We start from the raw sequence: 105,192 nt of genomic DNA, 5'->3' as shown, positions 1-105,192 counted from the left end.
TTACAGATTATTTCATTGCCTAGAAAGTGGAAGAAGAAACAATATCAACTTTAGATCGGATCCTAACCAACACTGATGAGCTGATCAATGGGGTAGAACTGGCAGTTTCCTTAGGTGGGAGTAACCATGTTCTTCTAGAGTAGTGGTTCTCAACCTGTGGGTCCCCAGAAGTTGTGGCCTAAACTCCCAGAAATCCCAGCCAGTTTACCAACTGTTAGGATTTCTGGGAGTTGAAGGCCAAAACATCTGAGGACCCATAGGTTGAGAACCACTGTTCTAGAGCTTCTCATACAGCAGAAAGGGGAAGTCGAGCCTAATCAAAGTATCAGACAGGCATTCTAGATTTTAAGAAAGCTGATTTCCTAAAGGAATGCCAAATATGATCTTGTGGTCAGAAATACAAAAAGAGGAATTCATGATAAACTGGAATTGATATGTGAGATATTAAAGGCACAATTTTAAATTGTTCCAGAGCAGGGGGGAAATTAAAGTAAAAAAAACAACAAGGACCCATCTACCCTGACCACTTAGGTTGGTGTAGAAAGCAGTCAACCCCACAGTAGCTAAACACCACACAGGGCAGATCTAACTTAACCCAGGGCAAAGCCACTTAATGCAATTTTACCCAGTTTAAATCAATTTGTAGGAAAATCTGATTCCAGAAGCAGGAATGGCTGACCCCTCCTGCCTACTACTCATGTGTCGCTACTGGCTACATCAGCGAGACACCTACTTACCTGATTCTAGGGGCTTCTTTTTCTTTATTTTATGCCATGTGACTTGTGAAGGAGCCTGGCAGCCCACAATAGACAGAAACATCAGTCACCCATGCTCCAGTTCCTGCCAGAATGTACTTCCTTCTCCTCATATCTAATGCCTGGCAAAGTTGGTTAGGAAGGAGTTACAGTCATGGCAATAGTGCCACAACCAGAATCAATCCTAAATGCAAAACAGTACCTAGATTTACAATTGTTCTGTATTGGCAATCACAACTTAGTCATGATTGGAAAACTAGTGCCACAATCATAACTTGCAATCTATGTACCTTTGCAACGTATTTTATGAGGCATCAGGTGTGTTGCAGTGTGGGTGAATTAAACTGTGTACTATGACTTTGATATCTTGAGTCTCCTGTTGGGGAAAAAGCATGATATAAATAAAATAGCAGTAATAGTACAGTACTTTCCCATATCCATGTGAGATACATTCCAGGACTCCATGTAGATTCCTGAAACCATGGATAAAAACAAACCCTATAGTTTGAGTATGCATAGCCTAGATGCCCACCATAGAAGCCCACTTGACGATATACAGGTCCACAACCACTTCCAAGAGGAAATATTTTGGAAACTTAATATCAAGTCCATGGATAAAGGAGCATACTGTAATTTGTGAGGGAGGTTGCCATCTCTTGTTCTGCCTCAGGCAAAAAAATGCCTTGGGCCCTCCAAGGAAAACACTTTATGCCATATGTCAACATAGTACTTCTTTACTGTAGGTCCTTTTCATGCTTTAGAACACCAGATCTGCCTGCCTTGGGAGCAATAAAGAGTCATTTTTTTTCATGGAAGAAAGCTAACAGGCACATGGAAGTCAATGTGCCTAAGGAAGTAGAAACAGCTGCCACTACAAAACAGCATCTACCTGGAGATAGGAATACAGGCACTACAGCTAATGCCAAAAGATAGGCAGCCAGGGACTGGGGAAAACATTAATGGGTTTTAAACCAGAGAGAAGCAGGAATAGAAATCTTGAGCAACTGTTAAAAATGGCTATCAAAGAACAAGCGCATAAAAATAGAATATCAGTGCTCTGGATTTAGTTCAGACTTTGAAAGCATTATCCAACTTGGTGAACCTATTCTGAGAATGGCACCATGGATAGGTCCTTGAAGTTGAGACTAAAGTCAAAGCACAGCAAAGCCCATCTGACATGGGAGCTGCCTGGTGTGACTTATCTTACCATTTTAGTTATGAATTAGGTTGAGATATTCTACCCATATACTGCAAGAGAAAATGCTCTATCGTGCCCTGCATTTCAAGTAATAATCCCAATCTGGGCCTGTAGTTAAAAGGAGACAAGGGAAATGAAGGGAAAACAAGATACCGAGTCACATCCTGTATATCATAAGGATGTCTAGATGCAGCTTTCATTTTATTTGGAATACCTTCTTGGCATCTTAAGACTTCACCATCTCTTCACAACACAGCATGTTAATACTAAGGATGTGAAAATCTGTGGTTGGACTCCTATTAGTCACCTACCCAATGGTTAACTCTTGTTATGCATGCATTAGTTCAAGCAAGGACATTGTGCAAGACAGTCTCCAGTACTTTCTTTGTGCAACTGCCAGTCCATGCCCCTTTGATTATTCAATGGTCAGAGTGCACAAAGACTCTACCCTCATGGACTTGAGCATTCATAACCCTACCCTGGCCACTAAAAGACTGTGTTTGTGTCAGACCGTAAGGTAGGCTGTTTGACAAATGTAAAGGTAGACTGCATTCACAGGAAGAAAGGAGGTAAGCAGGTGCTTGGTGAAGCTTCAAGCTTGATCTATTAGACTATGTAACACAATTTTTGTTCCTGGGCGATAAATGTCATTTCCTAATTGAGTCTATCATAAAAACACAGGAAAGGTTTAATATATTACAAAAACTTTATTTTTATGGGACATCCTACAGCACATTTTACTGTAGTTTTTCTATGAATATCTCATCGAATCTCAACCAATTCAACATAGTTTGTGGCAGTCACAAAAATGAAGTTTCTGGAGCATAACAACTACTTTTGAAGTAGGTACCATACAATTAAAGAGGAAATAACATTTCCAAACTAGGAACATATTTTTTTTTCAAATTTTGTTACATAGTGTTATTCTTTGCATTTCTCCAACTTTTACCTCTTATCATTTCATGCTTTGTTTACATCCGGATGTGAGACTGTTTCCTTTCTGCATGAAAATCCATACACATTTTCTTCAACGCATGTGTTTATTTACACACTTTTTGCCCGTTTACTGAAGCATGTTTGAATGTATTTTTCAATGGTCCATATTTTGTTTAGCCATTTGCATTTTTAAAATATCTGCATGATTTCAGGCAATATAAAACATACCGCAAGCCTCTGAAACATGCTGTGCTCTGTCTCTCAATGAGTCTCAAAAGCCATTAAAATTATTTTCCATTCTGCCTAGAATGCCCCCTACCTTCCTCTATCCAGGTTGAGCAAAAATCAGCAGATACTGGTTACTTACTACAGATCTCCTCATAACATGAAAATGCTTTATGCTACTCATCCCAGAATTCCACAACCAGCCTGTCTATGAAAACCATATAGGCTGTGGTTGTGATTTCGAAGTTGTGGTCCATGAATATTCACTTTCCCAATTTCTGGACCTTGTCCTGAAAAACACGCCAAATACCTGAGCTCCTCCAATACATTTGTCAAACAACAAACATAGAAAGGAACAAGAAATACATTGACAACTCCACTTCTAAAATATAGGTTTGTGATAAAGACTTTGGCTGATACATCTACAGCACAAACCCTGGGAAGATCTGTCCTCAGGTTTTCATCAATGGGACTCAATTTTATAGAAAATTACAACACAAAGGCATTACATTGGAACATAAAATCGCTATAGATTTTCCAGAAGAAAAGAAAACACAAATAACACACACAGTGTGCTCAAACACGTCCCAATCCCAATACACAGCCTGCTACATACAAAAAACCAAAAACAAATACCTGTGCACACAAACCCCAAAGTCTGTGCCAAAAACCCACATGCTGCAAATTTAATTGTTTGGTTGTAAAGTTTCATATTGCATAAAGTATTTTATTTCTAAGATTCTTTGTTGGTCCTTTTTGATGTGAAATTAGAGAGCAAAGAGTGGGGATTGTGGAAAGGTTAAATATGAAATGTTAGAATTGTGGAAAGACTGTTACACCCTCCACCCACTCTTTAGAACAGCCAAGTGCAGCTTTCTTTGTTCAAGAAGACCAAGAAAGAAAGAAAAACTCCAATCTTTCCTTAATCACAAGTACTGTACTAGAAACTTGTTTTTACTTTTAAGGAAATGAGGGTGCAGCACAAATCAGGAATGAGAATTACATGATGCCCCATATACACTTTGACTTCAGGATGTACCAAATGTGTCTCCATTGGCTAGGACAGACTGGATTTGCCGTTCAAGAACATCTGGAGGACCACATGATTCCCACTCCTAATCTGAATCTAGTTTTTAGTCCACAATAGTGTTGATTCCACTGAATCAATGGTTACTTGGTTAATCCAGAATTCTCTAGGGCCCCTTCCACACAGCTATATAAAATCCACATTGAACTGGATTATATGGCAGTGTGGACTCTGATAATCCAGTTCAAAGCAGATATTGTGGATTAATCTGCCTTGATATTCTGGGTTATATGACTGTGTGGTGGGCCCTAGGTCCCACTGATTCAACAGGTTTACTGTAGTTGGTATTTACAACTAGATTTAGACCTACGTATTTCTAGATGCTGGACTCTGTGCCCAGTTCAATGTATTTCCCTGCACTCTTGTACATAAATTCATATAGAACAAAGCAAGAAGAAAAAGTTAAAAATAAGTGTCCACTTTTATGATTGTTTAGCCGTTTCATAGGTGTGCAAGACATCAGCATTGTGTTTCATAGGTGTGCAAGACATCTTCTGTCAACAGAATTTTTCTATTTTCTATAGTTATGATCCTGTGGGATAATATGACACAGTTACAGTTGAATTTCAAGCTTTCTTGTCAATTCCTTTTCACTATCTATTATGTCAAATATTTTACATATTAAACAAATAACAGTAGAAGAAATTGATCCCGAGTAGGTAGTTGGACTTGACATATTTTGAGCATTTCAAAGCTTTGCTTAAATCTAGCGCAAGCAAAACAGGCAGAACACAGAAGCCTCATGCACCTCCTTATTTACCTATTTGGTGTGGAGCTTGGAAAAAGAGGTAAGAGTGGTTGTTTTACGATATCTTCAGGACGTCTCAAACCAGTATGTCATGGATGCTTTAGGGCACCTGGCAGTTATAGACCCCTCAAGACAAATGTTTCAAAGCCCTGATCAGGAATTTGGTGCCATTTAAAAGAGGTGAGATTTTCAACATGTCAAGTATATGATTTACGAATGAGCCCAATATAAGTCTGTCTATGTCTTCAGACCTTTTGGAAAGGTTCTTTGCTCTCATCCACCAATCTCACAAGTACATCTAATGGAAACACAGGGGAGAGTCTTCTCAGTGATTGATCCATTACTTTGGAATTCCCTTCCAAAAGAGATTGGACTGACACCATCCTTACTATCCTGTCCTAGGCAGATTTCAGCTCCAGCCAGCCTTTGAGAGTTGGCTTCTCAGAGGGGAAGGATCTTAAGTATGCTGTGCTGCTTTTAGTTATTGTTTTCAATTGCTTTTTAAATTACCTTAAATATTATCGATTGTTAATCATATTTTAACTTTTGTATGATATATAGCACAATCCCCATATCTATGGGATCAGTACCATCTGACTAATTATGCCCATTCTAGGCATTTCCTAGGTCCTCCAGCATGACTCTGTTGTAATTGGCCTGATTAACTCCCATTTTGACAATAGCTGACATCTCACCCATGGCCTGTATTGTTCTGTTGAAATGTGGCACTGATACTTACAATGTTGTAAATGCTTTAGCTGTATCTGTTTTAGCACTTATAAGCAATGCTGAGTCCCGAATGGAAAAGGGCAGGATATAAATAAATATAATAATGATAATAACAAAGATCACGAGTGTGATAATAACATTAATTTAGCACATCATTTAGATAGGCCTTCTCTGACCTGGCACCCACCAGATACATGGTACTATACCCTCCATTACTCATGCTGGTGGAGGCTTTTAATTTTGCAGTCACACTGCCTTAAATCCAGAACTCTGGAGATAAATATCTTGGGAAATATTTTGAGGGGAACACTAATCCCAGAATGTGGGATTAAAGATACAGTAAAACAAAAAGAAATTTATTCAACCTCTAGGTCCAGAGAACATTGGCCCCAATACTACTCATCCTGACTAGAATATGGGTCATAAATCAATATATGAATGATAAGAGTCAATACATAGGCAGATCCATTTGATTCAATGGGTCTGTTCCAGGTGGAACTAACAATAACCATTGTCAATGCTTTCCCATATTTTGTAACTCTCTCATACTTTTCCCAGCACTTCTTTTGTCTCCTATCTTATCAGAAAAAATATACATTATAGAGAAAAAGTCAGAATAACTGCACAGCCTTTCCCAAACGAATGCACTGGGAACCTTCTGCTTGGAAGAAACCTTGGTCTGGCCTAAATTGCACATTCAAAACCATGCGAAAGGTATTCATTCAGGTATTTGGAATCTGAAATAAGATTACTGTCCGATGATGCACATGCCTCTGCATTGTATTCTGTTAGGACTTTGCATTCCACTGCAGTGTCTGTCCGTTCCTCTCAAGCAAAAAGGTTTCATCAGCATATATACCTTGATGAAGAAGGCTCCTCTTTGCTCTTTATCTGAGGAAACTAGCCAGGCTAGTGTGAATTTTTCCCTTTTGGTCATCCATCCATTCTATTTACAACATATTTTTGGCACAGCATAGAGAACTATGACCTAACCCAAGAGACAGGTACCCAAAAGGATTCTGTAGTTAGTTTCTCCAATATAGATTTCAACTGGGTGCAAGCACTATGGAGATCCTCCTTCACCAAGATAGTGTCAATCAGGTGCCCGTACTCTTCTTCAATGAAGGCAGCGGAATTCACCATTTCTTGCTGCTCTTCATCCTACAAATTAAGACAAAAAAGAGCCAGTGTGTATATGTCAAAATTGTAAACTATAGTCCCAGGAAACCGACCGGTGATCTTAAGTCAGTCCCTCTTACCTTGTAAAGCCATTGTAAGGAAAAATAGGAAAGAAGAACATGTATGCTATATTGAACTCACTGGACAAAAACAAGATACATTAGCTCAACTAATACATTTGGAGTTGCTCAAAAGCCCAGTAGAATTACCCAAGAGAGAGAAAAATCCTAAGACTGAAGATTTAAAATTATTTTTGATAAATCTGCAGATTATACAAAACATTGGTCACATAGCTTTTCAGTTTTCCAGCCATTGCAGAGATCCCCTGTGTTTATCTTAGCCCCAGCAAAGACTGAGGGTGATGGGAGCTACAGTCCTGACAACATCTGGTTCATCACATCCTGGCTTTCCAAATACTTACCAGTGGCACAAATATGTCATCCGGTGATAGAGATGTCGGCACATTTTTCTTCTTCTCTGAGACAAGAGGCTTCACAAACACAACATAGGGCTTGAACTCCGGCGTCCTCAAGTGCTTCACGGCCTGCACAAAATGAGATAAGTGTTCAGCAAGACAAGATGGAGCACAGTGAGGGGAAAACAATCAAAATGAAGTCTGGTGTCCTTTCTCCTGTTTTTGAGATTCCCCTGATTTGGAAAGTTGAGGAGGGGATGGCTCTGTGAGTAAAATAGGGTGAAAGGCATTGTGCAAATCCCTTTGTTTTTGAGGGGAAAGGCAATGCAAATCAGTGGGAATTTCCTTTCCTTTCCACTTTTCTTTTAGAGATGTCAAACAATGATAAGCTCTACCTGTTTTAGCAGAACTATAGCTATTACTGCCATAGAATGCCTGCTAGGCAGAGTTCATGGCTCTATGGATTTCAACAAACATTTTTTGAACAAACATATGTAAGAACTATGAAGACTTAGAAGGCAAAAATGATTAGTTTAGCACAATAGGTAAAGGTAAGGTTTTCCCCTGACGTTAAGTCCAGTCATGACCGACTCTGGGGGTTGGTGCTCATCTCCATTTCTAAGCGGAAGAGCCGGCGTTGTCCGTAGATACCTCCAAGGTTGGCAGGAGCTGGGGCTAATAGCGGGTGCTCATTCCGCTCCCAGAATTTGAACCTGGGACCTTTTGGTCCGCAAGTTCAGCAGCTCAGCGCTTTAACACACTGTGCCACCAGGGCACAATAGCCCATCGGAAGTGCAGGGTGAGCTGGCTAAAGGAAAATAACACATGTATGTGTTCGCCTTGTTTGGAAGAGAAGTAAATCAAGGTGGGAAGTGAATATGTTTTTTTGCTGACTAGGTGGTGGCCTCCATGTCAGCGGGGAAGAAAATCTGCTTTGGTTTTCAATCCCAACTTCAAAGGTGCTCTTCAAAGTGTAGACTATATGTGTGATTTTAAGTAGTCTGCTGACCTATAGCACCCCCATGCATTTCATAGTGTTTTATTAGGCAAGGAGTATTCAGACGTGGTTTTGCTCATTAATATCTCCAAAAAAATAACCTAAAACACCTGGCATTTGTTAGTGGTCTCTCATCTAAGTACTGATCAGGGATGACCCTGCTTTGCTTCCAAAATCAGAAAGCAGAAAAAGTAACAAGGATAATCTTTCTGTACATAAGCATGGGGTTTGAGCCATCCTTCATCATGTTTACAACAGACCAATTGAGATCAATAGCATGTTAGTCAGAAATAATGTGAACCCTTCTGGTTTCAACTAGATCCTTTATGCTATCACCAAGGGTGGATCTAAGGATGAGACCGCTACTAAAGAATCAGTGTTTAGAAAAGCCACTTTTTGGGTTACAATGCCCAGAATCTGTCAGGGTCTTTCTGGCTTTGAAGTGCAAAAGATACCTTGTGGTTCTCCAGATGTTTGGGGATTGTAATTGCCATCACCCCTACAGACATTTTAGTCAGTGGCAAGGGATAGTGACAGTCCTTCAACAGCTGGATTTCTACAGCAGAACATAACTAAACAAATAAAAAATCTTCTGAATGACGTGATGTGGAAACATGTATGTTTGAGGCTAAAATAGCATTCACCTTCTTTGCATCGCACTGCTAGCTCATGTTCAATTTCTGATTGACAATAACTCCAAGGTCCTTTTTGCATTTAGTACTGTTGAGCCCCATATTGGTTTTGGTTTCCTAAATGTAGAATTTTGCATTTGCCTCTTGGATTTAGATGGATTGCACTCTACAGTCAATCAGTTCAGTAGACTTACGAGGGTTGAATGAAAAGTAATGCCTCCACCTTCGTTACTTGGGTTTGGATGGGAATATTTTAATAAATCAAACACAGAAATAATCTTTAGAATGTGCTCTTTAACTACCACTATTCACTTTTCCACATTATCACCAGACAATTGGATACATTTCTGCCAACGATGAACAAGTTTTCTGAAGCCGTCACAGAAGAAGTCGACACTCTATTTCTGCAACCAATGTCTCATAGTACTCATCGTGCACAGATCTTCTGATAGCCAAGCAAAGCAATAATGTGACCCACATGTTCTTGTGAAATGCTGATTATGCTTGAAATTTCTCTCTAAGTGATACGACGATCATCTGAATCAATCTGTCAACGTTTTGCTTGTGAAACTTGGTAGTGGCTGTCACAGGATGTCCAACTCTTTGTTTGTCACGCAAGTCAGATGTTCCCACCTCAACATCTTTAAACTTACTCGTCCAACGACGCACAGTACTCACATCAACACAATCACCATAAACAGCTTGCATTCTCTGATGAATCTCCTTTGGGGTGACACCTTCTGTTGTCAAGAATTCAGTAACTGCACGTTGCTTAAGTCGCATTGACCAACCGTCTGCGCAGGGTTCCATACTTCACACTTTAACAACACAAGCATTCAGTGCTAAGGCTTTCCACCAAATGGAACTGTAGAGGAGAGTCTACTGAACAAGCCAGTACCTGCCGCATACCAGTACTGCCATCTGTTGAGGAGTTACGAAGGTGGAGGCATTTCTTTTCATTCAACCCTAGTACATATTCTGGTTTGGGATTCTAATATGAATGAAAGGCAGATTTAACCTTTTGTCCCAGCTGCTTTTCTGCTCCGGATTAACAGAGTGTGAGAAAGCTAAGCCACAATGGGACTAGAATTTCCATTGTAGCAAAAGCACCCATGCATTTCAAAGGGACTTTTCCCTGTTCAAATTGAATGTACGTAGATTAATTAAATGGTGAGTTAATTTTCAAATACAAAAACCTGTTCATACTGAAACTGAAGGACTCCTGAAAAGGAAATCTGAAAGAGAAAACAACTGACTTTAAAAACATACCTCAGGCACAACATCCACAAGGCAAATTTTGTTTTTGAACATGACGGTCTGTATTGCCTCAAGGCTTGTCCCGTAGAGATTTTCCTTATATTCCCCATGTTCTACAAACCTGAAAAGATGGAAGGATTTAAGCACAAGGAAAGAGAAAATACTCATTTCAAAATAAACAATGGTGAAAGAGTGCCAAATACTTAAATGTGCTAAATATGCCTATTTTAATAAAAGTTTCATAAAGAAAACAGGATTTAAAGAAATCAGTTGCTAAATCTATAACCTCCATTCTCCCAGAAAATAATACAGTAGAGTCTCACTTATCCAACACTCGCTTATCCAACGTTCTGGATTATCCAACGCATTTTTGGAGTCAATGTTTTCAATATATCGTGATATTTTGGTGCTAAATTCATAAATACAGTAATTACTACATAGCATTACTGCGTATTGAACTACTTTTCTGCCAAATTTGTCTAACATGATGTTTTGGTGCTTCATTTGTAAAATCATAACCTAATTTGATGTTTAATAGGCTTTTCCTTAATGCCTCCTTATTATCCAACGTATTCGCTTATCCAACATTCTGCCGGCCCATTTATGTTGGATAAGTGAGACTCTACTGTATATAGACAGTGATAATGTCAAGAAATTCAATTATTGTAAGTTGAACAAGTTAGAAACATAGGCCAGAATCCTACTGAGAACTTAATGTTCTCATAATTAGACATACATCTGCAGGAATTGGATACGGGCAGTTCTGTAACATCTCTATCTCGGAAGAGGCTGCTGTTACGTTACCAGCAAAGTAACATATGCAAATTAGGACAGATGAAGATTCGGATTAACGCACGTAACGACCATTGTGCATTAGGATCTCAGCTAAAGAGTGCCAATGTGCATTAGAAAGCCTGATGTGAATTGGGACATTCCTGCCAGGATTTTGTTATGCGTCTTCACAATTCACCTAAGATGTTCTTGGTGTTATTTAACTCAGAATTTTTTCACTTTCATGGGAATCCTGTGCTACAATCCCAGTGAAAGTGGAAGGCTGACTACATATGTAAAGGTACATAATGTAGACCATGATAGAGCATTCCAACCATAGTAAAGGTAAAGGTTTTCCCCTGACATTAATTCTAGTTGTGTCCAACTCTGGGGGTTGGTGCTCATCTCCATTTCTAAGCCAAAGAGCCAACATTGTCCATAGATACCTCCAAAGTCATGTGGCCAGCATGACTGCATGGAGCGCCGTTACCTTCCCACCGGAGCGGTACCAATTGATCTACTCACACTTGCATGTTTTTGAACTAATAGCTTGGCAGAAGCTGGAGCTAACAGCAGGAGCTCAATCAACTCCCCAGATTTCAACTGCCGACCTTTCAGTCAGCAAGTTTAGCAGCTCAGCAGTTTAATCCGCTGCGTCACTGGGGGCTCCACCAACCATAGTTAAAGCAGATTCATACACCTTCTCCTATTTCAATTTCATTATGAGAATAAATGTTACAGAATAAGTTATCACAAAGGCACATTGGAAAGTATCTTATATTGATTTGGAACAGGAGTCTATATGGAACAACTGATTGACAGCAGTTGTTCAGGATTTTAGCTTAATTTTTTCCAGTGGCATTCCTTGTGGTCTCCCATCAAAGTCGCAATCCAATCTGACTCTGCTGAGCTTCTAAAATCAAATGAGATTGGTTGGGTCCAAGATGATATGGCACACAAGGTTGTTTCTTATGACTACAATGGAAACTGTTGTGTGGCTCACATAATTTCCTTGATTATTCTGCTACATTATATTCAAGATTACAGTGCAATTTAAGCTATTTGGTAATTTTCTTTAAATTGCCAGAATGATACTAATCAAGAAATGGAGGGAAAGCAAGTGCCTTCCACTCTTCTAGCCAACTTGCTAAAGAAGCATCCATTAAACAGCAGTATTGGTGTTGCCAATTCATAGTGAGACTAAGGCTGGATCTACACTGCCCTATATCCCCAGATCCGATCCCAGATTACCTGCTTTGAACCAGATTATATGAATCTCCACTGCCCTATAAATCTGGGATAAGAAGATAATCTAGAATCAAATCCTGAAATATAGGGCAGTGAAGAGGCATAAGATCCTAGGGTGACCCTATTATGTGTTTTTTCCCAGGATTTTCTGGGGATGAGAGTGTACAGTTCAGCTGAGGTCACCCAGTGGGTTGTCATGATTAAGTGGGGAATCGAACCGAAGTCTCCAGATTCATAGTCTTACACTTAAATCACTACACCAGATATTACTGGCAGCAAACAATGCCCAAACTATAGAACAGGTCCCAGAGTATTTACCAGCAGAACTAAACTTTCAGTTTCTCCCCAGTACTATTGTTTTATCACCAATGCCTACTTGTTATGCTGCACATCAGTTTCAAACGATTGTTTTGACACAAAGTTGTACTCCACACCCTCCTTTTCATGACTCTTCTTGGTTCTCGTGGTATCTGTAAAAGAGAAGAAATCACAATTAGATAACATCAGTGTTATCAAATGGGGTGAAATCACCTGTTTTGCAAAGGAACGTTTGCTCTAAATTGTACTGAAAGAAGTAGTTAGTGCTGGCAATAGTATGGCTAAGAGAAAGGAGTAAGCCAGAACTTTGGCTTCACTGGCTTTACCTCTAGTTGTAAGAAGCAGGGAAGATTACTGCAATTTCACAGAAGTTGAGCAAAGCAGTGCTCCACAAAGTTCCCCATGCTTTTAATGTGTTATTTCCTGTGATCAGTATTCTAGAGAAGAATATATTTATAGAACTAACCCTACCATTGAACAAAAGAAGGTGAATACTCCAGAGAGCAGATGTTGAATGGCGTGGCAGATCCATGGCTGTTTTGTTCTACTCTAGCACAGAAATGTATTACTCATAACCTGCTGTGTACCTCTTAAATCACCCTACGGCCCCAGGTAATGTTGCAGATGTTGACCCACCATAAGAAGATACAACTCCTATTCAAATCAGTTTCAAAGGGTATAAGACAGTGGTTCTCAACCCTCCTAATGCCGCAACCCCTTAATACAGTTTACTACTTCATAACTGTAATTTTGCTACTGTTATGAATTGTAATGTAAATATCTGATATGCAAGATGTATTTTCATTCACTGGACCAAATTTGGCACAAATACCTGATACACCCAAATTTGAATACCGGTGGGGTTGGGGAGGGTGATTTTGTAGTTGCTACAATCGAGGAGCATTCTGAACTCCCACCAATGATGGAATTGAACCAAACTTGGCACATGGAACTCCCATGACCAATAAAAAATACTGGAAGGGTTTGGTAGGCATTGGCTTGAGTTTTGGAGTTGTAGTTCACCTACATCCAGAGACCACTGTGGACTCAATGATGGATCTGGACAAAACTTGGCACACAGACACAACATGGCCAACTACGAATGCTGGTGGGATTTGGGGAGAATTGACCCACGATTCTGAGAGTTGTAATTCACCCACATCCTTATGGATTTTCTAATGGGAGCATTAATAAAAAACAAAAGGAACAACTGCCTTTTTTCCTAATAAATAGCGTTGCAAATTATCTAAGCTGCTTCTGCTGCTGCTGCTGCTCCTCTTAATGTTATTGGGCCACTCTCAGCAGGAAGAGGGCTTTTGGCGGGAGGATTCACCGTCTGCTTCCAAAAAGGAAGAGAAAGACAGGCGGAGAGATCTTCAGCTTTCTCTGCCAAAGGGGTTCCTAAGACCACCAGAAATATGTGTTTTCTGATGGTCTTTGGCTACCCTTCTGACACTCCCCTCACAACCCCGACCCCCAGGTTGAGAAACACTGGTATAAGAGATAGGAGTTGCTGCTGCTTCAAACCTCAGACAGAAAATTTCTTGGGCCACCCAAGTAACAACAATGCAGGAAATGTATTTCTCATAGCATACCACCATCTGAGTGTGCATGTGGAAGCCTTTCAATCAAAGTAAAAACAATCGACTGAAAATCACCAGTAACAATGATAGCAAAATTCAGGGAAAATCAATTTTGTCTCTGCACCTAAGTGTTGGTTTTTTAAAAACCTTCTTGAGGTTTTTTTTTTAACTTGTCAAGAGAAAGGAGGGAAGAACGAATTAGGTTGCTTCAAAAGCCGATTATAGTTATATTTAGTTTCAAAAGGGTGAACGTCACAAGAATAAGAAAAGTTAAAGGAAAGTTGAAAGGAATATTCAAAGGGTCATAACCCAGGAGCTGGGAGATTACTGAGAGGCTGTATAATAGAGAATTCGATCACAATGACTGGATTGATATAAACGTCTTAGTCAAAGTATAAAACAAACATTCATGATTTGGACAGGATGGATTAACTTTTTTTCCCTCCAAGGCACAAAAAGAACAATTAATTAAACAAAAGAAGTAGTTAGAAAATGACATTTGAAATAAGTGGATCTTGCAGTAAGATGAAAGCATATGCTGGACTTATGATAATTGTATTGTAGCAATGTAATCATAATAATATAAAGTAAGAAGGCTAATAATAATAATGTAATAATTAATAGCCTGAAATATTTGAAAAGAGTTTAAAGCTGATTACAATCATTACATGGTTGATGAAAACCATAAAAGGCAATAAGGGTGAGAGAAACCTATTTTCCTTTGGTAAAACAAAGGAATGTGAGTCAGAATCCTGTATGCTTATGCTTAATCGCCATATTTCTGGTACTATGCATGGAATCCAAGTTTGATTCTCGCCCAGTCCACACTTGCTGGGCAGCAGTCATTGCACTTAACAAGAATATGTTCCCATCTTAACTCAGGGAGCAGTTAATTGCCTTTTCAATATACTTCTATGAATTACCTCCAGTGCAACAGGCTGAAAGAAAGTTCTTGTTGCAATTAATCCTCAGTCAGCTGCTTCCTGATAAATGATAGCTGGGGAACTTTCACTATTCCTACATAGGTCCTGAATATGCATAAATCAGAAGTACATGACCCTAGGTTATGCATTCATAGCTCCCATAGAGGATGCTGATCAGAATATAAATGTGAAAGAAGAAATAGTGTGTTAAACCGCTGAGCTCCTAAACTTGCTGACTGAAAGGTCGGCGGTTCAAATTCAGGGAGTGAGGTGAGCTCCCACTATTAACCCCAGCTTCTGCCAACCTAGCAGTACAAAAACATGCAAATGTGAGTAGATCAATAGGTACCATTCCAGCTTGATGGTAATGGTGCTCCATTCAGTCATGCCGGCCACATGACCTCAGAGACATCTACGGACAACGCCGGCTCTTTGGCTTAGAACTGGAGATGAGCACCAACCCTCAGAGTCGGACACGACTAGACTTAATGACCTTTACCTTTACCGAAGCTCCAGAGATGCTTAATAGAAATGTCTAATAGTCCAAGTACGGAGAAGAATTTAAAAAGTCATTCTCCAGTTATTGTACTCCAATTTGGGGTAACTCACTGAAGCTTGGAAAAAATATCATAATAAATAAATCCTACGTTGTTTCACATCTCATAAAGCTGAAACCATTTCCACCAATTCACTTGTTCCCCTCCTCCTGTAGTTTCCTGTGCTGTCTCCCATCTTGTTTGCAATACTCTCCCAGTCTCCATCACAGTTTTCCACAGGACTATGGAAGGATGGATGAGGCAGAAACAAAAGTGAAAAGCCAGGGTTTGAGTTTAGGGGCTGTATCCAAATAAAATTTCTCTGTTGCAGGTTTTTTTTTCTTTTAGAAAAAAGGCTTATATTAGTTTTCCCCCACTTTCATGGAATTCCCATGAACCCCTTGTGAATGCAGAGAATTGACTGTGTTTGTGTGTTAATTTAGCAGGAGTGGGTATGGGGGGTAAACTCCCCAAGTTTGACTGAGCGGGCAGTGCAGCTCTGTACTGCTCCACAGGTTTAAATATGGTGGGTGAGTGGAAATCACATTTAAGATTCTACCCGCTGTCTGACTTGAAAGTTCTGTTGTTTTTACTCAACCTTTGTTATCTTAATTAACTTGCAAATGAGGTAGGAAGAGGAGTTCAGCTGAGTATCAACTGCATTGCCTCCATCTAGCAAGCTCAGCTGAACCTCTGGGGCTGCTCCTTTAATTGACAAGAACATTGCTTAGAAAACCGCAATGAAGGTGAAAAGTACCAGAAGGAGACAGGCAAAGTGAAGAAATAAATGTCCAAAGCAGAAGGGAGGGGAAGAGATCAGCCTGAAAAATTGGCTTTCTCTTGCCCAAAGGGAGGGAGTTGGCAGGTTAGTGACACTTCCATTGGAATTCAGCCCAGAGGACACAGAGTTATGGAGAGACATACCTTCTCCTCTGCCATAGTCCCAAAGTCATTGAAAACCCTCAATCGATTTGTCTGTGAGAGCTGTCCTGGGCTTTTTAATACCTTTTCTCAGCCGTTCACCAAATTAACATTTTATTTACAGAAACTATTCTTTGGGTGGCTGGGAGTGTTTCCATGAATCACACTCTCTACACACTAGAATGAGGGTTTCTACTTAGCACCTCTTCACTCAGTAATGTGAATATCACTTGTTGTCCTTCCCCTATGGCCCCATCTATACTGGCATATAATACAGTTCAGTGCAATTAAACTGCATTATATGAGTCTACACCAGGACTTCAACTTCTACAATTCCTAACAGCCTACTGAAATCCAAAACACCTGAAGGGCCAAAGTTTTCCCATGCCCAGTCTATACTGACCATATAGTGTAGTTTCATATTGCATTTTATGGCAGTGCAAATAGGACCTATGACATCAAATATGGGTATTCTTTAGATATTCTTGTGGGTTGTTGCAGGACTTTATTCATCTCATGTCTCCACCAGACACCACCACATTGTATTAACTGGTGCCACCATAGATGGCATGTCTGAATGCAAGCTTTCCAATATGTAATGTTGTTGGAGGAAAACACACTGAATACCAAAAAAGATTTATTAAACAGAATAGGAACATAACATCACAGATTACTTTTTTAACACATATCATTCCAGACTGACACATATCTCTATTCACTCATACTCAAACTAACGCCAACCCTGTTTCTAACTCTTCTCTATCTTTGAACCGATTTAACTCTCCTAACCACTCAGGTACATCTACACTATAGAAGTAATGCAGTTTGACACCACTTTGAACTGTCAATGCTTCAGAATCACAGGATTTGTTGTTTAGTAACACAACAGCGCTCGTTGGCAGACAACTACAACTCCCATGATTCCAAAGCATTGACACATGGCAATTAAAGTGGTGCCAAACTTCATTAATTCTATGCACCCTGAGACTCATGAACCCCATTAACTAACTCATAATTTTAACAGTCTAATTCCCCACCAATTGTCACACAGCAGCCTCAGACATTCTACCAGTCATTACTCGTTCCCAATAGTTAGCTTTTCTAGGATGGAGAATTTCATTCCATGATGCAGATTTTTGATGCAAATCATGCAATCTATATACACATGCATGCACACATACACAGAGGGAGCATTTTGTCCTTCCTCCACATACATACTCATTTGTAAAGCCTAAATTCTACCCTGTGAAAATCTTGCCTCTTCTCACTAAGTGCGATTTCCCCTGTGGCCTTTACAACTGCCAGAAAACATATTCAACATCTGGCTCAATGCTGTTAATATTTATATAATCTCTTCATCAGTTCCCCAAAATGATTTCCTACCTCTACAGAGAGACTCTCCATATTTTACAGGCATTTCAGTAATTCAACATTCACTGTTTCTTCCAGCTTTTTTGCTCTTGTTTAATTTAAAACTGCATAATTGAGTATAATTGCATTGCTACTTCTCTCATCCCATACCATCCCATCGCAAGCTTGGGAGCTTTATTTTTCAGATTATACAATCTAAAAAATCCTCAGCAGAGAACATGGAAATAGTTTTGAGGTGTGATAAAGCTCAGCAGGGGCAAGAAAATGGTTATTAATTTTGCCTTACTTGCCAGCTAAAGGGCAAATTACTTATCCTACCCATTATCACTGTTACAGGTACAGTATGTCCTTAGAAGTGCCCTTTGTGTGTTCAGAATACCTTGGTGTGTTTCAACATAGTATATACACAAAAATTGTGTGTCCCATGTTAACACTTATGGCATGATTTCAAAGACTCAATACCTAGTATTCTTAGACTATTGCTGAATCCCAGATTTTATTCCATACTATGTCAGCAATGATCTGCACTTAGGAGCAAAGCTAGAAGTTCTAACCGTGGCACATTATAGGATTACAAGCAATCCTTGAGTATCAAACATCTGACTTACAAATGACTCATAGTTAAGAACGGGGGTGAAACAACAGGAAGTGAACAATTGGGGGGGGGGTGTTGAACCCCTAACCCCCCCCCCCTTGGCTACAGCCCTGAGTGTGACCCACTCAAGGGTCACAAAATCAAAAATCACCACTCACCCCTTAGTACAATAGTCCAGAAACCTGTCATCTATATCATAATTGGCCATTACATTTCAGGTAATGTGGATAAATCCTACAATATCCTTATTGATATAGGATTACACTATGTAACAAAAATTTGAGGGAGAAATCTGTTCCTGGTTTGAAAGTGTTATTTCCTGTTTAACTCTTCAGTACTTGCTTTGAAAATAGTTGTTATACTCCAGAAATTTCATTTTTGTGGCTGCCACAAACTATGTTAAATTGATTGAGACTCTATTAGATATTTATTGAAAAACTATAGCAAAATCTGCTGCAGGATGTCTCATAAAAACAATTTAATAAATTTTTCCCATGTTTTTATGACAGAACCAATTAGGAAATGACATTTACAATCTGGGAACAAAAATTGTGTTAGATAGTGTTATCACACTTTGAGTCCAATGACTGTTTCTCAGCCTGATTTACACTTATCACAACCCTATGAAGTAAGAAGGAAGAGGAGAGCTATGGAATTTCAGTAGAAAGAAGCAGCCTAAAAGAAATTCACTAATCAATAGGTCATAAAAATTCCTCACTTTCAACTATTATGAATCTAGTGAGATGAGGAAAACCCACAGTGACAGCTGTTGAGTTGCTGAAATGTAATTTCCATATCAGCTCTGTTTTTGAAAAAAGCCTTGGGGATTGGATAAACATTGATGAGTATGCCAAAAGCTGCAGCAAACAGGGCATGCACAATCCCATGGGCCAGGCAGCTCCTTCCCCTTTCATGCGGAGACACACACACTCGGCATGAACAGTTCCCTCGGCTCAGGTGTGTTCGAAACCTTTCAAAGCAGAAGAGGCAGTGTTGGCATTTGTGATCCCAAAGGAGACAGAGCCCATCTGCACTGTTCCTGAATTGTCAGGAATGGGCAGCTTGGAGTGGGCAGGGAAAGACACTTGTGCACCTACAGCAATTATTTTAGATGATGATTTTCTCATAAACCCACAGGTGAAGAGTTTGTTAGCTTGTCCATCATCTCAACACAATGACGTTTTGCAGAAGTTTTATGGTCCCAACTCACAAGCTGTTCTCAAACCCAGCCTTGATGAAAATTCAAGACATTTTTCTACGAAAACGACAAGGTCAAGATTGTGCTTTCTGAACTATTCCACATACAGAAGCTAATAAAACTGCCACTAGAACCCCAATTTGACACTACTGAGAGAATAGTGTCCTCCTTTATACCTGAGGGCAGCAGGCAAGGTCAGAGGATGCAGGACAAGACTGTGGCCCCATCTAAACTGACAATTTGATGCAATTTGAAACTAGCTTTAAATTGTGATAGTCAGACAACAACCTCACGCATCAGTGCTCTGTTGTTTGTGTAATCACCATCTGAGCCTCAAACTGGTTCTTGGATTTCCTAGGTAATCATCTGCACAGTTAAACTACTTTCTTTAATACTGGGTTGAAACTGCATTAAATGGACAGTGTAGATGGCCCCTTTATCTCACAAACACCGCTGTCCTACAAGGACAAATGTATAATCAGAAGACTCAGAAGGGGACAATTGCAGGACTGGGACTATCACAGTTGCTCCCTAGCATAGCCCTAATGATAGAACTGGCCCTGAAGAGCATGCTGGAGAGATGTAAAGAGCAATTAAACACAAAAGTTTGTATATTTGTTGGGTAAGGTAAAGGTAAAGGTTTTCCCCTGACATTAAGCCTAGTCGTGTCTGACTCTGAGGGTTGGTGCTCATTTCAATTTCTAAGCCAAAGAGCTGGTGCTGTCCGTACACACCTCCAAGGTCGTGTGGCTGGCATGACTGCATGGAGTGCCATTACCTTCCCTCCAGAGCGGTACCTATTGAGCTATTCACATTTGCATGTTTTCAAACTGCTAGGTTGGCAGAAGCTGGAGCTAACAGTGGGAGCTCACCACACTCCCCGAATTTGAACCTCTGACCTTTCGGTCAGCAAGTTCAGCAGCTCAGGGGTTTAACCTGCTGTGCCACTCTAATTAGAAATTATTATACATGTTGAGTGTCTGAAATTCTTGGGACAGAAGTATTTTGAATTTCAGGCCCCCCCCTCCCCCGCAAAAAAAATTGGCATATATGTACATTTGAGATGTCTTAGAGATGAGACCAAAGTCTAAACATGTAATTCATTCATGTTTCATAATCATATACATTTACACGCAAAGCCTGAATTTAATTTTGCGCCTGAGATGAAGTTTGTGTATCAAAAAGCAAAGTGTACATATCAAAAAGCAAAGGTGTCACTATTTTAGTCACCTATGAATGACAATTACTGATTTGAAAGTATTTTGTTTTTTTCAGAATTCCAGATAAGAGGTGTTCAACTTCTACTGAAAATTGCTGTGCTATTGGAATTCTTTTTAATTATACTTCCTTTTTAAAAATCTGTTTTATAATTGTATGCTGTAAGTCAGCCAAAGAACAATGTCACTGTGACTTTATATAAATATAGTTGAATGAACAAATCAATGACGTGCCAAAGGGAAGTGAGGACTGAGTGGGAAGGAACGTGCCTTACTAAAAAGGGACTTACGTGGCACAGCGACCCCGTACTCCTGCGGGTTCTCAGCTACCACCTTCTGCTTGAGTTCATTTAACCGGGACCCCAAAGAACCTGAGAGGTCAGAGGAAGAAGGTGTGTCAGTGGACAGAGAACATAAGGCATACGGGCGCCCTGCAGAGGAAGAAACCTAAAAAAAAATGGGAAGAAAAAAATACAAGACAGAAATAGGTCTGCACCCACAGAGCAAACTAGGAAAGATGCTGTGCTTGCAATTTGCAATTGCCTCCATGGTTTTAAATATCAAAATTGCAGGAGATCCTTGGCTAGCAAACATGTTTTCAAGGGAGGATCAACTTAGGAAGGCAAAATGTTATTAATCTGGCCTATTTGCAAGGAGGAAGTAAATTGCTTTTCCCATCCATTATCACTGAACCATTTTTAAATATGAAGATTTTTCCTTTCACAAATTGTAATTAAAAGTGCCCTCCGTGCATTCAAAGTCACTTACCCCCAAATAAGTACACCTAGGATAGATTGCAGACAGCCTTTATTTATTCCTGGGAGGGTTCAACAACAACCATTCTTTTATATTCTTGAGACTTAATCATTTAGTATACATCTGGTTGATAATACTTTAGGTTAAAACTACATAGGAGTCTTGGTGGTCCAAGTTTCCCTGCTCATTTTAAGGAGACTGAGCCATCCAGAATATTCTTAAGCAAGCTTGTGCAAATTTCAGACCTCCAGGTGTTTTGGACTTCAACTCCCACAATTCCTAACAGTCTACTGGCTGGAGGGCTCAAGCTTGCCCATGCCTGCTCTTAAGGTAAAAGTCTTCCACCCCATTCTAGGTCCATATCTTCAGCTCTTTCTCACTCTCAATCTGGGTCAGTGATTCTCAATTTGTGCGTCCCCCAGATGTTTTGGCCTCCAACTCCCAGAAATCCTAACAGCTGATAAACTGGCTGGGATTTCTGAGAGTTGTAGACCAAAACACCAGGGGACCCACAGGTTAAGAACCACTGATCTAGATTGAGAGTAGGAATGAGGACCTGCTTGCAGAACGGGAAACTCCTAATTGATTGGAATAAAAGCTAGGTTTTAGTACAATCACGAAAGTAGCTCTCCAAGCTGCTGAAAGTGCCATTCTTCAAATTGCTACCATATCTTGGACAACATCTTTCATCTTTATACTAAAGCCTAGAGCAGATTCAATTATTAGCTGAGATGGTATCCACCAGCCATAGATGCCTCTCGGCAAGGTCCAATGCCTCCAAGACCAAGGAAGCCTGATTTTGGTCAGACCACAACTGGAATACTGAGTCCAGTTCTGGGCACTGTGATTTAAGGGAGATGCTGACAAGCTGGAATGTGTCCAAAGGAGGGCGACTAAAATGCTCAAAAGTCTGGAGAACAAGCCCTATGAGGAGTGGCTTAAAGAGCTGGGCATTTTTAGCCTACAGAAGAGAAGGTTGAGGGGAAGCCACAGGGAGGAGGAAACGAGCTTGTTTTCTGCTGCCCTGGAGACTAGGATGTGGAACAATGGCTTCAACCTACAAGAAAGGAGGTTCCACCTGAACATTAGGAAGAACTTTCTAATTTTGAGAGCTGTTCAACAGTGGAACTCTCTGCCCTGGAGTGTGGTGGAGACTCCTTCTTTCAAGGCTTTTAAGCAGAGGCTGGATGGCTATCTGTCAGGGGTGCTTTGAATGCGATTTTCCTGCTTCTTGGCAGGGGGTTGGACTGGATGGCCCACAAGATCCCTTCCAACTCTAGGATTCTATGATTCTATAACTCTAAGACAGTCTGACATATGGGTCAGAATATCCCACAGACGTTTTTATACTTTCCTGGCAGTGGAATATTATTACAACAAATTAATTAGTGCACCGTTGTATGACCTCTTTCACTATGGCTGCATCTACACTGTAGAATTAATGCAATTAGACTCCATTTTCACTTCCATGGCTCAGTGCAATGGAATAATGGAATTGTAGTTTAGAAGCATGGGAACTGTAGTCTGAATGAATCTTTCTCATCTACCAGTGCACTGGACCAGACAACCCAATCTCCCTAATACTTTCATACCTTAAGGGTTTGTTTCTTTTCCTTCAGGGGGAAATACTTCTTTGCCTTCTGCCAGCCAACAGTACCCTTTTCACATGGAGCAACTCACCAATTAAAACCACCAGCCTCTTTCTGTCTCCTGGCAGTTGCTGGTATTTGATGACTTCTTCATATGTGAGGAACTCTGGGGCCTGGGTTTGCTCAGCTTGCTTGGCATCATTCTGACCATTCTGCTTCTCCTTTCGGCTCAGCCGAAAACTCCGCCTCAAGCCGGCTGCAATGCCAAATACAGTATTAGCGTTGGCAAGCTTGACTTAAGCTAGTTTCACTGGTTTGTATAAAATGCTGGAAAAGGCATGGCTGAACAATCAAATTCTCTCTGCTGCTCTGACTCTAGTCCAGAGGGCTTGGCAAGGTCCTAAGGAGCAGAGCTGAGATGTCTAGGAGGCTGGAAAGAAAAATAAAGTCCTGTTGCCCAAGCAATACTCCATCATCATTTGTTAACATGTTCCTGCATGGCAGGGGGTTATGATTCTATGATTTTATTATTAATTCTGTTTATATCCTCCCTTTGTTTCATGAATGAAATGAAGGTTAAAAGGTAAAGATTTCCCTTAACGTTACGTCTAGTTGTGTCTGACTCTGGGGAGTGATGCTCATCTCCATTTCTAAACCAAAGAGTCGACATTGTCCGTAGACGCCTCCAAGGTCATGTGGCTGGCATGACTGCATGGAGCGCTGTTACCTTCCCACCTGAGCAGTACCTCTTGATCTACTCACATTTGCATGTTTTCGAACTGCTAGGTTGGCAGAAGCTGGTGCTAACAGTGGGAACTCACCCCGCTCCCCGGATTCAAACCACCAACCTTTTGGTCAGCAAGTTCAGCAGCTCTGTGGTTTAACCCACTGCACCACCGGGGGCTCCTTAAAACTAAGGTATCTTACAATACAACAAAACAGATAAAGTCAGCCCTCCAAAAATGTGTTCACAGTAGTATACAATTAGGTTATGTATTTATTCAAACAGACAGATTATGGGATTCATGACCATCAGATCCTCACCTATATATTGTCCATTGAAGTATCCCTCACAATCACAGTCTTCTGTTCAGGAGGAAAAGAGAAAGGAAGAGAAAAATGTTTTTAAAATATCTCTTATGAACTACAATCCATGAAAAGTGCAAAGCATTCCACTTGAACCTGCAGGTATTAGGACCAGGGAGGCAATAAACAGCAAGATCAGAAGCAAATAATTTTCAAAAAGCACAGGCTGAACAATTCCCTTACTAACACTGATCATCAACCAACTATTGTTGGTGATAATGTAGCTAAATAACTCATAGCTCTAATATTTTTTAAAAAAATAAGCCTCCAGATGAATAACAGCTCAGAAATTTTTCAATTTTATCTTCATCCGGAAGTGCCTTTGTGCATGAGCAGCCATGTTTAGTCTTTGCAACAGACACAGGTTGAGCATTACGTATCCAGAATTCCAAAATGTGAAGTATTCCAAAATTGTCTACATAGATAGATGAGACGGTGATAGCTTTGCTTTCTCATGGCTCAATTTTGTTTCATGCACAAAATTATTAGAAATCATGTGTAAAAAAACTGCCTTCACATAATACATGGATTTTGTGATGAAACGTGGTTCCAATCTCCAAGAGATCTCATTATGTTACATACAAATTTTCCAAAATTTGAAAAAACGAAATCCAAATACTTCTGATCCCAAGCATTTCCATTTTTTTTCCGTGTCAGGAGCAACCAGAGTTGCTTCTGGAGTGAGAGAATTGGCCATCTGCAAGGACATTGCCCAGGGGACGCCCAGATGTTTTGATGTTTTACTATCCTTGTGGGAGGCTTCTCTCATGTCCCCGCATGGAGCTGGAGCTGATAGAGGGAGCTCATCCGCGCTCTCCCCGGGTGGGATTCGAACCTGGCAGCCTTCAGGTCAGCAACCCAACCTTCAAGTCACAAGGCTTTTATCCCCTAGACCACCGGAGGCTCCAGCATTTCCAATAAAGCAGTGGTTCTCAACCTGGGGTCCCCAGATGTTTTTAGCCTACAACTCTCAGAAATCACAGCCAGTTTACCAGCTGTTAGGATTTCTGGGAGTTGAAGGCCAAAAACATCTGGGGACCTCATGTTGAGAACCACTGCAATAAGAGATAATCAGATTATGCCTAAATCCAGCTATTGTTCCCAACTAGCACACCCACTGACACAAGCATTGACTTCCCATTCAGTAATTGATTCCGTGGACCTATTCTAGCTAACAATTGGATTTGGACCTAACAGTGTACTGGGAGGTAGAACTGTTTCCCCACTTTGTTGTTGTAGTTTGCCTTCAACCCAAATCCGATTGGTAGCAACCCGATGAGAAAATTTTCTTGGCGAAGTTTACTTAGAGGAGGTTGGTCACTTTTCCCCATTACCTTATTTAAATATTTCACACACCTGACTGTCATTAAGGAACACAACTAGAAATTTAGTTAAGAGGATGGGAAGAAACTGCAGCATTAAACATTGGCAGACTTATTTTGGTGTGTTTTAGATTCATTCTTGAATGCTCTGCTATTTGGGGAGGCAAAGTGCTGAAAGTGGTTGGGGCAGCTTTCCCTCGCTTTACTGATGAAAAACATTTGTTCCTCTAGTTGTTGTTGTGTGCATTCAAATCATTTCTGATTTATAGTATTTGTCGGGCAAACCTATTACGGGATTATATTGCCCAGATTTCTCAAGAGGGAGTTTACCATTGTTTGCTTCTGGGGCTGAAAAGAGTCTACATTGGAAACCCATTTAGTGGGTTTCCATAGTCAAGCAGGGATTTGTACCCTAGTTTCTAGAGTTCTTGTCCAACACTACACCACACTTTTCCTAAGCTGTGTCCCATAGTCCCATACTGTTATCCATGTTGGCTGGAGACTTTTGGGAATGGAAGTTCTACACATCTGAAGAGTCAAAGCTCTACATCAGTAATGTCCAACCTTTGATCCTCCAAGTGTTTTGGACTTTAACTCCCAACAAAGTTTCTCATTGGTGAAGCTAGGGAAAGCTGTTCCGATCACTAAACCACTTTGCCTCGCAAATTAGCAAAACATCTAAGAACGAGTCTCAAACCCACCAAAATAAATCTGGCAATGTTTACTGCTGCAGTTAAAAGCTTTTTCTTCCCACCCTCCCAAGTAGATTTCTAGTTATGTTCCCTAATGGTAGTCATGCATGAGGCCACATGGTGGTAGAAAGCGAGTTATGCCATGAGTTAAAACTTTGGAATTGAAATGTAACCCCAATGGTGATGAGAATGATGAGAATGGCAACAATATCAACAATTGCTTTTATTTATACATCACTTTAAACAGTAAATTCTCCACAGTCATTATGTTTTCTTTTAAAAGTACTCTCTCCCTGTCCTGAAGGTTGAAAGTCTAAAAGATCAGCTCTTTTCTGAAAGGAGTAGGTCCAAATCAAAGTGGGTGGTGGGTGGGAGATAAGCAAATCAAAGCAGCCCTTCTGTGGTTCAACAGGAAATTACCTACTGGGTTAACAAAAGCTCCGAGGAGCAGCACAATTGCTTTTAAGAATCAGCAGGGGCTTAATCCATGTGATTAGCACACAAAAAATTACATGGTAAAAAACGCAGAGTAAATTAATAGCTAAGGAAAATTAAACAAGATTGGCACCAGAGTTCCCCAAGGTTAAAAGAGAAAATGCAACCCTCAACCCTTTAAGCCTACTGAACATGTCCTACAAGGAACAGAAAAAAACAAGTCCAGTTCAAGTTCATGATTGCTATTGACTTGGCCAGAGAGAAATAAATGAACTCAGACCCAGGCTGAAATGGGAACAGAAAGGAAATTAGATTTAAGTCCAAATCAACTGACCCATTTAGCATGCTGGTGGCATTATTTCCCGAATCCATGCTCAATCAAGCGCCTATTGATAGGGCTGTGTGTTGTTAAGACAAGCATTCATGAAACCAGCTTCACTTTGACACCGTCCTTGTGGAAAACAGAGGATTTTCCTAGGAATTGAAAAGTTTCCTTCTTATATAAATATATCTACTTTCTTTCTTGCCATGATTTATCCAAGTTATTTGATCTCAGAAGCAAAATTCATTATGGAAAGCAGGATAAACAAAACACCCATGTTGCACCGCTTAGTCTAGCTGCATGAACAGTACTTTCTTTTTGAGAATCCAAATCAGCTTCACTTTGGTTTAGGTCCAAAAAAGGACATTTTTATTTGGGAAGCTTTTTATGTGTAAACAAGTCACTACTTAATTACTCCAGGTTAAGCAGAGAACCTACCTTTCTCAGAAGATTGATCATCTATGGTTAGCATAAAAAGACAAAGGTAAGAAAGTTGAAAAGAAGGCATAGAAAAGTCTTCCAAAGAATCAAAGATGAATGTGTTGTCAAAGCTTTCATGGTCAGAATCACTGGGTTGCTGGGAGTTTTCCAGGTTGTATGGCCGTGTTCCAGAGGCATTCTCTCCTGATGTTTCACCCACATCTATGGCAAGCATCCTCAGAGGTTGTGAGGTCTAAGACCCTACAACCTTTGAGAGCCAGAATCTCACCTCAAAGATGAGACTCTGGCTCTCAAAGTGTAACAAAGGCTTTTTAAAAACTTTTTTGGTTGGTGGTGGTTACAAAGGAAGTCACAAGATATTTCCTACTCTTCAACCCCCCTCTTTAGCACTAGATCTTGGGGGGAAAATAACTTTTTGGACCACAGATCCCAGAATTCCCCAGCCAGCACTGACAATGCTGTTGTACAAAAAAGTTACTTTCACAAATTCTGCTCCATGCTTAAGCACCTAGAAATGGGTACATTTGAAGCATACTGAAATGATCACAAAACTATGCTTGTCGATATGCTGAAATTTAATACTCAAATTTATTTCCCACCATTCTAGCAAAATGTTTGATATCTTATGATATAAACGATATCACATCTAATTGTTATAAGAGTGAACAACTTGAGGACTTCCAAATGTTCTTAGTATGCAGACTTTATCTTTTGTTATGCCAGCTAAACCACATAGGAATTGAAGTTCAACAGCATCTGGAGGGTGACTTGATCCCCATATTTAATTTATTGCTATGTGCACAGACTGCCATACATATAAAGCTAGGAATTTATTATTTACATGCCAATTTCAGTACCTTCCTTCCCAATTCATTCCTCTGTTAAAACGACAGCAAAACTCCCTTCTGTAGGGTTCATGACAATTTTTACTGCTTTCTATTTGTACTCAGCCTGGGACACAACATTTTTTTCACAAGAGGCTCACCTTCTTTCTTTTTCCTTCCAATAGAGTTTGAAGAAATAACTGCATTAGACTACAAATCCCAGAAAAATCTCCTGTCTGGATGGCCACTGGCCTATTCTTATATTCAAATGGAACTGTGTAGCATTACTGTATTTGTCCTTTGATATCTCAGGATTACATTCTTCAAGAAATCACGTTAATGATCTTATCATTATATGTACTAACAGAGACCCCAACAGTCTAGATGCAATGAAAATATATGATCAACAGAACAAGCAAGAGAGAAGGTTTACAGTGACTCACAGAGAGGTTTTGTGACACTTCTGGTGTTATGCAGCATGCCAATGGTCCTTCTATACATCAGGCGCCTAGATACAGAAACAAAGCATTAGCTGTCAAAAAAGTGGAAATCAGGAGTCTTCAGACAAAAATCACAGAAAGACACAAATTAGGATAGTTGAAGTCAGTTGTTCCCACTGAAATCAAGGAGACTCTTATGACTTGTCTGCTTAATTTGTATTCCATCTTTCTCCCAACAAGCAGTCTTTTTATTGACATCCAAAACACGTCTTTTGAGAGCCAACATGGTGCAATGATTTGATCACTAGATTAGAATCTTGGGAGACGAGGATTCGAATTCCTCCCCAGCCATGAAAACCACTGGGTGACTTTGTGCAGGTCACACACTCTCAGCCTTAGGGGAAGTCAAAGGCAAGCACACCTGAACAAACTTTGTCTCGAAAAACTCACAAGAGTCATCCTAAGGTTGCCATAAATCAGGAATGAGTTCTTTTTGTGTGTCAGGAGCGACTTGAGAAACTGCAGGTCGCATCTGGTGTGAGATAATTGACTGTCTGCAAGGATGTTGCCCAGGGGATGCCCAGATGTTTGATGTCTTACCATCCTTGTGGGAGGCTTCTCTCATGTCCCCACATGGGGAGCTGGAGCTGACAGAGAGAGCTCATTCGCTCTCCCCGGATTTGAACTGCTGACCTGTTGATCAGAAGTCCCGCCAGTAGAAGGGTTTAACCCACTGCGCCACCACAACTCATGAATGAGTTGAAGAGACACAACAAACACATTTTAAGCTGGCCACTTCTATTAGTTGTTTTGTTTGTAAAAGCCGATACAATTTGATCTTGCTCTTCTGGTTTCCCCTGCTCCTCACATTTCCTGTGTCCCTTTACAAGAGATGGTCACATAGGAAAAGCAACAATCCAGTCAGGCAATCAATATATTTGACTCTTGTGCCAGTAAAATTATATTGGAAGGCCCTGAGATGATATTATCTTAATGCTGCTCTGAAACTATCCAGCAAAAGGGGAAAGCACTCAATTAGCATTCAAATATATCACTTCCCCTCAGGGAAGTATAAAACAAGCTTTTCTATCTCTTCCAAATATTTTCCTTTTTGTTGTTTTCCTCTCCCAAAACCTTGCTTTCTACCAACCCGTGCCTGCAATCAAATACAGAGGGATTTAATAATTCTAAGCCCAAGATTTTTGTTTTTGCATCAGAATGGTACAGATGCTCCTTCCACACAAGAATCCACTACATCAGCCTTCCACATTCACTGGATTTAGGGGTACAAGACCGCCATAAAAATGAAAAAAAATATGAATAAAGAATTTTTTTTCACCTGAGAAAACATCTAAGGATTTCTAGGTCTTCTGGCATTATTCTATGGTTAATTTCTTCTAGAAGCTGACTACAGAATCACATCAAAGGAACTAGAGATTTCTAAAGAGAACTTTTTAATCAAATCCATAAACGGGCAAATCTGCAAAAATCAAAACCACAAATATGGGGGGGGGGGGAGAAAACTAATCAACTAGGTACCTGAAATCTTCATTTCTGGGAAGCTGATATTGTTTAAAAACTGGGAATCACTCCTGCAGCAAGTTTGATACTACACTTTAAATTAGACATTGCAGCATAGTAAAATACCTACAATCCTTCCCCAAGGAAGGGTTTCCCAGAAATCCCAGTTCTGAACATCTGGAGGTCCAAAAGGTTCTCCACCCTTACTTTAAGACTTTGGTAGTTTCCCCAGAGAATCAAAACTACAAACATTGACCTACCTGCAGCTTATTCAACCCTGTAGTGGAAGTTGGCAGTCTATATAGATGGTGATTTTTCTCTAGTTCTCAACCTCCCGTGGTTCTCAGCCTGTGGGTCCCCAGATGTTTTGGCCTCCAACTCCCAGAAATCCCAAGAGCTAGTAAACTGGCTGGGATTTCTGGGACTTGTTGGCCAAAACACCTGGGGATCCACAGGTTGAAAACCACTGCTCTAGTTTTTTAGTCCAGATTTCAAGGGAACTAGCTAAGGTGCTGAACCATCTCCCCAAAAAGGTTCTAAACCTTAGAGAGCTTCTGTAAATGCAGGCTAAATTCCAGAATGGATTCATTGACATGGAATCCAGTAGTTAGCTCCAGACACTTGGTGAAGATATGTGGTTGAATCTACCTAGCGTGAAAAGTTTACTTTGCTGCAGGTGGACCTGTCTATGGTACTGATGTACAAATACGTGAAGGGAAGTCATAGGGAGGAGGGAGCAAGCTTGTTTTCTGCTGCCCTGCAGACTAGGACACGGAACAATGGCTTCAAACTACAGGAAAGGAGATTCCACCTGAACATTAGGAAGAACTTCCTCACTGTGAGGGCTGTTCGACAGTAGAACTCTCCCCCCCGGGCTGTGGTGGAGGCTCCTTCCTTGGAGGCTTTTAAGCAGAGGCTGGATGGCCATCTGTCGGGGGTGCTTTGAATGCGATTTCCTGCTTCTTGGCAGGGGGTTGGACTGGATGGCCCATGAGGTCTCTTCCAACTCTACTATTCTATGATTCTATGATTCTATGATTCCCTGCCTGATCTCTCACTCTACCTTCTAAGTCTGGATCTACACTGCCATATAATCCAGTTTCGGAATGCAGATTAACTGCATTGAACAGGATTATATAAATCTACACTGCCATATAATCCAGTTCAATGCAATCAGTCTGCATTTTGAAACTGGATTATATGACAGTTATGTCCAGCCTAACTAACAAATTCCAATAACAACAACAACAACAACATTTTATTTATATTCAGCTCTATCTCCCCGCAGGGATTCAGATAGGCAATGCCTTTAATACAGTGGAATAACAATGACATACAAATACACAGAACAAAGTAAAGGCTTCCCCTTTCATCTTTGGCTTTCTGGAGGCGGTGCTCAACTCTGGCCATTGGGAGCTACTCTTGTTCCATTTCCAAGCCGAGGAGCCTGTTGTCTGCGGACACCTCCTGGTCGTGTTGCTGGCATGGCTGCATGGGCGCCTTTATTACCTTCCCACCAAAGTGGCACCTATTGATCTACTCACACTTGCATGTTTTTGAACTGTTAGGTTGGCAGGAACTAGGGCTAACAGTGGGAGCTCACCCTGACCCATAGCTTTGAACTGCCAACCTTTAGATCAGCAGATTCAACAATTCAATTGTTTAACTGCAGCCCCTCCTCCCGGTGTTTTGGATTTCAGTGCCCAGAAATCTCAGCTGTCTTTGGCCAATGATCAGGAATTCTGGGAGTTGAAGTCCAAAACACCTTGAAGGCCAGAGTCTGGGGAACCCTATTCCAGGTTTTCTTCTGGGACTGCCATTTAGAAAAAGACTTGGGAAATTCCACTGATGGAGACACCAGATCTATGCCAAGTCTCACACAGAGATTCAGCCTGGATCTTTTAAGCCTGAGGATCAAACTACTTGCTGTAATAAATATATGTTGCATGCCAATTCATATTCTTTCTTCCTTTTCTCCTTTATGTGAGAGGAATCATATGTCCGCTTGTGAAAGCTGGATAGTGAATAAAGCCAACAGGAAGAGAACGGCTTTGTTTGAAATGTGGTCATTCAGTAATAGCCAAGGAAGGATGCCTTCCTTTCTATTCCACTCCCCACTTGGCTACACAAAGCATAGAAAAAAGAGAAAGGATGTTTAAAAGCTGCCTGCAGTGCTGCAAGTCTCTGTGCTTCTGGGTCTCATCAGTTGTATTTATTACTCACTTAGTTGCTGCAGGCAGAGGGAAAGAGGAGCTGTCCAAAGATGAATATTCGGAGGCAAATACCCTGATTAAAGGCGGAAGGCAGCCAGTTTGCAAGATGCGGAACATTTGTTTCTATTACCATTGATTTGTTCCCTTCTTAGTACTAAAAATCAATGTTTAAGAAGTGAAAAAATGGCATAGGCAAGTTACATCTTGCTTTTTGGAGGAGATGGGTTGTGTTGTTTAAGCAGGCTCCTCACTGGTGCAGCTGCAATGGTTTAAGAGAAAGAAAAACCTCAGCCCCTATGATCCGCAGGAGCAACTGAGAGGATCCCACTTTTCAAAGGGAACTAAATGTTCAAAAATATCAAGGATAATGTTAGCCATTTTAAAGTCATTTTAATGCAATTGTATCTTAATTGCTTTTAGGGTATATGCTGAAATGTTTTACTCATGTTTTAGTTCACGATGTTTTATTGGATTGCTTTTGATTATTTTCATCTTGATGCTTAATTTTTGTTGCAAGTTTACTGTTGTTACTGTGCATTATCTTGTATTATTTTAATGTGTTGTGCCTCATTTGAGGCACTGAATGTTTGCCTTTTTGTTTTGTGTCTGTAAACCACCCTGAGTCTCTTCGGGAAGAGTGGGCGTTCTAGAAATAAAGTATTATTGTATTATTATATAAGCAATTCATCAGGAGGGTGCAGGGACTGACTTGCATCATCAGCAACCCAGTGGAAGCAAAAGCCCTCTAAAATATTTTTAAAATATTTCCAAGACATTTTCCCCCTCCCAAACAGATGCAAAGTGCCACAAAATGCTATGAGTCTATTGTCCCAACTCCCATGTCTTCTACATGCCCTAAACCGGCCAGAACCCACACCCCTTTGGCATCTTATTAACTCACCTTTCTTGAAATTGTTTAGAAGGGATCAGCCCTGCCCTGAGGTTTGTGTCTCCCACGCGCTTGGCTTGCCACCACGTTGGGTCATCCTGGCTCACCACTTCCAGGATTTGCCTCTTCTGAAATGGCAGCCCAGCCTCCTGACAAGGGATGGCCTTGTCCTCTTTGGGGTTGTAGGAAAAGAGGGCTCTCATGAAGACCTGCAGAAGAGAAAGCAAGGACAATTCTGGAATATGTTGTGGGTCTCCTGTAATGCAGGAGATGCAGGAAAACCACAGAATTTTCTATGGAATACATTCTGAATAGAATACCATTCTAATTCTTAGATGAATATAAATTAAAAATAAAATTTAAAATGAGGTTCTCATAATGATAAGGTAAAAAGTAATGTATTAAGGTCTTGGGCACATGCCTTCCCTCCAGAATGTGCACATATTCATACACAGTGAGTCTTCAGGGCCATGTCCATTATATGTATTATTGCATTCTATTTATTTTATTTCAACTATTATTTCTATTACCATTATGGTAATGATGTAATTTAATTCATAAAAAACATGAATGTTTGGGAAAAACACATAGGAATATAAATGTACATTTACAGCCTGAAGTATCTAAAATCCTTCCAGAGCTACTCTTTTTATTAATACATTCATTATTAATAGATTAATGATAAACATGCATATTCATTTTTTTAAAAAAAATTGTTTATGTATATAGATAAATAAAATAATTATTATTTTCAAAAAAACCTTGATTATTCATTAAAGCTACCATAGCTATTAAGACAATTGTGCATATTAATTTCTTAATTTCTTATTAATGGTTCCTCAGTCTATAATTATTTGAGGCATGGAAAAATGTAGTGTTGCTTGCTGAAATTCCTTCTTCAGCACAACCATTCCTAGTTTTCATTCTGGCAACCCTAAATCTCATTGAGGTACACTAAGATTTCATTTAAAAAAATCATTGGCAGTCATACAAAGCTGTATCTCTCATAATTCTTTGGAAGGAAAAAAGCCATAAGAGTTCAAAACTATTCGAAATCAGTTTATGCTTGTACCATAAAGACAGCTCTGAATGAAGAGCCATATATATTCTCCAAGGAGTGAAAGTATGGATCCAGGTATTTTTAACAAGACAGAAGCTTTTTTTCCTGAAGCTTTTGTCTGAAGACAAAAGTGCCCATTGACAAATGCCATCCCACTCAACTCATACATTCTGCAGAAAGCATGAAAGATTTTAAGCCCACACAAACCAATCCTGTAACTGTGGCTCTTGCCTATTTGAGAAAATAAAATTGCCAAAGATCTATTTAATCCTGTTTCCCAGTGCTAACCAAATGCCCCAGTGAGAAGTCCATAAGTAGGACATAAATTCAACTGTGCCTTCCAAAAATACAGCAACACAGTATCTCTGTTAATACATGGAATATATATCCACCATGGAAAATAGCGACTATCCTCCATGAATGAGTCCAATTCCTCTTTAAACCCATTCAAGTTGGTGCCCATCACAACTTGTTATACTGTAATCCCTCGCATTCACTGGAATAAGAGACACAGGGCCTCCACAAAAAGGGAAATCCACAAATTTAAAATGCTGCTGTTTTTTATTTGAAGTAACACCTCACTAGGATATCTAGGTTCTCCTGCATGACTTTGTGGTCTGTTTTTGGTGGAAGTTGATCATAGTGTCACACTGTGGGACCTAGAGTTTCCTACAGGGAACATTTTAAATCAAATCCACAAATAATCAAATCCGTAAAAGTAAAATCCACAAAACTAGAGGATTTGTACCTGTTCCATAGTATGATTCAAGATCATCACAAAGTTACATCTGACAAGAACATTCTTACCTTGCTGTCCTTTAGGCGATCTTCTTCTTTAATGGCTGGAATTATTTTCAGAGTTATTGATCCCTGGGATTGTGCCTGAAAGAAAATGAAAAACCAGGCTGTATTGGCAAAACAGGTATAGCTTGATCTTTTGATACTTCGATACCCTGGATCCAGTCTTTTGCTCAGTATTGTTTACAGCAGCCAAACTGGTAATTCTCCAGCAAGCCAAACTACAGTTTCTATAGAAAACAGTTGCAATTGGATATACTCTGGAAGACTTGTATGACAAGCAGGGCTTCTGCATCATTTCAAAACTCCCGTCATTACCCAGCCTGGAGTTTCTGGGAATTTAACCCAGGACCTTTTACATGCAAGACATGTACACTTCCACTGAGCTATCATTCTCCTAAATAGAACAATGCACCTGTATTTCTAGCTGCCATGTGGGTATGCTCAATAGCTAAAGGAAAACATAAGTCAGATGAGTCAAACGAATTACCCTGCAGAAATATCATAGTAACAAGCAAGAAATTTCTGCAAGTGCCCATTGCTCTGAAACAGCCAAAGAGAGCCATCATTTTTAACAGAGTGGAAGGCAATTAATTTCTTTCTTGCTTGCTTGCTGGAATCCTGCCTCTCCATGAAATGGGCCTTCACTTCTCTAATTCCTAGCATTGCAAAGATTTATGAGACTCTCAAAACCTTTCACTCCCAGAACTCTTAAGATTTGCTTTGTTCACATTCTCGCAATCATTTTTCCCACTCTTTTTCTTTGGATGCCTAAACTGTGCATCCAAATACTCTCATGAAGTTTTACGTTACTGTTGTGTCCTGATATAAATCCTTTGTTTGGCCATGGAGCTAAGTTACATGGGTTGGACTACCCGCCCTCAATCCAGCTAGTTTCCCACTTTGAGTTAGTGGGATTACCAGATGGGATGCAACCACAGGTTTCATCCTAATTTCCTTTGGATGAAATGTGAAGTACTACTTCCATAAGGCCAGTCCTACCACAAAGCACTGAAACTACATGTGTCAGATGCTGGATGGCATGGAAGAAATTATAGCAACAGCAGTATCCTGGTTATTCTCTTTTGGCAGATGGAGCAGCATGTTGCAGACAAGTGCTTCTCCATCTTTGGTCCTCTGCAGGTATTTTTTGAACTTCATCTGCTCAAAACCTAGTCTGAATGTCCAAAGGCAAGGAATTCTGAGAGTCCAAAATATGTGGTGGGACAAATGCTGAGAACTGCAGTTACAGGCAATCTAATCAGTTATATCAGGTGAAGCAGAGGAGAGATTTCAAATCTATGATCCTCCAGATATTTTGGACTTCAGCTATCAAAATGATGACAAGGTGGAGCATGTCTAGAGGAGGGCAACTAAAAGGATCCAAGGTCTGGAAACCATATCCTATGAGGAGATGCTTAAAGAGCTGTGTGTGTTTAGCCTGCAGGAGAGAAGGGTGAGAGAAGGGTAAGAGAAGACATGATCGCCATGTATAAATATGTGAAAGGATGTCATAAGGATGAGGGAGCAGACTTGTATTCTGCTGCCCTGGAGACTAGGACTCAAAGCAATGGGTTTAAATTGCAGGAAAGGAGATTCCACCTGAACATTTGGAAGAACTTCCTGATCATGAGAACTGTTCAACAGGGGAATTCAATGCCTTGGAGTGTAAAGGCTCCTTCTTTAAAGGCTTTTAAAACAGAGGCTGGATGGCCATCTGTTCGGGGTGCTTTGATTGTGCTTTTCCTGCATGACAGGGGTTAGACAAAATGCCTGGAGGACCAGAGTTTGGGAGTCACTGAAGCAGAAGGTGCTTCCCCATCACCAGTGCTGAATGAAGACTCAGTTGCCATGCTGATTGCCTTTTCTAAGTGAAATGAGAAGATGCCATATTGCCTATTATCTAATGCAGCAAAATGATTTGAGACAAGTAACTCACAGGATCTTTCTCCTATCACTCCAACCTGGGAAAGATCAGAGTTATATCCTTCTAGATCTCCTAGCCAGTAGGTAATGACAACAAATTGGATTTCAATTGATTTTCTCCCTAACATGCTTTTAAAGCTGATGTCTGCCTTTCTCAATAGAATGATGCTGATTGCATTTGCTCTGCCTCTTTTTTTAGTTGTTGTTTAGTTCCTTAGCTGCCTGCAGTGAGATTCAAGGCCAGCCTGTTGGTATCTAGCAATTTGTTTTTGCCATTTCAGTGCTGCAGGGTTTCCCCGTTGGTGGGAGTCCCTAGCTTAGTAACATAATCCTTAATGGAAAAGTACTCCTGTTCCACAAAAAAAGTGCCAGATCCAATCCCTGGCACCTCCAGATAAAGCTGCTCCAGATAATGCTACAGTCAGTGTAAACAGACTGCACTGTACAAAAATGATGTAATGATATTGGGAAGAATGACTGGAAGGATTTATAAGGTCCATCCAGTTTTGTGATTTTTAAGTCATTTATGATTCAGGGCAACCCTACGGCAAGCCTATTGCAGGTTTTTCTTGGTCCAATTTATTCAGGGGAGGCTTGCCATTGCCTCCTTTAGGCTGAGAGTGTGTGACTTGCTCAGGGTTACCCAGTGGATTTCCCTAGCTGAGTGGGGATTCAGAGTCCTTTTTCAATCAAACCATTACACCACACCACCTCTCTTAACTTTTTCTGAATTCTACATTTTTTTAACTTGGAGATGTAAGTTCTTTTGAACTGCAGCTCCCAGAATCCCCACAGCCATGCTGACTAAGGGATTCTGCATTTGCACTCCAAAAACTAAACTTTTCTGAGCTCTGTTCTACACAAACTGCAAATCTGGATCTACAAAAGAACAAAAAGAAAACCAAACCATGACAAATACAGCTTCACGATTTTGTTTGCTTAGGACTCCTATCCACATTTACCTAATGCAGTAAACATAATGGAACGTAATGTTTGAGTAAACGCCAGCTTGCTCTTCATAGAATACCCAATATTCCCATTACAATTCTAAAAAACATGCCAATGCCACTGCAGGCAAGGAGATGGAGAAGACTGCGGAGATTATGGAGGATTTTTTCCCAGTGATCAAAGCTAATGCATTGTCCCTGCATCACGACTAGGAAATGCAAAACAAACCAATATATGTAGATCCCCTGCATTTGCATCTTTTGAGTAGGCTGCACAAACCAGCTTTTCTGGGGATAGAATTCCTAAGCACACCCCTGTCCTCATTTAGAAGCAGTATATGGCCTAAATATCCTAAAGCAGTGGTTCCCAACCAATGATCCATGGACCATCAGTGGTCTACAAAAACTAAAATGTGGTCCGCAGCCTCACCGTTACTACTATGGATAAAACAGCCCAACCAAAAAAAAAATTTCTTGGTGTTTTTCATTTTTAGGCCTGTTCCTGGGGTTATTTGGGGTGCTGGTTCAGAAAATTGCATTGAGTAGACCACAACAGCTCTAGATTATTAAATGTGGTTTTCTATGGGTGAGCAGATGGTGACTACTGGGTGGCATATTTTCTGTATCAGAAACTAGAATTGATGTGGTCTATCCAATGCAATTTTCTGAATCAGCACCCCAAATAACCAAACTGAATCTAAAGTTAACCAAAAACTGATACGTAGCCCTTTTGGTACTAATGTTGGAGAGCGGTCCCTGGTCAAAGTGGTGCCTGGTCAAATGGTTCCTAGTCAAAAAAAAAAAGGCTGGAAACCGCTGCCCTAAAGGCACTAGATGCGGTCTGATCCTGGAAGCTAAGGAGGGTCAGCCCTGGTTAGTACTGGGATAGTAGACCACCAATGAAGGCTATATTTCAAAGGAAGGAAGTAGCAAAACTACTATTCAGTAACTCTTTCCTAGGAAGACTCAATAAAATTTATGGGATCGCCATAAATCACCAGGCAACTTGAAGACAGATACACACACATATAAAGGTTAGCTGAACAACAATACGTCAGTGATGCTACCATAGATGACCTCCAAGGTCCCCTTCCACTTATGTGGCTCTAAACAATGCTTGCATTTTCAGGCTTGCTTCACTCTTGGCTGTTCTATTCTGTTCAGCTCAGCTCAGTTCTGTTCTGTTCTGAAAGGGAACAGCTCTTTTCCATGCACTTCTCTTGTCCCTAAAAGGGCTTTTCATTTCAATGTTTAATCTTAAAAGCATTCAAGGAGTACAAATCACATCTTAGATACACCCCATTGCTACATTCCCTGAAAAACACAGTGCTGCTGCTGACAATGGAATAGAGGACTGTAGGAGGGCCCCTTTGTTACTCAAAGCTCTCCCCACCAAAATGAATTTTCAAGTGCCTGGATAGGAATCCTGACAGTTTGGGGTTCCTTTGTGTCGGAAGAGAGGAGGACATTTTTTCTCCTCTCCACTGAGGGACTGAGATCTCTTTCATTCAACACTGCCAACATTAATTGACCCATTCAAAGGGATTTTTAGGCATTGATTTCTTGTTTCCAAGTTGGGTGCCACAAGATGAAAGGATGTTCCCCTTCCCAATGAGGCATTTAGCTCATTTCCGTGACAAGTATTCAGAGGACCTGTTTACGTCGCTCTGTAAAGCGTGAGATACATTATTGATGTAATATTAATAAATAACACCCATAAATGTAGGGCATGCCATGTTAGAGAATAATAAGTTAGGTCTGCAACATTTAATAGATCAAACACTTCTATCAGTATCACACCGCAGTCCTATGTATGCACGCTCAGAAGTAATCCCCATGGGTCTCCCTGCGACCTACTTCCAGCTATTGTACATAACTGGGGTAAGGAGGGGGGCACATGTCAGCAACGAAGCCCCAAATGGGTGGGGCAAAGCCAAAATTGGGAAGGATCACTCACTTTCACCCATCTCCCTCTCTCTGGGTGCACTGAAAAACTCACAGATTTTGTTCCTGTTGTTTCCCATTTTATACTGGCTTAAAATAATCCAGATCAACTTGGGGGGCTGGTATCAAACGTTTCTGATCATACCAGAAGCAGACATAAAATACTGTAGAATAAGCAAAACATGTATGGATCTCCAAAATAAAATGGAAAAGGATAGGAACAAGATCTAGAGGTGCATCAACACTGTAAAATTAATGCAGGTCGACACACTTTAACTGCCATGACTCAATGCTATGGAACTATTTACCGTACTGTCTTAATTATTTTCATAAGGTTTTCTTAGGCAAGGTATACTCAGAGATGGTTTGCCATTTCCTTCCTCTGCAATATAGTCTCCAGCATCTGGTCTCCCATCCAAGTACCAACCAGAGCTCATCCTGCTTAGCTTCTAGGATCAGATGGGATTTTATGCCTTTAAGGAATGTAAGCCCATAGAAACAATTAAATAAACTTTATGTCTCCTTGGGGGTGTTCTGTGGTTTCCGGGCTGTACGGCACCTGCTAGAACACAACCATGCCCGGAAATCACACAACGCCCCCGTGATCCTGGCCATGAAATCCTTCAACAATAGATTTTCTTCTTTTGCTTCTCCACACTTGTTCAGAAATGAATCCTAACGATTTCAATAAGGCTTGTGCTCACATAGTAGGGATTTGGAATGTATTGCCTTTTGAATATTTTTGTACTGCAACTCCCATCAACTCCCAAGCCAGAAAAATAAGGATTGATGGCAGTTGCAGTTTAATACACTTGGGCAGACTAACGTTCCCCATTCCTACCATTAAATAGTTATTCTAGAATCTTGTTAAATCCACATTTGATTTGAGTCACACCTTCTGAAGTAAAATGTGGATCGCAAATCATTTTTTGGTACTGATTTGACTCTGTTCCAATGTTTGTGACACAGTTTGGAGCTTTAAAAATAAAGCAAAATACTTATAAAACGTACTTTTTACACTAAATTCGCTGCAAAATGTGTAGCTTACTATAAGAAGCCTGTATATGCATATGCATTTTCATGCAGATTTCCCCCAGAAATTAGGGCAGATTAATGTGGAACTGAGAGAGAACAGACTTATGAATAAACACATAAGAAATAAACACAGAGCAAAAGAGCTTGCGCTCTCCATCTCTACTCCCACTGTGGGACTACTGCCACAACAGATGATACCAATTACTTGAGTCTAGTATATTCTTCCTCAAAATAATTATTTTTCAATGCAAAAATAAGAACAACATAAAAACACCAAAGTGGGTGCCTCTTGCTTCAGGGAGAATCACTCTAATCCATTAGGAAATGTAATTGATTTAATTAATCCTGCAACAAAAAGCTCATCTCATAAAGCAACTAAGATTTCTTTTAATCAGGGCAGAAAAGGAATGTGCAGCATTTCTTGGATTAGAATTTCCAGCACTCACAACCAACAAAGCTTATGGTAGGTGATGATGAGAGCTGTGATGCAACAGCATTGTGGAGAGTTTCACGTTCCCAACTCTTTCATCTGAGGGCAGCAGCACTAAAGTAATACTGTACAAGGCTATTAATCCTATTGAGCGACATGCTACCAAATCACCTATTTTCTACTTATAAAACCATCTGAGTTCCAGTAATTCATTTGGCAATTTCTGTTCACCTTCACTGCGTTTATCTATTACATTTCCTTTCATTAATCAATCAGTAGACTGATTAGTAAGCAATGCTTGCCAGAGGTTTTGATTTATCCTACATCTTGCTGTCTGTTTTTTTGCTTGCATCACACAGAATTATTTGCTCTAAATACTTCATCTCACACCTGGCATCTATAATGCAATTTTCTTTCTATGGGAGTTGCTTGGATGTTGAACACTTTCTTGTTCACAAGGGGAGCATTGGCACTGTGGAATTAATGCAGTTTGACACCATTTTAACTGCCATGGCTCAATGCTATAGAAACCTGCAATTGGTGTTTTGTTGTAGTTCAGTCAATGGCTAAAGATGAAGTGATGGTGGTGAGATGGGTTTTCCAGTGAGGAAAATGAGAGGATTTTAGAGCAGGATTCTGCCTGTGAAAAGGGGCCGGAGAGGGAAACACTGCTGAGCCGAGCTGACTGGCATCGGACGATAGGGAGATCCTTTGCTCTAATCATTCCTTAGCAACACAAGATAAGGAACTGTAAGATAGTGAAGTTTCTCATGAGAGGGAAGATGAAAAGGAAGTTTCCCCTGAGAACACACTTACAGTTAATGGTATGAGTAATTTTAGGGAGGAGGGAGCAAAGCTCCAGTGGTCAAACCGAATCATGAGAAATCCTTGAAGCGTCAGAGCAGATGCCAACGGCATGATTTCATGCTGTGATTTCATGACCTATGGTCTTTAAATGAAAGGACTGTTTTCTTTAGAGTCAGAACAGGCAACACTGCATAACAGCGAGGAACTCAGGTCTTATTTCCAGTTCATGTCTTAGTCTAAGATCTTGAGAGTTTGGATTCATGTTCTAAAAAGTTTTTATAGTCTTGCTTTTGGATTCATGTTCATGTTTTGATTCTGGTTCCTGTAGCTTGTTTTATGGAACAGATTTGGGTGTTTAGATTATTGCCTTTGGAGTGCTTTTTCCTATTGCCAGTTTGGTTTGGCTTATTACTTGTTGACTATTTTTCCCATCATCTATTGGATTTGCTTTTCTTACTTCTTATGGTGATTTTTCCTTTTTATATGTGTTTTTCTTAATCAACTGTTTTACTACTACTCTTGAATTCCTGGCTGATGTTGAGTGCAAGGTGAACTCTGGCTGGGGTGCAACAGGTTAGTTGAGTGACCAAGACTCTTTGGCAGAGGATGCTAAAGACCTTGTAAAACTACAGCTCCCTTGATTCCATAGCATTGAGTCGTGGCCATTTTAAAAAGTGGTGCCAAACTGCTTTAACTCTACAGTGTAAATACATCCAAAGAAATTCTGAGCCTGCCTGTGACACTTTCCGTTTCTATACCTAAAACGAGTAGGATGCCTTTAATCATCTTGGACTAACTCAAAAATATACTGAGCTATTTGAGGCAGCTTCTTTGTGAATTAGTCCATAATAATAACAGGTGCACCTCAATTAACAAAGTCTCTGACAGTGAAGCTCTTTTTTTACAAAGTATTTTTATGCCCAACCAATTTTGAAGTAGTGTCAGCACTGGGAACATAGTGAAGGAAAGCTGGAGAAATATTTTCAGTGTCAGAATTTGGCATTATCTGAAGTAAGCAAGTCAAAAAACAAAGCCTGAGCTAGGAAAGAACCATATGATACTTCCACAATTATGTGTGCTTACTAACAATAGACAAGGTACACAGCAGCTGTCACTGCATATTTCCTTATATGGACGAACACTCAAATAGAGAAAAAAAGGGGAGAGCAGATAAACATGCCTCACCAGCTATCCCAGCATTAAAAAAGAATAGATATGTAAGTTTAGAAATCATAAGAAAGGTAAAGGCTGGTGAAGACAAAAACCATCCCTGGGTGCATTTTGGAAGTAGCCTTCAAGTGGACTCAAAATGGTTAAAAATGTTTTTGTTTCTTGTTCAAGGCTTACATATCCTAGTGGCTTCATTTTGTATGTGTGTATTGTTAGTTTTAATGTTAGGTTTACAGAAACATGTTGCCTTGCATTATTATTTTTTAGTAGAACCTGTACAAAGATTGCGGTAGAGATGACATTGAGAGCATCTACAATGTAGAACGGGCCCCTTAGCTCGATGGAATCGTAGGATGTGCAGTAGGCCATTAGGAATTGTGGGAGTTGGAGTCCAAAACACCTGGAGGGCCAAGGTTTGCCCATGAATGGTATAGAAGCACACATTGTGCCCAAGTAACCCACTGGAGGAATCACAACACAACAACCTCCCCCTCTACCCAATTGCCTACTCTGATTTATGGATTAATATTGGAAATGTAAAAGATGATGGAGACAGCATGGTATACTGATTTGGGCACTGGACTCTGGAAATCAAGATTTGATTCTGCACAGGACCATGGAAATCCATTGGGCGAACTTTGATGAAACACATGCTCTCAGTCCTGGAAACCCCCATGATAGGTTCATCTATGGCTTGAAGGCACACAACAACAGACCCACAGTGGAGGTGAGCAGTAGCTACAGAGTGATCATTCCATCTAGGCCAGTGGTTCTCAACCTGTGGGTCCCCAGCTGTTTTGGCCTTCAACTCCCAGAAATCCTTACAGCTGGTAAACTGGCTGGGATTTATGGGAGCTGTTGGCCAAAACACCTGGGGATGCACAGGTTGAGAACCACTGATCTAGGGGATTCTGAGAGCTGCTATCCATAAAAATAATCCTTGTAAGTTCTAGGTCTTCCTAGAATTCTTTCTACAAGTTGAAACACAATAATGGCCTGGACTCAGGGCACACAGGTCTGTACTGTATTTGTAATATGTGGGCTTCAGAATAGGCTTCCATGGTGATGTTCTGTAAAACATTAGGGAAGGGATTGGGGAGATAGGACTGAACGAGTAGTTCCCTAGTTTCTTTTAAAAGAACAGAAGACAGCACTGATGATTCAGGTATCCTTGGTGAGTCTACAATCTCGAAAGGCCAACTTTTGTTGCTCCCATTTCTCTTATTTCATTTCAAAGAGGCATTTGCAATTTCAGTGGTAATTTGCAGCAGTGTCAAGGAGCATCTTTGGGATAAGAACTGCCTCGCTTTGCACCCCTCGCGTTGGAGGCACTGGGCACATTGTCTCCTTTTTTGGCATTGAAGAAGTGTGCTTCATGGCTATAATTAAGGCTGTGCCCAAGTCAATGCATTAAGTAGAATTGCGGCATTACTAGGGAGTCATGTTCCCAACTCCAAGACTTGCACTAGAGCCTATGGAAATCTTCTTAGCAGAAACATTTAACCAGATAAATGTCGGATGTTCCGGGAGTCTGCGTTCTTACTGCAGTTTGCGAGTAACTTGTTGCAAATAACCAATTAATTCCTTCCCCAGTGAGCAAAATATAAACACATAATATTACTACACTAATTTAAGAGTGGATAACCATGCTCCCCCTTTTGAAAGTATTAGTTTGGAAGCAAAAGATTCCTTAACCAGAAGCCATTTCCTCCTCATTTCTATATTTCTAAACCAAACTCTGTATCAGGGCAAGCTATAGGTTCTTCTAGCATAGTATTCTTTATGTGGTAGCAACTTTCCATTGTCTCTGGCATCAAAGGGTCTTTCCCATGATCTGTCATTTGGGATTTTTTTTAGCTAGGAATGGAAAAAGAGATTTTGGGTTCCAAGAAAGTGCTGTCCTCCCACTATGCAGTGGGCCTCTTTCCTACTGAAGAGACTATAAGACCTTGTAGTAGTTGCTGACCAAAGAAAAGAACATCAGGAAAGGTGATAATGCATATTCCATTGCACATCTAGTTGACCATCGATTGGTTGTGGTCTGACTGGAATATGCAGAAAAACTGGAGTTGGAGGATCCATCCTATTTTGAGGTATGAAATTAGTCCAGATCTACTAATAATTGCCCAGGTATATGACAAAACAGGAAGAAACAGCTTATTGCTATATCCGAACACCACTCTTTTAGTAACATCCCAAGCTCCCTGTAATTTCCCAAGTAAATTACAAAAGTGGCTCTTTTCCCACTTACTTAAGAGTAAGGAGTATGTAACTTAATGGGACTTACTTTCATTGTGCACCAGAGTGTGCTGTAAATACTGCATACCCTAATAAGGTAAAGATTAGGTAAAGGTTTTCCCCTGACGTTAAGTCTAGTCATGACCAACTCTGGGGGTTGGCGCTCATCTCCATTTCTAAACCAAAGAGCTGGCATTGTCCGTAGACACCTCCAAGGTCATGTGGTTGGCAGAAGCTGAGGCTAACAGTGGGAGCTCACCCTACTCCCTGGATTCAAACCACCGATCTTTTGATCAGCAAGTTCAGCAGCTCAGCAGTTTAACTCGCTGCACCATCAGGGGCTTCACAGCCCTAATAAGTTAGCATCTAATATAAAAGGCAAAACAAACCAAAATCTGGCTAATTTCTTCTGGCCGTTTGTGAAGCACAGTAATCCCATTGACTTCTCGCAGCTCATCTCCAACATGGACAAGACCTAAGAAGAAATGGGGGAACGATTATTAAAGGTTAGGTAACTTTTTCTAGCATGGAAGAGGCATTGTGTATAGCACAAGCTGGAAACTGTACTCCTCTAGACATTGCTAGACTGCAACTTCCCTCACCCCTAACTGGTAATGCCCATTAAATTCTGGAAAGCCGTAGGTCACCCAGCCCTGGATGTATTCCTTGAGAAACTGCAATTCGCTTCTGGTGTTAAAGAATTGGCCGTCTGCAAGGATATTGCCCAGGGGATGCCTGGATGTTTTGATGTGTTTACTACCTTTGTGGGAGGCTTTTCTCATGTCCCCAGATGGATCTGGAACTGATAGAGGAGGTTCCTCCCCAATCTCCCCAGGTTGGATTTGAACTGACAACCTTCAGGTCAGCAACCCAACCTTCAAGTCATCAGTCCTGCCGACACAAGGGTTTAACCCACTGCATCACCGGGGGCTCCTGTCCTATCCTGTGGAATAACTGCACTGAATTGAATTATATCAGTCTACACTGCCTTATAATCCAGATTAATTGAACTAATCCACTTTCTGAAACTCGATTTTTAGAGCAGTGTAGATCCAGCCTCTGAGGAAACAGGGTTCAAACCCCTGCTTGGCTATGGAAATTCATTGGGTGACCTTAAATTCATTGGGTGACACTCTCTCAGCCTCAGAGGAAAGCAATTGCACCCCCCATTTAAACAAATCTTGCCAGGAAAACCCTGCGATGGTTTGCCTTAAGGTCAACATAAATGGAAAATGAATTGAGGGCGCACAAATAGGAGTGATATCTTTATATAGGAGCCGCAGTGACGCAATGGGTTAAACCCTTGTGCCAGCTGAAGTGCTGATCTGAAGGTTGGGTTGCTGACCTGAAAGTTGCCAGTTTGAATCCCCGAGATGGGGTGAGTTCCCATCTGTCAGCTCTAGCTTGCAGGGACATGAAAGTAACCTCCCAGCAACATATCTGGGCGTCCCATGGGCAATGTCTCTGTAGATGGCCAATTCTCTCACACCAGAAGCAACTTGCAGTATGTTCTCAAGTCACTTCTGATATATATATATATATGCCCTCAAATTGACTCAGGCAAGTTGTTAAGGTTTGCCTAATTGTCCTTGGAAAAAATAGGAAGCTGATCTATGGATGGCTTGTCTTTTCTAGTTGTAATGGAGAGGAAAGGAACTCCGTCCACTGGAGAAACATACCACTGCGGTCAGCTGCCCCTCCCCTCATGATCCGTGCCACAATCACAGCTCCCGTGTGCTCATCCCGCCTGATTGTTGCACCCTGGAATATGAAGGAGAAAAATATGTTCAGTAATGCCGAGATCTGCATCTGGTGCAGACATGCAGCTCTATGGATTCAGTTGTAAATCATACAGATTCTCGAGCAACATCCCTTAACCCAATGCAACCTAATGAGCAACTTCTACCAATATCTATCCAGCATGGTTTACAGGGAATTTGGGGAGCTGTAATACTACACATCTGAGCACTGCCAGATTGGGAAAGGCTAATATATTCTTCTGGGAAAGCACAAAATCAGAATGCAAAGAAAGTCATTCTTTCACACCCTGCCAGACCTTTCTAAACCATCTAGTTGGCCACTTTGGGGAAAGTAATTCTAGCCAATATCAACCTTTCATTGGATTCAGTAGAGTTCTTTATATATTTTTGCAAGCACTAGCCTTTTTACCACAACAATACAGCGTACATCTTGCACACTTACCAAAGGTTCTTTATTCTTCACCAAGCGAACTATTTTGACTGACTCTTCATCAAAATCATCATCAAAATTTTCAGGTAAAGGAGGGAGGACTGGGTCAAAATTCTTCTGGGCAACAGTGTCATGTACAACCAGCATCGCCTTTAGGTAGTTGGTAGGAATGGAAAGAGATGGGGGAAAGAATAAAGGGCAGGTGAAAGAGTTAACTGATCAAGGGATCTTCTTCAACCTGTTGACATCCCGTTGTGTTGGACTTCAACACCCATCATCTCAGGCAACATGGCCTCTGCTGGGACCAAACCTTTGCCATCATGATCATACTATGATATTGTTTGGTAACATATCTCCCAGTTTTTTGTCTGTGTAAAGAGGAACTAAGGGTGCATCTACACCAGGCATGGTCAAACTTCAGCCCTCCAGGTGTTTTGGACTTCAACTCCCATAATTCCTAACAGCCGGTAGGCTGTTAGGGATTGTGGGAGTTAAAGTCCAAAACACCAGGAGGGCCAAAGTTTGACCATGCCTGATCTACACTATAGAATGAATGCAATTAATTCTGCAATGCCTCCATGCTTTGGTATATTGGGAGTTGTAGTTTGGTGAGGTGCCAGCACTCTTTGGCAGGGAAGGCTAAAGACCTTGTAAAGCTACAACTCCCATGATTCTATAGAACTGAGCCTCAGCAGTTAAAGTGATATCAAACTGCATTAATTCTGCAGCATAGATGCATCCCAAGTTCTAATCCAAACTACCAACAAAATTCAGAGTATTTAGTATTAAAATCCTTCTCAAACTAGAAAAGGACTTGAGTATTCAACTAAGCCCCTGAACATACCCCCAACAAAACAATGCAGTTTGTTGTAGATGTACAGATTATTGCTTTTTCAAAAGACTTCCAGAGATACCATTGTCCTGAGCATATGGCGTCCTGCGCCCATGAAAACAAGCATAAAAGAGAAAAATGCTGATTTCTTTTGACTCCAGTTCTCTCTTCATTTCCCTTCTTAAATTGTCTTTCCCCGTTGTTCTTGCATGTTTTATTAGATTGGAGATAAATCTTAAAAAGAACATAATATCGGCGCTTGTCTACTACCATTAAATATTTCATACAATGGTTCCGAACTGGCAGCCAGCCACAGAGCTGCAGCGGAGTCGAGCATAGAGGAAGTATTTTTTTCAGTGTTCAATGAGAGGCTGACTTCTGGAAAAGAAAATGTGTATTGATGACAAGGGAGGAGTAGGAAAGTGTCTGAGCATCAGCAATGCAAGTAAATATCAAACGTAAAGAAAAAAAGAATATTGGTGTTTGACGTCCTTAGTGAATAGAATCTCAGCCAGGAATGTGAGGCCACAGCAAGAAGAGTCGATACGATTCTAGGCAGTCTTCACATAAAGAGAGACATGAAAATTACAGCGCTTCCATATTCAGTGCTACAAATAACCCCTTTGGTGTTCTGTGTCCAGCTATTAATTATTCTTACTGAAATAAATAATTTAAAAACTGTGAAATGTTTAAAAAGACTATTTGAATTCAGGACTTATCTACACACAGAAGACTCCCATTTCCACAAATAGCTATAACTCCCACAACTCAGGAGACACTAATGGCCCTCTTTCCAATCACATTGCAGGTTATGGTGAGCGCCATGAACATGTACAAGAGCCCTGCCAATGTCCTCTACAAACACAATATTGCCCCCACCCAAGTTAAGGCTTTCATAGGGGACAATTTCATTCTAGATGTTTGGTGTTTCCTTCACTGCAGACATCCCAGCTTTCTTACTCTCTCAATTGGTGTGGAATTTGCATGACCCCAGCCACTGCCTCTCCCTTAATCCTTTCCTATTCTTTTCTATGGCACACAGCAAACAGAGGAATTGATCAGCAACTAAACATACTAGAGAGGTTTCACCATGTTTTATAGGAGTTGTAGGTACTGGGATGTACAGTCCACCTGCAATCTAAGAGCATCTGAACTCCACTGAGTTCAGACCTTGAACTAACTTGGCACACAGAACCCCCATAATCAACAAAAAATACTAGAGTCTCTGGGGAAAATTCACCTTGATTTGGGCGAGTTGTAGTTCAGCTAAATCCGGAGAGCACTGTGAACTCAAACACTGATGGATCTGGACCAAACTTGGCACACATACCTGATATGCTGAAATTTGAATACTGGAGGGGTTTGGGGAGAACTAACTTCCTTTCTGAGAATTGTAGTTCACCCACAACCAGAGAAACTGAGATGATGGACCTGGACCAATGACGGACATGGACCAAACTTGGTACCCAAAACCCCCATGACTAACTACTGGAGGGGTTTGAGGAGACTGACTCACCATAATTGGAGTTGTAGTTTACCCTACAGCCAGAGAGCACACTGAACCTCAATGATGATGCATCTAGAACAACCTTGCCCAACATATCTGATGGAGTTTTTCAGGGTTAACCTGCCATGATGTTAGTTGTAGTCCACCCACAACCTTATGCACTTTGTACAATTTTTTAAAATGACTTTTTCAAATAACTCGAGCAACGTTGGGCATCTAAGTGCCGGGTTCTCTTGATTCGGTACAAATTGTCGGGTTCTCTTCTCCCAGTTGTGCTGTGGGTCAGTCTTCCAAAGGAAAGAGCACCAAGACACACTGGTAGATTCCAACAGATTTTATTGTACTGAATACCAGAACCTTCTCTTTGGTCCACATATATAGGGGTCCTCACATACCAGAGGGTCATTGAGATTTTATGGCTGGCCCGTTTTATGGCTGGTATCTGTTCTGTGTCAGCTGACCAGAGACGTCACAGATTGGAGATCATGACACCAAGCTAGTTTTACACAAAATTCACACATGGTTGATTTGAACAGAAAGCAGCATTTTCGAGACAGAAAATATTTCTGTGCAGACATATTATTTTCTGTCCAGAAAATACTTTTTTCAGGGCTAAAAATATTCTCTGTTCAAAACAACCTTGTGTCCAGAGAAGGGCAATCAAAATGGTCAAAGGTTTGGAAGGAGCTTAGGGAGTTGGGTATGTTTAACTTGGGAGAAACGAAGGCTGAGAGGGGACATGATAGCCATGCTTCGAAGTTTGAAAGGAAGTCACTTTAAGCAGGTGGCAGATTTGTTTTCTGCTGTTCTTGTTGGAAATAGCAAGCTTCCAAGCCTCTGTTTGTTTATTATATATGTATTTGCTAACCTGTATTCTATGTGTATGTTAATTTGCCAATTTGACTGTACCTCTTTGGTGTGGGAGGAGTTATAGACATGTGATTGTATTGAGCATGTTCAGACTCAGGACTCCATTTTGTTACTGAGTTCGCTTTACACCTCAGTAGAGGTGGATGCATGTTGCTGTTAGGATTTCAATACAGAAGTGTGCTTATGGACTTCAGTGAATACAACTATACTTAAAGACTATGGACTATTGATTAGGAATGATACCCTGTGTACTCAACACGCAGAGAACTACATCCTATCTATACCTGAACTTAAATAAGAAATGTGCCTGTATGGTGAATTAATACAAGATGTTTGTGAGCAAACAAGATATGTTATTTTTGAAATATGACTCTTTTTTTTATCTCCGAGTGCATATTTTAAACTAAGAGGTTTCAAGGGAGTGTCTTTCTTTTTGGACAATTACAATTACAACTACAACTGCAATTTCAGCCTCAAAGAAACTACCATCCTCTGCTTACCAAATATATTTTGTAGTGGCATGTCTTTGTCCTTGGCAGTTCAAAGACATGATTCTTCAGTTTAACAGCTGAGTTACTTGTGTGCCATTACATTAATGCTTATGAATATTACTTGTTCAAAGGATTGACTTCTAACAAAGTCATGCTTTTCTTGACTAGTAGTTTTCAAAAGGTGGTCTCCACATGTTCATGGGGATTCACATTTGCCAAACGGTTGTGACATCATTTTTTTCTTTTCAATAAGGTTATGATTGCCATTTATTTCCAAAAGGTTATTGCCCCAGAAAGTGGGTACAGTCTCCAATAGGATATGGAGCAATGGGTTTAAATTTCACCTAAACATTAGGTGGAACTTCTTAATAGTAAGAACTGTTTGACAGTGGACTTTGCTGCCTTGGAGTGTGTTGGAGTCTCCTTCTCTTGAGGGTTTTAAACAGAGGCTGGACGGCCATCTGAAATGAGTGCTTTGATTGTGTATTCTTTCATGGCAGAATAGGATTAGACTGGATGGCCCTTAAGGTCTCTTCCAGTTTTTTGAGCCTATGATTTTATAGCCAGGAAATCTCAGTTAGTGGATTTATTTAGTGCAATAAGGGGAAATGTGCAGCTCTAGGGATATTGCTAGACTGCAACTTGCATCAGTTCTAGCTAGGAAGGCCAATGGTTCAGGATGATAGGGAAGTTGTAGCTCGCCAACATTTGGCGACTCATTTTATCCACCTCTGGTTTAAGACAGCCTCAGGGCAGATTTGCGATGGCCAGGGCCCTGCTTGAGTAAAAAGACATTAAAATTGTCATGTATTTTGTATTTTTTTAAACTCCAAAATGCCCTCAGGAGAGGATTAGAGTACATTTTCACCACTTTTTGCAGGTTCCTGAGGCTATTTTGGGACTAGGGGAAGCTTTTTAAAAACCAAAGAAAACTGAATATGACTTCCGATCACTTTCAGGTTTTTTTAAAGCATCTCTTGGTATTAAAATGACCCAGGAAGAAGTAAAACATGGTGAAAATGTCCCTAAAGGACATATGGAGACATGTCATTTTTGTAATGTGGGTGCGATTGAGATGCAGGTCTCCTTATAATTCAATATATGTTTTCAAAACATGAAACCCAACGACATACACAAGACATGTTTTGAATGCTAATCAAGGTGGCCAATTTGCAACATTCACACTTGCCTCAGGCAGACAAGAATACTTTCTCTCACCCTGGACACCCCACAGATATCTAAACCCCACTTGCCTAGTTTCCAACACACCTCACAACCTCTGAGGATGCCTGCCATAGATGTGGATGAAATGTCAGGAGAGAATCCTTCTGGAACATGGCCATATAGCCCAGAAAACTCACAGCAACCAAGATATGTTTTGCTTTTATGAATACAGTAGAGTCTCGCTTATCCAACATAAACAGGCCGGCAGAACGTTGGATAAGTGAATATGTTGGATAATAAGGAGAGATTAAGATAAAGCCTATTAAACATCAAAATAGGTTATGATTTTACAAATTAAGCACCAAAACATCATGTTTTACAACAAATTTGACAGAAAAAGTAGTTCATTACACATTAATGCTATGTAGTAATTACTGTATTTACGAATTTAGCACCAAAATATCACAATGCATTGAAAACATTGACTACAAAATGCATTGGATAATCCAGAACATTGGATAAATGAGTGTTGGATAGGTGAGACTCTACTGTATCACTAAAAGCACATTTTTAAATATTTTAAGATATAATTTTGGACATGCAAAATCATATACATATATATGATTGACTTTCAGTTAACTGGAACTCAAGCAACAGCAAAAAAAATCAAAGAAATAATACTTTTAAAAAACTGTTTTTATATATAGTAAAACTGTGTGACATTATCAAGTTTGTATTTGCCTTTATTTGCTTTTAATTACAGTATTTCAATATTTATATCAAGTCAATGCAGAGTTTATAGTATGGTATAGTATGGGGTATAGTATGGTATTAGGCCTGTTTTTAATAGAAACTCTCAAGCAACCAGAAGCTACACTTATCTCACATCTACCAAACCCCATGAGTGCTGGTTAACTGAGAGTATTACTGAAAGATACATTTTAAAAATATTTTAAGATATATTGATAGACATACAACATCAAATACACCTATACATGCAGATTTCCCCTGCCACCTCTCATCTATATCAGATATAAACTATCTTATTTTATTTTTTTGCAAAACAATGCCCGTCTTCATTTTTTATAAACGCTCTGTTTTTTGCAAACCGGTCAATAAAACAACCCTTTTCTCTCCAGGAGCTACATTCCTGTCTCATTCTAAATCTGTTAAAGACCTTTGCAGTTTGAGCTCATTTCAAAATCATTGTCTTCATATCTTATGGCACCCGGTAAAAGTTATTAAAACCTGATGCTTAAAATCTCATTTATTATCCGCCTATTCATGCCGAAAGGGAAAGAGAGCCAACACTTCCCTCCTGGTGTGGGAGAATAAAAGTTTCATGCTAATAAGGGGGGAGCAACCATTTATATTTCACACTGCTGTAGGACAAAAAGCAATAAGTTTAAATGAATGTGTAGGTTTGATTCGATACTGGAGGTGGAAAGTAAAAAATTCGCTCAGTAAGGGGCGAAAACCAAGGGCTCGCTTCAATTCCAATGAGGCTAGATCTACACTGCCATATAATGCAGTTTGAAACTGCATTATATGGTCAGTGCAGACTCATATAATGCACTGTAGATGGGGTCAGAGTCAAAAATGGAAATACAAAGTAGATATCCTTTGAACGTGTGTAGAATGCTATAACTTGCCTAATAAACATCACACACACACTCACCTAGAATCAGAGATAAACAATTTAGAGCCTTCCTTTCTCGTTTTTTGCACATGATATCCAAGACATCCCATAAATCTCAAGATAACCAACAGAAAAACCTATCATGCTGCTAAATGCATTGTAAAACCGCCAATAAACCTGCAGCATAAAATGTGTGTGAAGGAAAGCTGCAACATCATTTTCTAACAAAAAAAATGGCAAGCAGCCATAGAATGGTTGGGTATGCAGCAGCAATAGCAGCAAGCAAGAAATGGGCGACTCAATTACCTTCTCTCCAAATGGCTTTTGGAAGTGTCTCAAAAGTCACTGGAGAACCAGGAGAGAGCAAGACAATTAGCCCTGCTCCACTCAATAGGTGCTTCAGTGATATGATCCCTCTAAAAAGGATTCAAAAGTGGGTCCAGAAGCTCTTCAAGATGCCTTATTTCTGGAACAAGTGACGTTCTGCAGTGACGTTTGTGGCTTCCATGCCAATTGGATCGGTGAATCTGATCTGGGGTTTAGTCCAAACTTTGAATAGGTTTCACCATCATGGATAGCTCTTTCGACATTTGGACTAAAATCTGGATACACTGCACACCATCTAAAGTTTCTCAACCTGTGGGTCGGGACCCCTGGAGGGGTTGCGAGGGAGTTTCAGAGGGGTTGCCAAAGACCATCAGAAAATACATATTTCTGATGGTTTTAGGAATCCAAATCCCTCCAGTATTTTCTGTTGGTCATGGGGTTTCTGTGTATGAAGTTTGGCCCAATTCTATTGTTCAAGGGGCTCTTTGATTGTAGGTGAACTATAAATCCCAGCAACTATGACTCCCAAATGTCAAGTTTTCTCCAAACTCCACCAGTCAGGCATGTAGCCGGGGGGGGGGGGGGCTTGAGGGGCTTCACCCCCCCCCCCCGAAATTCTCAGGGTGGTCCGCTAGAAGGTCTTACATTTATTATTTAAACTGTTATGTTTATGCATATCATGATCTGATCACCATGCTCAATATATCCTATATGCATGGGGGTATTGGGATAATGATACAAAGGTCTCCTAGGGTAGATCCTCTCTCACTCAGACTCAGCCCTCCCCTCCCCCAACCAAAATCCAACTCCCCCTCCCTCCCACCCCCTGCCAAATCAAAATCCTGGCTACGGGCCTGCCACCAGTGTTCAAATTTGGGCATACTGAGTATTCGTGTCAAGTATGGTCTAGATCCATCATTAATTGGAATCCACAGTGCTCGCTGGATGGTGATGAGCTCCAAAACTTAAGGACAATATCCACCAAACCCTTCCTGTATTTTCTGTTGGTCATGGGAGTTCTGTGTGCCACGTTTGGTTCAATTCTATTGTTGGTGGAGTTCAAAATGCTCTTTGATTGCAAGTTAACTATAAACCCCAGTAACTATAACTCCCAAATGACAAAATCAATCCCTCCCCCACCCCACCAGTATTCAAATTTGGGCGTATTTGTGCCAAATTTGGTCCAGTGAATGAAAATACATCCTGCATATCAGATATTTACATTATGATTCACAACAACATCAAAATTATAGTTATGAAGTACTAACAAAAATAATTTTATGGTTTGGGGGTCACCACAACATGAGGAACTATATTAAGGGGTCGAGGCATTAAGAAGGTTGAGAACCACTGATCTAAAATATGGTACTGGTACTGCAATCATTGGGATCCTAATACAGTATGCTATTATAGCACTATTATTCTGCTTTAACCAACATGGCAACATTTTGTAGAAGTTTAGGGTTTGTACTTTAGTGAGGGTAAGAATGCTCTGGCTGAGAATACTAAATGTCCTTTCCTAAGTGAAAGTAAAATAATAGAGCTACAATAGCGTTGTGTGACATGAATTTCTGGCACTTTCTGGTGCCAGGAAATGGTCATCTTATTTTGTTTCTTAATCTCTTGTGTGAGGTTTCTTGCCAGCTTCTTCCTCTCCTTTCTTCCCTCTTTCCCCCACTCTATTCCTCTCCCAGTCCCTCTTTTTCTTAATTATATGACTTCACTTTCCCTCCCATCTATCCACACATATTTTAAGCCCTTGCATGGCATGGAGGTGGGAGGAGAGGAAACCATTTAGGAGCAGAGAAAGAGAAGGAATTGGAAACCTAAGCCTTGCCTTCATCCCAACGTCTCCATTCCTGACTGCATTTTGTACTTCTTCCAGTACAAAATAGGTCACTGGCCTACCAGGATACACACATGGTGTCCCTCCACTGAATATACATGTCTCTTAGTACCTAGGCATCATGTGGAGATTTGGATAATTGCCAGCCTGAGCATTCACATCTCTTCCAGATGAAGCCTTTAGTGTGCATTATCTTGCTACAAATGCAGAATTTAACAAGTGGTTCAGACAAAAGTGTTCTTTATTTGTAAAGTTCTCTCATCCACTCTTTTTTTCCATCACCTTTTTCCTCTTTTTTTCCTTACCACAAAAGAAAAATAAGGAATAAAGACAAGAGTAGCTCCGCAATGACTTTTTGTTTGATACAAAAGCTATATTTTCTACATGAACAAAATACTCCCGTATTCACAGTTTCACTTACCCGCATATAACAAAATATGTCCTTGTGATGACTCATGGGCCATGTAGTCCCGTTCCTAGTGCTGTTGTGAATGATGAAGAGGAAAACTTGGGTTTTCCACCATTTCAGCCAGAAAAGGAACTATCCCAGCCAGAAATTGAGCCTTTGCACCTGCAGGAGGCTTGTCTTCCAGAAATCTGCCAAACAAGCCCTGAGTCGAGTTCTCCCCCTTTTTCGCGCCGTAAATATTATCTCCAGCAAAAAGGAGTGCAACAAGCTAATCGCAGGAGTTTGAGAATTGCAGCAAAGCATTCAGATGATTAAGCCTGCTGCCATGAGAAATTTTAGGGAGTCATACATCTGGACACAGAGATTGACTTTCGTTTCTGATTCCCCAGAGAAGTGTTCTCTGGTGGGAAAACGAGGCCTATTTAGGTTCCTTGCTCCCGAAGGAATCTTGCGGAGTCAATTCGTCAGCTACCGGAGCAGCGTGTGTGGACAGCTACTCCTGTTTTCAAGCCTTTGTTCCTGTTCCAAGCCTTCGTTCTCAGCCTTGTTTTCTCCCCGGATCTTGCCTTGTTTTCCGGACCTCGCCAAGTAATTACCACGGATCTTGTTCTTGCTCCTCGTTTCCTTGTTGCCTTGAATCAAGCTTTGTGTGCCAAGAATCAAGTTATTTCCTAGCCTTGCTCAAGTTCATGGACTAAAGGACCTTGTCATCTCCCCTCACTTGCTTGGCAAGTGAGTGTTTCGGTTATTGGATTACAACTTTGGACCTTAATATTTCATATTGGACATTGCTTTTTTGGACTAATTTTGACCTTTCCTGAAAGGTCTACTTCTGGACTATTTCCTATACTTGTTTTTATTAACTTTATATATTTCCTTAATAAAGATATTAGATAGATTCTGGCCTCTGTGTATGGTTATTGGTGCCCTGCAGCCTGGGTCGTGACAGTCCTCAGGGCAAAAGGTTGCCATATAATTGCCCTGGAGAACCTAGCAAATTCATAAAAGATACCTCTCTGGGAATCTTTTAGGTTCTCTAAAATAACTTCTGATAGACGTCATTGATTTCAATAGGGTTAGCTATTACCCACCATTTTCTGTTTTCCATGGCAAGTTCAGGAACATATCCTCAATGGATATAGAAGTCCACACTTACCACAACATTTCTGTTGGGCGAGTGGGCTTATTAACAAAAGACCTTCCCCATAAATGTACAGCAGAGTAACTTATTAGAAGCAACATGACCCAGCACCAGTAGCCAAAAGTGATAAAAAGAACAAAAACACACAGACCAATGTTATATCTTCCTTAGGAGGCTTTTCTTTGTAGTAAAATAATATGGTTGCACTATTTATAAGAACAAAGTTTTCAAAACACGAATAAAGTCCTTTATAGGGTTGTTGTATGTCTTTCGGGCTGTGTGGCCATGTTCCAGAAGCATTCTCTCCTCAAAAGAGGGTTGTTGTATGTCTTTCGGGCTGTGTGGCCATGTTCCAGAAGCATTCTCTCCTGACGTTTCGCCAACATCTATGGCAGGCATCCTCAGAGGTTGTGAGGTATGGAGAAAACTAAGCAAAGAGGTTAATATATATCTGTGGAAAGTCTAGGGTGAGAGAGGTCAGTGTGAATGTTGTGTAGTTAATCACTTTAATTAACATTGAAAAGCTTATCTGCTGTCTTCTTCCTGCCTCTGGGGCATCCTTTGTTTAGAGTCGTTAACTGCCCTTGTTTGAGAATGCTTCTGGAACATGGCCACACAGCCCGAAAGACATACAACAACCCTGTGATCCCGGCCATGAAAGCCTTCGACAAAGTCCTTTATACTTCCCTCTTTGCTTCCACGCTGGGCTTCTTTCTCATGCAGATAAATAGCTTCGCTTTCACAGAGCCTCCTCCCACACCAAAATTATCCCAGGAGCTTCACACAGGAGCTTTTTACACACAGTAGCCTCACACACTGGAGCTTCACACACGAAGCCTTCAACCTGGGGCTTCTCTCACCAAAGCCTTCTTACACCAGGCCTTCTCATACTGAGGCCTACTTCATACTAAGGCCTACCTCACACAGAGGCTTGTCTCACAGACTGAGGTCTACTAAGCTATAGGCACTCCTGCTTATATTGAACTGCAGCTTTTTCAGAGTCATTGCATCCATTTAACCATTTCAGTGCTTTACTCACATTTTTTGTAATTAAAAATACCTAGTTAATTTTTAATATTTCTGACAATTTTAACAACTGGAAGAGAAGGGGCATTTTTGAGACTTTCTCAACTACATTTTCCAAGCACCGCTTAAGCAAATAAGTGTGCCTGGTAAGGCAATTCCTAAGGGTGTCCCTTTCACCCAAGGGATCTCTGTGCTTCTCTAATACCCTTGTCTCCAGTTAAAAAATGAAAAGCCTTTTACCCTGAGATGAGGAGTTGACAGCAACTGGAACAGTTCTTTCTCGTCATTATTCATTGGGGCCGTCTGCAATTCCTCTATCACCTTACAAGGAAACAAGCACAACAAAAAGATTGAAAAATCCCTCCATGCACCAGAGAGACAAGAGACAGCATATTATTATATCCTGCTTGCATTTCCAGGTCAATGTTGTGCTAATCTTGGCGTCACACTCCAGAGGAGCCACAATAATTACTAGCAAGAGGTAAAAGGAATCCTCTGTAAAGGAAACAAATGCCTTCCAAGGTAGGCACACATGAGAAGTCACAAAAAGACCATAAGACATTGGCTTAAACTGAATCAAACTATTGTTCTATCTAGCCGAGGTATGGGCAAAAGTCAGCCCTCCAGGTGTTTTAACAGCCTATCAGCTGTTAAGAATTGTGGAAGATGACATCCAAAACACCTGAAGGGCGGAAGTTTTCTCATGCCGCATCTAGCCAGTGGCTTAACTAGAGGTGCTTCTACACGGCAGAATTAATGCAGCTTGATTCCACTTTAACTGCTGGAAGTCAATACTATGGAATCATGGTGAGACTCTTGTACTGTTTTACCAGGGATGGATAAAAATAATTGTAAAATTGTTTGCAAATAACCACACAATACATGGTTTAATAGCACTGTTCTATTTCTCCCCTAACATTTGATAAGGCCACCATCATAAGTGTATAAGCAACAGAAAAATTGTCAAAACACTGCAAGGGACTGAAGTTATCCTATGATAAACTTGAAGTCACAATGCAATTTTGTATTAATTGTTTCCAAGCTTTATTTTGGGATGATTTATATGCCATCACTATCAAAGTCTGGGTGGGAACATTATAGAACATGATATTAAAAGAGAATAATGAGGAAGTACATTACAAACTGGGCAAAACAATTAGATTAAATGGGATGCATCTATAGAAAGAAAGCAGTAGGCCGAACTGGAGGTGGTGTGTTGCTATGTTATGTCAAAGGCATACTTCCAATAATCTAGAAGTCAAGAAACAAGCATAAAAGCTTTATCCTCACAATCTGTCTGGAAAGAACTCCTCTCCCCCAAAAGTCATAACAGAAGCGCTGCTTCTATAGTTCCATTAAATCACAGGAAAAAGGGTGCATAGGTCAGCTTACCACCACAATTCAATAGGTTTGTGGGTGGCAAGAGACTTCAATCCAGTCTGAAAGAGTCATATATTGAAAGGGAAATGGCTCGTCTTATCACCAGATTCATAACAAGAACACGACTCTTCAAGACAGAAATAAAAGCAAGAAGCAGCCACATCTCACAATTATGCACTTAATCACCAATCTGACAGACGTTGACTTCGGCAGAGGTTATGTAAGTTCTTGAAATTCCCCAATGGTTTCATGAGCCGATGCAAATGACATAGAGAAATTTTATATGTGGGCGAAACAACCTTTTATTAGTGAGGATCACATTCCCCCAAATGAAGGATTGTTGACTGGCAGAGGTCAGATTAGTTAGGGACAGAGCAAGCTGTGGGCGCAACCAGACCTTCATTCCAAAGTTTGCAAATACTAATTAGGGAGACTATACCTTGAGCATTTGTGGGGGGGGGGGGGGGGACTATTCCGTAAAAAGCGCCTTTACCATGCTGTGAGTCATTCACATATATTTCAGCTATTGATGTCCCCTAAATACAACTCTTTAACTGCCATGGCTCTATTCTGCAAAAACAGGATGTGTGGTTTGGCGGGATACTTACTATTATTATTAGTATTATCATCATCATCATCATCATCATCATCATTATTATTATATCCCGCTTTATCTCCCCAAAGGGGAATCAAAGCAACTTGATATAAAAGCATTAGTATATAATTTAAAAGATGCAAACATGGAAACATTCAAATAGAATTAAACACAAACAGAACTTTAAAATCATAGTTAAAATCCATCAAAACACTTTAAAACCATTGCATCCCCTGACTGGATCTTAAACACCTCCATCTTTAAAAACCTGTCTGAATAAAAAGGTTTATGCCTGTGGCTGGAAGGGCAGCAGGGAGGGTGGCATTCTGACTTCCCTGGGCAGGGAGTTCCAGTATTAAGGAGCAGCCACTGAGAAGGCCCTCTCTCTCGTTCCCACCAACTGAGCTTGAGATGGAGGTGGGACCAAGAGAAAAGCCTCGCCTAAAAATCTCAGTGTCCAAGCAGGTTCGTACAAGAGGTTGCGGTCAGCCAAATAGCCTGAACCTGAACTGTCTAAGGCTTTAAAGGTCATAACCAGTACTTTGAATTGTGCCCAGTAACAGACTGGCAGCCAGTGGAGCTACAACAGGGACGTTGTTCACTCCCTGTAGCCAGCCCCAGTGAGCAACCTGACTGCAGCTTCTTGGACCAGTTGATTTTTCTGAGTACTCTTCAAAGGCAGCCCCACATAGAGCACATCATGTAATCCAGACAGGATGTAACTAAGGCATGGACCACCGTGGCCAGATCTGACTTCTCAAGGAATGGGTATAGTTGGCACACAAGTTTTAATTGTGCAAAGGCCCTCCTGACCACTGCAGATACCTAGGCCTCCAGGTTCAGGGCTGAGTCCAAGAGGACCCCCAAGCTGTAGACTTGTGTCTTCAGGGGGAGTGTGACCCCATCCAGCACAGGCTGGATCCCTATTCCCTGATCTGCCTTCCAACTGACCAAGAATACTTCTGTCTTATCTGGATATGTTTGCCCTCATCCAGTCCATTACTGATTATAGGATCTGAACAGCTTCCTTGACATAGGAGTAGTAGAGCTGGGTGTCATCCGCATATAGGTGCCATCGTACTCCAAAACTCTGGAGCAGTTTCATGTATATGTTAAACAGCACAGAGGACAAAACAGAACCCTGAGGATCCCCAACAGCTGGGGGTTCGAACAAGAGTCCCCCAGCACCATCTTCTAGGTACGGCACTCCAGGAAGGACCGGCACCACTGTAAGACAGTGCCTCCCAGTCCCATCCCAGTGAGACAACACAGAAGAATATCATAGTCAGTGGTATCAAAAGCTGCTATAGTATTGCAATCCTCTAGCACAGGATTTTTAAGTACCTCACAAAACTACAAATCCCATAGGGATACTGACCTCATCTGGGACCAAATAACACTTACTCCTGGTGCTCCCATAGTTCATTCTATGCAATAAGAAAGTAACACTCAAACTTACATCTTCTGCTAGAGCTGAAGCACTGTGGAGAACTGGCACCGGACTCTGCCGTTCATAATGGCACAACTTTTCATGAATCTGAAATAGAAGGCAAAGTTGGCAAAGTTACTTTTTTGGATGACACCCCCCTCCCGTGAATTCCCCAGCCAACATAGCCAGCAACCATAAAGATAACTTGCAAAGTGTGAATCGTCTTCATTAACAGCAGTTTTAAAACCCTTTATCACAGAGAGAGAAAGTTCACCATTGCTTCCTTCAAGAAGAAAATGAGCATTCCTAGTATGACCACATTCCCTCCCAACACTGCTCGCAACCAGTATCTACTTTATAAAAGATTGATAATTGTTTGGTGCTGTCAGGTCCACTTCCATTTATGGAAACTCTATTAATGTGGGACTTCCAAGACACCTATAGTGCATATACACTGAAGAATTAATGCAGTTCGACAGTACTTTTACCTGCCATAGCTCAATGCTATTGAATTTTGAGTGTTCTAGTTTTACAAAGTATTTAGCCTCCTCTACCAAAGAATGGTGGTGCCTCATCAAGCTATAAATCCCATGATTCCATAGCACTGAGCCATGCCAGTTAAAATGTTATCAACTGCACTAATTCTACAGTTTAGATGCACCCCTTGTCATCAACGGCCTTGCTCAAGTTGTGCAAACTCAGGGATGTGGCTTCCTTGAATTTTAATATGCAAAACTTTGAAAGTCAACACAAACCTTTCTTGCTTGCTTGTTATCAATTCCCTCCACTGATGAGTTTGTAAAAAAAATATTATTTGTTATTCATGGCAGGTATGTTTTTTAAGCTCTGTCAAGCACTCTGCAAAGCCTACTGGCAAGAAGTGATATTAAAATTCATCAGCACGACTTTTTGCATATTCTACTGCTCTTGCTTTCTTCAAAGATCTGAGAAAGAGCCCTCGCACATTCCTGACTGTTAATCTTCTTTCAAGAAGATAACTTCAAATTCATTGCCCCTTGAACCAAATGGCAAAGTTTAGTAATATCCACATTTGACCTTAATTATATTGTGGATTTAATCCTAGAACCCAGTTTAACATCTCATGTGTAGCTTCCTCTAGGTATCCTTGACTACATTTCCCAAAATGATTGGGGAAGCAAATAAAACATCTAAGTAACATCAGGTAAGGAAAAACAAATCCAAGCACTGTCCTCCCCATCTAGATGCAACCGGCCATATTTACTGTGGAAATAAATACCTTTCTGGGAATATTAGTCCAAAAAAGTAACCCACCCATCCACCAGCCTTTTACCTTTCATTTAATAATAAGATTGTGCAATGGAAGAACCCAAACTTTCAAAGTGTTCACTTATTTGAAATCCATTGGTTTTGGTTTTCATTTAATATGGTCCCTATACCTGCAGATGATGTTCCTGAACTTACCATGGAAACAAGAAACTAAGTATAATATTGATATGAGCAGATGTGGACTCAAAGAGTCCTAGAAAGGTCTTTGCTCAAATTAAAAAGGTGTTTTTATTTGTGTTTTTTCCCCACTTTTGCTAGAGTTTTGCACCCCAAACCGCCTCAAAAGTGGAGGGTCATTGTAAGGGAAATGTATGTGTATGGATGTCCCTAAATTCTGACTCTTGAATGAGAGTTTTACAGTGTATCTACTCTGTAGAATTAATACAATTTGACACGATTTTAACTGCCATGGATCAATGCTATATAACCATGGTAGTTGTAATTTTACCAGGTCTTTAGCATTCTGTGCCAAAGAGTTCTGATGTGTCACCAACTACAACGAATTAACAATGAAGCCGGGCTTGAAGACGATGCTGAATTTCATGAGCATATATTTGTGGATAAATATTTGGAGGACTTCCCCAGGGAAGGACCAATCCACCACCTAATGGAGCTTATGACTTGTGGACTTTCCAAAAATCTATACCTAAGTGTTACAGAAAAGGTGGAACACACTGAATGGTTTTGGGATTACTTTAAGGAAAAGGAAGAGTGGCTTAAGGAAATTGAAGCATACAAAAAGGAAATGTTGATCATTCTGTAGTCTAGATGCACTCTTAGCTACACTAAATCAAGTCCCTTGGAAGAAGCTTAAAATACAACCAAGAAGCAAGCTTCCCATTTTATTTCTTTGTTTTACAGTTCAGTTTTCAGTTTTGGCATGAAACAAGGATCCAGGGTTTGAATGCTAAACAAACAAGAACACTGAATGGATAGAAAGCCAAGCAAACCAGGTTTCCCCCCCCCCCCCCCTCAAAATACAAAGACACTTACCTTCATTAAATAGCTGAGACTTCTCTCGCTAAAGATGTCTCTCAGGAACACCATTTCCTCCTTGTGATTTGAATCAGGTCTTAGTTGCGATGTCAGGAGGGCAAGGGTCTCATGCAAACCTATAGGACAAACATGGAAAGCATTGCAGGACCTCTTATCCAGCTATAACGCTACCAAAAGCATAGGTCAAATCTTAGTGCTAGCTTCCATCACAGTCACAGACCAAAACTGGGGGAAAGCATGGGAAAATTACCTTTCATTACAACTACCAGAATCCCTAGATAGCATGGCCACTGTCCAAGGGTGCATCCACACTGTAGAATTAATGCAGTTTGACACCACTTTAACTACTACGGCTCAATGCTATGGAGTTTTACAAGGTCTTCAGCCTTCTCCATCAAAGAGTACTAATGCCTCACCAAACTACAGTTACTAGGATTCCATAGTATTGAGCCAAGACAGTTAAAGTGGACTCAAACTGCATTAATTCTGCTATGTAGATGCACCCCAAATTTTTCTGGTCCAAAAAAAAAAAACTTTTATGCACACAGAGACTTCAACAACACGAGGGATCAGCTACATGCGGGACCTGAACTAAGATACATCCTTTTGGAACTTTGTTGCCAGCATTGACAACATTGCATCTGAACTGATGTTTGTATTAAAAGAAAGATTAGCACATAACCTGGTAGTTCTGCAAATACTGGAGAGCATTAAATACTTCTGAAAAGTTATTTTTGTATCAGTAATGAGAACACAGGCCCCTGGTGGCACAGTGGATTAAACCGCTGAGCTGCTAACTTGCTTACCAAAACTCCGGGGAGTGGGGTGAGCTCCCACTGTTAGCCCCAGCTTCTGCCTACCTAGCAGTTCAAAATCAGGCAAATATGAGTAGATCAATAGGTACTGCTCCGGCAGGAAAGTAACAACGCTCCATGCAGTCATGCCAGCCACATGAACTTGGAGGTGTCTATGAACAATCCCGGCTCTTCGGCTTAGAAATAGAGATGAGCACCAACCCGCAGAGCTGGACTAGACTTAATGTCAGATGAAAACCTTTACCTTAATGAGAATACACATTTTGCTGCTGTAATCAGCAAGAGAAAATGGACAGGGTCTTTGTAGCCATGGTACAAGAACATGGAAATATTACTACTTAGAACAATAATTTCCAGAATCCCACAAATCTCCAAAGAAGGAGCCTCCCACCACACTCCAGGGCAGAGAGTTCCACTGCTGAACAGCTCTCACAGTGAGGACGTTCTTCCTAATGTTCAGGTGAAATCTCCTTTCCTGTAGTTTGAAGCCATTGTTTTGCGTCCTAGTCTCCAGGGCAGCAGAAAACAAGCTTGCTCCCCTTTCCCTATGACTTCTCCTCACATATTTATACATGGCCATCACGTCTTCTCTCAGCCTTCTCTTCTGCTAGCTAACTCTCCATACCATTGTTTTTGCTATGATACTCTTTATACCATTGCTTTTTGATTTTTCACTGCCTATACCTTGTTCCTGCAGTTCTCTTTCAATAATGCACTGTTTTAATATGACACATAAAACCATATTTGGCCATAAAACAAATTGTAAACTTCTTATTTAGGATAATGTTGTTGTTAGGACAAATGAATGTAACAAAGGAGCATATGAAAACTTTCAAGTTCAAGATTGCAAACAAAGCAAACAAAAGGGGAACCTGGCTGATGTTGTGCAGAAAGTGAGCAGGGTATATTAAACACAATTTGTCGTGTAATTTACTATAGTGTGTCATCAATTTGTGGTCATCAATACCAGAAACGTTATTTAATTGCTCATTATATTAGTACAGCCTCACAACTAACCTGCAAGTACAATATTCCAAAACAAACATTGAAGATTTTGTGTCAAACATTGATCAAATCTGCATATCCAAACCCTAAAGTCTTGCTAAAAGCTGGTACTGATGAACATACAAATGTTACACAAAAAAAATTATGGAAAAGATTTCCAATAAAATATGTATCTTCTCATATAAGGGAACATGCTTTAAAAATAATATACCTTTAGTATCTAATCACAGTAAACATGAAATAAATACACAAGCAAACAAATGCTGGAGGAACTGAAGAATACTGGGCACATATTTCCACATGTGATAAGAATTATCTAATATTTCCTAATTTTGCAGGAAAATATGTTTGAGAATAAGTCAAATTACAAACCAAGCTGTTCTTGCTGTTCTAAAAATAGAACCTTTCCTGTATTTTGAGACATCTGTGGGGCATTCAGGCATAAAGATCTGCTATTTATTTGTTTATTTTTCTGAAAGTCTGATAAAAGCTGAGAATTGGAAACAGAGTACCTCTCCATTGAAGGCTAGCATAAAACAGTAGGGAAATAGACCTTATAGAAAAGCTGACATATATTGGACAAGATAGAGAAAAACCAATCACAACTAAGTTTCTTTTCAATATAGTTTCTGTTATAAATTTAATCACTGACAGCAGGGAGTTTCCACCTTCTCAATGGTTGTGTTTGGACTCACTGAGCTTTAGTTGAATAATAAATTCAATGTCATTTTCTCATGCTGTGAAGCTATGAACCAAAGATTTCATATAAATCTTCAAAAATCCTGGAAATAATAAGAAATGTCTAGTGAACATAGCAACACCAATCACCTTGTGGGATGGGGCTGTGAAAATGTTATGCCCAAAAGGGACTTGAATTTGGATGTTAGAGGTGCATAAAATGGTGATACAACTTTAACTGCCATGGCTTGATGCTATAGAGCAGTGGTTCCCAACCTGTGGTCCATGGACTACCAGTGGTCCCCAAGAACTAAAATATGGTCCGCATCCTCACCGTTACTACACCGTTGCAACTAGAGAAGCTGGTCATGCGAAACCCTCATAGTGCCGAGGAAACGGGGATGTCAGGAGGGGAGAGGCTGACTACCCACAAAAGGCGCAACAACAAGCCTCCTGACTGCAGCTTCTCTTCCTCTTCCCTCCCCTTGAACGGAGCCGTTCCATGTGATGCCTAGAAGCAAGAGCACCTTGGTGTCTTCGTTTTTAGACTTGTTCCTGTGGTTATTTGGGGTTCTGATTCAGAAAATTGCATTGGATAGATCACATCAGCTCTGGATAGAGCCCCCAGATGGCGTAGTGGACTAAGTGACTTGAAGGTTGGGTTGCTGACCTGAAAGCTGCCAGGTTCGAATCCCACCTGGGGAGAGTGTGGATGAGCTCCCTCTATCAGCTCCAGCTCCATGCGGGGACATGAGAGGAGCCTCCCACAAGGATGGTAAAAACATCAAAACATCCGGGCGTCCCCTGGGCAACGTCCTTGCAGACGGCCAATTCTCTCACTCCAGAAGCAACTCCGGTTGCTCCTGACATGAAAAAAAAAAAGCTCTGGATTATTAAATATGGGTTTCTGTGGGCAAGCAGTTGGCGACTACTGGATGGCATATTTCTGTATCAGAAACTAGAGCTGATGTGGTCTATCCATATGCAATTTTCTGAATCAGCACCCCAAATAACAAAACTGAATCTAAAGTTGACCAAAAAACTATTTATAACCCTTTTGGTACTAATGTTGGAAAGTGGTTCCTGGTCAAAGTTGTCCCTGGTCAAAAAAAGGCTGGGAACCACTGCTATAGAATAATGGGAGTTGTCATTTTAGAAGGTCTTTGGTCTTCTCTGCCAAAGAATGCTGGTGCCTCACCAAACTACAACTCCCAAGATTCCATAGCATTGAGGTATTGCAGTTAAAGTGATGTCAAACTGCATTAATTCTACAGTGTAGATGCACATTTAGTTCCTCTTTACACACACAAAAACTGGGAAATGTGTGGCCAGGCAATAGCATAGTATGATCACAATGGCAAAGACTGGTCCCAGCAGACACCATTCTGCCTAAGATGATGGGTGTTGTAGTCCAATCCAACTAGAGACCAACAGGTTGTAGAAGATTCTCTTAATCGGTTCCCATTTTCACCTGCCTCATCAAAATTGCAACTCCCATAATTCCATAGCATTGAACAATGACAGTTAAAGTAGTCATAGAATCATAGAGTTTGGAGAGACCTCATGGACCATCCAATCCAACCCCCTGCCAAGAAGCAGGAAAATTGCATTCAAAGCACCCCCAACAGATGGCCAACTGCATATTGTCAAACTGCATTAATTCTACAATACACCTCCAATCAACCGCTCTAAATACTGCATAATCCTAACTCTCGTTCAAATCATTTGGTCAAATTAACCTCATATGATTAACCAGCTATGATTTCTTAAGCTGATCAAAAGTCTTACTAGTATCCTACCTTATAGAGCTGTTGTGGGGATTAAATGAGACAATGTACTTTGCATACTCACACACACCATACCAAAGCCTTATTGTTCAAAATACAGGCTGTCCGTGTTCATTTCGGGGGCCTGATCACAACTGGGAACACTGCCAGTTTAACACAACTCTTTAAACATTTCTTCCATTGTTCATCTGAAGAGAATTAAGTTCTGGATAATAGCATTTCATAATGAGATTCCCTCTTCCTCCGCTCCCCACACATCCACTTCTATTCTTAAATTATTTCCAGTGTTATTGTCTTTAGCCCAGATTTTCTCTCTCCTCCCCTCCCTTTCACACTTGCACACACACTCATTGCTGGAATTATTTTTCTCTAAGCTCTCTTGCCTCTAGATAGGAAAGGGGGAGAAATCTACCAGACATAGATCCTGGCAGGTGCTAGCCTGTTACAACACACACATGCACACTTCTAAATGAGAATTGTGGCACCTTAAAGACAATCAGATTTATTGAGGCATGAAGTGTTATCGGCTGCCAAATGTATGGGGGGGGGGGGGGAGGAATAAAGTTCTGCCAAATGAGGAAAACTGCCCCATTCAATGAAATTAAAAAACAGCCACCTTGTACTTCAGAAGGCAACATAAGCCTTTTAGGTGTCTTTCTCCATCTCTCCAAGTGGAGAGAGGATTTTTTTTTTTAGTCATGATATCCATCTGGGTAGCAGGGATTTCAGATGGAAATCTGGCAATGGCTCCTATATCTTTAAATAAGTTATAGAAGAGGGAATTTCAGCCACTTATTTCAAGTTAGAGGAGCTATTGCCAGGTTTCCATACTGGACACATCTGCACAGACTGTTTAGGTTAGTTTCAAACCAGCATAGAAGAAAGTGATTTCTGTATTCAGATGATTAGATTGGTAATCCTGGAACAAGTTTGAGGCCCAGATAATGATTACATACACCAAAGAAGCTGGCCTCAAACTGGTTCCAGGTTCCGCAGCCTCCATGGCTTGATAGACACAATGGAGCACTTCAGGTTTCCGCACAGTGATTCCCATTCTACAGAGCTGATTTTGCTATGCAATGCAGTTTATACTAGAGTGCGCTAATGCACAGTATGAGCTCTATTTTGGAATAAATAACAACATCATTTTATTATGGTCCAAATATCTTTTTTTATCCATAGGTATACAAGGTGTTCACGGTTAATAAGGTTAACAGCAGCCAGCTGATTAGACATATAGTTTGATAATATTTACAAAGCTTTTTAGAATACAGAGTTAAAAATGGCTTGATGCCATACATGATGACTAAAAACATAAATTAAAATCTGCAAAAGGTACCTGTATGTTTCAGCCTGTGCCTAAAATTGGAAATTGTCTAATCCTGGCTGCCATGGAAAGAAACTTGGCAACTGCCAAGGCCATGTGGGGAAGATTGTCACCAAGTAGAAACTTCACATAAAGTTTCACTGGACTAGCTGGTAAATTTCTCAATAGGGAATTGATTATGTGTGCTCGGGACTGTTCATAGAAAATCCATGACAATAGAATATGGTAGATGCATTCCACTTCCTGTTTGTCACATGGGCAGAGTCTTTCTTTATATGGGATACCCACGAATCTCCCATGCAGCCGTTCTGATGGAAGCACATTACATCTTGCTTTGGAAAACAGACGGTGGTATTTGGCCACAGTCAAGTTCTTTAAGTAGTTTGCTACGTGGAAAGACCTGACATAATGTATGGACAGAGCACTTGGGGAGCAAGATACATATGAACAAGAACGTAGCTCACAAGATACAATGTCCCACAGTCTCTGTTGATTGATTTGAGAGCCATATCAAAGCCCAAATGAGTTAAGAGGGATACAGAAAGGCCAATGAAGGAGGCTTTCTTAGAATTGATCTTACACCAACTGTTTAAGTACTCATCCTGAGCTAAGTAAGGAATCAGACTGGATTCTAGACTGAGAACTCTGGTCTTGAGCCAAAAAGCCAGGCTCTTATTAACAAGAGTATTTCCCTGGATTGAAGTAGCAAGACACAGGATGGAACACATATGGAGAGCTAGAAGAGGGACACTATTTTGGAGTATCCCCCAACTTTGCTTATCTTGATTTAAAGGGCTTAAAATACACTAGAGCGTGTTTTTGTGGTGTGCGTTGTAGAGCTGCTACACTTCGAAGCTGCATTAAGTGGACAGTGTTGATTGGGCTCCTGTCACAAGCAATGGCTGCTGAAATTCCTCTTCTACACAGCCATTAAAGATACACAATCCTTTTCCAAATCCAATCAAACTCCATTCAAGGCCCATTCTGACATCATTTTGGTATCAGGCAAAGCTTGTTTAAAGTCCATTGGGGGGGGGGGGGGGGTTGATGATGGCAGTTTGCTATACAGTTGCTACAGTGGTTTAGCACTGTTGAATAAGTGTTGAATGAGTGTTGAATAAGGACTTTGGGAGACGAGGGTCAAATCCTCACTTAGGCATGAAAAGCTACTGGCTGCCACTCTCTTAGCCTCAGAGGAAGGCAAAAAGCAATTCTTGCCAAGAAAACCCAGTGATAGATTCACCAGAAGTCGGAAATAACTCCAAGTCAAATAACAATAACAACAACTTGGCCATAGCGGAGTCACATCATGTAGCGGTATGAACGCTGAGATATGATTCTGGAGAACTTCCAGCAAAAGGACACCATAGAATGACATGGAGCATCTAGAAAAGTTCTAGGGAGAACATATTTTGTCAGATGTGGGTAGGTATAACTGCAGATACCAGAGTCTTGCTGTATATGAATACTGTATGCATGACTTTCTTCTTCTCCACTTTTTCTTCCAAACAAGTCTATGAGGTATGTAAAGCTGAGAAAGAGTGACAAGCTGAAGGCCACCCAGTGAGTTCCATAACTCAATGGGCACTAGAACATTTATTTGCCACATCCCAGTCCAGTATTGACATCACTACCCAAATTACCTGAAAACACAAAGATTGGTACTTTTCACGTAATATCATTATAACACTATGATACCACTCTGGCCGTCATGGCTGGATCCTATGGAGTCCTGGAATGTGTAGTTTTATGAGGCACTTAGAATCCTCATTCAGAGAATTCTAGTGTCTCCACAGACTACAAATCCCAGGATTTTCTAACATGCAACCACAGTAGTCAAAATTGGATCAAACTGCAACATATATTAAAGAGAACTCAATTGGACAACATGCTAAATTTCCTTACCTGAATCTTCTGATAGGACAGGCATGGCTTGTTTCTCACTCACTCACTATCTATAAATGATAAGTGGCTGTGAACTGGATGTCCAGTCCACTTCTGAGGGCCAAGATTTACACGTGAGCGATATGCCTGTAAAACACACAAAAGTTCATTAAAAATACTTTCATATTTCTTAAAACAAAGAAACAAAGAACAAGAGAACATGTGGATTTTTATCAGGCCAACTAGTTAAGGAATTATAACTCATTCAGAAATGTATTTATTTATAATAATATATTGGCCTTTCTCAAGATGGCTCAAGTTATAAGCCTCTTTCACTGAATCAATCTGCTTATATGGTATTCCTCTTCCCCTATTATCTATTTCCTTTATTCTGGTTGACCTAACAATATTCTCTTCCCTGAGTCATGTGGTTTCATGATGTGTCCAATTACAATGGCCTCAGTATGGGTATTTTGATTTGCTCTCGGACACATTTATTCGTGTTCTTGGTAACCCATGGCATCTGTTAAACTGGCCTCAGGCACATTTCAATGAGTTCATTCTCTTCCTGTCAGCTTTCTTCGCTGTCCAGTTTTTCACAACCATATGTGGAAATCAAAAGTACTATGGAATGGATTATCCTGAATTTGACTTTTAATTAATCCTCTACTACATTATATTTTTCCCCCTTCCAATCTGCATATATGCTCAGTCATGTATGCACATCTCACAATTTCCCCTAAGGAATATGGGCAAACGGCTGTCCCAGTGACCAAGTTAATAATCACAACAACCCTATGAAATAGACTACAGTAGACTGGGAGCCAGCTATTGGCCTGTGTTCACTAAATGGGCATTTGAACCTTGGTTTCTCAGATCTTAATCTAAAGGTATATCCACATTGCACATCCTATGGGATCCTGGGGTTTGTAAATTATTAGTCAGGTCCTTGTGCATTGGCACACCTGCCTTTGCCTTCTTGGACAAAAGCCGCAGTGATAGGGTTAAACTACATTAAAGGCACAGCATTGATTGAATGCACTATATTAAATGTACAGCATGAAGCTGTATGTTATTTTCATTTTTGCCCATAAGAAAGCATACAGGAGCGTGAGCTATTTCTATCCCACTGCATAGATGTGGGGAAGACTTAAATCTCCCCTAAGCCATCTTGTCACTAATCTCTGCCTTATAGGGGCAGAAAAAACAACAACCAGTGAATGGGCAAATCTTTGTTCATACTTCTCAGATCACAGGTAGTTGCAAACTTGGGGTGGGGTAGGAATTAAACTTTTTTTTATCTGTGTACAGTGGTCTCTATTCAGGCCACTATACATATCTGCCATTAGAATATACACATTCTGTGCACACAGGCCCATCAAATATAGACAGAACAGTCCCACAATGAGCAAGTTTTTGGTTAGCAATACCAAACTTGTTCTCTGACAAGCCCCTGGGAATGTTCTTGCATTGTTCGCCCCACTATGATGGACAACTCTAATTTTAAAAGGTCTTGAGCTGACTGGTATTACATAATTTCCTCCATTTCCAGCAAGTCCTCTTGCTTTATTAAGGACCTTAAGTGACCCATTTCCAGCAGCATTTGGTCCATATGAAGTGATGGTTCATTGCTTTACACACAGAAATTGCTTGGGGGGGGGGGTTGTGGTTCAGTAGTAAATCACATGCTGGACATCACAGAAAATCTCCAGTTCAGTTCTCAGCCTCTCCAGTTCCAAAAACAAGTAGCATTTTCTAGGAGCTTTGAAAAAATACTTTTAAAGACTGCAAGTCCCAAAATCTCCAGACATCTCTCGATACCTTGGCGGTTCTAGGAAAAGTAATCTTAGAGATGTGAGAGAGGGAGTCTATCTCCCCTTTTCTACCTGAGTCTAAGGAACTAGTCTCTATTCTAAACCAGTGAAGTTTTTTTTTTTAAGGTGAACAAGTTGATATTGAATCCAGGCAAAACAAAGTTGTTTCTAGTCATTCAAAAGGCAGAGCAAAGAATAAAGATTCAGCCTGTGCTGGATGGAATTACAATGCCCCTAAATACACTGTTTGTACCTTGGGTATATTCCTAGATTCAGCACTGACCCTGGACGCTCAGGTTTCTGCATTGGCCAGGCATGCATTTGAACAGGTAGTGTGCCAGCTACACTTGTTCCTTGGGATGTTTAACGTGGCCAAGGTGACACAGCATGATTTAGCTATATTCTAAATGAATTACTATAATGCATAAAATGTGGGGCTGTTCTTGGAGAGTGTTCAGAAACATGGTCCAAAAAGCTGAGGCCAAGATTGTTAACAGGTGATGGTTACAGGTAACACACAACTCCCTTGCTGCAACAACTCCACCAGCTGCCAGTTCATTTTGGAGCTAAATTCAAAGTGGTGGTTATGGTCTAAAAAGCCCTATAGGCCCCAAGCCCAGCTGATTTGAAGGACAATATCTTCCCATACAGACCTGCCCAAGCTACAGGGAGGTATTTCTTTCTATCTCACCACCTTCAGATCCAAATTGGTGGGGATAAAGGAAAAGCTCTGCAGTTGTTTCCGCACTTTGGAACCCCTTCCCTAGAATAAGTCTTTCTTCGTCATCCCTTTAGTGGCAGGTTAAGACCTCTCTTTTCCAGTAAGCCTTTGCAAATTGATTTTTAACAAGAACATAAAGCTTTTTATAGAGCTGTGCTGTTTTAATCTTTGTCTTTAAGATTTTAAATGGTTTTAAATTTGTTCTTGTGTGATACTGCTTTAATATTAATTCTGCATGTTTTCCATTACATATATATTTATATATAATTTTCTGTCTCCTTCAAAGCAGACTTAAGTCTGTGAAAAGATATGATATATAAAATGATAGGTGGAGAGATAAATAGATGGGTATCCACCAGTTACTATCAGTCAGAATAAATCAACCATCTTCAAGCTGAAGCTATCCAAATGGACTTCAGTATCTTTCATTTTGAATAACCATCCTGTCTGAGGTGTGGAGATTTATAGCTCAGCACATCTGGAGGACATCTCCTTGGAGGAGGCTGAAGTAGATATAATACTAGACTCAACAAACAATAAATCTGACCTCATGGAAGATAGATGCCTATGCTCCAATGAGCCAGCACAGCTCTCCCTGCTAGCGATCAGCTCTACCATGAGCAACCTGAAGGTCACAGAAGGATCTCATGTAGTATATAGGCAGCTGAAAGGCTGTCAGGAATTGTGGGAGTTAAAGGCCAAAACACCTGGAGGGCCGAAGTTTGCCCATGCCTGCTATAAATCCAGATGTTTTGCATTCCTATGTTAGGACATGTTTTCATGTTCCTGGCCATCTATGTTTCACACATAGCTGAGAGCTAGGTGTTATGCCCTCCACACAACAGCACATAAATCCAGGGACACTGGAAGGTTACTTTTTTGAACTACAATTCCCAGAACTCTCCCAGACAGCAGATTTTGGAATAATCTCGAGCTTCAAAGGGCCCTAAAGAATTTGCCACTCACTGAATCCTATAGTTTCTGCCAACATAATGCATCAAACCAAGCACAACATCACCAGACGGTCAAGAGCAGTCATCATTATCTCAGAATATGGCTGTGCACTCTTAACCTTCTTCTGAGTATCCCACAAGAAGATGTCTGGTTCACCAGGGTGAGAAAGATGATTTGATGCACCAGAACTGTCCTCAGGGATAGACCAAAGACATTTTGCAATCTAAGGCAAAGAATATAATCACACTCTCCTCTCTTCCACTTACATAAACCAACCATTTGCTTTGCAGCTACTGCTGGCATTGATTTTTAACCACTTTTTCTTCCCAGCAGCTTGTTTCCCTATTTCATCCCCACACAACTTCTCCTTGTCTTAGATGACCAGTGCAATACCTTTCCCTAAACCGTACTGGGCTCCTGGTCTGTGGTTTCCATCTCCTTTGTTCCTTTCTTCATATCACAAGCATGTCCTGAGGTCAACAGAAGAACAGAGGCCACTTTCACCATTAAGCAGGTTGAGGCAGTCCCTTCAGGTGACAAGAATGAAGAGGTGACTGCAAATATAGGAGGAGACTTCTGTGCACTATATGACTTGCCAAAATCAGAAGTAGACAACAATCAGGTACTGGCTGCTGTGTTGGCCCCCAAGAGATTGGAGGGCAGCATCCCACACCATACCCCCATCATGTAAAATAAACAAAATAGTTTGCTTCCAAATGATGAAGAAAATATATGTCTTTTTTTCTCAATGAGTCATTACTCTCAACTTTTCATGAACTCTAACTTTTAAAATATTTTCAAGAGGAGGAATTGAAACTCTGTGAGACATGAACTACCAGGGGTGAACTTTCTATCCCTGACCTTGTCAATGATCCTCTAGTAAGCCCAGTATGGTCAGAATGACAGACAGTCTATAGGTTTGGAAGCAGTTTTGTTCCAATCCCTACCTGAAAATATTGGGATGAAACCTGGGAACTGTGTGCACAACATGGGTTCTGTCACTGGACCACAGGCTCTCTAGATTATGACAGCAATGCATCTGAGCATGTACAGAGCAATGTCCCTCCTCCATGAGTAACCACCACTCATTCCATAAAGAACATAAGCCTCAAGCTAGGCCTACAACCTGCCTGATCAAAAATTTAATTTGCACCTCTAAATGATCTGCCAGAAGTGCTAAAACCAGCCATCAGCTCAGCAGGTAATCATTTGAAACCTAAGGAAGGTGTCTGAAGTTTTGACATCTAATACCAACTCTACATGAGTTGTCCGAGTTCTTGGGACCCACCATCAACTCTAAAGGAACTGCTCTAGGTCCTGAAACCCACCATCAACTCTAAAGCAGATAATCTAGGTCTTGCATCAACTCTAAGGGATCTGCTCTAGGTCCTGAAATCCACCATCAACTCTAAGGTGAATCTGTTTTAATTCGTATTTATATGTTTGCTGATTTTAGTTAATGTTATGTATTGCTTTTGTGTGTGTAGTGCGGCAATGGATTTTGCCTAATTGTATGCCACTCTGAATCCCCCTTGGGGAGAAAGAGAGTGAAATAGAAATGTAGTAAATAAACAAATAAGGGAGCTCCTCTAGGTCCTGAAACCCACTATCAACTCTAAGGAAGCTGTTCTACATCAGGAAACCCACCGTCAACTCTAAGGGAGCTAATCTGGCTCCTGACACCTGCCATCAACTCTAAGGGAACTAATCTACATCCTGCCATCAACTATAAGGGAGCTGTTCTAGGTCCTGAAATCCACCATCTACTCTAAGGGAGCTGCTCTGGGTCCTGAAACCTAGTATCAACTCTAAGGGAGCTAATCTACATCCTACCATCAACTCTTAAGGAACATAATCTAGGTCCTGAAACCTACCATCAACTCTAAGGGAGATAATCTAGGTCCTGAAACCCAAGAGCAATTCTAAGAGAGATAATCTAGGTCCTGAAACCTACCATCAACTCTAAGGGAGATAATCTATGTCCTGCCATCAACTCTAAGGGAGATAATTTAGGTCCTGAAACCCACCATCAACTCTAAGAAGCTACTTTGGGTCCTGAAATCCACCATCAACTCTAAGGGAGCTGTTCTGGGTCCTGAAGCCAACCCTTAATTCTATGGTAGTTGACCTAGGCCCTGTAAACACAGCAATTTAAAGCAGCTGTCCAAGGTAGTGAAATCAGTCCTCGCCACTAAGGCAGCTGTCCTGAGTCCTGAAAACTACCTTCACTGAGAAGGGAGCTGTTTTAGGTGCTGAAACCTATCCAAACAGGACCAAATGACACCCCCTCCCCAGTTTCCGGCCCACAACTCAGAGGTTTGAATTAAAACAGCCCCCTTCTCTTCCTCTCCTGGAATGCATGGTCCAGGCCTGAGAGTTGTCCCTCGCAAGCAGCACCGGGCAGCCACCAGCCACCATGAGCCAGCATCTCTGGGGAAGCCGGGGAAGCTTTTCCTTCCCCCCAAAAGAGACCCCCGAGAAGCTCCGCCCCCCTCTTTTCGGGGTGGAAGGAAGAGAGGGGTGGTCTGCGGGGGCGGGGATGGAGGAGAGGGGCCTGGGATGGGGAGAGGAGAAGATCGGGGCGGCAGGAGCCTTTGTGGGCGGGAATAAGGGGAATGTGAGGCAGTGGGGCAAAGGCTCAGCTCCCCTCCTCCCCGCTCCTAGGCCTGCTTGGGCCTCTCCGTCCTTCCTCCCCATAGAACACCCCTTCTGTTGGCAACATTACCTGCAGGACCGCTTGGGGTTGGATGGGTTGTCTCGGCCCCTTCCTCCGTCGCCACCTCCTGGGGCGTCCGGCGGCTGCGCGCACTGGCTGGGCCGCGTCTTCTTCCTCCTCCTCCTCCTCCTCCTCCTCCTCCTTTTCCTCCTCCTCCTCTTCCTCCTCCGTCTTGGCAAGGCGCGCCTCGCTCATGCGCTTCAGAGCCGCTCCAGAGCAGCCCCGATCCCGCGTCGCCTTCCTTCCTTCCTTCTTTTGTTCAGCGCTGGAAGCAAAGACCCTTCTCCTTCTCCGCCCCCAACTGGCCTCGATCCCATCCAGGGTCTTGGGCCAATCGGCTTCTGGGGGAGACCAGGAGCAAACGGATAGGAAGATTTCCTTAGGATGCATCTCAAACCCACATTTTTCTAGCTCTTACTGCAGGCCTGGGCAAACTTCGGCCCTCCCAGGTGTTTTGGACTCCAACTCCCACAATTCCTAACAGCCGGTAGGCTGTTAGGAATTGTGGGAGTTGGAGTCCAAAACACCTGGGAGGGCCGAAGTTTGCCCAGGCCTGCCCTACTGTTAGAGATACTGTTACAAGGTTATAGGTTTTCTATAAATCTGCCATCCCTGTAGAATGAAGGCAGTTTGACACACCACCTGAACGGCCATGGCTCAATGGAATGGAAGCCTGGGAGTTGTAGTTTTACATGGTGCTGATGCCTCACCAAACCACAGCTCCCAGGATTCCAAAGCACTGAGCCATGGCAGTTCAAGCAGCATCAAAGTGCATTAATTCAACAATGTAGATACACTCTAAGGTTGCCATCCCAGGCACACATTCTCCAGAGTAAACCATACTAAAGGATTGACTTGGGGTTGACAGAATCACTGGGTTGCTGTGAGTTTTCCAGGCTGTATGGCCATGTTCCAGAAGCATTCTCTCCTGACGTTTCTACCACATCTATGGCAGGCATCCTTAGAGGTTGTGAGGTATATTGGAAACTAGGCAAGTGGGGTTTTTATGTCTGTGGAAGGTCCAGGGTGGGAAAAAGAACTCTGGTCTGTTTGAGGCAAGTGTGAATGTTGCAATTGGCCACCTTGATTAGCACTGAATAGCCATGCAGCTTCAAGGCCTGTCTGCTTCTTTCCTGGGGGAATCCTTTGTTGAGAGGTGATTAGCTAGCCCTGATTGTTTCTTGTCTGGAATTCCCCTGTTCTTCAGTGTTGTACTTTATTTACTGTCCTGATTTTAGAGGTTTTTTTAAATACTGGTAGCCAGATTTTGTTCATTTTCATTGTTTTCTCCTTTTTGTTGAAATTGTCCACATGCTTGTGGATTTCAGTGTATAGCCTGACATGGTGGTTGTTAGAGTGGTCCAGCATTTCTGTGTTCTCAAATAATATGCTGTGTCCAGGTTGGTTCATCAAGTGGTCTGCTATGGCTGACCTCTCTGGTTGAGTTAATCTGCAGTGCCTTTCTGTTCTTTGATTTGTGTTCGGGCAATGCTGCTGCGTTTGGTGGTCCCTATGTAGACTTCTCCGCAGTGGCATGGTATACGGTAGACTCCTGCAGAGGATCCCTCTTGTCCTTTGCTGAACGTAGCATTTGTTGGATTTTCTTAGTGGGACTGTAGATAGTTTATAGGTTGTGTTTCTTCACCAACTTCACTATGTGGTTAGTGGTTCCCTTGATGTATGGTAAGAACACTTTTCCTCTGGGTGAATCTTTGAGTTGGCATTGGTTGTTGTGGGGTTGCTGCATTCATTCTTCAGTGTAGATGAAGCCTTAGGCTCATGAGAGCTGCAACAGAGACAACTACACAACTATCTTCTATCTACCAACTGTTACAAATGCCTGTTTAAAATTAGAAACATAAACATATGTAGTTTCCCGACAGATGGCCATCCAGTCTTCAAAAAAGGAGACTCCAAACACTCCCAGCCTCAGGCAACACTCAGAAAACAGGGGAATTCCAGGCATGAGACAATCAGGACCAGCCAACACCGCCATCGAATCATAGAATCATAAAATCATAGTTGGAAGAGACCTTGTGGGCCATCCAGTCCAACCCCCTGCCAAGAAGCAGGAAAATCGCATTCAAAACAGCCCCAACAGATGGCCATCCAGCCTCTGCTTAAAAGCCTCCAAAGAAGGAGCCTCCACCACACTCCAGGGCAGAGAGTTCCACTGCCGAACAGCTCTCACGATTAGAAAGTTCTTCCTAATGTTCAGGTGGAATTTCCTTTCTTGTAGTTTGAAGCTATTGTTCTGCATCCTAGTCTCCAGGGCAGCAGAAAACAAGCTTGCTCCCTCCTCCCTATGACTTCCCCTCACATATTTATACATGGACATCATGTCCTCTCAACCTTCTCTTCTGCAGGCTAAACATGCCCAGCTCTTTAAGCCACTCCTCATAAGGTTTGTTCTCCAGACTCTTGATCATTTTAGTCACCCTCCTCTGGACACATTCCTGCTTGTCAGCATCTCCCTTAAATCGCAGTGCCCAGAACTGGACTCAGTATTCCAGATGTGGTCTGACCAAGGTCAGGCTTCCTTGGTCTTGGAGGCATTGGACCTTGAGTTAAATTGCCAAGAGGCATCTATGGCTGGTGGATACAATCTCAGCTAACAATTGAATCTGCTCCAGGCTTTAGTATGAAAGCACCCCCGACAGATGGCCATCCAGCCTCTGCTTAAAAACCTCCAAAGAAGGAGCCTCCACCACACTCCGGGGCAGAGAGTTCCACTCCCAACAAAGCATTCCCCCAGGCAGGAAGCAGCCAGGTTTTGAAGTTGAAAAACCATTCAATGCTAATCAAGGTGGTCAGTTGCAACATTCACACTTGCCTCCAACAGACAAGAGTTCTTTCTCCCACCCTGGACTTTCCACAGATATATAAACCTACTTGCCTAGTTTCCAACAGACCTCACAACCTCTGAGGATGCCTGCCATAGATGTGGGTGAAACATCAGGAGAGAATACTAGATGGCCATATATCCTGGAAAACTCACAGCAACTCCCAGGCAGCATATTCCACTGTTGAACAGCTATTACTATCCAGAAGATTTTTCCACGGTTTTGGTAGCCTTCCCCAATCTGATGCCCATGACATTTCCCAAATTGCAGTGTCCATCATCTCTAGCCAGGTTTTTTTTTTGTCAGGAGCAACCTGAGTTGCTTCTGGAGTGAGAGAATTGGCCATCTGCAAGAACGTTGCCCAGGGACGCCCGGATGTTTTTGATTTTTTTTACCATCCTTGTGGGAGGCTTCTCTCATGTCCCCGCATGGAGCTGGAGCTGATAGAGGGAGCTCATCCACGCTCTCCCCGGGTGGGATTCGAACCTGCAGCCTTCAGGTCAGCAACTCAACCTTCAAGTCACAAGGCTTTTATCCCCTAGGCCACTGGAGGCTCCATCTCTAGCCAGTAAAGTTGGGCAATAAGGGAGTTTATTCATCCCAGTTGGGAAGGTCTCTGTTGAGAGTCCATTAAACACATTATCAAATGTATTCGATTAAGTTCTTTGTTATGTTGATTTTAATTTTGACATTTGATTGGGTTGTTTTTCCTCCTCCCTTCCTCTTTCCAGTTTTATTGCCTTGTTTTGTTTCATTCTCTGGCCCCTTTTATCTTTTATTGTTGATTGACCCTGAACCTTTCCTTCCTAATAGCAGTCATTAACAAGCAATTCATGGAGAGCCTTTTAGACTCCTGAGAGCTGCATCAGAGAAGTAGTATTATCAATCAGCTTTCTTTGCTGCTCTACTGTAGGGTTGCAGCTGCACTGTAGAATTAATGCAATTTGACCACCCTTTAATTGCCATGGCTCAATGCTATAGAATCCTGGGAGTTGTAGTTTGGTGGGGCACCAAGCATTACTTGGCAGAAAAGGATAAAGGCCTTGTTAAATTACAACTCCGGAGATTTTATAACAGGCATGGGCAAACTTTGGCCCTCCAGGTGTTTTGGACTTGAACTTCCATAATTCCAAGCAGTCAGTAGGCTGTTAGGAATAGTGAAAGTTGAAGTCCAAAACTTCTGCAAGACAAAAGTTTGCCCATGCCTTTCAACATTGAGCCATAGCCTTTCAAGTAGTGTCAAACTGTATTAATTCTACAGTGCAGAATCACCTTAGAAATGTAACAATTAGATTGTTAGATGTAACAATGTAACAATGGGGTGCCAAAGAAATGAAACCACAACTGTAGAAAGCATAGGAACAAGAAATTATTGATATTCTATGCTGCATTGCTATGCTGACATCCTGAATTAATTGTTATGTCACAAAAATGTTCAGATCTAATCTTACAAGGTAACAAAGCTTCCCTCATTCTGGATCTTACTAACATCTTTCCCACTCCCACAACTCACAGGATCATAGAATCATAGAGTTGGAAGAAACCTCAAGGGTCATCCAGTCCAACCCCTTGTCATGGAGGAACACAAACAAAGCACTCCTAACAGATGGCCATCCAACCTCTGTTTAAAAACCTCCAGAGAATGAGATTCCACTACACTCCGGGGCAGCATATTCCACTGCTGAGCAGCTTAGGTGGAATCCCTTTTCCTATAGTTTGAATCCATTGTTGTGACCTCATCTCTAGAGGAACAGTAAACAAGCTTGCCCCCTACTCAATATAACATCCTTTCAAATATGTAAACATGGCTATCACATCCCTTTTGGGGTCATGGTAGCGCAGTGGGTTAAACTGGTAAGCCACAGATCTTGCTGGTCAGAAGGTTGGCAGTTCGAATCCGCAGGATGGGGTGAATTCCTGTTGTTAGCCCCAGCTTCTGCCAACTTCGCAGTTTGAAAATATGGAAATGTGAGTAGATCCATTAGGTACTGCCAGCGGGAAGGTAACACACTCCATGCAGTCATGCCAGCCACATGACCTAGGAGGTATCTATGGACAATGCAAGCGATTCGGTTTAGAAATGGAGATGAGCACCACCCCCCAGAGTCAGACTCGATTAGACTTAATGTGAAGGGGAAACCTTTACCTTTACCTATCACATCCCCTCTCAGCCATCTCTTCTCCAAGCTAAACATGCTCAGCTCTGGTTTGTTTTTTGGTTTAGTTTTTTTTTTTAATTAATTGTAGTCACAAGTAGAGTAATACAAATCTCAATAATAAAATTCCACTTACATTTTCACTCAACACAATGTATCTTATTTACTTAACCTTACCAATCCCAATTCTATCCTTCCCAACCACTAGTGTCCAGCAGTTTTTCTCCCTCTACTCCTTTGCCCCCCAACCACTGGGAAAAGTTGAATCTTCAATTTGAATATTATTTGAATTGATTGACTGTGAAGAAAGTGTGATTTAGTTCTTTGTATTTTCTTTTTCTTTTTACTCTAGCTATCGGAGTTCCCCATTTCAAGTCCCAATTCTTCTTATCCCAGCTCTCTAAGTGAACCTCATAGGACATGGCTTCCAAACCTTCTACCATTTTGGTTGCCCTCCTCTGGACACATTCCATATTCTTGAATTTTGGTGCCCAGAACTGGACACAGTGTTTATTCCATGTGAAGCCTGGCCAAAACCGAAAAGAGAGGTACAGTTACTTCCCTCGATCTCTAGACACTATACTCCTATTGATGCAGTCTAGAATCACATTCGCTTTTTTGGTTGCTGCATCACACTGTTGATTCATGTTCAGCTTGTGGCCTACTAAAAGTCCTAAACCTTTTCATATATCCTATTTTCAAGCCAGGTATCGCTCATCCAATATATGTGCATTTCATTTTTTTTTCTACCTAAGTGTAGTACCACACATTTTTCCCAGTTGAAATTTGTTAAGCTTGCTTGGGCCCACCTCTTTACATAAAAAGGCTTTCAGAGTGTTTGCAACCCAACTTCTCTGAGGACAGAAAAAGATGTCATTTTGAATGGGATTGAAACCTAAGGAAGATTTTGCCTGCAATGTGCTTTTTCAATATGGAGTAGAAAACCAGAAACCTTAAACAGGACAATGGAAATTATGAAGCAGGGAAAGGTGGAATGGATTGAAATGGGTGGCAAATAGCCATTTCCTTGATAGTAGGCTTCTTGTGAAACATTTTCCTTGCCTTTCAGCTCTCTGGGACTCCCAGCAGGTGCTTGGAATACATATTTGGTGCAGCTGTGAGCCTGCTGGTACCTTTCATAGAGTCTCTTATACAAACAGCCACACCGAGAACAGGAAGTTTAGACATCACTCTCCAACTAATAATATCACTGGTGACGTTGTGGTGAGTGATACCAGGCAAAAAAAATGAAATTCACTGCAGAGTCGGTGATAATAACATCACAAGGATAGTAATCAATGTTGGCTCAACAACAAAGTATTAGCTGTTAGATACCTAGCCATTGAGCACCGTGTTATTTTAGAGTTTCCTATTAACAAGGTTTCCACTATGGGCAGAACCTCCACAGCTGCCACTTTGGTATTCCCCAAATACTTCAATACAGGACCACACCAAAGCATTGTAGGAATGTCAAGAAGGAGACTCTCTAACTGACTTATTGCTACAGTTAGTAAATCAGAGCCCAGGAACACAAGAAAGCCCAACGTAAACACTAGCCACCAGTAGGTTATATGCAGACAGCAGAAAATGCCGCATTGTTGAGGTGCATCTTAAAATCATTTCCAACTTATGTCAATCCTACCATGGGGTTTCTGTGGCAAAATTCATTCAGAGTGGGACTAGCATGATGTCCCTCTGAGGCTGAGAAAGTGTGGCTTACCCAACATCAGCAAATGGGTTTCCATCCCTTGCATGGGGATTTAAATGCTGGTCTCTAGAATTGTAGTCTAGTGTTTGAACCACTATGTGACACTGGCTTTGAACATGCAACAATTTTAATGGATTAGAGGGAACTGGGGAACTTTGCTAGAGTTTGTCCCTCCCCCTTCTACTAGTGGATATTGCCACCTGCCATGCTTCAGAATGGAAAACTGCTTTAAGAAACAGAGCTTCTACAGGTTGTGTGGCATACACAATGCTAAATTAGGGTAGTAATGAATTGATCAGCAGATGTTGCTGGACTTCAGCTCCCATTAAGCCTAGGGCCCTTCCAGACAGGCCCTATATCCCAGGATCTGATCCCAGGTTTTGTTTATCCCAGATTATCTGGCAGTGGGACTCATTTAATCCAGTTTAAAGAAGATAACCTGGGATCAAATCTTGGGATATAGGGCTTGTCTGGAAGGGCCACTAGCCAACACAGGTATGTTGGGAACTGCACTCTCACAATATCCAGAGAGCCACTTAGGCACGTTCCACACAGCTGAATAAAATCCTACATTATCTGCTTTGAATTGGGTTATATGCTAGTGTGGACTCAGATAACCCAGTTCAAAGCAGATATTGTGGGATTTTTCTGCCTTGATATTCTGGAGTATAGGGCTGTGCAGAAGGGCCTTCAGTTTCTATGAGTTCGACTAAATGTGATAGTCTTACCTACAGTAGGCCAATTGAATCAATCTATGACTGCTAAATCAATATGTCAGTGCACTCTATCGATTCAATTAGACTGTCCTAGTTGGAATTATCAAATAGATTTGGCTTGTAGTTCTTAGGCAATTTAAATACAAGAAGCATGCATTACAATATAACACGAACAAGACGCCAGCAAGGTTTTTATAACCATTGTTTTATAGATCAGATGGCTAATTGAACTGTAAAATGGAAATAATGAGGACATTATTTGGACTGATTGATGCTCCTACATGATTATGAAACTTAGTAGGAAATTCAGACAAGGGATATGATGACTTCATCTTGTATGGTAACAGTGCATTGTTTGTTTTAACATTGTTTTATTCATTTAGGGATTTTGCAGTGCTTGTTGCAAGGTGTGGTGGAATAGAGCACTGGTTCTCAGCCTGTGGGTCCCCAGATGTTTTGGCCTTCAACTCCCAGAAATCCTAACAGCTGGCAAACTGACTGGGATTTCTGGGAATTGTAGACCAAAACATCTGGAGACCCACAGGTTGAGAACCACCGGAATAGAGGAAAGTGTGCTGAAGGTTTTCACTCTTTCCTATTCCAGCATCCTTAGCCACTTGAATTCCAATCCAGAGAGAAGAGCAAGGTACAAATAAATATATTAATAGCTACACTATGTAACACAATTTTTGTTCCTGGGTTATAAATGTCATTTCCTAATTGGTTATATCATAAAACATTGGAAAAATTTATTAAACTGCAAAAATTTTGTTATTGTAGGACAACCTGAAGCACATTTTGCTATAGTTTTTCAATTAATATCTCACAGAGTCTCAGCCAATTCAACACAGTTTGTGGCAGCCATAAAAAGTAAGTACTGCAAAAGTAAATACTGCAAAAGGAATAACACTTTCAAACCAGGAACATTTTTTTTAAAAAAAATGTTACATAGTGTTATCATCACTATCATTTCACACTACATAATTACAGTGCTATTCCTCGGGGATTGGGGCAACCAATATGATTTTGTTATCTAACATATCTGAGAATTTAAACCAATCTGCCTTTCTGATGTTGAATCTTCATTTAAATTGAACTTCCTGAGCCCTTATAGCTGGAAACAATTGGCATATTATCGGACAATGCTGTGTGTTTGGTATTGGTGATCCCACTGATTTAGTGCATTGCTGCACAATGCTGTCACTCATAAATAGCAGGTCTGCATTATATCTTCAGTGCCATCTCCCACTATTGTAAGATGGTGGGAGCTTACTATCATGAATAAGTGATAGTTTATGTAATTCAGCCCAGGAGAGGACAGTCTCCCAATTTTTATCCTCCTGAGCATAGCCCCATTTGTGGCTATGGCTGTTAAAGTCACCAATTACTACCGCCCTTTGGGGAGACATGAGAGGAGCTTCCCCGCAGGAGAGTAACACACCAGGTATCCCCTGGGCAACATCTTTGTAGACGGCTGATTCTTGCACACCAGAAGCGACTTGCAGCATGCAGCCAAACAAACAAACAGTGCTATGATTCTGCTTTAACTATCATCATTGCTTCTTAAGAAATCTAAGGGTCTGTAGTTTGGTGGGGCACTAGAACTCTCTGGCTGAGATGCCATACCCTCCTTAAACTACAAATCCCAGGAATATCTCCCACAACAAAAGTTACCTCCTGAAATATCTTATTTTGAATACTTGAAAGAGATGATAGATAGATAGATAGATAGATAGATAGATAGATAGATAGATAGATAGATAGACAGACAGACAGACAGCAGGAAATAATCGGCACTGATTTGTTATTCCTGGTTGATGTGCTTAGCATAAATAATTCTATATTCCTTGCTTCTCTTCATTATTCTCTGTCACTATTTTTCGACTGGTCAGTCAGCTAAGTCTCCTCGCAATAGGCGGGCAAATGGCATGAGCTGCACTCCCTCCCTCACAGCCTTAAAATACTTTCTGCAGTCCTTTTTCTTCCATGCATGAACTTTCTCAGCTTGTTATGTAACCAATGCTTGCTTTTCTCCCCCTCCCCTCTCCCCAATGCTAATGAAGTCGCATTAAGGAAAGCAAGGATTTGGTGTGATCCTTCTTCATATTGGAGGAGAGAACAAAAATCTGTATTTTGTTGCCACTGCTCTGTGATGTGTTTGCGTGCATTCTGTGCAGGGGCATAAATAAATGCATAAATAAGTTTGACAAGAAAGAAACCCAAATTAGACTATTTTGTGCAACTTCTTCTGCTGCCAGGCTACCAGAATGCTGTTCCCCTTGTTGTCCTTAATGATGAAATGAAATGTAGAATTAGCCTGCCCATAACGCCGGCACACGCTTGGTCTTGTGTAAGTTACACTGAGAACATGACGACGTTGTGATTCAGGGGCCTTAATTTGCAGCGACAAGTTTCTTTATTTCAGAAGCACAACACATTCAGAATGGCATTGCAACAGTGACAACATGCCTCTTTCTTCTTTTCTTTTTGCCTAATGATACTTCATACCAGTTCTTAGCCCGAGCTGCTACAGGAAGAAGTGTGATTCATTCTCTTGTTTCCTTTCCACCCCGGGCTCCGTAAATGCATAGAAATGACATTTGATGAAGTGGGATCTAATCCATGAAACCTGGAGCGATGATACATTTATTAGTCTTCAAGTTGTCATGAGACCTGTCATAGTTTTTGGCTGCAGTGAACTAACATGGGAAACCCTTTAGAAAGTGGGATGATAGTTTATGACAGAGCTGCAATGCAATATTGTGTAGGAAGGACCAACATTTTAACTATCCCTAGTAGAATATGGCCTGAATCTTATTAGTCTTGATTAAATAGCTCCATTGTATCAATGGGATATGTTTGTGCGTTGATTCTCCTTTCCAGAACTATTTGAGTGAATCTAGCCTAGTTGGGCCTTATTAAGGGAACCTTTGCCTTTACTTTGGGGGTACTATAACTCCCAGAATCCCCTAGCCAGCAGGGAAAAGTGGATACTGTAGAAATCAAAAATGTATTTTCCCAATAGCTACTAAGACCTGGACCAGGGCCGGTTGATTATACGAGGCCGCTGACGCGGCCGCCTCGGGCGCTGGCCGCTAGGGGCGCTGTCGAGGCGTCGACAGCGGCCCGTAGCGCCACCGACGCCTCCGGTGTTGGCGCGGCCGCGCGGGGCTTCAATCCCCGCGCCCGCGCCAAACCGCTGAAAACAGATATGCCATTTTGCCCTTAGTCGACAAACTAAGGGCAAAATGGCCTATCTGGCAGTGCGCATGCGCACAGCACAGATAGCCCATTTGGCCCTTACTTCCTGGTCGCGGCCGCCGGGCGATCGGCGGCCGCGACCAGGAAGTAAGTGCCAAATGGGCTATCTGTGCTGTGCCCGTGCGCACTGCCAGATAGGCCATTTTGCCCTTAGTCGACAAACTAAGGGCAAAATGGGCTATCTGGCAGTGCGCATGCGCACAGCACAGATAGCCCATTTGGCCCTTACTTCCTGGTCGCGGCCGCCGATCGCCCGGTGGCCGCGACCAGGAAGTAAGGGCCAAATGGGCTATCTGTGCTGTGCGCATGCGCACAGCACAGATAGGCCATTTTGCCCTTAGTTTGTCAACTAAGGGCAAAATGGCCTATCTGGCTGTGCGCATGCGCACTGCCAGATAGCCCATTTTGCCCTTAGTTTGTAGACTAAGGGCAAAATGGCCTATCTGTGCTGTGCGCATGCGCACAGCCAGATAGGCCTTTTTGCCCTTAGTTTGTAGACTAAGGGCCAAATGGCCTATCTGTGCTGTGCGCATACGCACAGCACAGATAGGCCATTTGGGCCTTACTTCCTGGTCGCGGCCAGGGCACGCTGGACGGGGGGCGGGGCCAACTCTGGCCCCGCCCCCAGCACTATTCGCCCTGGCCCCACCTCCCACGCAGTGTAGGAGGCGGGGCCAGGGCATGCTGGGCGGGGCCAGGGCGTGGGAGGCGGGGCCGGTGGCGGGGGCGCTTTTTAGCACCCCCGCTTAACATTTAAAAATATCTCCGGCCGGCCCTGACCTGGACAGTAACTTCCTTTCAATTTCCAAGAGAGATCATTGGAACCAGAAACATTTCTGTTCATAGCCTTCCTGGCGTCGGATGCCATAAAAAAGAAGAAATTATGATCTTGTACTTTCATCAACCCTACCCTTAAGAATTGCCTTTCCTCTGCCAAGTTCTTGGAACTGCTGCAGCTGTTAACATCTAAGTACCCCATCCGTGTAAATGGCAGGTAAATTACTCTCTCAAGAACAGACTTATAGCCTAAGTACTCCCTTCGTAGATAGCTACTGAACAGGCAATCACCTTCAGTTTATTATCCATGCAGACAAGCATAGGCAGCTTGGTCAAGGAACTTCATCACTGGAGAGCTAATGTTCAGCTCAACATCGTGAGCTGGGAAGTTTGTATTAATGCAATTGCAGCTGCTAAGCAGTCTGTATTTAAGTTTGCTCTTCCTACACTGTCTCTATCCCACCTCCAACCATATGTATTCACACACACATACTGCTGAGGCTGCATGAAAGCTTCCCCTGTTGTATCCAGAGCTATAGCTCTCTGACCATAAGACACCACACCAACTGAATATATCAGCAAGAAGTTTATTGAAGAATATATATAAAAGCCAAGCGATAAAAAGGATTAAAAGGTAAAGTCTGAAAACGTTTCTTCAAAACATCAGCATAGTCCACCACTTCCAAGGTACAAGAATAAATCATAAGGTACAAGGTTGTAAAATCCAAAAACACAAGGCAGAGTAAATCCCAAAAGACAAGGCATGAACTTAGTAAACTGGAACCAGGAAATAATACACTTGGATTCAAAGAGCATAACTTGGCATGACAGGAACCATGAATCAAAATCCATATAGGAAACTTAGATCATGAACAGGCATGACTGACTTGAAGCACTAATTTGACCCCAATGAAGTAACAGGTGTTTCCCTTTGCCTTAATAAACCTCCTCTCCTGAGAAAAAGACATTTTGTTTCACTTTCTCAGCAGATAATTTAACTCCTCTTTTTTCTCGAAGATGAACTGACCAACGAAGGAGCTGAGAATTCTCTCTCTGTTTACAAGAGTCTCACCTCCTATCTGCCAGATCATTACCCTCTGCAGCTGCATCTGTATCTGAAGAATCTCCCTCAGAAAAGCAGCCCCTTTCAGGAATTTGGCCTTGAGGCTCCAGTCTCTGTTCTGCAGAAGCTTCTGACTCTAAGGCAAGCCTGTTAAAACATCATCCCCATTGCAATCAGACACAGGCCCAGAATCAGACACTGGTCCATGCCCAGACACTGTACTGACAGCAGGCACTATCATAGGTAACAGAGGCTGAACTACAACCTCCCCCCCCTCCTAAAGAGTGGACTTTGTGTCTATGAAAACCCACATGCAATAACAAATAATATTGTTATTGATGCCACACACAGTAATTTTTATGCTGCTCTTTGGCGGTTCATAGACTCTTCCTTCTTCTGTTCCCACTCTTGCATTTCCTTCTTGCAGAAAAGCTAATTCCAAAGAGAATGCTGCTTTTTTTCTTTTTTCCCCTTTCTTTCTTTCAAGCAGCCTGTATGTTAAAGCCGATTCCCCAGTGTCTGTGAATTCCTCTGGTTTCCCATTGAAGAATGGCCAAGATTTGGCTCTCTGATCCTCAAAAGAAAGAGGGGAACTAAGGCCAATGCTACATATGATTCAAGGCTCAAGAAAGTTTCTTTTCCCAGAACAATTCCCAGAAACCTCTGTTGGAACCAGAAGTATCTCTGTGTATATCCCATCTGACACCAAACAGGGAAGAAAAGGGTATATTGCAGTCTTGAGCCTTTAGAAATTTATTTTGTGTCAGCAGTGCTGTTTTGGGCATTCTGGGAGTTGCAGTATAACAAAACAATTCATCCAGATTCTGGATTATCACCACCCACTTGTGTTTATAAATGACCCACCTTTGCTTCTTTGCTAGCAAAGTAATGAGATTATCGTGCAAGGAAAAATGGCCCCAATTCTGGACAGAACAGGCCTGAATGTTCTCCAGACCATTTGCTGCTTAAGCTGGAACATGGTCCATTTCTATGTCAAACAGCTCATCAGACAAGCAATTGAAAAGTTCTTTAACATTAGTAATATTACAGAGATCTCCAACACACTGAAAAGCCATAGGCTAGTAAGAGATGTAGCATAGGCCATATGTCATTTAGCTTTCTCATTTGACTACTACTGTCCTCCTCTCAGTATTTAACACATAAGATGGCCACTGAACTGTGCCTAATGGACACAGATTAAGCTATGAATATGTGTCACCAGATCCAGGGACAGGCATATAACTACAGTTTTTGAGACCATCCTAATGTAAGGCCTGGAAAGAGCACCCCATGAGCTTCATTGCTCCAAAGAACTGGCTTTGTTCTGTCATGCGCTGGGCCTGTGACTGACTGTCTATTATATAGGACTTACGCTTTACGCCCAGTGGGAAGCCAGGGTGCCTAAAGAAAGGTTGTTGAGGAATTTTCCCGAAAAGATGGGCTTGAAGTCTTTAAAGAAATAACAAAGTCTTTATTGACGAACAAATAATAAATCTTCAAGGAGTCTTGCCCCACAGGACAGGCGATAGGCTTTGAATAACTGTGAAAACCCTCTTATAACCCCTCCTAGGCTATCTGTTATCTGGGCCTAGCTGGTCTGGGACCCACTGCCAACTCCAAGTGTGTCTGGTTGTTGAGTGGACCTACCAGCCAATGGCTTGCAGATGTTTCTGTGCTGTTGTTCTGTATCCCCGGACGGTCTTTATCCCTGGTGTTCTTTAACCCTGGTGCTCTTTAACCCTGGTGTTCTTTATCCCCGGTGGTCTTGAAATATGAAGCTTTTTACGGGACGAGCTGGTTTACGTCCTATAGATGAGCTTCCTAAGTGAGGCTAACTTAAAAATGGCTCCTTCCCTCCCAGAGCCCTGAACAAGGGGTGGAACCAAACTTAATGGTGATTGACAGGTGGCCTGTCGTATGATTGCAAACATTTGCAACAAGAAAATAAAGTTGAAGTTTCTGGTACAGCTGTACCAGCACAGGCTTCATCTAACCTCCAGGATATTATGCCATGAAACATCTAGACAAGATCCACATTGTAAAGATATGTCACTGAACACTAATGTTAAGATAATCCATGCCATCATATCTCCCAGTTCTGTGCATGGTTGTGAAAGCTAGATAGAGAAGAAAGCTGATAGAGTGGGAAAAACCCTTTTCCCTTCTTAAAAGTTTTATAGTACTATAAAAAAATGCAAAACTCAAATTTTACTCTTGTGCAACAGGGTTCATTAAAAACAGCAACTTCAATGCAAACTTCCTAGTTATAGTACAGCCACAGTTCCTTTGCTGTATCAAACTCATGTATGGCCCTTGCATTTCATTCATGCAATGCTTTCCATCAGAAAATATATCTTCTTCCAATCTTCATTTCTGGTTCATGGAGACAAACATGAAAGACAAACTTCCCAGCGTCAAATAGGCTGCAAGCAGAGTAAGCCCAGAAGCAAACATTCAGTAAGCCCAAAGCCATACAACAGAAACTCCCCAGTTATAACCCTTAGGGGGTGGCCCAAACATGTTGACCTTAATTACTCCAATTACTCAGCTTGTGGGTTGTAATTAACAAGGGTGAGTCTTTTTCTTTTAACACACACTCAGGAGAGATCCCATAAGAACATATCCATGTACCTTAATACAAATCATAGGACCACCTTAGGAAACTGTAACCTAGGAATTTAAAAGAAAACAATGCAAGAGCCCTAAAGCTGATCCAATAAATTACTACAGATAATGCCAAAAAGACTTTGATGAGTGAAGGCAAAGGCCACAACTATCAAAAAATCCACAAAACAAAAAAGGAATATTAGAATCACAGACCTCCAAACCCTTTCAGAAAAGCCCTCAACTGAGTCCCTGATCTTGTCAAAATGAATTTCAATATAGAGCTCTCCAAGGCCCTGTCACTCTAGCTACAGTCTGTGTGGTTAATCTTCTCCAAACTGGTGCTCTTCATATCTGACAGTTCCATAAGACAGGTGAGAGATGAGACCTACCTACCCACCTTCTTTCTTTCCTTCCTTCTCTGGCATTCTGTCTCCTTAGTTACATTTTGGCTTTCTGGGCCATTTTCATCAATGCTGAAACATTTTGTTGCATTTTATGATGTTATTCTCAGGTGGCTGTATAAAATATTTTATGGATTTAGTTTTATTGTACATATTTTTTTCAAAGTGCAGTAAATCACTTAGCACTTATTTAAGAAAGAGATTGAGATGCAAAACTTTGAAATAAAAACACATGAATAAGCTATCCGCAAAGACCCAAACATCTGATATTATAGGAGTGGATAGAATGTGTGAATTCCTAAATGTCTGGGGACTGCAACTCTCATCTTCTCTGGTGGTTGGCCATATTCCTGTGGCTTTTGGGAATGGATTCCAACAATATCTAGAGAATGATACGTACTTTCTAGAGCCCCTGATTATAATTTTTATTTATGGTCATTCTCCAGTAATGATTACTTTCCTTGCACCATAATAAAGACTTGATTATGATTTGGTTCATTCTATTCTGTTGAGATATCAGGATTCATGCTGAGTTTTTTTCACTTGAGCTCAAGGAAACATATATGGGTCTCCCCTAGTGAATTTTCACAAGGCTCTAACTAAATCCAAATTGATTTAACATTATTATTCTGTTCAAATTGTGAGGGGAGAGATTTTTGGAGTGGGAGACTAAGGGGAACACTTTCCTCCCTGCTCAAGCTTTATGATAACAAAGAAGAAAAGAAAGGGAGTTTGTTAGTTTAACCATAATTACAATTTCATTAAATGTAATTAAAGTTTGATATGATTTCTTGCATCTTGTTGTGTTTTTGCATAACTCTGCTAATGAACTCCTCAAATGCATTGCATGCATTCTCGTTAACTCTGTTTGCATCCGCTCTGGTCCTGCAGTTGATATCCTTACCAGCTCATAGCAATGATCAGGCAGTAAGTGACATTTTGTAGAACATTAAAGTCCACTTAGTAATGGGAAAGAAATAATCCTGAGCTACATAGATGTGGTGTTCGAAAGCAGCTAGAGGCAAATTCCCACTTCATTCCCTCAAGCTAACTTGAAATTATTTCAGCTCGAAAATGGCAACACTGAATCCTGTGAATTGGTTGTGCTACATAGTAAAGCATGGGGAGAGATTCCAATGAAATCTCCTGATATGACAGATCGGATCGTATTCTTCATGGCTGATCCAAACCATTTTGGTGCCTGAAACAGAGCAGCAAATGGGTTTCTGTGAGTTTTCTGGGCTGTATGGCCATGTTCCAGAAGCATTCCCTCCTGACGTTTCACCCACATTTATGGCAGGCATCCTCAGAGGTTGTGAGGTCAGACCTCACAACCTCTGGGGATGCCTGTCATAGCTTTAGGTGAAACGTCAGGAGGGAAAGCTTCTGGAACATTGCCATACAGCCTGGAAAACCCACAGCAACCCAGTGATTCCGGCCATGAAAGCCTTTGGCAACACAAAGGAGCAAATGGTAGCTGCTTTGAGCCTCGTTGAGAGTGGAAATATGAATATAATTAAATTCACAACAACATCAACAACAATAAAATGGTATACTATATACCAACCTAACTCAAGTTCCACTATATTTAAAGTGAAGCATGTCATTGCGGGAATATAAAATCCAACCAGCACTTTCCCCGATATCTGGTAGCAATAAATCTAGAACAGAAAGTAAAATAAACCTGTCATTTGTTATTCTTCCATTACTTGTAAACTCCACTGCCTCATTCCACTTAATAGTAGAGCTGGTCTCACTATGATTTGTACAGGAGGCTTGATTACATGGCTTCTTTCTATCAGTTTCTTCTATTCTGTTTAGTTCCTTCTACCTCTCCTGGTATTAGAGATGGTTATTACTTCTCCAGATTTTCTTCCATGCTGTAAAAGGCACATAAGATAAAGTTCCCTGCTTGTGTTTCCCTTTCTTCCTCATCCACCCCCTTCCTTTCCTCCTTTCCAGCATGGCTCTTATTTAGATGGATAACACGTTCACACAGAGAGAGGGGAAACATTTTTCTGCGCGGCAGACTAACGGCAATTCGGAGATAAAGCAAACCGAGGCCTGCTGAACCTTGGCCCTGAGATGCCATTGCGGCACGCCTGCTGATAAATTACACCTAGACCCCATGCCTGCGATCAGGGCTGGAGGCTTGTTGCTGACATAAGCCGAGCTTTCGTTCTTCATTGTTCTCCTCCTCATATGAACGAATGCACAGCTAGACAGAGATAACTCAGCCAAGCTACGCAATACAGGAAGGGATACAATATGTGCTGAAGCCAAAAGCAGTAGGAACAACTCATTCCCATCCACATTTTTGCATTTTCTTCCTCGCTAGAGAAGACAGCCAACCTATCAAGAGCCTTTTAAAAGTCCCCTTCCGAAAAGCCTGGAAATCCAACTCTCTTTCAGATGGCACCCAAATCCAATCTGGTGAACATGTGGGCAAAGGGATTCTAGGAACTATAATCTGCAAAAAGCAACTTCCCCAAGAATGGGAAGGCTGTTATATAAGAAAGCTGAGTCCCTGTGATGCTGTCAGATTGGTTCCTGCTTTGTATTCCCTGTGCTGCCTGGGAAAAATCTGGGTATTTGCAAAACAGGGCACTTTACCTGATTTCCGTGCCAAGATTTATGACTCTGGGCTCGAAACCAGAGATGGTGGGGTTATTTTATTGTTGCGAAACTAGATGGCTTTTCAAAATACATAAAGCAAGAAGCCTTCTCCGGGTAGGCTTGAAATATAATAAAGGCAACAAAATCAAATAGAAGCATTAAAATTGGAGGCAGGGAGAAGAAATAAATAGAATTAAGGCTCTGAACTAGTGAATACACCTTTTCCCCTTTCACATTTGCACAGAGGGATTTTGTTGGTGAGTATATGCCAAAGGTATTTGGGGCCAAAAACAGCAGAGTGGACGAGGTCAAAGACCCCAACTTCTCTCTCTCTCTATCTATCTATCTATCTATCTATCTATCTATCTATATCTATCTATCTATATCTATCTTTCCCTATCTCCTTTCTTCTCCATCTCTTTATCTTTTACTAGGTGATCTTAGATCTTAGATTATTATTATTATTATTATTATTATTATTATTATTATTATTATTTATATTCCGCTTTTCTCCCTCACAGGATCCAAACATATGAAAATCACATAACAGCAATCAGAATACATCAATAATATAATAGGATAAATAGATTAAGAAAAACAACTACAGTATACCTTCGAGTTCATGAGGCATCATATCGAGACATATATTGCACTCTACTCCAGTCCATAACATAGGATGGTCCTAATAACTAGCTGATGGTCTCCATACAGAATATTTTAGATCCCCATCCCAATCAATATTGCCTTTAAAAAAACAAATTGTATTCTTTCCACCCTCCATAGGTTTCAGGGTCACTACAGGTCACTTTAATGGGTTTTTTTCATGTCAAGAGCAACTTGAGAAACTGCAAATCACTTCTGGTGTGAGAGAATTGGCCATTTGCAAGGACGTTGACTGGGAGATGCCCTAATGTTTTACCATGCTGTCGGAGGCTTCTCTCATGTCCCCGCATTGGAAGCTGGAGCTGACAGAGGGGGGCTCGCCCTGCTCCCTGGATTGGAACCGCCAACTTTTCAGTCAGCAGTCCTGCCGACACAAGGGTTTAACCCATTGCACCACCAGGGGCTTAATGGTAATTAATTAATGGTAATTTTGGAACACATGACAATAATGTCAGACAGCCAATTATCCACTATTCCAATGGTATAAGAGTAAGACTGATATTAAACATATACTTGTTTAAATATGCTTTTTTCAATAGACAAATAATGTCAGACACCTCATTTAAAAAGTGTGTGGAGCTCTGAATGCTTGAGCATTTTGCACCTTTTGCTTGGCCAAATAAGCTTTCAAAACACTTATCTCTTTCTCTGAATGACCACAGATGAACATATTTCATTTCCTTCCAACTGATCCGCTGTTCTTACTTGTGGCCATCTGGCGTTCGAGTTTCACAGTTTATAGTTTCAGGATATAATGTTCATCTCAATACGATGTCCCCTCAATTTTTTATTAATTCTCATTATCACCGATCGTCTTTGATCTAGCTAAGGAGCCCTAATTTGACACTTTTTATTTCTCTGTGTGTCTCTCCCCTTCAGGAAACACATTAGCTCACATCTCACTTCCAGCTCAGCCAAAATTCAGATTACAAACCACACCTGTTCTTTTCCAACTCATAAAAAGGGTTTCAAATTAACAGGTTACTCATAGCATCTTTTTTATTGCTCTTTCTCTGTCCCCTGGAATGACAACAGTTATGATAAAGAAAAGCGTACTGTGAACCATGAGAAAAGTAGAAGATCATAGAAAATCATGGAGTTGGATGGGACTCCAATGGTCATCTAGCCTACCCCTTCCCAGGGAAGAATCCACAGCTAAATCATTCATGAAACATGAACATCCAACATCTGGTTAAAACCCTCCAATGATGGAAAACTGATAGCTTTGTAGTGGGAAAGAAAATATTTACATCAGGCCATTCATATTAACTATTAATTTCTAATGGAAGTGACACACACGATAATGTGTGCAAAATCTAGCAAATCTTTCTCACTCATAGGGCCTCAACTCAACCATCCCATCCTGATGCTCTCCATAGATGTTGCACTGCAAGGCAACATCCCAGTGATTAAATACTATGCCTTGCAGTGCAACATCTATGGAGAGCATCAGGATGGGATGGTTGAGTTGATACACCAAGGAGAGATGTTCAAGTCCCACTGCCTTCTTGAAGTGCTACACTTCTACTTGTGTGATACTGTTTTCTAAATGGAGGAATCATTGGGTATTAATAAGTGGAGTAATTCCTAGATTACTTATTTACCTGTCCTATCTGTATGAGCCAGCATGGCATAATGGTTTGGGTATTTGACTCTAACTCTGAAGTTTAGAGTTTGAATCACTGCTCAGCCTTTTGAAAATTACATACTCACAGCTTTAGAAAATCATGTGATAGAGTTGCCTTATAAGATCACAGAGTTGAAAGACAGCACAAAATATAACATACTTTGATCTATTTATCCAAGTCAAAGTATGTTATATTTTGTGTGCACTATGTATATAAAATATAACAGTCTGTCCCCTGAGAAATCTGTATAATGACCAAGTAGCAAAAGTAAGAACAGACCATGGAACAAAAGACTGGTTCAAGATTGCGAAAGGAGTACAACAGGGCTGTATACTTTCACCCTACCTATTTAACTTGTATGCAGAACACATCATGCAATGTGCAGGGCTTGACGAATCCAAGGCTGGAGTTAACATTTCTGGAAGAAACATTAACAACCATAGATATGCAGACGATACTACTTTCATGGCTGAAAGCAAGGAGGAGCTGAAGGGCCTTATAACCAAAGTGAAAGAAGAAAGTGCAAAAGCTGGGTTGCAATTAAACTTCAAGAAAACCAAGATCATGGCAACCAGACTGATTGATAACTGGCAAATAGAGGGAGAAAACGTGGAGGCAGTGACAGACTTTGCATTTCTAGGTGCAAAGATTACTGCAGATGCAGACTGCAACCAGGAAATCAGACGACATTTACTTCTTGAGAGGAAAGCAAGGATCAATCTCAATAAAATAGTGACGAGTAGAGACATCACACTGACAATGAAGGTCCGCATAGTTAAAGCAATAGTATTCCTCGTAGTAATCAATGGATGTGAGAGCTGGACCATAAGGAAGGCTGGGCGAAGAAAGATAGATGTTTTTGAACTTTGGTGTTGGAGGAAAATCCTGAGAGTGCCTTGGACCACAAGAAGATCCAACCAGTACATACTCCAGGAAATAATGCCCGGCTGCTCACTGGAGGGAAGGATATTAGAAACAAAGATGAAGTACTTTGGCCACATCATGAGAAGACTGGAAAGCTTCGAGAAGAGAATGATGCTGGGGAAAATGGAGAGGAAAAGGAAGAGGGGCCAACCAAGGGCAAGATGGGTGAATGGTATCCTTGAAGTGACTGGCATGACCTTGAAGGAGCTGGGGTGGGGACGGCTGACAGGGAGCTCTGGCATGGGCTGGTCCATGAGAGTCAGAAGCAACTGAATGAATAAAAAACAACAACTACAACAAAAATGTATTGCATTGGTCAATGATGGCTGAGCCATTATTGGTTATCACATTGAAGCCAGAACCCCATCGCCTTAGGGACCACACTGATAGCCATACAGCAACAGCCACATGTAGGTATCTTTACTGCAGGTTCGCAAGCCTGTCTTTTTCACTTACTTCATCATTCTAAAAACATCACTGATCTGCAAGAAAATGATTTCAGGGAAACTATATTGCCAACTAGATGAAGTCACTGATGGAGCTGGAATAACAGCAAAAAGTTGTTCTGGAATCCAGCAAGTATGTGTCTTAGCAGGCAATCAAATGAACTAGCAGGACCACTAGGATGCATATAGCATAATGTATAAATGCACAAAATATAACATACTTTGACCTGAGTAAATGGATACTTAACGGTTGCATTGCAAAACAAAAACGTATCATACCATAGTTTATCCATACCTCACAACCTCTGAGGATGCCTGCCATAGATGTGGGCGAAACATCAGGAGAGAATACTTCTGGAACATGGCCACACAGCCCGAAAGAAATACAACAACCCTGTGATCCCGGCCAGGAAAGCCTTCGACAACACAAAAACGTATCAGTCATGCAGAGCAAAGTTTCCCATTCAGATGGTCCTATTCACAAGCATATTCATGTAGACTCCTCTTTGATCATTGGCTTTGAATTTTAGTAGATTTTACCATTTGCACTGATAGTGCCAAATTTGAAGAGATCCTGCAGGGCGGTTATAAATGCTGGATAATTGCAAATCTGACAATATTATGTCCAGCACATGCATAATGCTTAGTCAAAATGTCAAGTCCATATCTTCATTTGCATGGAAATTGTTTCAGACTGAATATTGGTCAAAATTTGTCACAATGAGTCATGGCACATTTTGATGCACACTTTGAGTCAACTTGTTTGACTGGATTTTGCATCCATAACATTAAAAATAATTTCATCAGAATCAGCAGAAAGAACTGTACAGGATTTCAATTTACTAGCCATTCTTATACATTTAGTTGCAATTTTATTTGACCCCAAAATTGGCATTTTGTTAAATGTCATGCACACGCTGACTGACTACCTTTCTGATAAGGGGGTCTAGATCAGCAACTATTGCAGTTAGAGACCTCAAATTTTGGGAAACTTAGCTTAACACCTGACATGTGCTACAGCTAAAATGTGAACAAAATTGGAGACATGATGGTGGGAAGGTTTAGACCACTTGACATGGAATGACCCCATTCGAACCCTTAGGGTGGCCATAAATGAGAAACTACTTGAAGAAACTACTTGAATTTGCCACCTGCATCCAGTCCTTTCCTCAGGTTGATTTGAAAATGGACACATATTCATTGAAGATAGCCATGTGTATGAAAAGCACAAGGACCTAAAAAGTGGGATGTATTGTGCAGGTTGTCCCTTTTTCAATCCACTTTCTGTGTCTTTGATATCACGCAGATGCCACCATTTGAATTAAGCTTTGACTCCACCAAGATACATGAGTCCCTGAAAGGCAGGGCAGTTTTCAAGAGCAGATGGAAAGGAGCCTCAGATCTGAACAAGCTCAAATCCTCCCCATTCACTTGTTCCTTTGCTGTGTGCATTTCCTCTGGAGAGACATCAGCTTGATTTGCAAAGAAATAGGATTGAAAACAGTTGCTGGGAATCCTGGCTCATACTCCAGGGACCCCCCTGCTGGTAAGCAGGAAGATAATATGTTCCAGAGATAAGTGGAGATGACGTTAGAAAGGGGGCAGAGGAGAAGGTTTTGGAGTTTTGAAAATAAATTAAGATCAGACAATACAGTTGTTAAGCTGAGATCTTATTGCAGGTTGCATTCTTTGGCATATACCTCCGAGAGATGATTTAAAGTCACAGCAGTTTTGAAACCATCATGCTGTTTTGCATAAGTGTTTTTCACACTGTAGTTTGGGCAAATTAATAGGGTAACATGCACACATATATAGACCCAACCAGATTTACCTGTTATTCAGCAAACAGTTAACATGTATAAGCCTCTGTGTGTGTGTGTGTGTGTGTGTGTGTGTGTGTCCCTCCCTCAAGGTGTGTAAAAAAGCAACTTGAGCTCACTGGAGCAAAGCGAAGGAGTGAAGGTGGAATGAATACCCAACCGTTCTCTTGCATAGTCATTTATGCTATCGGTTCATTCTTCTTCTGTCGTTACCAAGTTCAGCCTCATTCTTTGCTCTCACCTTAGGAAAACAGAAGGATAGCAAATTAAGGAGGAAGGCAAAGGAATAGCATACTGCATCCCTGCAGAAAATCCCAGGCAAAGCTTAACTCGTTGCATCTCTGCATAACTCATCTCATCTTTATTTAACACTTTCCAATTCCAGCAAGCGCCTTAATGCAACTTTCAGTTGTTCTCTCCTGATAGGGTTTTCTTAGGAAATGAATATTCAAAAGAGGGTTTTTCAGTTCCTTCCTCTGAAATATAGCCTATAGTACCTGGGATTTGTTAGTGGTCTCCTATTCAAGTACTAATTAGGGCTGACTTCCCTAGGTCAGATGGGATAAGAAGTTTTTAGGATATTTAGACAAGTGTCGAAACCCTTCCATTTTCCTACAAATACTGTACCTCCTTTTCTCCAAGGCAATTCTTGGCTAAAACTTGTATTCATTCCAACAAATATGTGGGGGCTAAAATTAAAGATCATGTGGGGTGAAATGACCTTGGAGGAAAGAGGAGGGAAAGGGACAAGGATTACTGCTACCAGGCAATTTCCCTCTCTCCATCCCTTCATTGCAGGAGAATTTGAAAACGTGTTTGCAAAGGCAATGCCTTATACTGTTTCCTATGGAACATACATCCATACTTGAGATGCTTCTTCTAAAGCAGGGCATGTCTGTCCATGTAGGAAGCATATGATTCCCTTATTAACAGCTCTACTAAAGGCCAGAGTGTTTCCATGCTCAATTCATAGGAAAGGGCCTTTTCTTTCCTTTGCTAGGGTTTTCGTGTCAGGAGCAACTTGAGAAACTGCAAGTGACCATCTGCAAGGATGTTGCCCAGGAGATGCCTGGATGTTTTACTTCTCTCATGTCCCCGCATGAGAAGCTGGAGCTGTCAGATGGAAGCTCACCCTGTTCCCCTGATTTGAACTGCTGACCTTTCGGTCAAGCAGTCCTGTCGGTATAAGGGTTTAACTCATTGTGCCACTGGGGGCTCCTTTCGCCAGGGTGCATCTACACTGTATAATTAATGCAGTTTGACCACACTTTAACTGCAAGGAATCTTGGGAATCTTGGGATGTGTAGTTTGGCAAGGCACCAGCACTCTTTGGTAGAGAAGGCTAAAGACCTTGCAAAACTGCAGTTATCATGATCCTATAGCATTGTGACCAAGTAGTTAAATGCAATGAAGCCAAAATACATTAATATTATAGTGTGGATACACCCCAAAACTCTGGAACTCCCTTTCTAGGGAGACTAAGCTGACTGATCTTTTTCTTGACATACAAGGACCCATTTTATTCCAGAAGGCTTTTGGAAACTTCCAAGAAAAGGGCCTTTGTTTAAGTTCATTCACACAACACAAACATAGCACTATTACTCCACTCCACAGTTATGGGCCCATAGTTATAGCAATATAATTCCACTTTAATGTCTATGAGCCCATCTTACAAAATGCTGGGATTTGCAATTTTGGGAGAAGTGTTCATAATTCTCATCCAGAGAACTTGAGTGTTTTTTCAAAGCACAAACACTGGATTTCACAGGATGGAACCATGAGCTCTTCCACACAGTTATATAACCCAGAATATCAAGGCAGAAAATCCCAGAATATCTGCTTTGAACTGGGTTATCTGAGTCCGCACTGCCATATATCCCAGTTCAAAGCAGATAATGTGGGATTTTATTTAGCTGTTGTGAAGGGGGGACCTTAGAATACAGTAGAGTCTCACTTACCCAACATAAACGGACCAGCAGAATGTTGGATAAGCAAATATGTTGGATAATAAGGAGGGGTTAAGGAAAAGCCTATTAAACATCAAATTAGGTTATGATTTTACAAATTAAGCAGCAAAACATCATGTTATACAACAAATTTGACAGAAAAAGTAGTTCATTACGCAGTAATGCTATGTAGTAATTACTGTATTTATGAATTTAGCACCAAAATATCACGATGTATTGAAAACATTGACTACAAAAATGCATTGGATAATCCAGAATGTTGGATAAGTGAGTGTTGGATAAGTGAGACTCTACTGTACTTTGGAATCAATAGTTTTAATTCCATAAACACTTTAGTACAATTTTAGCATTAACATTTAGTATGTTTCTCATTAGAGTTTTCTCTTGAATTTCTTTATCTTGTAAACATCCTTGAGTTCCAGCTTTGGGAGAAAAGTGCGGTATAAATAAAGTGATTGATTGACAGATTGAGTTATTGATTGCTAGGGCAAGATAATTTTCATTACAGTATTGAGCATCAAACGCAGCTGAGAGAAACAAAACCAAAAGAGAAACAGCTGCTTTGTCCTTTCCCCACAAAGAGATAGTACAGCTCCAAGCCACAACAATTACCATATACAGATATTATATTGTAAACATGTATTAAGCCTTAAGGGAATGGGATAAATTCTGAATAAATAATGGGATTGGAATGTAACTTTAAAGGATAGAGCTGTTTATTGATGTTTGAATTCCTTCATCTTCCTTTGCACTAACTCTTAGAGTTGGAAGAGACCGCAAGGGCCATCCAGTCCAACCCCTTGCCATACAGGAAGACACAATCAAAGCACTCCTGACCGATGGCCATCAAAACTGTTTAAATACCTCCAGAGAAGGAAACTCCACTACACTCCAATGTAGAACATTCCACTCTTACTATCAGGAAGTTGGGTTGCTGTGAGTTTTCCGGGCTGTATGGCTATGTTGAAGAAGCATTCTCTCCTGACATTTCACCCACATCTATGGCAGACATCCTCAGAGG

The 105,192-nt window shown here is 41.1% G+C and overlaps 1 protein-coding gene across 1 annotated transcript; it reads right to left on the bottom strand.

Moving 5' to 3' along the window:
- Nucleotides 1-2,640: 2,640 nt before the first annotated feature.
- On the bottom strand, nucleotides 2,641-78,722 carry mpp3 (MAGUK p55 scaffold protein 3). Its single transcript, XM_003222672.3, has 19 exons — nucleotides 78,585-78,722; nucleotides 72,392-72,517; nucleotides 64,872-64,990; nucleotides 62,601-62,678; nucleotides 59,407-59,487; nucleotides 47,927-48,064; nucleotides 47,404-47,485; nucleotides 46,114-46,199; nucleotides 35,237-35,311; nucleotides 33,382-33,578; nucleotides 28,750-28,814; nucleotides 27,480-27,500; nucleotides 24,229-24,270; nucleotides 23,276-23,440; nucleotides 21,130-21,210; nucleotides 12,554-12,647; nucleotides 10,171-10,279; nucleotides 7,279-7,401; nucleotides 2,641-6,839 (listed from the first exon to the last, which is right to left on the bottom strand). Exons 2-19 carry the CDS (start codon nucleotides 72,414-72,416, stop codon nucleotides 6,660-6,662), a joined length of 1,761 nt encoding a protein of 586 aa, XP_003222720.2. The 5' UTR covers nucleotides 72,417-72,517; nucleotides 78,585-78,722; the 3' UTR covers nucleotides 2,641-6,659.
- Nucleotides 78,723-105,192: the final 26,470 nt, after the last annotated feature.

The sequence above is a fragment of the Anolis carolinensis genome, chromosome 6 (assembly GCF_035594765.1).
Source record: "Anolis carolinensis isolate JA03-04 chromosome 6, rAnoCar3.1.pri, whole genome shotgun sequence".
Taxonomy (NCBI): Eukaryota; Metazoa; Chordata; class Lepidosauria; order Squamata; family Dactyloidae; genus Anolis; species Anolis carolinensis.
The sequence above is the reverse complement of the archived record's forward strand: the minus strand, read 5'-3'. Positions and strand labels throughout refer to the sequence as shown.

Bases quoted from the DNA above. Each gene is read 5' to 3' on its own strand.
- mpp3 (XM_003222672.3), bottom strand. From the start codon at position 72,416: ATGCCTGTCCTATCAGAAGATTCAG. The intron at 48,065-59,406 runs GTAAAAGGCTTT...AACTACCTAAAG, and splicing joins TGTCAACTCCTCATCTCAGG to GCGATGCTGGTTGTACATGA. The intron at 10,280-12,553 runs GTAGGCATTGGT...CCATCTTTTCAG, and splicing joins ACTGATGTGCAGCATAACAA to GTTTGTAGAACATGGGGAAT.